The 144,179-nt window shown below is 41.1% G+C and overlaps 3 protein-coding genes and 1 long non-coding RNA gene across 5 annotated transcripts; 2 read left to right on the top strand and 2 right to left on the bottom strand.

The window, feature by feature from the left end:
- Positions 1-53,399: 53,399 nt before the first annotated feature.
- SRP9 (signal recognition particle 9) lies at positions 53,400-58,958 on the top strand. The gene is made up of 3 exons (XM_082480917.1): positions 53,400-53,557; positions 55,739-55,807; positions 57,798-58,958. Exons 1-3 carry the CDS (start codon positions 53,486-53,488, stop codon positions 57,915-57,917), a joined length of 261 nt encoding a protein of 86 aa, XP_082337043.1. The 5' UTR covers positions 53,400-53,485; the 3' UTR covers positions 57,918-58,958.
- A 10,809-nt stretch (positions 58,959-69,767) lies between these two features.
- Positions 69,768-93,021, top strand: EPHX1 (epoxide hydrolase 1). The gene is made up of 9 exons (XM_082481256.1): positions 69,768-69,841; positions 80,391-80,575; positions 82,419-82,599; positions 84,792-85,019; positions 86,060-86,189; positions 86,692-86,906; positions 89,282-89,390; positions 90,376-90,501; positions 91,965-93,021. The coding sequence occupies exons 2-9, from the start codon at positions 80,396-80,398 to the stop codon at positions 92,188-92,190; spliced, it is 1,395 nt and encodes a 464-aa protein (XP_082337382.1). The 5' UTR covers positions 69,768-69,841; positions 80,391-80,395; the 3' UTR covers positions 92,191-93,021.
- On the bottom strand, positions 76,278-101,537 carry LOC309670360. 2 transcript variants are annotated; one of them, XR_014269003.1, is made up of 5 exons: positions 101,265-101,537; positions 86,750-86,900; positions 82,113-82,176; positions 80,367-80,446; positions 76,278-76,455 (listed from the first exon to the last, which is right to left on the bottom strand). It is a non-coding gene; the product is annotated as an uncharacterized lncRNA (long non-coding RNA). The 2 variants fall into 2 exon arrangements; XR_014269004.1 differs by lacking the exon at positions 101,265-101,537 and adding an exon at positions 99,706-99,821.
- Positions 101,538-104,254: 2,717 nt separating this feature from the next.
- On the bottom strand, positions 104,255-134,608 carry TMEM63A (transmembrane protein 63A). The gene is made up of 22 exons (XM_082481255.1): positions 134,411-134,608; positions 132,050-132,129; positions 130,431-130,494; positions 128,982-129,019; positions 127,602-127,744; positions 124,997-125,048; positions 123,723-123,831; positions 123,288-123,358; positions 122,741-122,821; positions 121,995-122,118; positions 121,510-121,643; positions 119,329-119,466; positions 116,740-116,893; positions 115,868-115,974; positions 114,211-114,297; positions 113,535-113,597; positions 112,404-112,566; positions 111,185-111,290; positions 109,077-109,244; positions 105,528-105,643; positions 105,088-105,150; positions 104,255-104,483 (listed from the first exon to the last, which is right to left on the bottom strand). The coding sequence occupies exons 1-22, from the start codon at positions 134,594-134,596 to the stop codon at positions 104,313-104,315; spliced, it is 2,418 nt and encodes an 805-aa protein (XP_082337381.1). The 5' UTR covers positions 134,597-134,608; the 3' UTR covers positions 104,255-104,312.
- Positions 134,609-144,179: the final 9,571 nt, after the last annotated feature.

Genomic DNA, 144,179 nt, shown 5'->3' with positions numbered 1-144,179 from the left:
ACCTTCTCAACGCAATGCCTCAAACATTACCAGGAAATCTCATAGCATTCTCACTCCTTCTGCTTTAGTCTTTTCCCTGCTATACTATTAGTGCTGTAGCAACAGATTGCTCCACGCTGCTTTACACAAAGCGCATGTTTTCAACTGTGTAAGAATTTCCAAGCTTCAACCACAACAGATGATTTTTTTTAATATACTTTGTGTCTGCATTTACTATGGATTTTTCCCCCATGAGAAAACCCTGAATGTCATAGCTACAAGCCTCAGTTTTCAGAAGATTGCAGGTGTTGGGCTTAGACTGAAGAGATTCCATTCCAAGACATATTTTCAGCTAGTGTTCAGAACATTAGACCATGGAGGGATGTCGATCAGATCTGCAGAAGCCCGTGGCCCCAGCAGTTACCTCTCACAGCAGAAGCAAGGTTCTGAACGGGGAAGCAAGCAAGCTGTCAGGTTTATGCAGATCTTATGTTTAACTTGAATCCTAAGAAAAAGAGCAGCACAAACTATTGGTAAAAACGTGCTAATAGATAACAAATACATCTTCAATGTTACTTAACAATTAATAATGTCAAGAAAGTTTAATTTCCTCTAGGTCTTCTGGAGCCCTATGCTAATTACCATAGAGATGTAGCAGATGCTGTAGTATGACTTGGGTTTTGACAGAATTTACAGGGCATTTTCATAGGAGATACAGTAATTTTTGTGTGTAAGGAGAGCAGAAAGCAGTTTTGAAATTCACATTCAGACAGCAGCTATTGCTGCTGTCTGAATGTGAATGCGACACTCAGAAAATATATCCAGCATAGTTTTGTGATGCCTGTGCTGCAACAGAACCACAAAGAGATGGAAAAGTATGCTTGCTATCACCATGGAGGACAGAAGCCCAGAAGAAGATGCAATCAGAAAGAAGGACAGGGTAAGAACTCTGATTAATACCAGCATATTGGAAAAGTGACTGGAGAAAAAAAGTTCAGGTCTACATTTATATATATTCCAGTGAACAGATCAGTACATGACAGACTAGGTGATCAGCCTTGGCTTCCAAATGATGTAGACCAAGAAGAGAGTAACAACTGGCAGGAGGTCTAAAAAACACCCCACAATGAAAGATTAATGAAGTTGGTCATTTTAAACTGGAAAAGACTTAGGAGAAACATAAACCCCCATGTACACCAAAGGTAGTAGCTTCAAGAAGGAGAATACACTCTACTGTCCACAGCTAGTGTGTATGGAAGCCTTAATACACAGAAAGATAGATTTAAATCATGTAGTGAGACAAAAACTCCAAAGATAATTCAGAATGGAAGTTTCCCAATAGAGGCAATACCATCTCAAAGATATGTTTAACTGAGGCGCCCAAACTGCAATCTACAGACCAGAGTCCGCAAGAAAAATCTGTCTGCCCAGACTCGTCCCTGGCATAACTTTTCCCCAGAGCCTCCCCAAGTTATAGCCAGAGAGCACATACAGTTATTTGGAAAACCTTGCTGCTCTGAGGGTACCACAACACCTCCCTCCTTAATAACCAGGCCTGCATCTGCCGTGTAGCCAAAGCACATAAAAGTGAACCATTCCATCATTCATTGTAGAGCAGCTGCATCTCTCAATATCTAAAAGGAGTCACTTAAGTGGACTGTCCCATTATATAAGACAGGCGAACTTTATGTGTCTTTTAGTTGTATGGTAAAGGAGAGATCAACATAGACCAATTCAAAGCATCTTCAGAAAAAGCCACATGATCTAACCCACACAAAACACTAGAACAATGAGCTAAGTGTCAAAGTTCTTCCCAGTCCTATCATAAAAACCGATGGAAAAATACTGATGGATCTTAGTTTGGTTGAGGTTAGCAAGTCTGATTAAGCACAGTATGAGCAGAAAGTACATTCCTGGAGTTATAGTATTCCTCTCTGGTAAGCACACACTGTTGCAACCACAGTTTCAGTCTCCTCACGTGCATGCTCTACCAGCCAGACAAGAACTACCAAGAGTTATCTTGATTTTAGGTTGCACGTGCAGTTAAGAATCTAGCTGTTCAAATCTACACATATTTCAAATATCATGCCCCATTGTGTTCGTCTTATTATTTCCATTTGTAAAGAACCTGAGAAAATACATTGTAGTATGGTTAAATAAATAAACAAGTGTTAAAAAAAAAAAAGTACAACAGTTAAGAACAACTAAAAGTTCTGGTTGCTTATATATGAGAGGAAGGAGCGACTTACAGTTGTAAAACCATTAAAAAGTCTTGGTTATATACTTACTCCTTTCGCCTCTCCCACCTTTTTCCTCTGACTAAGGAAAGACAGACTGAGGAGTAAATGTACAGCTAGTAGATTCACAGAATGGTTTAGGTTGGAAGGGACCTTGAAGATCATCGAGTTCCAACCCCCCTGCCATGGGCAGGGACACCTCCCACTAGACCAGGTTGCCCAAGGCCACGTCCAGCCTGGCCTTGAACACCTCCAGGGATGGGGCCTCAACAACCTCTCTGGGCAACCTGTTCCAGTGCCTTACCACCCTCAAAGTGAAAAATTTCTTCCCAATGTTTAATCTAAACCTGCCCTTTTCCACTGTAAAACCGTTCCCCCTCGTCTTCTTGCTACATGCCCTAGTAAAAAGCCCTTCCCTGTAGGCCCCCTTTAGGTACTGGAAAGCCGCAACAAGATCTCCCCTGAACCTTCTCTTCTCCAGGCTGAACAGCCCCAACTCTTTCAGCCTCTCCTCATAGGGGAGGTGCTCCAGCCCTTGGATCGTCCTCGTGGCTCTCCTCTGGACACGCTCCAGCAGGTCCATGTCCTTCTTATGTTGGGGACTCCAGAGCTGGATGCAGTACTCCAGGTGGGGTCTCACGAGAGTGGAGTAGAGGGGCAGAATCACCTCCTTTGACCTGCTGGCCACACTTCTGATGCAGCCCAGGATAAGGTTGGCCTTCCGGCTGCGATCGCCCATTACTGGCTCATGTTGAGCTTCTCGTCAATCAGCACACCCAGGTCCTTCTCCTCAGGGCTGCTCTCCAGCCATTCCCCGCAGAGCCTGTATTTGTGCTTGGGATTGCCCCAACCCAGATGTAGGACCTTGCACTTGGCCTTGTTGAACCTGAGGTTGGCTTGGGCCCACCTCTCCAGCCTGTCCAGGTCTCTCTGGATGGCATCCCTCCCCTCCAGCATGTCTACCTCGCCAAACAGCTTGGTATCATTGGCAAAATTGCTGCGGGTGTACTCAATCCCACTGTCCATGTCGCCAACAAAGATGTTGAACAGCACAGGTCCCAGTACCGACCCCTGAGGAACGCCACTCAACATGGTCTCCACTTGGGACATTGAGCTGTTGACCACAACTCTTTGAGTGCGACTATCCAGCCAGTTCTTTATCCACTGAGTGGTCCATTCCAAGTGGTTTCTTCATTATTCAATGTCTAGTGATGTTTTTTGCACATTAATCAAATCTTGTTCTGAATAGCAAATTCAGAAGCTATTCGCAGTTGAAGCAGTGTCATAAAATACAGCATCTGAGAGCTTCAAACCTGAACATACTTATTTTTAAGAAATTGGCAAAAGTTAGAAATTAAAGGAGAAACAGATGGGAAGTCCTTTCTGCCACTGGAGAGCCGAAGCACAATAACTGGTGTACCAAGTCTTCTGATGTTGATCATTTAATCCAAGACGATCTAGGGCCCTTTGTCTTCCATGGCCATATAATGTTCTCCGTGCTTTGAAGGATTAAGTTGTACGCTGAATAATTTAATATTTTGACAGATCAGGCCCACAGTCTTAAGTAAGTCAATAAGAAAACAAGTCAGGACATAGCTAATGAACTTCCCTGACAACTCTGAACAACTCAACCAGCACAAAAGGACAGAAACTCTTTGAAAAATAAAAAGCAGTCAGTTCTTGCAGAAAACACTGAGCTAAGACCATGAAATCATCTTCTCTTCCAGCAGTTCCCTACCTCATTCATTAGAGACTTTCCAACCTCTGCAACAGAGAAAGACAAAACCAAAAAAAAGCAGCCTTCAAACCACAATCTAATTCTTTCTGCAAACCAGAATCCAGCCTCTGTTGTAGGAGAGGAAAAATAGCATATAATCGTTCACAAGCTTCCACATCCTTTTTACATAATTGTGCATACAGTGTATGCACACAGGTATTAATTAATGACCGAGAGCTGGCAGGCTAGTGTGACTGAGCACACATACATAAAAAAGGTATTCATTTCTTTTCAACAGCCAAACAGAACTTTGGACTACTTGTATCAAATCTACAAGATTTGCCTCAATTTAATTTCAATTTTGGGGTGGAAGATGATGGATATGAAAAGCTGACTGTTTTGTAATAGCCCTATTTATAGCAGCATAGCACCTGAACTTCCAAAAAAAAAAAAAAAAAAGGCAAAACCAGCAGTACACATACACCGATTACTTTCATTTGCCAACCATTAACATAGAAACGGATTGCTGCTTTACCTGCTGCATCTTTTTGCTTATTTTCAATTGCTACTCCATTATACTATGAAGCACAACAGTACAAACCCCTCAAAGAAAAAAAAATAAAAGTAAGGAAGAAGAGATATTGGAGGGAACAAAAGGCAAAAATATTTTAAACAGTGTTTGTTCCTAGCTGTTAATTTTTGCTTCCCATCATTTGCCTCTCCATCCCAAAGTTGTACTTGGAAAATTTCTGTGGAGATTTTCTTTAGCTCTGGCTGCTGTCAGCAAAATCATAGCTGTTACAAGACCAAGAGGAAAAAGGGCTACATGATATGAGAAATTAAGAGATTACTACCACAACATTACAGTTGGATTTAGGGTCCAATTAGACAAAAGTGGAGGGGTAGTTTAGACACCTGAGCATAAAAATAAATTGATTAATATTTTAAAGTGTTTAACTTTTAAATGCTCTTTGTCTTACAATCAGAGTGGTTTTAGACCATCCATTTTCAACTTTGAGTTCCTTTAAGATTTACCTAGGTAGCCTACCAACACACTACTTATAACTTGCACCTGAAATTTCCCAATTCCCTGTGCGTAGCTAGAACACCTCAATTCTATGTATTAAAATAAGATCATTTCATTAAAGTTACCCATAAAACTGCTAGCTTCACAATTACGTTCTGCCCCCCTCCTTAAGAAGATGTGGCAGTTTTACAAATTTCTACTGTTTCCTGTTCCAAAAGATACCATTAAAACCAGTCATCATAGCACTGAAAGCCACAGGCAGTATTCTTATTCTCGCCGAACAGTTCTGCAACAGAAGCAAAGATTCATCTTCCCCAAACAGAAAGCAAAAAGCCCCAAAGCATCCCCGTCCATGTCTTTAAATCATTTCTCTGTAACAGAGCTCAGGTTTGATCTCACCAAATACAGAATGCCATAAGAATTTTTTTAGGTTGCATCAGGTTCTCTTTGTGTACACAGAGAAATGGTTTTTATTGAGTCTGCTTGGGAACAGGCATGCAAGGCTGGCATTGAGCTCTGAATTAAGCAGCAGACTCAAGAAAGAAAATGGTATCATTAAAGGCTGCTTGCTCCTTTAATGATGCTTTATATATTAGAGAGGCATCCCCTTGGCAAAAGAGCAAGAGAACAGTACTGAAAGATGTTTCAAATCTTTCCTAACTTCATTTTGACTCTTCCTTTTGACTTCTGCTTTCTTGAGAAGCTACACATAAATAAATCTAAAATAACATTTAAAAAACGGCTACTTGCAGATCTGCTTCAGACTGACAATTTAAAGATATGTTAGACAATGGTATATTTCAATTCTGAGAGCAGAAAAAGTGACAGTATTTGACCTGCTAATTTTAGTATCTAACAATTTCAGCTTAGATTTTCTAAGTTGGCTTTCAAAATCCACAAAATTCAGAGAACCGCTTAAAATAAGACAGATTATTATATAGGATAAACATCATAGCACACAAGACAACGCATGCATTTTATTCTTAAATGCACAGTATTAAAAATCTGCAGCTTTCAAGTTTCTGTATTTCAGTCATCTATATGGGATGACAGCCTTTGAAGCAAAGATCAAATTAACATCCTTCTAGCTTTCAAATATTATTTTTGCCTTCTTTTCCACTACTGAAGTCTAACTAGATTATAAATTAATGCCTTACCAGATGTTGTCATTTGTCCATTATCCATTACTTAATTACTGGTTCCAGAGCCATAGAAGGCAATTTTCCCAAACATGCCCTGAACATTTATTCCAGAATCCATCCAGGGCAAATGTAAATACTTTGAATGCTGTGATCGGGTGGTTTTAGCACTGGGGGGTTGGGGAGGTAGGGAGGGGAAGCATCAACATATTCAAATGTCAAAGTTAATTCTAATCATTAAAAATTAACTGGATCTTTTGGTTTAAAGATTCATATTGTGCCATCTGCATTAACTTTCTCTGCAAAGCACTTAAAGGTTTTCAGAATTCATTGTCTAAGATTCTTTCCATACAAGAAATTTCTCCCTCTTGGAAGTCTTAACATGTTGCTTGGCAATACCATCCCACCTCGGGGAAGATAACCACCACCCCTTTTTGTCTGGTCGGAAGCCTGATTGCGTTGCACAGGTGTCCCATCCATCTGAAAACAAAGAAAGGCTCTGCAAGTACGCTGACGTCACCACAGCTACAGCAAGCACCAAAATAGAAACTCAAATATATACTTCACACTATAGTCCTACAGGAAGTCAGAACCATACCCTCCTGTTAAAGTTTAAAATGAACGTGCAGAGATATGTGCCGGGAATACAAATTTAATATATCCTGTACTAAGTGACATTCTGTTTGTTGCATAGCAACAGGAATCTACTGCAGAAAAACAATATGGAACTTTTTTTTTTTTTTATTTGCCAAGCTACAATTAACCCCAGTCTTCCTGAGACACAGAACATCCAGAGCATAAAGACTGCCCTCCTCACCAATCTAACCAAAGATGCTACATCCAATGCTTACTCTGGTTTACAGGAGAATGATTCTGTACATTTAAAAGGTTGCAGGGTATGGTGCTGCTGAGAGAAAATTCATTGCTACAGTGCACATGGCCAGCAACATTTTAATTCTATAGTAATGTCAAAGAAAAAGTTCTTAGATGCATGAAGTTTCCATTCTTAAGTGTGGAAGGCTTTCATCATTTTATACCCGATTTCTGTCACACTATGCAAAAAAAATAAAGCTCTCAAATTCTAGCAGAAAAGCCTATGGCTTTATTTCTAAATAGGTTTGCTTTTTGTTTTGTTTGTGTTGTGTGTGTTTAGGGGGCCAGTTTTGTTTATAAAAAAAATGACCACTAACCCAAACTATTTCAAATTAAAAGATCTGTTATAAATTTTGAAGCTGAACTATGTGTGGACATCTAAACTGTGTTCCTCTTCGCAGGAGAGAAAGTTTTTTTGTAAGACAGTATGAATTGCATAAAATCTGGCCCTCTTTCCCAAAGAACAGGAAAATTATGATCACTGACTGGTTGGGAAATGGATACATCATAAGATACATGAAAATATGCAATGCCAAATTGGGGAGATTGATCTCAGTTTTTTGTTTCTTTGGTTTTCTTTTTAAACACCCTCCCCATTCCCCAACAAGACCACGGTAAGCTCCCTGAAAGTTACAACCAAACATCAAACGACTGGGCTTTGGGGTGAGTTCACTCCCTACACTCATCCCAACTGCAGACACACTTAAAGACAGGGAGCTCAGTTCAATTCAGAAGGAAAAAATGCACGATTTCAAATATACGGATGTTGAATACAGAGACTGCCACTACATAAATCACCAAACCTGAAAGCATTCCTAAGAGTTACACTAACAGCTCAGTTTTCATCCGAACATCACTTACAGAATATGTGCAATTTATTTAGAAGAACAAGTTAAGGAAAAAAGTTATGAAGGCCTTACTACCTAAGGCCTAGACAACGTAAAACATACCATTAATGAACAAGCTTAGAAACACTTCTCAATTCATAACAGCTAAGGCTTTCTCACACCATACAGTCAATTCTCTCCCTCTTCATTCACAACTAGTGAGCCACAGAATGCACCAGATAGAAATCACCTGATCATAGGTGAAGGTTGTGCATCAAATATTGAGAAGCCTGAACAAGTGAACACCTTCGTACACAAGCAGCACACGGAGGCTAACAGTACATATCAAGAACAGTGTTTACTTTTTATCATTGGGGCAGGGAGGAGTGCAAGAGGAGAGGTTGCTTGTTTTCCATCCAGCTGCCCTAAGAAAAGGATACACGTGAACTGAAGGCAAGATATTCAGAGTATTCAGAACTGGCTTAACTGTACACTCTTCTAGCCTGTGATGACTAACTAGGGGCTTCAACAGGGCAAAAATAAAATCCTACTATTAAGTATTATTAAGCATTAGTCATGTCTAAAGATGCAACCCTTGCAATGCAACCCACTTTTATCTGCATCTTACAGGTTTACTATACACAAGTCACACCAGTGACCAAGATCACCCCTCCACAGAAATAACACAGATGGGCTTCTCAAACAAGGCGCTCCAAGCATTTTTTCCAGTGATTCCCAGTAGTCAGATACTTCAAAGGAAAACACACCTTCACACTTTACGTAGGAACAGTAACATTTTGGGAGTATTTTCGGAGTTTTACTTTTTGACATTTTTCTCTGTAATGCAATCTTCACTTCCATTATGCAGACATCATGTTTGCAGAGTAATGCAAAACCAAATAGCAATTTAAACAGTATCCTACAGCCGCTTACCTGTTTTCAAGCACCTAATTCCTTATTCTTTGAAATAAGAATTATACCAAATATTGCTACTAAGTCAGACATCAAAACTATGAGCTACCTATAAAAAAAAATAAAACATGCAACAACATTTACCTGTATCCGTAACATGCCTGCAACCATCCACACAGTAAAAAAATCTCCACATGGTGTCTCCAAAGAATTGAATAACTTTCTCAGGAACTCAGCACTGGAATGTCTGAAAGCTTGCCCATGTCCTGTTCCCCACCACTGCAGCAGTTGATCTAATAAAAGATATTGCCTCTCCTTATAAAACCTTTGTCTTGTTTATATCCTTAGAGCAACACAGTTACAGCAACAGTATTCATAGCCTCCAAGACAACCTTTGTGTTTATCTTACTGCCATCCACTCATGGATTTAGCTGCTGTTGGAAACAGTGGCAATTACAGAAACATAGAACTGTTCTATCAGTGAATAAGAAATGTGCAGCAAATAAAAAATACGCAGGAATACCCACTGGTTTTAAAGTTGCCTTTAGAGTATGCCAAACCAAGAAGTCTGAAATGCATTATTCTTCCAAACTTTATGAAAACACTACTCTTAAAATATTGCCAAAATACAAAATGAAGTCCCTGAACTCAGCAGTCCAGATTTCTTCACCTCACAACTTAGTTGTAAGGTCAGATGTAAAGTTCAGCAGTAATAATTTTGAGAATAATTAATATAATTAATATATGATGCAGTTAACTGAGCTGATCGCTAAACTAAAAGCTACTAGTCTCATCACACAATACTGTGGAAACTATAACAATGGTACTACCACAATCCTTGAGATTACAGCACAAGATCTTTAGGGTACGAAATTTGTTTAATTCACTTCTTTTATGCATCTGATGCTTTGGTCTTCTCCCTCAATCTCACATCAAAATTTTCATCTGAAACCCACTACCACATTTCCACTTAACAGCTAAAAACCCAACAATATCACTGAAATGCTACAAAACCTCATTCTCCGTTGCTCTCCAAAATACGTAATGCTGAAGAAGCAGCTGAAGTACTGGATTCAACTTATGCTTAAGTTTATTAGCAACAACTTACTACTCAAGTGCTCAAGCCATTTATCTGCTCTTCCTTCTACTCTTGATTAGACATGGATACCCTCCTAGCTTTCCAAAATTAACCTATCTCCTCAGCCTTCTCTTGGTCAGAAGAACACTGAACTGGATAGGGCTTTCGTGTCTTCACTCACCCTTCAAACAGCAGACTCTAACCAAGAGAAAAGCAGTGACTAATATATAAAATTACTACTGTCTCCATACACCATTTAAGACTGGATGGTTCATATCTGACTAGTAAGGCAGTTCTGTTTAAAACATGTTTATTTCATATAAATACACACACTGAATGAAAATACAAAGTATCAGCTACTTCCCACACCATCCTCCTGCTCTACTTACACCGAAGAGATTGAACTTAATACATCAGTGTACAAATTAAAATATAATAGTAGCTTCTTGAGTTTTGATTATATTCAGAGATGCCTATCAAAGCAGGAATATTCTGAACTAGAAAAAAGTACCTCTAAACCTAATTAAAAAAAAAAAAAATCAGTATTTTTGCTAGAGTAGTACATAATTACATCCAAACAACGCCTGCTCTTAAATTCAGTTATTAGATTTACACATACAAATGCTGAGCTTCAGCACTGATCATTTTCGTAACAGTGCTGTCATTCACTACTTTGACTTATTATCTCTGCCATAATTAGGTTCATTTGGATTAGATGTAACTGTTTTGTCAGTCTGGCCACACCATCTATTTCAGACAATAGATAACAATGTTTATTCTGAAGTTGTAAAGTCCGTTTAACTTAATCCACAGTAGCCAACTGCAGTTTTCTAAAAATGGGCTTTGTAAATGCATTCCAGAACACAGGACAAGTTTTCTAGTAAAGCTTCACTGTGTTCAATTTTAAGTACAAATCCAACTAGTTTAAAAAAAAATAAATCTGTTCCATTAACTTAGACTGAGTACTTTTATAGAAGAGTCAGCATTGTTTAATGGACTAAGGTTTGCGAAAAGGATCATATGCTTTCCTCAAATATCAACAACAGTTCAACACAGGAGTGGAAATAAAAGATGTATACATCGCTATGCACTGTTTATAAAAGACTCCAAGCTTTTAAAAGAAAGCAAAGAAGGGAAAAGATTTTTATAGAACAGGAAGATATACAGAGAAAACGAGTTTTCAAAACAAGTAGCAGTATATATTGTTCACTGTAATGCATTATTGACATGAACATCTACAGTAGCTAGAAAACCAAAGTTCTTCCTAGCCTAGAGTTGGAAGCTTGGTACCTGAAAAATACTTATATTTAACAAAAGCTACTTCAAGAGCTAGCAATTTTAAGCAGCAACACTACCAGGTTCAAGGCCCAGATTTACTCAGAGCATACGCTTAAGTCAGATTTATAAAGCCAACCAGAAAGCTGAATGGAACCTAAAAATACCAACCACCTCCTTCCACCAATGCCAGTAAAAATACCACTAATACAGCAGTATTGAAAGTTCTGCTGGAAATACATGAACTACAACAGAATCCTAATCATCTTCCCATTTAGTATTTGCATTTTCAATCCCATAGAATAAGAAAAAAAATGCAACTTCAGTGGAAGTCTCCACAAAATATACAATTCTAGCAGATATGATCACATTGAAGACATATACTGATCTATACAACTGAAATACAAAAGCATTTACCAGTAGCCAGATGAGACCACAACAAAACATTCCCTTAACTACGTGCCCTTCAAAGCGTTTCAGTTAAAAAATCTGGTATCGCTGTACAGTAACCTGCAATAAAGTCACAGCAGTTAGTGGCCTAAAAAAAATTTAAGTATTAAACTATATTTTAGGAATTTGCTTTAAAGAGAATGGCACATACATAGAAATTCATTTCCTCTAGAAAGAAAATTAAAATATTTCTCTAGTTGCTATAAAACTGCAACTAAGTCATAATAGAGGCTTTAGCTATACCAGTAATTACTCTTGTTATTTTACTATTCTGCTAAACTCCAAGTTTTAAAACTAGGCGGCTAGTATGCTCAGAATACACAACCACCTCACCTTCTTTATGGAACTCTCAGTAAGTATAGATTATTTCACAACCTGGTTAAGAAATGTGAAAAGAAGTTTCACATTTGTGAAGAATAACAAAAGAATGCAAGAACATTTGAAACAGAACCCTTTCAATCTTGTTTGTGCTGCAAACTAGGAGTTTAGAGTTATTCCTGGCAACACACCAGTCCAGCAAAGTAGCATTTTTGCTACTCTCTGGAGTGCAATCAGTTTCCACTTCTCTGCCCCATACTTCACTGGGGGTCAGCACCTTTCTTTACCATAATTTCAAAAAGAAAAAAGAATCAAACAACAAAAAAAAAAACACGAAAACACCCATAACACCATAGCACTTAGGAGAGAAGCATACCACAAAAACTGAAACAGTTTTTACTATTCTTCCTTTATACAAGCCAGCTTTGCCTGGAGAATTTTCAATATGTGAAACTAAGAGCGGATTTTTGTTTTTTGCTTGAATATTGATCATGTTTTCTTTTAATGAGCTCTGCCTAAAGATTACTCATGGAGAGCAAGAGAATCTTACTTCAACTCCTTGTATTAACTTGTGCATTGATTTCCAAAATGTCATTATTACTAGCAGTTAAACTGAGAATACTAACCCAAAGCAGCTTGACTATTCATTTCACATCACATTGAACAGTCCCGTTTTCTCCACCGGGCTCTCACTAGCATTTGGGCAGTAAATGCACAAAAATGTCACATCACCTCCAAGGAGCAGTTCCATAAGCTGCCCTTAAGTGTCCACAAAACTCATAACATTAGGAGCAGCATACGTGTAACACTGTCAAAAGGTGGTAAACTTGATTTTCACATTTTTTTGAACTTTTTAAACATTAGTCATGAAACAGCTACAGCAAAGGAGGCTTGTAATAAGCCTTAGTGGGGAAGAGGCTTATCAATTATTAGAACAATTAATTTTGAGTATCTGAAATAAAACCCAACATTTTCCTCTAAAACCTGTATTGCACAGAGCATTTTAAAACTAGGCAAAACTACTTCTAACTCTGTTACTTAGACATATGTTTTCATTTCTTACGTTAGAAAATTTGAAAATTAAAATAAGGTAGTGCAGCCATTTCTAAAAGGGAAAAAAATATCCTGTATATTATTGAACAAAAAAAGCTATATACAAACCTCATTCTTTTCCAGATTTGTGACAACACATGGGACGTTAGGGCAGGGGAGGGACAGTAGGGACACACCACCAACTTTTCATCTGGCAGGTTAAAATACTGACAGATACAGAAGTGCCTTTGCTCCCATGTTAATCCCAAGAGAGGTGTGAACAGCCCAAGAACACAAGATAGTTTTATACAGTTCACAAGGACTGTCAAGAAAAGGCAGGAGTGGGGTGAGGGAGCGAGGTCGGCACCACCAAAAATTACTTAAATATATTGAAGCTTTTTAACAAGGCTTGTGTGACTTACATCTCTGCTACAATTACTTTTAGCTACAACTAAAAGTCAAATTTTTTGAATCAAACATAAAAAGCACATATCTTCTGCTTTCTCTCAACACTACAGCACTCCTAAAACCTAAACATGTCTGGATGTTTAGAGAGCTGGCACATGCATTTCTACACTGCTGCGTGGAAGCAGGCACAAACTGTCAAGAGCAATTCTAGATGAAAGGTCAACATAAAAAAGGGGATAATATCCGTTTCACAAAATACATTTGCTCTCTAGTAATGAAAGCAAATGACTCTGCCCAGTGGTTCAATAACCTACTTTTATAGAAGTTGTGCATGACATGCACTGGCATGGTAAAAAGCAGTCCTCATTACAAAGTATTTCCAATCACATGCTTAAGGCAGAGCTGAGATACGTCAGTTAGGGCATAAGTGTGCTAGCAAAGCATCCGCTGAAACAGGTGCGGGAAGAGTAATTCCTCTGCTTTTTATGGAAGCATAGAAAAAAGGCTTTCATGCTATAGTGGTCTGAAGTAGGACGCTAACTAACTTGGTCTTGTTTTCTGACCTCTAGCAACAAACAACATGAAGTCCTGAATCAGAGTCAAGAAAAAACTTGCACATACCCTTCCAGAGAGCATTCCTGAATTATACGCGCTCCCAGACGGTTTCTAATTTTTAGAGGCTGACAACATAATTGCTAAAACGGTCATAAATAGCTTTTTCAAAAAAATTTGTATTCCATTTCCCACACCCTCCATTCACACAGTAATCTTTTAAAGACTTATATTTTTACTATCAAAATAATTCACTAAACTATCCAGAGACCTTCAGGGCAAAACAGTTGTCAGATTCCATACCAGGTGGGCAGAAACAACTCATCCAAAAATTACTTGCAACTGTCACAAATAAAGTGCTAGCTAAAGACTGCACTTTTACCAGACAGATGACTCAGTCCATCTGTTGGTTTACTTAAGAACAAGGAAAGTAACCTGAATTCTTGCATCCACCTGAAAAAAAAACTGCCTACACCACCAATTTTACTCCTGAGATATGAGCAATTTTAGGAACTGTATTGGTTGCAGTTATGCATATCCAGTCTAATTTAACTGCCTGCTTGCACTTCCAACATTTTATCAAATATTCCTCAACTAAATTAAGCTTTCTACTTCAAATATGCTATTTGTGCAAGTATTAAAACTAAAGTAAAGGCACAATTCCAAAGTGTTACCCTACGTATTGATACAATTACTTAATGCCACCATTGAAATTAATAGCTTTGCTACTCTGGTATTTTACTACCTTCAACGACTGTGGTTATTGCAGTAGACTGAACTATACTACCGTCACTAATAATACAATGCTCTTGTATACCCACTTTGCTGGAAACCCTAGGAAACGTGTGTGGGTTCCTTCAAGAATTCCTAGTCCTAATGATGGTACATGCTTTGTTACTTCTGCCGTGGGCTTTCACTCATGTATTAAAGACGTAAAAAAAACAAACCAAAACAAAAAAAAACAACAGCAAGTATGGTATTGGATATCTTAACACAATATTTAAAATATAATGAAGACTTACTAACCCAGGCACAAAATAGACTGACTTTTAAATGATAACATGAATTATATTCTAAAACAACATACTTGAACAGAAAAGCTGCTGAATGTAAATAAGTAGAAATCTTAATATGGAAATACTGGATTTTAAAATCCTAAGAAAAATACTGTTTCTTTCCCAGTTCCTGCAACTTGGGTAATGAAACCAGACTAAGCAGTCTGCTTTCTGACTAGCACACTAATGAAAAACAATTCTTTCCCACACAAAGAAATGGATGTAGTAATCCCAAGAGAAGGCTGTACAGTTTGATTAAAAAAAAGTCAGTATCTTGCTAAGCTCATTTATTTTTATTGGAGGTAGCATACAAAATGAGCTAGATACAAAAAAAAATAAATTTAAGAGAAGTCAGTTAACCTTCACTGTAGAATCCCAACTGTAGCAGTAGAGTTATGTTTATCAGCTTCCATAATACAGCTTGCAACATATGCTTCAATAAAAGTCTGTTCACAAATGTTCTTCTTGTATGAATATGATGGGAAGTTATGCTATTACTAGAACCGGGACACCAAATTGTGCTGTTACCTAGATCCTGACTACCTTTCCCCCCACACACATTCCAGTCGACTAGTAAATGGAAACCTCACTGAATATGCCTATTCCTGGATACTTATTATGAGATAAGTGCACTCAGGAAACTATATTAAGAGCAGTACTTAGTCAGCTAACCACAATACAATAAGAGCAACAGGTGTTCATGGGAATCAACTGTTTACCTAAAGCAGGGCAGAGACACATACACAAGCCCTATTCAAGCTGGCTCCTGAACAAAGTAACTTCATACTTAGGCTAGACCATTTAACTGGGATATTTAATATTCAAAGTTTATCAGCAACCTAAAACTCCTAACAGATGCTACTCAAATAGCATATAATTTTAATTCGAATACAAAACAGACTTCTGCAAGAATTGATTCTTGCGTACCACAGATGTTTGCGTCTTACTGAATTGCTGATTATTTGATAATATAAAGATGCTCTTTACAACAACATTTAGTTTTACTTGACACTAAGGAAAACCAGTTTGCTCTTCAGTAACTGACCAGCTAACCACCCAGACAAGATCTTAACATGAAATCATCAGAATTATTTCAGGCTCGTGATGGCTGAAGAATAGGCTCCTGCACATATATGTGCCAAAGGACAGAACAGAAACCGAGGGCTTGTTGGTTAGTCATTTGTTTTGTTTTGGGTTGTTTGTTTTGGGGTTTGGTTTTGTTTTGGGGTTTTTTTTTGGTGTGGGTTTTTGGTTGGTTTTTTTTGTTTGGTTGGTTGGTTTTTTTTCACAGCCCATCTCAGAACAACTTCTAGTATTTATTTCTTTTTGTATTCTTTGGAGCATCAACTGCACACTTACCTGCAGAACAGCAATAGCAGAACGCAGTTTATGCGTTCCAGGAGACCACCAATATCATGTCAAAAACATGGTTTTAGTGTTAACTGCCTAAGATTTAACACCACCTGCAAACAGAGGAGCTATATATGAAACGCTGGTCACTTGTCCCATCCCCCTTGTCACTCCTCCCCCATCACGATTTGTCTTGACCAGCAAATACACATTAAAAGACGTTGCCCGGACAAAAAGCAGCGTAAAGATATTGTTTAAACATGTTTCAGAAATATACCTTCAATCCTAGTCTAAACAAGTCCAAAGAGAGAGCGTGCAGTGAAAGCTTGCCATTGTACCGGAGTTGGACCAATTAAACAAAACTGAGTCAATTTAATAGTGCCTCTATAGAGAGAAAATACTTCTTTAACCACATCATTTACTTAGCCTGTGTAGTTTAATTGGAACAGTTTGCCTCTTTTTTCAAAAGGCTTGGAACCAAGAGTTCTGAAAGTCAGAGTTCTTTGAAACACCCGATGACCACTCAGTGACCATCCAACTTGCAACTACACTTTGCTCTTACCGGCCTAATACTCTGCACTCACAAGAGCAGGTAGAAAGTTTCAGATCTATAATATATTCATTTGCCTGCATTTACTAACTGCTTCAAGTCAACTGTTCAAACATCTAAATAAGCAACCTAAGGGTAGGTTCAACCTAGACACTTCCCTGTTACACTGGTTAAGAGAAATATTTGTGCTCCCTCCAAGCTGGCAGAAGTCCTAACACACATACAGTTACATCAGCGAAAGAGCAGTCTTGCTGGTATAGCTTACTTCACTCAGCATCACCCGCACAATTAAAAGTAGTTTTTGCCAGTACGAAAACCAAATTTACACGGGGCTTCTCAAAATATTTATGCCAACTTTTGCTAGATTAACAGCACTCATTGTGTTAAAGACTGTCATGATAATAAAAAAAAAAGACCTCTGGATATGAACTGTAAGTTTTTCAAGTTGTAACATTTTATTTGCACAGCATCTGACTTCGACACAAGCAACATGAATAAGTGAAAATAAATTATCACAAGACAAAACAACGCTTAAAATAACATAGGACATAAATACCTACAGTTAACAAAGAAAACTAGAGGGAAATAGAGAACACGATTCTAAACAGAACAGCAGGGAGATTGTTCCCATGCTTCCCGCTGCAATGCTGCCCTTTCCATTCAAGGTGTACACACATGAGGGGGGGAACGTTCAAAACATGTAATTAGAATTTTACTGTAATTTAGAGAGAGTTCTAACGGCTCATCAGTTTTACGCAGCAGAGGAATTCGCTAATTTTCATCATACGAATGTTGCCGAGCTATATTCCGAAGGACCTCAAGACTTACGGTGATCTTTAAGACAAAGAAGGTTCAAATCCAACTGCAACCAGGCAGTATCTGCCGGGGAGGGGGGGGGAGAGTGGAGAGTAACTCGGTTCCCCGGTTGTTTCACTGAGGGACAGGCCTACAGGGAACACAACGTCCCCGAACAGCCACACCAGCGCTCGGGCTACCGAGCCGCATTTCTCACCGGGTCCTGCACCAATCCAGAAAGAAGATTATGGAAACAGAACAGGCACTAAAAAGAGCTGGGAGGGAGGGATGGAGGGAGGGAGGGAAAGGGGGGGGGGGGGGGGGGGGGGGCGAGGCGGACGGGCGGACGGACGGGCCAGGGAGGCAGAAAATCGCCTTCAAATGAATGAGCCGGCGGGGAGCGGGAGTGCCCGGCGGGAAGGCAGGCAGGGCAGGCACCCACCGCCCTCCTCCGCCGGCCCCAGCCGCGTCCACCCCGCTGTTTACATCCGAACACCCCCCCCCACCCCTCCCCCCGAACGCGACACTTCCCCGAGTGTCGCCGAGAGGGGGATCCCCCCCTCCTCTACACCACCACCACCACCACCACCCCCCCCGGACGCCTCTTTATTGATTACACAGGGAAAAGCCCAGCTGCTGCTGCAATGCAACACGCACCAGTTAAGGCGGAGGGGAAGGGGGGGGGGGGGGGATAAAAAAAAAACAAAACCAAACAAAAAAAAAAAAAAAAAAAAAAACAACACCGGGAGAGAAAGAAAGGAGCCGGGCGACCGGGGCTCACGCCGTGCCGCCGCACCGCCGCGGCCAGACCGGAGAAGGCGCCGGAGCGGGGCCGCCGCCGCCGCCCTCCCCCCCCGCCCCGGCCCATTCTCCCCTCAACGTCCCCCCGGCCCGGGCCCCGCTGCCGCCCCCCGAGCGCAACTTCGCCGCCGCGGGGGACGGGGACGGCGGGGCCGCCCCTCCCCCACCCGCCACTAACAATGGGCCCCTCCCCCACCGCGGGGCTCCCCTCAGCCCGGCCCCCCCTCCCCCCCTCCGCCGGCCGAGGGCCCCCCGCCGCCCCCCCGCCATGGCTGCGGACCGTTAGAGGCGGGGGGCAACGGAGCAACCCCCCCCTACCACCACCACCACCCCCGGCCCGCCCGCTCCGGGGCCGACCCCTCACCTCATGGTGCTGCCCGGGGTCGGGGAGCCGCTCCCGCTTGCCGCGCTCGCTTCGCTCTCTTCCCCCGCCCCGCTCCGCTCCTCGCCGTTCCGCAGGGGCCGGCGCGTCAACGGACAGCGAGACCCCCGACCGCCGGCGCCTCCCCGCCCGTCTCCGCCGCTCCCTCCGCCGCCGGGCCGGGCCAGACCACCGCGGGGAGCCGGGGGGTGGGAGGGGACGAGAGAGGTGGGGGAAAGGGGCGGGGAGGAGCGAACCAACGCGCGGGAAGGGCGGGGGGGGGGAAGGGGGAAGCGCGGGGGAGGCCGGAGACACCGGCCGGGCTGAGGGAGCGGCGGGGGGCGCGGCGGCGGCAGCGCCGGGGGGCGGGGGGCGGGGGGGGGGAGGAAGGGGCGGGGGGCGGAGGCCGCGCCCACCGCCGCGCTGCCGCCCGTGCGGGTGAACGGGGCTCGGCGGCCCCGCGCGGGGGCGGGCTGGGGGACGGACGGACCGATCGACCGACCAACCGTCCGTCCGTCCTCAGGTGAGGCGGCAGCTCTCCGGGAGATCCTCCTCAGCCCGTCCACGGTCGTCCGCGGCAGCTCCTTCCCCAGCGGCCCCGGGCCATTGTCTGGCGGAGCCGGGGCAGGGCACGGCGGCGAGACCCCGCTGCCGGGCCGTCTCTCGGGCCGGGGGAAACCGAGCTGGGGCCACCCCCGTGCCGTGACCCGGCGCCCGGCGGGGTTGGCGAGGGCCGGGCCGGGCTGGGCTGCCCGGAGAGCCGCGTCCCGGCCGGCGGAGCATCGGCGCCTCCCGGGGCTCCGGGGGGCTGACCGAGGCCGGTGGCGATCACCTCCGTGAGCGGACTCTTCCCCTTCCTCACCCCGGCCCCTCCGCCCCCCCCCGGCCCCCCCCGCGCGGCGGGGGCTGCCCGTCCCAGTCACCGGCGCTCGGTGTCGCGGTGACACCGGAGCCGGTCCGTGTGGTGGGGAAGCGGGGGCAGAGCCCTGCCAGCCCACCGCCTGAGCTCGGCAGGTAAATCGCCCTGCCTCTGCCAGGCGCTTCCCACCGCCTCTCTGCGCCCTGGGCTGCCTGTGGCCCAAGACACGTTTTCGGGAATACAGGAATGTTATTTCTGTGCTAAATACAGATTTATGGTGTTGCTTTTAGTACTCCCGGCGGATCCAGCACACAGAACGCATAACTTTAACCCCCCAGCTCGTGTTCAGCTCATTTCTGTCGAGCACCGAAAACCCATTCTCTTTTCGTCTGCGTTAACAGAAGTGATGAGCAAGTATCACTGCAATTTCCAATGATGTTAAGGCATCTTAGTGCTTTTGCATCTCTGATTTCATTTTTCCCCAACAAATACCAGCGTTTTCTAGGGTTTAGTTATTAAAAATGTGTTGTACGTGAGAAATAAACGTATACATTTCTTTATAAATTTCTAGACTTTCAGATATAAAAAGGTAAAGAATTTTAGGAAAAAAAAAATCTTCTTTATATATTTCTGATCTAGGTTTCACACATTTAATTTTTCTTACCATGAATCTCAGCTCTTTGAGACTACGCATACAACCTCTTCCTTGTTCAGTATGGTATCTGAGGCAGGGTCATCCTCTGTCAATTAATGCTGTCAGCAACACAGTAAGAGAGGAGCTAGTCAATTAAAGAAATGGTCAATCGTTAGAAAATACTAATTCAAGAAAAAGGCTCTGAAACTGAAGCTAATGAATAACAGTTTAGTAAGAAAATCAACATGTTTTTACTGGCATGGGGATGATGTCAATGAAAATGTTGCAGTAGAGGTGAATCACAAAATCCAGATGAGTAATCAGAAGAAAAGCAGCATTATACTCTTAAAAATTAAGTGGGTACCTTTGACAACAATGTAAACACAGCCTGAAAAAGGGGAGACAATTGAATCTGGTAAATAAATTTACCTTAATTGCTTCCAGCAAATACTGAGGACTCTAATGACTGACAGTGGACCTCAGTTCTTAAGAAATTGTTAATTTTCTAAGATCTGGGCTTCCAGTCACCAGAACATCCTCCAAACAAAAGGTTTGAAAAGAAAGCCATTCTGACAGTGAAAAGTATCTTGAAGGCAGCCAAATATAAATGTGTATCTAACAGATATATCTATGCATCTATACAGATATATCTAAGATACATAGCTAATGGGCTTCAGCAGATACATCAGTAGAAGGAATGGCAGAGACAGTCGGAAGAAAAAGGGGTTTGTTCTAAAATCACAGTTGTTCTATACCAGAAAAAAATCAGGATCATAATGTGACTGTGCTGATACAACTGGTCATATTAGTCAAATCTAAAAGAAGTTTGACTGTGACAGATATATAAAACCAACTGAAAGTATGCCTGGGCTACAAGTCTGCCTGAGAGGTAATGAAAATAGCCAGAAGCTGTTAGTCCCACAAATAACTATTATCATTATTTGTGTTATATTACTTGGTGTTCTTAGCCAAATCAGATATGGTCATAGCTGGATTTCTCAAGACATACTCTGTGGTACAATAGAATCTGTAAAAATGCCAGAAGAATCATTTTGCATGCTGGCATCGCAGATGTCACCAAGTGCAAAGTCATTCTGGACGCCAGCTTAGTCAAAAATCCCATTGAATTAATCTGTAACAAAATACTAAATCGGCAGTAACTCATATTAGCAGTTATATGAGACGGAGGGGAGCCAAAATGATATAGGGCAGAAATCAATTATAAATGTTGAACGCCTTTTTCTTTCCAGGTCAATTTAGCGAGGTTATAGTCAAGAAATTAGTCTAGCAGAAGAATGAGTTAGTGTCATGTACATGTTTATGATACTGAATTATGCATTGAGAAGTCTGTAATCTCTTGTAGTGGGCTCGCATGTTCTCAAGCTGTAATCGTTCCATGTGTCCAAGTCACTTTGTGCGATTCTGCCGTTATCTTTCTCATTGATGGGATCCTCCGCTGCACAACATAGGTGTTAATGCCCTCCGCATCGCCTCCCACCGCTCTCCCTTCTTCTGGCGGTGACAAAAACAACGTGGCACAAAGCCACATTGTAGCTGGTGGTGTCACGCTAATAACCTGAGGCTCCTGACAGCTTACCAAGCAGAGCCATGTAATGGCTCTTCTAATCTGTGTCCAAGGACCATGTTCGCGCCCTCCTTCCTCCAGATCTGAGCAGCTCAGAAGACCCCAAAGCCACTTCACATCCCTCCCTCTAGCATTTTCTGCTGCTCGGCTGGAGCCGAGGACTGTAATTCAGATGTTTCCAAAGGCTAAGCCAGCTCAGGTTGAGCGGTATGAGGTGCCTCCTCTCCAAACAACCCGACTAATGAAGGCTTTTTGAATGCTAGAGAAATGGCTCACCCAGGCATAAACCAGAAGAGAATGTGTTTCTGTTTAGCATCAGCCAGATGCAAGAGGCTTGGCGGGATACTCCTGAGCAAACCCAGCCGAATCTGTCACATCCCATCAACATAGATCACCCTTAATACAGCATCGTGAGGAGGATGCATGACTAATGTTCTGAAGATATTTGGGGAACCCAAAAGCTTCAAAAAGCGGAGTAATCCTTCCTCTCACAGGGAGGTTTTCCCCCATCTTCTCTGAAACAACATCCCGCTTTGCAGACTTTGTTCCTTTGGAAAGTCTGTTTGTATTTAAGAGGAAAAAGTAGCTGAGATCTTCATATGTCTTACTACAGTCAGTGTCCTAGGACAGCAGCACTTATGCAAGATCACTTTGGCCTTCTTTGATGATCTTAAATAGCATAATGCAGGATACACAGTCAGAGAGGTTTCTGGAGTGGGGGGAAGTGGTTTTTTCTGGTGGTTTTGGTTTTTTGAAGGTTATTGTTCTTTTTACTTAATGTGTCTAGAGTTTGGTTTTCTAATACGTAGGAAAAGTTCTTTTATTTAACTTGTTTGGATTATTTTCCATAGAACTAGTATAGAAAGAAAAGGCAATTTACTGTATAATACAAGCGAGAAAATTGCCACGACAAAGCATGAGCTTTCTCTCTGGTGATAGCAAAGGTTGTCCTAAAAATGGTGGACTAAAAGAAAATGGCTCTGACAATATGCTCCTGTTAGCATCTAAGATTATCAAAACAGAAGGGAATTAAGTAATTTAATATCTTATTCTCATCACTGATTATGTTAATCTAATTTATAAATAAATCTTTTGCCCTGGACCAGACACAGAGCTGACACCTGAACCAATTCTGTGAGGTCATGGTTAGCTGAACAAGATGAGGATCCAACTACTATATAGGTAGTTAAAATATACTGGCTAGTATAATTCTTCCTGTCTTCTTCTTTCTTTCCCTCACCCCCAAGTCATTTTCAATTCCAGGTTGCCATGAGTCAGCCGACTGCTGAAGTGTTGCACAGCAGACCATTAAAGGAAATGCTTTCAACCAAAAACTCTTTAGCTTTATTTTATTTATGAAATTATGCAGTATTTCTCAACTGTCTTCTGGGGGAGGGGGAGTAAACGATCTCTAAAATTCTTGAAGAATACTAAAATAAACAACTACTGGCATGACTCAGCAGATAACGACAACAATAGCCAGCAAGGTCTTTTCGTAATGGAATAATATTTTTGTTTTGTTGTAAAAAAGGCAAAACAACATCACCAGAAAAGGAAGCAAATCTTTTGCTGTCAAACACAGTCCTTTGACTCCTGAATGTGAAGCTCGGTCTTCCTACCAGCATACCCTGCTCCTTGTTACACAAGTAAACAGTTCATAGATCTTCCATTAAGCACCTCCAAAGAGGAATGAAAACAACAGCTGAAGCTTTCCAACGTGCATCTTTCCACCAAGGTTCATAATAGCACCCCTCGTACTGTCAAACATCAGCAAGTCTAACCACAGGCCTCTGTAGACGTGGGTCTGGAGTATGGTATATGTCTTTCAGTCTGTTCTCAGTAGACCCAAATATTTAAGTGAAAATTCCTTGAATAAAACGGGATTGTTTTTTCCCCCTAGGTTTATCATGAAAAGAATTTGTATTGTGCTGCAGGCTATTCAGTGAGGGCTGAAGTCTCTTTTTGTGTAGGTACTGTCTATCAAGTGTAAATTGATGCATTGTGTACTAAGTGTAAAAATGCTTTTCTGACACTCAGATAAATTATGATTGTTGTTTTGACCCTTGTCTTTCATTCACCTCCACTCAGTTGCTGACTTTTGTGGTTTCTGAGATGTCATGTTGATTTAGGACCACTGCGATAGACCAACCTCATCTCTTACTTTCCATCTAATTTTATACTCTTATACACTAATGGTCTTATTTGCCACCAGTCTGCATTCTTCTTCTGCGTTACCAATAAAATTTATTCATTATGTTCTTTGGTCTCCCTTGCTAATGTCTTAGAACAAATTGTACTCTGCTGCTTTATCTTATGCTGGAGGAAAGTCCAGGCACAAAGCTGGCCCAGGATTTGGTTAAGATTGTTTTGAGCCATCTTTCCTTACAACTCCAGATGAGTTATGTTTTAAGTTCCTCAACCACAGCCAAGGATTTGGGCCATTATTAATTAGTTATTATTAATAATTGTTAAGTGCCTACAGTGCACTTATAGCATAAAAAGGGGCAGGCTTCTAGCTTAAAAGAGCTATTACTCTAAGGGGATGGCTACATTGCAGTGTCCCGTATCTGAGCCAGCTTTAAAATACTTAGCTCAGTTAGCTGGTATTAGTTATCTGGTACATTCTAGCTGAAATTGTATTGAGCTCTGTGAGCAGCTGCTCATCTTGCTTCTTGGCTCCAACACCAGCAGAGATTTGACTTTACCTGAGCACGTTCACTGCACCATACTCCTTCATTCTGGCCCAGTTTAGGTAGACAGACGCCGAAGGAGGTGATGTCGCCTTTCAGTTGGAAGCCTGTACCAAAATTCACCAATTTAAAGCTACCCTGCACTTCGCAATTTATCTTTAACGGTTAAAAAAAAAACACCAAACCCAAACAATTGCAAAACATGTGGGAAACCCTGGGAATATTCTACTCTGACTCCATTGCAAATGTGTTCTGTCTTTTGACCATCCTTCTCCTTTCTCCTCCCTTCTATTTTAGATGACTGACAACACACTTACTATTGCTGGTTAGTTTCCATTCACTGCAAAGTTGGAATAACTTACAATGAAAGTACTGTCCCAGTTATAGATGAATGACAACACTTTTACTATAGCTGGTTAGTTTCCACTGACTGCAAATTGGAATAACTTGCAGTAAAAATAATGTCCCGATTATAGATGAATGACAACGCTTTTGCTATTGTGAGTGAGCACCTGTGGTCTGCAAAGCTGGAAGTAACTTACAATACAAATATCGTTCCAATAAAGGTAGAAGCTTAGTAAGATGATGATAACCTCTTTAGTCCTTTCCAGCACTGCAGATTTTGCTTTCTGGCAATAGCTATAGCCAACTCCATAATTTGGATTTCAAATTTAGTAAGTGATAAATCATGTATGAGACCCAAAATATACAAAGCAGCAGTTGCAAAAATATTCTTCTTCAGTATTTTAGAAAGAACATCACAAAAATGTTTGCCAAATGAATTAATGGTTCTATAAAAAGACATGTGAAGAAATTAGCTCTTAAGTGATTACAACACTAACACATGCCATTATTATTACTATAACTAGTTAGCAACAATTTCAAAATTAAGATATACTCTGTAAAATCAATGAGAAGGAATTCCTTGCAATTGGCCCTAAGTCATGCTTCTAGGACATGGGATCTGTATCTCAACAATAATCACTCTCTCTGCTGAGTATTTATTCTCCACTTCCTCTGCTAGTTCAGCTCCCATGCTGCACAAATACAACCACATAAACAGTGATGGATTTTCTCCTGCTCCTTCCAGCCTCAGACAGAACAGAACTGTCTCGTACCCTATTTCCTATTTCACAGGTTTTTTTCTAAGCAACTCATACTGATTGTTTGCCCTGACTGGCATGGTGCAATCAGGAATTTAGGTACTATGATCAACTGACTGCTTTCCAAACCTACCACTCATTTAAAAGTACTGCTGGAGACTTTACTTTCAAAAAATAAAGGTTTTCATAGGAATATGGCCTTTTTCGAATGCTTGCGGAATGCTGACGTTTCTAACTGGCTAGTAAGAAAGCATTGCTCTTCTGGAGAATGTAAATAAATAGAGGTAAGAAAAGACCAATAAAGGAACATTCCTCACTAGACTGTTTTCAGAGTTTTGTTTAAAAACCAACCTCATACTATCTGGAATCTTTTCACCGTCAGGAAATTCTTCCTTGTAAAACTTTCTTTGTTTCTCTTAGGCCTACTATGCTTAGATCAATTCTACCTTCACTTTACTTTTGTATTCTGAATAGCTGTAAATTTTATCATGGGCTTCTTCAGACATCAGCTATCCCTAAAACATCAACTGCTCTATGTCACTGCAGAAGATTTTTCAATGTACCCATAGCTCAGTTTCTCAAAAGCCTCCACTGTCATTTTGTGCCTTTGTTCTAAGCTCCCTCCAATGTTTGTAGGCCTGGGCACACAAAACTAATGTCTTTATTCAAGGTGCAGCCAGCTGCTCTTTGCTTCTGAACATGGAAACAGAAATTACATTTCAAAACACTATTTCCACTAGGGTTGTTGTCACTCTAAAAGATCCTGTGGATTTATAATAAAAAACAGGTAACACCAACAGTGTGAAGACAGACTGATTTATAACCCCAAGAGATGCTCAGACAATCATTTTATTTAATTGTCACGACTGGCTGAACATTTCTAACCTTCTAATTGTGAGTAGAGGTTGACTTGTGCAGCGAAATTACTCTTAGAACAATGAACCATTCATTCTGCTGTGACTACACCAGTGGGTGGAGGGGAAGTGCCAGCTTTGTAATGTTTGAAATTATTATTATTAAAACAACTGTACAACTAGGATATTGGCATATCTGCAAAGAAATAAAAAGCCTTCCATCTCTTACCTGTTCATGGTTTAGAACCACCCTAAGCTGGTAGCAGCCATAACCATTAGCATCTGATAGGGTTGGTGTATTCATAAAATCATCAGTAATACGAGCTGATGTGATGATAAGAGAACATGCTCAGACGAAAAATGCTAGAAAGGTGAGAAGCCTATCCCTTTCCACAAGAGGTGGCTGATAGGATGAAAAATGCAGAACTGAATGAGAAGCGGTGCAAGATTTGCAAGCCTGTTCCTAAAACCCAATGGGAAATCCTTGTTTTCTCCTTTGAAGCAATGGCTGAGAACAAGAGCGGGAAAAGAAGTGTTATTTTAGCAGAAAGGTGGGGAGGTTATAATGCTAAAATAATTAAAAAAACCTGTAGGAATTAATCAACATTTTTCCTGAGAAAAGAAGAAAATATGGATATACAAATACAGGGAATGTCTGTTTTTAAAGAAATACCATGTCATCATGTCATACTGTTTCATAGACTGTTGTTATAAGCCTGGTCCTAGAGAAAATGTAATACCAAAGCCAGTCTGCCTTTGTAGAGGTGGGCTTTGCGTTCATCATTTTAATTTCGGTTTTAATACCTAAGAAGGCCAGCTATCTATTCTGAGAAACCTGCTATGCATCACCCTTCCATCTCTGAACTTCATCGTGTAAGCTCGGAAGAAGTTTTAAAAAAGACGCATTACGAGGTTCATTTGACAAAAATCACCATTCACTTCAAGTGCTTTTCTGCAATCTGGAACAGGTGGCGTTTTTGGAGGACAGCTGAAAGGGGAGATGTGCCCCCCATTCCACCAAAGTGCAGGGATTCCTGCTTCATAATGGTCCTTTCGTTTTGACTACGCTTGTGGTAACTTAGCACAGACTGGAAGCTGCTGAAAGCCATGCTTGGGAAGGGAGAGGACCTAGCTAAAACACAGAAGATGAACTAGCCTAAGGGGTCCTAGGAGGATTTTATACATAAATCAGATCATATTAGGTCAAAGCGCAACACTAGAAGTGACGCCTTCGAACCTGAACAAGATGAGACTGAAAGCATTGCTTTGGAATCTTTGCCTGTGACTTGTACGGAGATGTCGGAAAATTCACCCTAGTAAGCAAGTATTATTGGTTGCACTCAGATGTTAACTAAGAAAGAGATGTTCTTGCCTCCACTTACATATGGATCCCTGAGGAAAGCCTGAAGAGGTTGATTTTTTTCAGGAAGATCAGCCTGTTACACGCTGCAGGAAAGTCTCGGACACAGGAGCTCTGCTTGAGCACAGCTCAAAGGATGAACTTGCTCTATAAAGCTTTTTATTTGTAGTGTTTTCGGGTGCATTTTGGAATGGATCTTTTAGCTCATAGAAACAAGCAAATTATCCTCATTATCTCTGCATTACAGTCTCACCCGTGACAACATAATGCTGGTTTATATGCTAGACAAGTATGAGCATGTTGCTTTCTGTGTGAGCCGGACCTTTAGCACATGCAAATCAGATGAGACTCTGACCCTCATAAGCTGTGACCTGACAACGGGGAATTTCCTCTTCCCTTTGGTTTCAAACATAGCAGCTCGTATTTTCATTTACAGGAAGATCTTTTATATCAATTACATCTGAATTTTATGCTATAATTAAGATCCCTTCGCACCAAAAAAGTGGTTTGAAATGCATTAATTAATTCCATTAAATAAGCACACAAGAGACTGTCTTGCAGTTTTTGTTCCTCCTCTAAGAATTTTGTGAAGTTAGCCGCAATTCACAAAATTGCTCCGCTTCATAAGCATTTCTCCCTCAAATTCTCTGACTTTCACCTTTTGCACATCTCACTGGTTTCTGTGAGGGCTCTCAGGTAGCCACAAATGTGTTTCTGTTCCTATATCCTACTCTGTACATTTGCTAAATCCTTTACAACAGGTTTTCCTCAAAAGCTAAGAACTTTCCATAACCTAGTTTTTACCTATCAAGTTCTGCAGACGTACTCTCCTGAGATGCTGACCTCACTTGTTTAATGATTTCTATCCAGCTACTGCATTCTTACAGCAGCTATACGAAGGAGTTCTGACTGACTGTAAGAACCAGGGAAAGGCTTGTCGAAGTGTATTCAAAGGACTTAAATCTACGAGCAGAACATCCACAAGGCAATTAAAGAAAGATTCAACTTAACTGTCCATTATTGCATCTTCGTTGTGTCTTCTCCTGTTACTACGTAAAGAAACTCTTTGTTTAATGTCAAATTTATTATTACAGCTGTGAAATTGGAAAAAAGTTTTAGATGGGTACAGAAACTACAGAGTAATTGCACAGCAATGGTCATTAGTAGGGGAAGACAGAAAGGAATGCTTAGTTGTGAACAGTGGTCTTCCAGAATTCAACGAAACGCCAAGATTTGTGAATATTCACCTCAAAAGACAGAATTTTTGCCACTATTTCACTTTACCATGGCTTTGTCCAAACAGGAGTGTCATGCAGAATTCTGCTTTGCTCGTTTCTGGTGTCTTTAGCACAACGGAAATAAACGATGAAGAATCCCTGTGCTCACCAAAAATACAGCATTTGCAAAGCTGACTGGGAGTCTCTGTACAAGAAAAGAAAAGTGTTAGAAGCTATGAGCACAAGAAATACAAATCATAATCCACGTTCAGAACACGTGGCTAGTAGAGCTCACCAAAAGGTTGGAGGGATAGATCTGCTAATGCTATAGACTGTGTTCTCCCTCTGCACTGCCTGTTAAGCTCTTCTGCGATGGAAGGAAAGATCTTGGCAGCCTTTGGTTTCATGCCTCTCATTACCATGACACTACCATACATTCCCTTCAGCATTGTATACGTCTCCCTTTACCTCTCAGCAGCAGCAACATCAGTTACTCAACAGGAAATATCTCGAAATAAGCCTTTCATTTGAGGAGTCTGCCAAAACGAAAACACTTTTAGAAATAGACAACTGATCTCATAAACAGAAATAAATCTAAAATTAACTGAAACCAAAATCACATGTTTCCCCCCCTACGCCCCCACCCAGGTCTCTGGGTGTTGGGAATCTTAAGCTGTGCTCTCCATTCTGAAACTAAATTAGACTCGCAGCCTGAAAACTAACCTCAGACTCAAACTTTGGTGGAGCGGCTTGAAATGATACGTTCTATACTTAGATATAAATGCACAACTTTAGATTCATCTGTACACATAAGTTGTTCCCTAGAAACAAAGTCTTATGATTTCTGTTCAATTAGATTGTGCAGTTTAATTAATTCTCTAATCTTTCTCTGGAAGCAAATCATCAAATAGAAGAGGCATCTGCACCATTCTAATTGACTTAAATAGAAATAATGAATGCACAACCTTTGGGTTGATTGGACACCTGGATTATTTCTCACTGAGAAAAATAATACATCTATCCACAAGCAAATTTTGGAAAGAGAGACAGTGGTAATTTCATCAACAAAGCATTAGAAAAAAAAGTGGGCAAGAATTACACACGTTTACTAGGTGGAGCCTCTACACTACTTCATCCACTGTTAGGGCTTCATTTTGAAGACTGAAATGAAACAGCAACAGTTTGTTTCTTTCAGAGATTTCTGTAATAGAGGAGAAGGTACAATCCGGTCCGTGTAGAGACATTCTGGGAATCCTTCTGAATAAAATACACCACGAATTGTGCTTGCCACTTTTATTCCTTCTGACTGAAATAATCCCACTGCAATCTATTTTTTTTTTTCTTGAGGGAATAGGTTTACATTTTAGTAAAGGGATAATACTACTATTACACCTAGAAAGCAAGAAGCCTTTCCAAAAAAAGGTACCTTGAACAAATTCTTACAGAATACAGACCATTTACTTTGCAAAATTAATCTCTTGTACTTGGAATTTCATGCCCAAAAATGCAAACCTCATGAATGATTCCCATAAGGATTCATTTAACAGGCTTCATTATGTGGAAAGGGTATAAAGCAACTGAAGACCTAAAATGGCTGCTCGGCATTATGTTGTCCTGTGGCTGCTAGCGTGATTTACAACTATGCATTTTCTGCTCTTGTTTCTTTAGCTTAGTGCTGAATTATAAATGAACGACTGGATCCTGGGGTTCTTCTTCTAGTTTGAAAATAAAATTAACCTGATCGAGGGACAGTTTTCTAACACAGTAAGTCAATGAATTCTTTATAAGGAAATACATTATTTGGAGAAAAGAACCAAACCCCTCTCAGACCTTTCAGGTTTACTCTTAAACGAAGAGTAAAGAAAGCTAGATGCAAAACCAGACCGCACAATTACACGTAAGCTAGCTTGATGCAGTTTGAGTAACTGTGTGGATAAGCAATTCACAACGCTTTGTGTGAACAAATATTTAAACAACTAAAAGGTGACTAGTATGCTTTGGCTTGATTTGAATGCACACGTGCAGTAAATTTGTCTACTGACGTAGGTATTTGACAACACATGGAATACACAAAATCACCTTCAGTCTTCCTTGGCAGTATGGATCTTTCTGTCTGCTTAACAGTTGTGGTCCATATCTGTTACTAAATAATGTATGCAAATGCTGCAATCCCATCCCACAAATGAATCATAAATAATTTCTGAGCTTTTTTTTTTTTAATAGATGACACAAGTCCCTGCCTCAGGGGCTTTCAGTGTAACTCAATAATGGGCTAAACCGATACAAAATAATAAACAACACCAAAAAATAGGGGGGGGGGGGGGGTCTGGCACTGTTCTATACTCAAGGCTTGAGAGAAGACGTTCGTGTGAAGAAAGAGGAGACAGAACTGTGAAGTTCAAAGTCAAGAGGATTTTAACACTAAAATGCCACCTAAGTTTTACTTTCGTACTGCATACAACCCCAAGACCTGCTGGAGGGAGAATCACCTCCGTGTGTGTAGCCAGTCCTTGCTGTATTTCCAGCTCTGTTGTAACCAGACCTCAATTTTTAAAATGAAACAGGTTCATATCTAGGTAGGTCTTACTCATCTAAGAGATGCTCTTGTGCTTTGTGGTTGCAGGTCCCCAGATGGCCGTGCGGATTGCCCCTGTGCCTTTTCAAACACCCCGGCGTGTGGCCGGGCCCGTCTCCATGGGCCAGTCCCAGGGGCTGGGGCAGACCGGGGGAGGCGTCTCTATGGGCCCTTTACGTCCTCTGACCACAACCACCAAGATCGCCCTCGGGCTGTCAACCACGGCCCTGGGGAACAGGAAAGGTTCTTCAGCTCTCTCTTTGTATTATAGGCTTGGATTAGGCTGATTTAGCCTTATTTTTTTGTAAATAAGGCACCGGGATCTGCCAGCAACATTCCTCTCATTTTATCTGATCTCATAAGAATTATTTTTAGTAAGAACTGGTTTGCCCTGAAAGAAAGCTATTCTCTAAAAAAAGCTTTGTACACTTAAGACATATGGGACAGAAGGAAGCCTGCATCTAGCATTACATTTTTTTCCAGTCACCAGAAAAACCCTGAAATTGCCCTTTTTAGCAAACAGAAAAGATAAATGGGTTGGTTCTGAATTGAAAATAATAGATATGCCTTGTGCCATTCTTGACAACCTTTTCTGAAGTCTCATTAGCTCACAGAACATGTGCATAACTCCTACCTCTTTTTATGAGAAAGTCACACAGGTATAATTCCACCAAAATAACAGCTGAATAGATGTAGTAGAATGGGAGCTATTTCTGTCGCTTCTCTCACAAAAATTAATTGAAATAAATACAGCAGCAGCAACATCAGCCAGTCCTCCTTTCTGACAAGCTTACAAGCACTGCAGACATTGCTTAGGGTCATCATGCTCTGTATTTTGGTACACAGACTTAGTGAATGGCATGCATGATATGCTTACTAAGCTACTTTGGATAAACATGGAAAAAATCTAGTGGTGTAGTTGTCACAGACCAGAATGGTTTCATGTGCTATGTGATTTGAAGGGAGATTCCTTTGCTATGTGTCATTTACCTTTTATACATTGCTGTCGCTCGGTATTTCATAACCATTAATTCTTTGGATGCCCGCACTGAGATTGTTATATACATATATGCATAAAAAAATTAGAACTGTGCATTCTTACGTGATGTCACCTTATAGTCCACCAACAGCTTTATTGCTCTTTACCATGTTTGGGAACGAAAGGAAAGGGATGCCAATGACGTACATCTCACGTTAGAACAATCTCTCTTTCACACTTGGAAAACAGAGCTCCTCTCTTTTACATATGTTTTATGTACACACACATAGCCTTGGGACGTCAGGATCCTGAGAAAACAAAAAACTCTCCTATGTTTCATGTGTAAAACAGTGACAGCCGTGATCATGTGCTAAATGATAAATAAGCCAGTGAGGTGAGGTCAGCAAAAACTGTCATGAGTTAATTTTTAACTTCGTTCCTTAAGCCATGATCCTGCAAGTCATAAGGATCTTTGAGTAGGTTGGGCTCTGTCACGCATGAATTAATTGTTGGCATAACTGATAAAACAGCAAACAGCATCCTAGATTGCAAAAGTCTTTGGGAGAAGAACTGCGTGTGTCCGTCCAGTGTGTAGCACAAGAAGACCTCACTGATGGCTGCCTTCCCTGGCACACCTATAATGCACACACTTTGCTTCAGTTGCTGTTAATTCGATAAATCAGTTGACACCGTGGGGAGAGAATGATGATACTTAACGAGCAATGGGAATTCAGGGCAACATGGGATCTGTTCCTCTTTCCCATTCCCCCTGTGGTACTCCGAAACCGCCTCCGATGCCTCTGTGCCTCCATTTCTGCCTGCATGGTGATAATTCCCCCCTCCTAGGAAGACTGAGAGACTGTAAATGTGTTTAAGGTCAGCTGAGGTCTTTGGTTGGAATTTACAAAGTCGATGTGGCTATTTTGTACAGTAGGTTGCGAAATTATGGCTAATGAAGATAAGGCTTCCTGTAGCTGAGGTTTTTACAATCTCCATTTAAGTCACTGTTTTCAGCTACTTACAATATTAGCAAGTACAAACTATGACAGCTGAAAGTTACCATGTTGGGTATCCACCTCACCTGAATACATTTGGATAATTCTAGCCAAAGTAACCCAGGCAAGAGAGAAGGATATCATCTTGCCTTAAAAATGTTCATATCCTCTTTTTTTTATTATTTTTTTTTTCCCCAGAAATCCTAGCCCATCCTTACTCTGAAGGAGGAAAGGATCACAAATGCTGATATCAAGGAGGCACATTTTGCTGTTCATACAACGAGCCTCCCAGTTTGGCCAAACCTCTGAAAATTGCTTTTTACTCATTCAGTCAAGAATGGACAGGCTTGGATTAAACTTGTGTGGTGTGTGGTGTGACAGAGAGCTGGGTGAGAGAGCAGGGGGAGCAGCCCTGTGGCGAGGTACCAGGGGGTACCTGGAGTACCAGGGACTGACCGGTGGAGCTTGGAAGCGGGGGAGCCTAGGACGAGGATTAGGAGAAGGGGCTGCTGGCTGGAACACAGCAATGGTGAGGACTAAAATGTGAAGCTGAAAGGAGACTGAGAAACAGGGGTGGAGACAAGGAGATGTAAGGGTAAGAAGGGGAGAAACTGGGACTGTAGGAAGGAAAAGCTAGAGGGACTAGGAGCTCAACACTTCAAAGTTGTGTTAAAAGCTGACTCTGTTCCTCCCGGAATTTGAAACAGAACCCAGAATTTCTGACTTGCAGTATTTTTCTACTTTTCCTAGTGAGATCCAGGTGAATGCCCTGTTTCCTTGCAGCCCACACAGAGGATGATACACTTCTACATAGTAAGAGTTGTCCGTGGACCTCTGCTCCAATCTGTGGATCTGGAATTCCAGCCCTTCCAGTGAAACAAAGGGGACTAAATGTGGTAATGCGTGAAAGAACATCAACTTTCTTTCCTTAAAAAGCTAAGAAATTATTTTATATTTATATACGTGTGTGGTGTGTGTATAAAAAACAGTTTGAAATGAACTTGGAATGTCAATGCATTCAGAAAATAGGAAATACAAGAATTGACGTTGACCTTGCAACCACTGCTCATCTGCTTTGACGACTTGTATTTTTATACAGTCTTTATTTCTGCCACCTCATGCAGAGGTTCCTCCAAGTCATCTGGTGCACAGGAATTACTTCAGCCTTTTATTATTAGCATTAGTATTTGTATGGCGGTAGTCCCTAAATCGGTGAGTGTTGTATAAGCACAGGAGAAAGCCAGTCTCTTCACAGACAACTTTGCAATCTAAAGAATCTGGACTGTAATTCAATAGCTGGAACTTTTCACTGCAGTGCTCAAATTGAATTCAACCAACCCCCAGCTTATCTGGCTAGTCTTCCTTCTTTTCCTCCTTTTATTTCTTCTTCACTCCTTAGGCTTCTATTTCTTTTTTTGTTTGTTTGTTTGTTTCACATTTTTTCAATAAAAATGAGAGCATTCTGTATTTCTCTGTCCCTGTTTTCCTTTCCACCTCCTCTCTTTTCATGCTTCTTTCCCACAATTAGCTCACTTTTTTCTTTCCTTCTTCATTTTTACTTCCCTATACTGTCACAAAGAATGAAGCGTGATCCTGATCTTGCATTATCTTTGTAATTATTTGAACCCGTATTACGTCTTCAGACCACCTCTATAGTCACAAAAGCTAAAACTTGATTATTTTAAATTTTTTTTTGATAAAAACTTATTCTGGGCAGCCTCCCAACTATGATATCAGTCTTACGACATTTGCCTGAGTTTGCTGACATCCTGAAAGAATGATCTCAGGAGGTGTATTCTCCTGGCCGCGAGGGCCAGCAATGGCACATCACAGACAGTAATGAGCCTGCCCACAGCTGATTATTTTGGGGGTTGGAACGGTGCAAGAGGAGAGAATGAAGCCCCCTGAGAGGCAAGATCTGGAAATGGCTGAAAGAAAGATGTGCGGGGACCGGGACGGGGGGGGAGGGATGACAGATAAGCAGAAGAAAATCAGAGCAGGAACAGGAGGAACTTAAGAGCCCAGAGGCAGAAGCAGCAGTAGCCTAGAGGAGAGATTTTCTTCGTGTGATGGCAAACAGGAAAATAAGTACTGATTAAATTCTCGTTACAACATAATTTTAATCTATGAACAAACCTCCTGGTGATATCAGTATGAGATCCAGTGATAACTGGAGGGGTTATAATGAAACACGATAGCCTGCCTTCTTTTCTTCTCAGCTCTGCTCTATCATCTTCCTTATCCATCCCAATTTCCCCTGCCTAGGCCTGCCCAGCTCCTACAGAAGTTAACAGGAGCTTTGCCATCAACTCCAGGAGGAGCACGGTTGGGCCCCATTGGCGGATTACTGTAAATTGAGGCCAGCCTTGGCCACGTGCTCACGGAAGGGCCGGTTCCATGTCAGGAAGCAGGGGATGTTTCACTGACAGTGTTAATGAACTGCGGAGCAATAAAACTACTGGGTTCCGGCATATTACAGAGCAACATGACAAAAATTGCAGAATCCGCAATATTATCCTACCCGCAGTTTTCCATTGACCCTAATTATAGTTCTGTTGCTAAAGCTATATAATTTGATTTTCGACAGCACACCAAAAAGGCAGGAGCTCAGCAGTTCCCAGATTGCACACAGTTTGCTGGACAAATGTATTTTGCTTGTAGTCGGGGTTAAGGTGAATGATGAATTAAGAAATTAGATGTCTAAACATTGTGTCTCTGGTTGGAATAAAGGATGAGAACTAGTAGCAGTTAGTTAAGGCTGGCATGCCTGTATCTTTGAACTCCAAACGTTTGAAGTTGATGATAGATTTTTACTCTAATGGCCAGTGGGAGATCCAGTGGAGCCCACAGTGTCCTCGCACTTTTATTTCAAGTGTCATTCTCATATCTTCAGAGATAATGAAAGGCCTAAGCACCACTGGCGTGGTGGCACTTGGGGCTCCTGTATATGACAATAAAAGCACAAATCTTTTTCTGCTTATCCCCACAATTCATCCCACTTGACTTATCTTTTGCCATTTTAAAAGCAATTTTATAACTCGGTGTCCACTGGTTGCTCATCTTCTGTCCTTTCTGCTCTGACTGCCCAGTTAGTGGCAAAGCAGCATTAGCTGTCACTAGGACCTGGTCTGACATCAGTGAGCCATTTCACAGAAGATACTAAACAGCATTAGCTGGTAACACGACCAAAACTCATCCAGACTGCACTGCAACTACTGACACACTGCTGAAAGTCTCCATTTCCTACTGCCAAGCCCCCAGCTCATCCAGTGGCTATCGCTGGCTGTTTTTTTCCATTTTAATGAAGGAAATCAGCAGAACACAGACCGTAGCTTGAAAGGCAAGAAAAATATTTGTTAGAAATGGAAGATGCTGAGTTGTAGCTCACCAATAAATTATCATTTCGCTCACCATGCGAGTTCTTGTTTGGACCTTAAGGCATTTTGCCCTTCTCTTATTTCTATAAGTGTGTATTTTTGATTATTTTGCTGTTCAAGTCCCTAGCCTCTCTCTTACCTAATTTGCTGTAGCCACGCTGTTGTCATACGCTGGCGAGCTGACACCTCCCCCAGCACTGACAGATGAGTATCACTGTGGTAGCATCAAGAGCCACCACCCTCAGCTGCCCCTTCCTTCCAATGGAGGTTTCCACCTGATGGCCGAGCGCACAGCAGGAAGCCTGTGCTTCCACCTCCTGGGGGCGGACCAGTGCAAATCCAGTTTAAAATCCAGTTGAAGTGAGTAGACAACCAGGATTTCCATGGAGAAACTGAGGTGGGACATACTCTTTTCTGCCAGTGTTGCTTGGGTGGTGATAACCTCCAGCAAAGCAGCAGGGTGGGAAGCCTGGGGCAGCAACTTCTCTAGCTGCTGCAGCAAAATTCACCCGAGCTCCTCTCTCAACCTGGAGTAACGCCCTTGGTGGGAGTGGGAATTGGGCATCCTCTGACTAAAGTCAAAAGTGGCAAGGGACATGATTTCAGATTGTTACTGATTTTGTTTTGCTTTCAAAGGCAGCATGATTAAAATTTGGATTCTCATTATCTGCCTTTTTTTTTAAAGTAGCAGCGCCTAACTAATTCCCATCAGCGCTTTCCCTAAGATCAGAAGCAAAGCTGCCTCTAAAATAGATTTTTTTCAATTCCAAGCCAGTGATAGAAGAGCAGTGACCAAGATGAATCAGTTCTGTGTTTAATAACAAAATAAACCAAAAAAATACTAACGGAATGCCGAATCCTGCAGGGGGTTGAAAATTGCAGACTGTTGTCTGAGGTTGCACTCTGACCCCAGCTTACATTTGTCTGCTAAAGCACAGTAAGCACACAGGTTATTATAGAAACAAATAAAACACAATTAAACCAATACATTCAGGCAGATAAAACTAATGAAAGGTTTACCACTTCTCAAAAATAATGTGCTCAGTAGAAGAAAATCTCTTGAAGTGTGGTATGTGTTAACATAATGTGTTTCCATGCCTAGATTTTCAAAACTGCAAAATACAGACATTTTTAGGTACGTGTTTCAAATTTAAAATAATCTCTTTGGAAGGAGCAGATGATTTCTTTTTCTGACACACTGAAGGGGAATAATGTTCATTGTTTATGCATTTGCTCAAGCAGTGGAATCTTACATGGCTAAACTTCACTTCGTCAGATGTATATCAGTATAAATTAGCTCAAAACCCATCCCAACATTCATTTTTAGATCACAGTCTTCAGAGGAACTGATTTATCAGGATGCCTAAATCCAGATGCACTACAAATAAGCCAGGAAATACAAATAAGCCTCTTGGCATAAACCAAATGAGCTGGGGGAAAAGGAATGTGAAAAAAGAAAGAGCTAAGGGAAAGTAAGAAAAAACCTGCCAGTGGGAAGAATGCACAGTGTCAAATCCCGGACGCTACCCCACTTGGATTTCCTCATGTTCCACCTTCCCTCAACCCCCTCTTTTTTTTATTTTTCTTTTTTTTTAACATCACTTTCTGGACCATCTTCCCTGCTCTCATCCATCAGCTCTCCGCTTTTTCATTTGCATTCCTTTTTAAACCACTTCTCTTTGACAAACCTTAAAAACCATTTAGAGTGCCTGAATGAGAACAGATCAGAAGCACCAAAAAGCTTTGTGCATGGTCTGATCAATGGTAGCTGCCCAAGCATGCTTTTAGCTCCCAGCAAATACAAAGAAAAACAGAATAGGACCTTAAAATGAAAGGTAGTCAATAGCAGACCCGTTATCATCCTTCTGTTGGGTGTATCGGTTTGCTGATTCTGGAGTTGTGAAGACTTTGTAAAAGAGTATGAGTGAAGGAAAATTGAAATGCTTGTTTGATACCAGTGCTGGCAAGAAACAGTGGCCAAGTGTTAGAATAACTCCCCTTTAAGGAATTTGGCCTTAAAGGTAAAATCCTTCCAGGCTGCGACCAGGTCTCCTTAGCTGGGGGACAGCCCAACAGAGAGAAATCCTTCTTCCTGCACAAGCATTCCTTTAACGGTGGCTAATTAACCTGGTGTTAACGTTAAAGATTTACCATATTTATCAGGTCTGACTCAGTTCTTATTCATCGCTATTTAAGAACACAACAGAGATAACTTGCCTTATTTTCATCCTTGTTCGTGTAGTTTGGCTTGGGTAGAAGGTTAAATGAACTCAGAGAAGTTACTTCTCCTAGATCACGTACAAGATACAGTTTTACCAGGTAGCAGTGGCTGAGTATAAGACAGTCAGTGCCCCATATATTACCAGGATATTCCTCTGTTCTTGATTTTGCTCCTTTTGTTTCCTATCAGACTCCCTAGAGGCCTTAGTTTGTATTCATTCACTCTCTCAAACGTCTTCCCAGATGCTCAAATCCCACTTCTGTTATTGCAGTTTCTTTTAAATTTGTCTGGATCCCTTGTGCAGAGTCAGGACTTTACTGTTCCTTAGCTCAGCATTCTCCTGGCTGGACTCCAGCTCAGGTAATTATATCCAGGGCTCCCTCAAACTTCTCTCCCTAGCTGCAGTTGGAGAAGTTATTCTTCCCTTTCTTTTCCAAACTGCTTTATAACATTGCAGATACTGAGAACTGATGGGCTGTGTATTTCGGAGAGGCTGTGCATTATGCATTAGGGGTGAACCAACACCTTCCGCAGGGCGACTGAAAGTACTGTCACAGCTTCCTTTCTTTTTCATTTCAGTGCTATTTTAAGTGGACAGTTGTCATACAAAGTAGAAGCTGAAGGACAAAAATTTGGTCCCAATTAATCTGTTGTTGCTATCTGAATGTGGAGATTTCTCCCTCTAATTTACTATTCTGAATCTAGCCTAGATTTGTTCAGTAGCTGTTCAGTGGCTTATGTCACTTGAGCCGGTTGTCACAAGATGCTCACAAAAATAGATTTCTCACTTATTGGGAGAAATATCAATACAGAGGCTAAAGAGAGAATGAGCATTGCTAAAGGTAATGCCGCTACATCAACCATGCAGCAAACTGCAAGGCAAAAGCAGTAGAAAACTTCATTTTGTGATGCCCGTGTTCAATCTGCTTGTTAACCAGCAGTTCTCGGATTTTGGTACTTATCCAGTGCTAGGCCAAAGGCAGCTCAGAGTATCCTTTCCAAGAAAAAAAGATTCAAACAGAATCACAAGGAGTCTGAAACATTGAAGAGAGAGAAAAAATATTTTCTTTCTTAACTAAGAAGTATGAACCATAAATTCAGGTAAACTGCAGAAAGAAAAAAAAAATATAGTAAAAACCAAGACAGAGAACAGCAATTAATCTACTTACTAGACGCTGCTCATTTCCTGCGGGCTATGGGCATGAGCACTGGCTGCAAGTACTTACACAAGCTCATCTAACTGCTCATTGCAGTGCAGTTTTTCCAAGACAAAGAAATGGATCTTCAGACTTCAAACAAGTAAATTATAATCAATTCTCACTCCCTCACCTTGGAGGAATTTGAGCTGTTGCTATCAGGTAGCAGAAGTTAGCTGTTCCCTAGTCTGGGCAGAATTGTTGCACTCAGGGAAATCTTGGGAAGAAAAATGGTTCAGGAGAAGTCTATGCTCACAAGAAGTTTAAGAAATGCTTTTCTAATCTAAACTTGAAGGCCTTACTTTCACCACGGGCCGTCTATCAGAGAAGGATTATCAGAGAGCAGCCTTATCTACTTGGCCCTGCTTGGAATGGAGGTTGGACCAAATTACCTCGGGAGGTCCATTCTAGCCTAAATTATTCTATGGTTATTCTCCAGCCTCCGTGATGATAGCCTATATCTGGAAAGAAGGCAGTCGTGCCCGCTCTGTCCCCAGAGGGGAATCCTTAATGCCAGGGAAATTCCTACTAAGGGAAAACAATAAAAGAAACATCTTTCTGATGCAAAAATAATACAGACTATATTAAATATTTTTTGTTATTCCTTTCCCCTCAAATCTTTGGGTTTTAAAAGCTGCCAGGTCCAGATCAGCTTTCATCTTAAAAAAAAAAAAAAATTATACCCAGTTAGGCCATGGTTGAACTTGGATCACTTGCTGAAATAGGTTCTCCAGAGTGGTCACAACCGTCACAGACCTCACCTGATGATGTCCACTTGGCTGAGATGCCTTCTGCGCTTGTCCCAGAAGGGGCTGTGGGGAGCAAAGTGAAGAGAGGGGAAGGGAAGGACCAGGGGTGTGGGGAAGCGTACATCTGGAAGTTTAAGTTAACCTTACACTACTGCAGAGTTAAGTTAGCACAGCCCTCGTGCAGTTTTGATGACAGGACTTGGCTAGTGCAAAACCAGCTGGCACTAGGTTCAGCTTCTTCCCCTTCTGCTAAACAGTCCTTTCATGCAAAAAGAAATTGACCCCACTGTACTCGGTAACATTTTTATCCTCCCTCCCCTGCAGTTCAGTGGTACGTAAGCAGTAATAAATCCGTATTTAAAGTGCTGTTGACTGCTTTAGAACTTCAGCAGTAAAGGAAATAAAGTAAGCACATAAGCATGTAGCCCTTGCACAGTTAAAACATGGCGTCTACTGCTGGGTATAACTAAACGCATGGTTGACTAAGGAACTAAATAAAACTGTAATGCACCGCTGTATGGTTTCTATCACACGGATTTTTTTGTAATCTTTGTAAGTGGAAACCAGGGACGGGTGCACATGTTTGCACAAGACAAATGACAGGAACAAACTTATTTTAGGATTCTTACTGCAATCAAAGCACTGGGGACAAGGAGAGAATCAAAGTATACAAACATTCTTGAGAGTTGGAATTTTTATGAAGAAGAAATGTTCACTCTATCATGATATCCACGTAGAACGGATGGAGTTGGCTTACATTATACCAGCAGAGATGAGTCTGATGCTCAACATGAATGGCTTATAAGAAATATAACTTGTATTATTTCATGCTCATATATTTTCAAAAGGGGTGATATTAGAATGAAGCTTCGTAAACTTCAGCATGTTTCTTTTTTCCGTTTGAAAACTTCGAACCTCAAACAGGTTTTGAGGCCAGCTAGCAGGCAAGTAAAAATTGCTTTATCAGATCCAACTCAGGGCTTTCTTATTAATCATTATGGGTAAAGATGTCTAATGCAAGAATAGCAACAGTCTAAACTTCTACAGTACCCATCACCCAAATATTTCAAGTACTTTACAAATATTACTGGGTGAATTTGCATTGAACAGTGACATGCATCTTATTAAAGAGAAGCAAAGGCACTGCAATTATGGATCAAATTTTTGACAGCATTGCCAGTCTTATCCTCTGCAGGGTCTTTACACATGGGGCAAGCTCACCATGGTATAATCCTTACCTTACTTCAGTCACAAGAGCCTCAAACTGCTCATATACATTTCTGCAAATGCTGTAACAATCTCCTGTTCCCAAAATTCATTAAGACAGCTACTTTTTTTTTTTTTAATTGTTGTCGGAGAAAAAAAGTGAATGCTTGAACTGCTCCTTTGCCAGGAAGTCCTTTTTTGCTGCATGATTGCGAACATTTGTAGATGAGCGAAAATGTTTTCAGTCAAACTTAAAAAAGAATGTGGAAATAACCATTAGCAAGCCAGAGGTGCCTGTGAAGATTATAGAGGATATAGAGAGGGATATTAAGAGAGTGCTGCGATTCAGCTGGGAAAGATCAAAGAGAGCCAGATAACAGCCAGGGGACATCAGAGTACCATGAAAGTTGCTGAGGATGTAGGAAAAGCCTGCGTAGTGCTGTGGGACATAAGGGAAGTTGAATAAGATATGTATGTCAAGAAAAGTACCAGGGTGATAGGGAAAACCAGAGGAGACATCATCATGACAGAGCTGTCTGAGAAAGCCTCACAATGCTCGGAGCTGCAAGCCTCAGGATGACGATGAAAACCAGAGAAGACTGAGAATTGCTGGGGACACAAAAGACAGCTAACACAAGGGAACGTTACTGAATGCAATCGCATCAAGAAGGGCTACAACTGCTGGGTATTGCTGCAAGATTGTTTGAAATAATAAAGTCACACAGAGTGTCCAGATTATGGAGAATAACACATGCTGCTGGAGGTCAGGGACAGATAAAGGTAAATGAAGAAGCAATCAGAACTATGCCAAGGAAAAACATATTATATCACAAAATAGAAAAGAAATTGATCGCTAGAGAGCGTGAGGCAGAATTTGAAAAATGTTTCCAGCAAAAAGCTCCCCAGCCTTAGGAACCCTCTTCGAGCAGCTGCTGAGCCTGAAGAAGGCTATAGCATGTTAGGGAGTGAGAGAGCAATCGTAAGATGCCAGAAACAGTGAAGCAGATTGTGAGTTGAATGACAAATGTGTAAACTGCTGGTTGCTATAAAGGGCCACAGTGTCAGGAAATGTTGGAGCCTGCTGTTCTGCTTCTGGAGGCATCCAGGAAGAATGCAAGTTGAAAGAACACTGCATAGGTTGAACAGTGTCAAGAAACATTGGAGAAGGCCATGAATACCTTTAAGCCTGTTCAGTGGAGGGATCCAGGCGAAGGCAGTGAATTACTGGATTATCTACGCAGCCACATAGAAACCAAGGCAAGGCTGTGATCTCCCAAGGGCCCAAGATACCAGGAAAAAGCTCAAGAAAGAATGCAGATTGCCAGGGGGACTGAAGAATCCTGCATATAAACTAGGGGCAACTGAAAAGCTGTGAGATCTGTCAGGAAGCACAGGGTAAGGTCACAGACTGAAACAACTCAGATGTCTGGTTTCACCATTTGACTAATAGAAGAAGGATGTGACCCAAGATAATCCTGACTGATTCTTTTGGAGTGCAGAAAAGAATCCCTTTCAGTACTGTCTTAAAGGAATGAATGCTTCCTGCCGAACAACCAATGCCATGTATGGAAAATAGCTATCTATCCTATGTCATTGTATGTGTTTAAACTGGGCCTTGGAAACCACATGAGACTAGAAGAAGAAAATAATCTCTTTGGGACAAGGGGAACTTTTTAAGGGCTGAGTTGTGCTTAGCTCTGTGTGCTGGCACAGGGACCCCTTTTGCCCTTCACAGCACAGTTACACAGCAGGTAGGTCTCACCGGTCTCTCATCATGAGTTTATAAAATACTGATAGAGAAAAACAGTATGGAAAATATGTTTTATTCATGCGACATCTATCTCCAGAGCACCAGTCCTAAATAGAGTAACATGGCCAATGTACTTATAATTCACAGTGCCGACTGGCTCTGGAGCGACGCCTTGCTGGAGCTTGGGCAGAGCAAGGACCTCTGCCCATCTGGCAGCCCGGTTTTGCTGAAGAGAGACTTACTCTGTTTGAAACACGCTCCCTGCTGCACGTCTTCCCGGGGGAATGACGATCGGCACCAGCACTTCAGCAGCACATCTCCTCCCTCCCTCTAGCACAGCTCAGCCTCAGGAGAGCCATTCTGCAGCCTGAGTTTGGATGGGAGGGGGAAGGGGAAAGAAGACAAAGAGTTATTTTTCGTAAGATCTGCTGCAGAAGGCAGCAAACAGCAAGGCTTCCAACCTCTTTCCTTTGTTTGCCTTAGGTCTCTCAATTTCTATATCAGGCTCTGGTTCAGCTTCCATTAGCGCTTCCTCATCAACATCGTTAACAATGGTTTCCTCACTGAGGGTATCACTAGGATTATACTTACTGCCAGAATCCTCTGGCACAAAATCACTGTCTGAGTCAGAGCAGAGAAATAATTAACCCTCATGATACTTCTCTGAGGAATGAACGGAATACCTAATAAGATTTATGGGGCATCAAATTGATCCTGCTCCTAAGGAGAAAAGCATCCACACGCTGAAGTTGGCATTGCCACTGAGCAGTGAGGAGGTTCCTGTGTCAACACAGGAGACATCTTCACCTCACCTGTAAGTGGCCTGCATTACCTTAATTGCGTTAGTTACCTTACATGTCTAAACAGCAAACCACTTGTTTACCGCTCTGGCCCTGGATTAGATCATGGTTTCACTACCCAAAAAAACGATCAGTGTCAACTGATTCTCAGCTTCTGTGAAACTGGTCAGGCTGGAGTCAGGCAGGGTAAGGCTATCTTACTTTTAATTACCAGGATCTGATTTGCAAACAGCCTTCAAACACTCCTGATCATATTCTCGATGTACAAGACTAGATTTGTGATTCAACCTACAACTCCAAAAACTGAAACAGAACTGCTGGAAAATGTGCCCCGCATACGGAGAAAAGCGTTGCTCCACCCCACAGAAGAGAAATAACCATCAAGATTTAAACAAATTTACATGTTCTTGCTGGTTTCAACTCTAGAGACAAGTTTTTTTCCTTTCCTCCAAAAAGAAACCAGTCACTTCAGTGGCAGACATTTGCAAGCAAAGCTAATTAACTTTCTAGGTCCAGAAGGATCCTCCCCAAAAGCTGATAATATGTCTCAGTGGGATAGGAGAAGGATAGTACAGTCCTAGCTGGCTGGGAAGGACCTCTGGAGAAGTACATATCATACGGATTTCTGTCTGCAAAAAAAACAGTAGTCTGCTAAGATCTAGAAGCCTCAAAATCCTTTCACTTCTGCTGGGAATTTAGTTCAAAGCAGCTACATGTAAATTTTTCATAGCAAATGCTACGCTGGCAAATCTTTCTCATGATTCTTGTTTTTAAATCAACAAGAGTAAACTATATAGAAGAGGAACTAGCTTTAGGGCAGCCAGATTTACCCTAACTGTTTTAAAATAAAAGTGAAAACAACCCTAAGGAAAAAAAAAAAAGGATCTGAAATATGTATGAGCAAACGCACTGTCCTGCCTCATCTCTTTGTGCTGCATAAGGGGGACACAGATTGGCTGAATCCTTATAAATAGGGATCTGGTACAGACATTCCTCAGAAAACATGCAGCTACCGTTCCCAGTTCCTCTCTGTCCCAGCCAGGAGTGGGAAGGAGGCAGGGAGACATGGAAGGAGGGTCAGCATCAGGCTGGGCATTGCCTGAAGGCTCCTCATCTTTCTCCAGGCTGTAAAACGATGAGAGCGGTGAATATTTCCACCTCCATTCACATCCCTTGCATATGTGTTTCTGGTATCTGTGTGACCTCTAAACTTCTGCCTCATGTGAAAGAAGGGGGAACTTTGTCATTTATTCCTGAATTACCAAGATCAGTTCAACCTTTGACTTACTTCATACGCATAAAAAAAAAAAAAAGAGAGATCAGTAAAAAGTTGCTAATGGAGAGAGAAAACCACCTCAGCAAGAATGCAATTGTTAGGGCACATTTCAAATCTTGTTAGTAGTTATCCCTTCAGCATAAAGTCACAGCCCTGGCATGTAATTTATATAGATATTCTCCCTGCCCCCATTCCTACACACTACCTACATCTCCTTTCATATTTTTAATGTACTCCAACTTACGAAAATGCTAAACTTTCAGATTTGATGTTAAAATTTCTCTGCAGACTCAAGCCAACCAAAGGGCCAGGTAAGTAACTTGCAACATCCGCGACAAGGATCGTAACAGCAGCACCACGGTGGAAGTAAGGAAGCCCTTCCCAGCACAGATCCCAGCTCTTACATTTGAGTTACGTGGGCCCGGGAGCCCGATAACTACACCAGCTCTGTGTCAGACATCTTTTACAGAAAGCTGCCATACTGTAGACATCAAAGGAATGTATGTGATTGCAGTTGCATCAGGAACTGGCAATGCAAATGCCGAGAACCCACTTTGACACTAATTTGACCGTAATTTGAACCTCTACCTGCACCAAGTCTCGTCCAAGGACAAACGCTCAAACAGGAGAGCTTGAGGAGCCTGCAGAGGCTTTAGTCTCCTGTGCCTTCTTGGCAACAGCTGCTCTGCACAAAGTTTTTCTACAGTTGTAACTACGGGAAGGGGTATATGGGAAAACAGCTGCACCGCTGTGGCTTCCCAAGTTCTGCCTGCCAGCTGAGCTGCCCAGCGCCTGTGTGTGTGTGCAGCGTGGGGCAGCGGCTGGCGTCCTCTTCTGCCTACCGCTGAGGGGATGGGAGAAGTTGCTGATTCAGACCCACTCCCCCTGCTCAGCCCGTCCTACTTCTTCTTGTGGAAATTACCACCTCTTCAGATCTGCCTGCAGAGTGGCTCGTGTGGACACCCCCTAACCTACTTTGGTCAACCTGAGCCAGACTTAGCTTAAATGGATTAAGCAGGAGGTTTCTGCTAACCCAGTTTGATTGAAGTGGGTTAAGGGGCACTCACACGAGCATCTCTGCAAGCACTTCATGAGAGGGCATTAATTCCTGGGAAAAGGCCATGACAAGTGGCTGGGACTACCAGCCTCTTTTACTGACACAGCTAAATCAAGAGTCCACTCGAATGAGGCCACACCACTTTAGGGACGGGCATGAATTCACTTTGCAAACAACAAAAGTTACTGTTTCCCACCAGCTGCATGTTGCCGCTCTCACAACAGCACAGGGAGAAGGGGAAGCATGTTACTCCCTCACTTCAGCAAGAAGTTGGCAGGGTTCACCTGCCAGGAAGGTTCAAGCTTCGGTATTGCAGCACACTAGGAACTGCTCATGTCTTCCTTTCCGCAGGCTGAACTGAGAAGGAGGTAATTTCCATCTGATCCGCGCTGAGACATGTAGTTTAGAATTAGAAGTCAACTTAGTTACAAGTACTGAAAGCCCTTTAGCCCCAGATGCAGTTACGCTGCTCCAGAGGACCTGGGAAGGTATCGCTATAAGCATCTAATCTCACTTGCCTGTTCTGGCGGTTTGTACTCTTCGATTACATCAGCCACGGCAGCATGAATAGCACAGGTAAACCAGCCTTAAGTCATACCTATCAAATAAAAAGCTCCTCTATTTAAAGATTAATGTAAGAAATCAATGTGCTTCCAGCGTGTGCCAGCAGATGATCTAACCCCATCTTAAGCATGCTCAGAAACTTCACGTAATGGTGATACAAAATCTATGAGCAGTTAATGCTAAGAGTGTCTGCCTGCTTCCAGAGTGCTTCAAATGCTGGTTCGTGAGCTGGCTACCAGATGTGTTCTTCTTTTGCCCGAAGGCCACCACGAGGACTGCTATTTCGTTCTCAAATCTCAATAGTCAATGTTGTGACAGCACAGAGTCTGCTCTCTAACATATGTCTCTTGCATGACAGCACATTAATTTGAATATGGTATTATGCTGAAGGGACTAAACTGACCACTTAACAGGAAGGGATGCATCTTTCTAGCTATCAAAAGCAAACAGCGTAACAAGAACCCTGTCAGAACAGCACCCAAAAATGAAAGGGCTGTTTCTACTAAGGCCAGGCTGGCAACACGGCCATGTGTAGGGACAGCTCTCTTGCTAGTGTAATAGCTATTGACATGCACATATGTAAACTCCCTAACATACAGTAGGATTAGATTAGACCATATTAAATGACAGTTTGTTTTTTTTTTTTCTAATGGCTGAAGCAAAGTAGGAAACAATGCTGCCTTGGGAAACGTTATGGCTAAAACGTATAGCAAGCGTAGATCACGGTGTGCCCACGGCTGCAGGCTCCCCAGCAGCCCAAATCAGGGACGTGTTTGGAGCATGTTTCCTTTCACAGGAGCAAGGGCACCAGGGAAAAGGAACGAGGACAGTAACAGGCACCCAGATCTCATCCTGACTTGAAGTTGTGACTTGGCTGGGACAGACACCAGGACAGGGCCCTAGAATCCTGCTGTCCACATACAGCCTTAATTGTCATGAACCGTATATTAACAACCAAGTGACACCAATATTTAATTATCCTGTTATGACAGTATGAGTCTGAATCACTTGATAAAATGCTTGTGCACAAAAGAAATAGAAAATTAGCATTGATGTACTAAGTATGTATGGCTCAACCTGGCAAAACCATTAGCCAAGCTGTTTAGAACATAAAACTCATAGAAAGGAGCAGTATGTTTTCTGCTCCTTCATGAGCTGTGCAGTGAAAACCTGTGGCTCGGTTTGGCATGTTATAACCCATCCAGCAGCAGGAACAGCTTCTGACTGCAGACTCAGTTCTCATGGGTACTGAGATTGAGAAGCCAGTGAGATGTCAGAGACCTCAGATCTTACTGTACTCAAGATCTATTTGCATCTCTATGCACATAAATGCCCTTTCAAATAAAAATATAACCCCGTGTGATTGAAGTTTGCATCAGTACAAATCCCAAACTCGTTTAGAACATACACACACAAGAATGGAATGTATCATCACCTTGCCCATGCCTTCTCCTTAACTTTGCTGTGGGCTGGGTTGAAGCTATTTTGAAAGAAGTGACTATATCTCCCTCTTTAAGCATTAAGCATTCCTGGCAGCAATAATTGCCTTGTAACTAACTCCTCATTAGCACTCTTCTAGATCTGTATACTGCACTGACTCTATGTTGCTCCTGGTCCAAGAACAGGATTATCATCTCAGCACCAGTCTGCACTGTTACAGATACAAAAAAAAAAAAATATCCAATGGAATGACTCTGGATTTACAGCAGCATACCTGAGATCAGAGTTTGTCCTATTGTTTCCCATCAAATCCATAATTTAGCGTGATAATGCATAGTGTTCTATACAAAGCTTCTGTTAGCTGGAAAGACCAGCTTGTTTTACCCACCAGTAGTACATCACGGTGACAGATAACTATTTTAATGAATTTGATAATCTTATCTGAAATCCTTATCCAGGAAAAAAATGCATTTGCAAATAAGAATATGGCACCTGCTTTAGATTGAATAAAAGCATTAATGTGACGAACAGGAAACCAAATATCTAACTCTGAGTGATGCTGAGCTGCTGCAACTTCCATGAACTTTGTAGGTGTTGCAAGAAGTCAAGATCTCTGTGGATGATATTTTAAGACATAATGCAAGGTCTTTTTCTACTGTTTTTGTTCAGTTTGTCACTTATGCAAAGGAAGACACTAGATAAAAAACTAAAGAAATTAACATGTGGAATCCAGATGCCTGAACATAACTATACAAAGCAGAACTTGCAGTGGCAATGCATGTAGGAGCTTGATCAAAGAGAGATCATTAATCATGTACATACAGGTTGGATGAGGGGGAAAAGCCTGAGGAAAAACCGCATGAAAAATCTTCATCACACAAGTGCTTACATTATTGCTTCATAGCTTTTTATGGCCTTAAATCCAAGTTAAAAAAGACATTATCTAAGGTGGTCTAGGGGATATAGCAAGGATATACAACGAGAGATTGAGGAAACAGTAAATGAGGTTTTATAGCATTCCAGATTTCACTTACGAGTGATAGAATGGCCGTTAAGACCGCTGGAATGATTTCTTGCATGGAAGAAAGCAAGAACTCAAGAAAAGAAAGCAAGATAAGTATGTATGTTTTAGCAGAATTCTTACCAACTACTAAATTATTATTGGCTGCATACCAAACACTCCACACAGTGATAAACAACTGTTCATTTTATTTCACTAAACAAAAAGCCCATTGAAAGATTTCTACTAATACTGCATTCACTGGAACTCACTTGAAAAATACAGTTTTGGACATACATCAAATACAACTTACAGCTGAGTAACTGCAGCGGTCTAAGTTACTTTTTGAACATGTCAAGAAAATGTTCTGTTCTCCAAGAAGAGGAGAACAACAGAGTGAAGCAGCACGCTAACTATAGGTATCAGACATTCCCCGAGGCTCAGAAATAGCTTCTCTTTTTAATAGCTAAGATTTCAGCAACTGGCCTTGCTTTCCAGGGAGTTGGGGGGGGGGGGGTGGTTTCACATACAGGCCCCCATTTTTGGTGGCAAGCCAGCAAAAACAGTAGGAATTCCCATATCCTGTCTTGCCACCAAAAAAGGTACATTTTCAACAGCTATGTCAGCACAACAGTACGTAAGGCCACACAGTAAACTGGAAAAACAAATGGATCTTGGTTGAAAAAAAGTGTTACTAAAAGCGGTGCTGCTTTTAATCCAAGCATTGGTTTGATCCCCAGCACAGAGTTACAAACAGCTGCAGCAGCACAACTGTGGGGCCATAAGTGGTGGTGGTGGTCGCAGGGAAGATGAAATCCTTAAGATGTGCAGCCAGGAACAGGCTATGCAGAACTGTGTACCAGGCTGTATGTAACTGTCATAGTGACACATTACATTTTCTTCAGAGGTAAGGCAAATTACGAAATCCCTCTCTCTGTTCTTTGCCCTGGCTGCTGCATTTTGCCACCTCCAAAGTTGTGCATGCAATAGAATTTTAGAAGCTGCATCCTAAACTGGATCACAGAAATCATCTGGGTTAAGGAAAAAGAAATACCCAAATGGCTTTGTTTTCTAATCTTGCTCTGTTGCATTAGCTCAACTGCAGAAATTAGGAATGGACTAGTGACGAGCCATTGGCAAGCTCCTAAGACAGCTCTTGTGTCAAATAACACATAAAAGATCTCCAACATTTGAGTCAAAATTAAAATCCTCTGAAAAGCAACCCTACAGTGCTTCTGACTCGACAGCCCAAAATTGGGACTCCTCCTTCAGAAAGAAAATATCGTATCCCACATGAAAACCTGGATCCAAATTTCGTGAGCAATGGTTCTGTGAAATGTTATGTGTGTTACAGGGTTTGTGCTCCCCATACCTTTTATTTTCATGTGTTTACATCCCCTATTGTCTCTGTAAAACACTACCAAAAGCAAACCCTACTCTGCAGTTATAAATGGCTACCTAAAACCTGAGACAGTGGAAAAGCACTCCCTTCAGGTTGGGTTCTGTGTTTGGGATAATTGCTCTGTCAATACATCTATCACCTTTAATCAAAGCTGTTGATTAGCAGCCTCTCTGAAAGACAACTCTTACATTTCTGAAGCTGGGTTCTCAGACACAGCAGCATCTAAACTCTGCGAGTTCTGGAAAGAAAAAAAAAAGCCTTCAGTCTTTCCACTATTCATAGCCTTCACTCATTGGTGCAAAGCCCTTTAACAGAATTGTTTAGACCACTTAACACCCACAAGTTGCAATTTATTAAAGTTTGGCAGTCTAATCACTGCAGACTTTTTCAGAGTTGATCCCCACAGTGACAATTATTTTCTGCTTTACTGACTCAGGGAAATTCATTCTAGTTTTTCTCCCCTTACCTCCCATCCACCCTTTTATTTCTATGCCATGTTTCTTCATTCTCCCTTGCGCCTATTGTGCCTTTTGTGGTCAAAAAAACCTACAGCTAGTATTTCCCCATGTTGCTAGTGGAGACTGGAACAGCCGGCATAATTCGTCCCCTTACAAGCTGATCTGCCCTAAACTTTCCAGTTTATTTGTTTGGTCACAATATTGAGGTTTGCTCAGTTCAGTAAAACGAGCCTCAAGTTGTGAGTCATTATCAGGAGCTTCTGGGTTTTCAGTGCGTACCCAGGAAATAGAGGACTCCCGATTTTTATGCGTTTATTGTAATGGCAGCAGTTACACAAGCCGTGGAACATAGTCAGAGATTAACACCATGGCTGGCTACACTCTTCGTGCAATTAAGGAACAAAAATCACACATCATTAAAGAAAACAGGATTTTAAAATGTAACAGGGGAAACTGGGGATTCTTTTATTCCCGCCACCCCCATTTCTCTTTTGAAATGAATTCTTGTCAGTTTTATGTAAATGCTTCACACACACATACACACATCTATATATATTTGAAAAGCGGGGTTCCCCAAGATCTTTGCAATTCCCTAACTTTGAATCTCTGTCCGACACCAGCAGCGTTACCGCCCAGGCCCAGGCCCAGGCCCAGGCCCAGGCCCAGGCTCAGCACCCTCCGCAGCAGCCCGGAGACACCAGACAGCTGCTCCTCAGAGGCCCATTTTGTTCAACATGGAGCTACCCTCCAGCTGAACAAAGGACCTTGCAGCCTGGGAAAACCTGCACTAGACTCAGCTGTAAAAGCCAGCCGAGCCAACCCCGCATTGCCAGCCTACTCGCCCCGCCTGGGCCCTCCTGGCCTAGGCAACGCCAGCCTCGGCCCCTCGCCCCCACGCTGGCCCACTCGCGCCCCCAATTCCCCCCCCTCCTCCCCGGGCCTCAGACCGGGAGACAGAGGCGGAGACGACCCGCACCTGGCCTGGCGGTGCCCCGCTGCTGCCGCCCCCGCGGAGCGCCCAGCCGCAGGCGGTACCGGCTGCCTGCCACCCTCCGCCGGCGGCGGCGGGGCTCGAACCCGCGACGCCCGGCCGGCGGGCTGCCAGCCCGCGCCGCTGCGATGCGGCGGCGCAACCACCAATGGGAGCCCTCCCCTCCGCTGTGGGCGGGGCGGGGCGGTGCCTGCCGGCATTCCGCCGCGCCTGGCGGTGTCGCTGTGGCAACGGCGTTGCCCGCCCGCCCGCCGCCGGCGGCGGGGCCAGAATCTGTGAGTCACCCTCTTCGCGATTGGGCGACGGTTTCCCGCCGGCCAATGGGAGGTCCCGGCTTGCGGTGACGCGACGCCCGTCTTCGGCGCCATCTTGCCGCCGCCGGCGGGAGTGAAGTACCGTGCCGGCCTCGCCATGCCCCACTACCAGGCCTGGGAGGAGTTCACGCGTGCTGCCGAGAAGCTCTATCTCGCCGACCCCATGAAGGTGGGGGCCGGGCCGAGATGCCTGGCGGGAGGGAGGGAGGAAGGAAGGGACGGACGGGCCGCGGTAGGCCCCGGGGAGGAGCGGCCCGGGGTGAGGCGGTGGGCGCCGGCGGGGGCGGCTTGGTGGCTCCGGCTTTAAAATCCGTTTATTTTATGAGGTTGCAGCCTTTAAGACCGTATCACTTTAACTAGGCTTCCTGAAAAATTAAACGAAAATATTCATTAGGTCTTAAGTTGCGTTGTTGCCTGCTGTGTCACTTCTGACTGGAAGGTGTTAGCTTCCTAACGAGTAACTGCTCTAGGAGTTAACTTTTTAGTATGTGGCTGTGTTTTGTTTCTGGTGACTTTTTAAGGAATAGAGTTCGTGCAAAAATTAAAAACTATTTTTGTCTTCAGAGTCGGCATTGCATTTTAGCTAAAAAGTAGCATAAAAGATAACATAGGACTCGTATGCCTGAGAAAACTTCTGCAAGAAAGGCCTAGTTTTCCTCGCCAAAAATAGAGGACGCAGAGAAACCTTCAGAAGCAGTGTTTTATATTAGTCTTTAATTGGCATGGTTAACCACTTCATATGTAATTGCCATCTATCTATTGATATTAAAATAAATTGTTCTGTTTTACCTTCTTATGCTCTGTAATATCCAATTAAATGATAGAGTTTGAGAGGGATGTCACTGCAGCCTGGAGTTGTTCTTCCCCTTTTCTTAAGGGGCTCACATCTTTTCCCATCTATGGCAATAAATTTTCTGTTTATGAAAGAGTTTATATAGGTCTCAGGGTCATAACATGACTATCCTCCTTTTTTTTTTTGCCATGGAACTAGTCTGAGGAGCTTCTGTATGTAATTGGGCTTGTCAGGAAACTGAAAGAAGAACAAGAATTGTGGGATGTTAAAGGCAATGGGTTTGTTGTTCTTTGTGGGCTGGTGAGTCTGGGCAGTGAGTGGTCTTGCCTTTCACGTGAGCATGGTGTCTGTCGAGTTCGTGCCTTCTGCCTCTGGCAGCCTCTCTTGTGCTTTTGGGCCTCCTGGGTTGAGAGATGTAACGCAGCTGTTGTTGTTTGAAGAGGACAGTTTCTTAAACAAGAAAGATAAACCTGTGGTGAGATCTGTCTCAGAACAGGAATTTCAAAATATGTTTTGTAGTCAAGGAGGTTGTTAACTGTTAGCACCGGTCGCTTTGTACAACAAAGACCTGTTTACAGTGTGAGTTCAGAATGTTCTCAAAGGGACACCTTGCTTTGTTTCTAGTTACTGATGCTGGCTGAGGCTAGAAACAATAGATACAAAGTCTCTGTGGTCAGCTCTGCATTCCGGAGGAAGCATTTAATGCTCAGTCAGTTGCTGAGGATGTTGATTTTTGAGAACTTTGGTGATTTGAAAGTCCAGAAGAACTGTGGACAGGTTAAAACTCAGGGCAGGTGACTACAGTAGTAACTGTTTTAGTGAGAAGGTGAATGCTTGCTTTCAGACTTCAAATTTAGCCTTATTGAGGCTTGAAAGCAATTTAATTTGCAAGATCTCTCTTCAGTCTTCTGATTCTAGTCACTCTAAAAGTGTTATTCTTGTACAGTCTCTTTCCACTTGCAAAACGTCAGGATACTTGAAATCTGTATGCTTCAGTGCAACTATTGAATTAGCTGTAGTGACTGGAAATACAGCTTTTTAAGATAATAGCTTAGGTACTGTAGAATAAAAAGCAGTAATGTTGAGCATACCCCAATCGGTTAATCCCTTTCAAGTCTTCATGTAGAACTTTTGTATTTTTTAAGTGTTTCAAGTCTATAAACACAAGTTTCCATTTATTTTTTTCTCAAGTGTGATGTATGGTGAGCGGGTGTCTTGTATTGACATGACTCTCGTAGTTTATCTTGCCTGTCACCGAGGTCTCTGCAACTGCTGTTGCTGTAGTTATAGTGCGTTTGAAAATGCCCAGTGTTAAGCTTCCTGATGCTATTATGACAGCAGTTTAGTATGTTATACAGGGCAATGTGATGTTTCAACTTCAGAACTGTTGTGGCTGTGGGATTAGTGGCCAGCAGAACTGAGGACCATCACAGAGGTGGTGAAAATGTGAAGCAGTACAGAATTATAATAAAAGGTAGTCTGAATTTGGGCAGATTTGCTTCGGCTGTGTTCTGAGAACTGTTAGTAGATGTTAATTCTTAATGTCTGTCATTTCAGGTGCGGGTTGTTCTCAAATATCGACATTGTGATGGGAACCTCTGTATCAAAGTAACAGACGATGTAGCTGTAAGTACGGAACATGTTGCCTTTTTAGGGTTTATTGTGCCTCCCACAGACTTGCAATTTGCTCTCAGTCAGCTTGCGAGCTCTTAGTCATTGCCTTGAGCATGCCTGACAGTTTCCTAAAAACTTGTTGTGCTCAGCCTTCCCTAGTTGCTGTGTCTGTGACTGACACGTGGTTCAACTCTGCACAGTCCAGGAAAAGTTCTAACACTTCAGTGTTCTTTATGGGTCTCAATGTAATAATTTTAGGATTCTGTGAAAAAAGCACTACAAAATCTTGGATCTTCTCTCAAAAATTTGTCATGGAACGACATCAGTAGCTTCTGATGAAGCATTTCAGGAGCATCTTCAAACAGAGTGGTAACAACTTTCAACCATAGGTTAAGCTCCTTCTTTGTGACTGGAGTAATTATGAGACAGCGCAACAAGATTCCCTTGCGGTTCAGTGATCCCATTTTCTCAAGTACTGTTATGGTGTCAGTTATGCATTCAGTAAAAACTGTGGAACATACAACATTGAATTCTACAGTGTCCTTCCGAAGGTTGCTGTACAAGGAGGCGGAGCAGCTGCGCTTACAGGTTGCCCTTGTTCTAAATAGTCTGGAAGGGTTCTTGGAAGTATGTGAGAGGCAAGGATGTGAGATGGTGGGCAGCAGGTAGAAATGCGTCAGTCATGCATGCTGATGTGCACACCAGCAACAGGTTCTTGGTGCTAGTGATGTTACAGCCAAGTTGTTGTTATTCTGCGGTCCAGAGTAAGCAACAGTAATCTGTCCTTCCTGCTCTTACCTTCAGACTTGGAAAAAATCAGATTTCTTCTTTCCAGGAAAAGTGGTCTAGCATTGGTATTTCCCATACCTGGGAGAGATGCAGAACTCCTGGAATGACGCTTCTTGATAGGATAATAGGGCATAGTGTGGGTGAGATGTTGAGTACCGGGTACTGATAACAGGGAGAAGTGAAGGACAATTAAATTGAAATCTTCCATAGGGGATGGCTGGAGTCCGGTGATTGATGAACTTGGACTGTTTTCAGTTATAGGCCTCCTTACCTGCTTCCAGTCCTGGAAAGCTGTTACACTGATGAGCGAGGCAGGGGGTTGGGTTGGTTTTCTGGTTTTGGGTTTTTTGTAGAGGTGGGAAGGGAAGTTTTCCTTACTGCTGACTCTGTAGAGCTAATACAGCTGAAGGGAAAAATAAACTGTTTTTCTAATGTTTGTCTCTGAATTAAAATAGGAATTTAATGCTGTCAAAAGTTACTGTGTTGACAGCACTGAAGAACAGAGCATTCTGGGATTTTTTTATTGTTAAATCAGCCTGGGCAGTCATACTGGTGCTGTACAGGTGTAAGGAATTGCTTAGTCTGCAAAAACCCAAGCAGTCTTTTTACAATAAATCACTGGTGTATTACTCTCATTCCTTTTGCATTTACAGGCTTGTCACATGAAGGAGTTCCTTTTGATCTTAATCAGATGTTATGTTCCTTATTTAGGACTGTCTTAGAAACAGATTTTGTATGGGAGAAGGGATCCTTTTCAATGGGAAATGCTGAACTGATTTTATGTCACTAGCAGTGTAACATTAAGGATTGTGAAAGGCAAAATAAACTTGCTCTCAGAATATAGAGAATAGGAAAGTAATTTGGGGTTTAAAATCTGCCTCTATTTTTAGACAACACGAACAAAGGTGTCTTTTCAAAGACAGCTTTAAAACCTAAGTTTTAGCACTGTTTTTGAGACAGAAGAAACAATCATGAGCTTTCCCTATTTTGAAAATGGAAGGCTTTCAGAGAAACTTAAATGTAAACACAGATGTGTGTATATTTTAAAACAGGGTAGACCTGTGCTGGTACTGCCTTATGGTAACAACATGCCACAAATTAACTTTTAAGTACTTACCTTGTTTTGTGTGTTCCAAGCACAAATTTGTTGCAACTATAAACAGGATAAAAATGTTTCAAGTGAAAACTGATATTAAGCAAATTTCTTTTACAGTGTTTGCTGTATAGAACAGACCAGGCGCAAGACGTAAAGAAGATCGAGAAATTCCACAGTCAGCTAATGCGACTCATGGTGGCTAAGGAATCCCGCAGTGCTGCCATGGAAACAGACTGAATTGCTGAAAATAACATGAGTGCTCCGGTCATATTTCACTGGAAGAAAATATCTTTTGGATTTGAAAGAATACTGGGACAGGAGATGCTTTTATGTACCGAAGTGGACCGATGACAAGTCTGAAGCATTTTCTGCGCGGCCCCCCTCCCCCCCGACTCTGCTTTAGAAAACTAGGGAAATAAATGCTTTCAATTGAAAGCTTATATTTATTTTTGGGAATCAAACAAGAAACTATTCTTACACATTAGGTATGCTAAGAAGTCAAGTAAATATTTTAAATTTACAGTACTTTAGTCTGAATTTGATGGGCCACTAGCATATTTCTGGAAAGTTACTATAAAACTTCATATAGATTTCATATAAATTTAATGGTGTTCATGCCTTATGCTGGTGTATTCTCACAGTGGGAAGGTTTAATAACCTGACTAGTACTGTAGCATGATGACTGGATGTAATAAATATTTACATAAGTGATATACATCAGTGGGATTTAGAAGAACGGATGTATTCTGAACTGAAATATTTAAATTGCCAATTTGTATTAGCACTGTCACTAGCAAGATTTTAGCTTTTAGTATTGATCTTGGTCATAAGCTGTGCAACACTATCTGTGCTGCAGTTTGTAGAACTGTTATATTGGCTAAATAAACTCTGTATTTTAGAGCTCAAAGTAAAACTTTGCTTGAGTATTGTTAGAGATCAGTGAGAAACTGGGAGTTTCTTTTCTGCTTATGCAAATGCTGTTATTAAAAAATAGCCAGTGGCTTTTTTCAAGTACTTGAACTATTTTATACTAGCAGGGAGGAACCTTTTCCTATCTTTGCTTCAGGCAGAGTTGAAGTGTATCAGCAAGACAAATTCTAGAAGCTGTTGCCTATTATGTTAATAGAAAAAAATGCAACTAAACACTACCCAGATTCCTTATTTTAGCAGCTTGCTAGCTGTGCATTTTCAAATGTTACATGTGGCAGATGGATGTCAGCCAACTGAATAAATGGATGAAAACCAGCTTAATAAATACTTAAATACCACTGTCAAAAATAGACCAGTGCTCCTGTGGCTTAGACTTGTTTCTCATTATTACCTCTGGTAGGGTGATGGAAGCCTTAATTGTCTTTTGCAAAGGCTTTTTGCTTGAAAACCCAGCAGCTGAAATTGATACTTGCTTTGACTAGGTCTTGCATACTTAGAACCAGATGAATATTTTAATGTAATTATGCTATTGGTATAACTAGGCTTTTCCAGGACTAACGTTTTGTGTTAAACCAAGCCACAAAAGTAAAGCAGAGCTATACAAAGACTTGTCTGTAATGGCATTTATGTATAACAAAACAATCTACTTAAATACCCACCTGCTGTCACTTACATAAAAATAATTGAGCTACTGGGAAGCAGTGGAGTTCCCACATTTGCCAAGAGCTCAGAAAAAAAACCAGGCTTGAATATTGCATTAGAGTACCCTTTCAGCTGAACATATAATGTTGCGTATTGTTGGAAAATACTGCCGTGCTAAATTCCCAGTGGCTATTCAAATTCTAGTCTACAGGAGTGACTGGTACACATGTGACATTTTTCTTTTTGCATTGCCTTTTGAAATACAAATAAATCCAGAGAGAAGGCTAAACTTTGTTCATAGTTAAACTTTAATAAGGTACTGTAATGCTTAAAATTTTTCTTGTTGCTCCAAATCATTATCTTAATAGTTGCAGTACAGTATATAATTAGTTAAACCATCTCTGTCTGCAACACTGTTCTGCAGTATGAGTGGTTGCTACACAAAGTCATACAAGCAAAGATTTAAGCTGTTAAATTGGCAGGTGAAAAGGCTGCATCTATTTTAGTGTAATTTTTGGACATCTCGTGTTGGTTTGGCATGTAGATGTCTTCTGTGAGCTGAGGTACAGAAAGGCTTGAGTGGCATGAAGAATAAAAGGAGAGAGAGAAGACTGTAGACAGACTTGGTGTACCAAGTGGCTGAAAGGCTTAAGCTATATACTTGAGCAGGTTTTAGAGGGGGGCAGCTATAGCACTATATATGAGAGTAGCAGTTGTCAAGCAAAAGAGACAGAGAAATGGATTTCTAGTTTTCTAACATCAGGAATTACTACTGTAAAGCCATAAGGAAATATTAACTCTACTTTTGTAAGAGTATGTGGTGTTAAGGTTATTGTCCACATACTCGCAGAAAAACTAGGGTGGGTCTGTGCAGTCATAATGCACAAGAATACTGATAAAGCTACTGCTTTAAAAATTAAAAAAAAAAAAAAAAGCTTTTCGAAACTTCTTTAGAAAAAGACAGGTGCTTCTTGACTTTGTCATTTTCAGCAATTTCAATGCTGTGTTCATAGGGTGGTAGAAAAGCTGTGAACTCAAAGCTCTGCGTTTTTGCGCTAATACTCTTGTTGAGAGCGTGCGTGTGTGTGTGTATGTACACTGATCACTTCCCGAATAAACTTTCAGTGAGTCAGTCCATCATATTGCCAGCTACTTGAATGTGTCCACTGGTATGCAATGAAAAAATCAAGCTTAACGTGTCTGCTGCACCAAAGGGGTGATTGAGAAGCACTGAATTTGGCAGCCCAGCATGTCAGCAAATGCTTCTGGTCATCAGTTTGTGCCAATTACAGGCTGCAGACAGGCAGTGCAGGAGCAGATAGGCAACCTGTGCAGTTACAGATGGGTAGCCACCTTTGCAGAAGTGGAATGATTATGAAAAAAAAAAAAAGTTTTCCCTCGCTATAGCAAATTTTGTTGCTGCGTGTTACTTGTCTTCAGGAATTGGTCTGTTTTGTGAGAATGGTTTAATAAAGAATATGGGTCTCGTTGATGGACAAAGAAATCGGGTAAGTTTATCCACGGAATTTATTCTGGTTTTCTGGTGTTGTCACTTCCTGGATTCTCTTGATTTCAGTTCTTCCTGTGTGCACAACACTTAAGCTGACTTTGTCTGAGCTCTCTCTTATGTGTGACTCCATTGCTTCTGTTTTCCTTCAAGGGTTTTAACCTTGAGCTTCTCTATATGTAGTCCGTTCTGTAAGTGTATTCTGGATTATAAGAAGATCATTAAATTATAAGTGAGAATTTCGGTCACGGGTCGTCTTAGTTTTGGAGATCCTTATGAAAGAGGCCTTTGTTTCCACTCAAGTCCTGACCTAACACTTTTAAGAGTGACAGATTTATTCTGGAAAATGGGATGCTTTGGTGCCTGAGTCTGTCAAAATGGGAAAAGGAACTGAAGCCAAGCAGGTGCTTTTAAAAATGTTTTAACTTGTTGAAATAATTATATTTCATCTCAGTAAGTTCCTTCCTGTTGCATAAAAGTGGGTAATACTCAACATTTTGGTGTAATAAACGTGAAGAAACTGTGGTTTCTGCCAGATGCGATCAGTAAGACTTAGATGACCGCTTATTAGCATAGGTTGGTCTTAAAGGATTATGTCATCTGGAAGGTGTGTTAACCCTCTTGCCATAAGCAGAACAAATCCTCTGGCTTCATTCATCTTAAGTAAGGGTGGTAACACGCTGTTGTCCCCCAGTGCACCTGTGCTTTTTTTCACTTCTGCTCCTGGCTTAGAGGAAGATAAAATTCTAACTTAGAAATGATACTGTAGCCACATTTTAAATTAAGTTTGAGATCTAAAGTGGAAAAATGAATATATAGCAAATAGGTGGGGTTTTTTTTCTGCGTAGCTTATTCTTATCTAGACTGCAGATTCTGCACAAGTCCAATTTCCTTTGAGAGTGTGAGCATTAGTGGGTGACTTTAGGGAGTAGCTGAAAACTGTTATCCATTGTACAATGTGCTCTGCTGAGGTAAACTAAATCTAATTGACTGAAACAAAGCTGTTTTGCTCAAGCGTATCAAAGGAGTCTTCTTGTGAAGATCCTTTAAGAAAGGTATCTGCTAACTTTTGTGGTTGGTTTGGGTTTTTTTTTTGTTTTGTTTTTTTTTTTAAAGAAACTAGTCTATGAAGAACTATATCTAGTTTTTGCTAAAGTTAATAGTGATTTGCTTTTCAAGACACGGGTGTTTACTCTGAAAAGCTGATACCACTTTAAAGGTAGATGCTGCGTGACTCAAGATAACAGGACTGTTTTTATATAAAGATTTTATCTTTTACAAATGCTTTGAGAGTTCAAGGACTGGTCTTTAAATACAGGCAAGAGTTGAATTGTCTTTGTTGCTGGGAATGACATAGAAACACGCCTTTCATCTCTTATTGCTTTTACAATACATAGACTGATGTCCAGATAAACCTCCCCACCTTTACGCTGGAGTGAATTGCCACATTTTAATTACTATACACTGAAGGCAGGTGTGGGCTTTTTAGTCTGTAGAAATGTTGGGTTTTGAGATGAGAATGATGCCACAGAATTTTAGAAGCAGATTAGTTACTCAGCAGAATACAAAGCATGGTAGTTTGCTGACCCCTGCTTATTACGCAAGTGTGTGTTGGTCCTCTAACTGTTATAACAGACTAAATGCTCTCAGGAGAATGTGGGCTTAAACTGGACCATGTAGAACTGAAGTCTGTGGGAGCTAAGCCAATAAAAACACGGTCGCAGTGTGACAGCAGAGTTAACCGCCCTCATGCGAGTACAGGCCCTATTGTTGAACGTAGTCTTTGTTTCTGGTGAAGATAGGTGTTTTGCTTATTTTCTTATACTGGGAACATATATCTATAACTAACTTGGGCACAGAGTCCTGTAATGGGAACGCAATTCCTTTCTGCCATTCTGAAAACATGTTAAGTCATGAGTGACTGTGGTAGGTTGACCCTGGCTGGATGCCAGGTGTCCACCAAAGCCCCTCTATCACTCCCCTCCTCAGCTGGACAGGGGAGAGAAAATACAACGAAGGGCTTATGGGTCAAGATAAGGACAGGGAGACATCATTCACCAATTACCAGCACGGGCAAACCAGACTTGACTTGGGGAAAATTAATTTATGAGAAGTTAATGAGAAAATAAAACCAAATTCTAAGCCACCTCCCCCTCCTTCTTCACTGACTTTGGTGTCTGCAGAGTTGTTGCTCTCACATATTCTCCAGCTGCAATTGCGCAGGTTTTTTTCCTTCTTAACTATGTTCTCACATCAGCACTACCATTGTCGCCGATGGGCTTGGCCGTCACCCCCGGCCAGCTTGGAGCTGGCTGGTATTGGCCCTATTGGACATAAGGGAAGCTTCTAGCAGCATCTCACAGAAGGCACCCCTGTGGCCCCCTGCTACCAAAACTTTGCCACACAAACCCGAAACCCTGTGTGCTCTTACTTGAAAACGCCCAGTCTTCTAGCAAGAACCAGTGTGCTCAACCCATTAGTGCTCCCCATACAGACGGTTCCTATGTGTTGTGAATGTTGGTATTATACTACTAACGGCATAGTGTGTCTCTTAAACTGCAACATTGGTATTTATGGAGGTGTGTTCTATTTAAATCAAGACCAGCTCTGAGGATATTTTGCTCTGGTTTTGTAGCAAGTTTTGATTTTGTGCTCGCATTCTTCTGTCCCCTTTTTTGTGGCGATTCTTAGTCATTTTGTTAGAACTTAAAACATCAGTCATACAGAGAGGTCCGGGGGAGATTGTTTTTTTTATTTCCTTTGAACTTGTGTTTGCGTGTTGGGTTCATTTTTTGTCTAGAAGTGGTATCTGGTCATAAAAGGACTAATCTACATTGTTTGCCTTCTACTGAGCAGAATCTTCCTGACTATAGGGATGTGTTTACAGCAGGATTTCAAAGACTGGGTTCTTGGAGAGGGGGACGACTGTTCTGGACACCTACTGAATGACTTTGCTGGCTGGCATTGAGCAAACGAGAATTTGCTGCTCTCATTGGCTAGCAAAAATATGTATTTTAACCGGATTGCTCATGCATGTAAATACAGCCATCTGTAATACAGTTCTGCTATCATTATATGGTGAAAAGATGAAAGGCTTGCCGCAGGGCACTGACAAATGAGCTCTGGCAAACCCTCTGTGTGGCTTAAAGATGTTACCTCCCAAAGGATTCTGCTCCTTTAAGGAGTTGGCGGGCAGGAGGACGAACTAATGCCTCGGACGTGTCCCTGGGAAAGTCAATGTCTTACTTTAAATTGCCATAAAATATACCTTTTGAATTTGGGGGCAGGAGGGAAACTGACCTTCTCAGCGAGTGACTGATGGTTGAGGGGGGGTTATTTAATTTATTTTTTTTTTTTAAACACACTTGTGGCAGTGCTAGGCTATGGCTGAGGGCAGTAAGCAAAGAAATAAACAAGATTCACCAGGGATTGGTTGTTTGTGGCCAGAGGCAAACCTTCTCTGTGTTGGTCACACAGCAGACCCACATAACATGTGACTATATTTAAACATGCAAATAACCAACCATGTTTTTAACAGAGCAAACAGCTGCTTTGCAAATAGCTTCTTAACCACTGCAGCAATATTCCCTGTTGATTGTGTAATAAATGTGCAAAGGCTGGGATTCCACACCAGCCTCGGTCAGCGTAACAGCTGGCTGCTCCTCCGGGTTGCCTCTGTTACACCGATTCTAGTGTGCCTCAGAGCCTCGGCCAGACCATCTCGATTTACCAGGGCATCAGAAAACTCCTTAATGTTCTGGAGAACTGCCGGTTTGGTGTTCTGCCTGGTTAGTGTGCTGAGGCAGCTTCAAAAAAGGTCAAATGAGCGCTACAGGGGGTGAAATGGAGGGGTTGAGAGCTCTCGGGAGGGGTGAGGAGAACAATGGGAGCGGAAGAGGCAGCAGTTAGGTTGGCTCAGGCTGCCACAGAACCACGGCTTCGATAACTTGCACCTTGTAATTTCCCTGACTTGCTTGTAAAAACCTCCTGTCTGTCCCATTAAATGCTCTGTAATGTACATGCCATACAATGTTTACTTAAAAACTAGCTATGTCTGAATTTGTTTCTGTACCTCTCTAGTTCATACGGGTGGTACAGAAAGCATGGAGCCAAAGATGGTAGATGAGATTCTCCCTAAAGGCCCCTACCACATTGGTAGCCTCTCAAATGGAGTAACCAGAACTGAACACACGATACAAGGTGAAGATTATATCATGCATTTATAAAACTGTATTGTAATTCTTAACATTCTTAAAGCGCAGATGTTGGGATGGGGATTTAAGAAGGAATCAGCGTGTTGAAAGGCATATGTGACTGCAGCAGTAGCAGTTCAGTGTGCAGTAGCTCCAAACCAATAAATTCTTCAGGTGCGTCCAGAACACATCCAGGTGGCCAACCTTTGAAACACAAATACTGAAACACCTACTGGATGTGATTTCACTGGTGGTGAGAATGGAGTATTTTGGTTTCATGATATGAGTTTTCCTTCCTTGTTCTTTTGACTTCTGTATTCACGGAATCACGGAGTTTCAGAGTTGGAAGGGACCTCTAGAGATCATCTAGTCCAACTCCCCTGCCAAAGCAGGATTGCCCAGAGTACATTACTCAGGACTGCATCCAGGCGGGTCTTGAAAATCTCCAGAGAAGGGGACTCCACAACCTCCCTGGGCAGCCTGTGCCAGTGCTCTGTCACCCTCACCGCAAAGAAGTGTTTCCGTGTATTTGAACGGAACTTCCTGTGTTCTAACTTGTGCCTGTTGCCCCTCGTCCTGTCACTTGGAACCATTGAAAAGAGCCTGGCTCCATCCTCCTTCAACCCACCCTTTAGATACTTGTATGCCATAATAAGGTCTCCCCTCAGCCTTCTCTTCTCCAGGCTAAAGAGTCCCAGCTCTCTCAGCCTTTCCTCATAAGGGAGGTGCTCCAATCCCTTAATCATCTTAGTTGCCCTTCGCTGGACTTGCTCCAGCAGTTCCCTGTCCCTCTTGAACTGGGGAGCCCAAAACTGGACACAGTATTCCAGTTGTGGCCTCACCAGGACAGAGCAGAGGGGGAGAATGACCTCCTTCAACCTACTGGCCACACTCTTCCCTATGCAGCCCAGGATTCCATTGGCCTTTTTGGCAACAAGGGCACATTGCTGGGCCACGGATAATTTGCTGTCTACTAGGACCCCCAGATCCTTCTCCTCAGAGCTACTTCCCAGCAGGTCCTCCCCTAACCTATACTGGTGCTTTGCATTCTTCCTCCCCAGGTGCAGGACCTTGCACTTGGTTTTGTTGAACCTCGTTAGGTTCTTCTCTGCCCAGCTCTCCAGCCTGTCCAGGTCACGCTGGATGGCAGCACGGCCCTCTGGGGTGTCAGCCACCCCACCCAGTTTGGTATCATCAGCGAACTTGCTGAGGATACACTCTGTCCCCTCATCCAGGTCATTAATGAATATATTGAACAAAATTGGACCAAGTATTGACCCCTGGGGGACCCCACTGGTTACAGGCCTCCAAAAACTTCCTTTTTTTCTTTATGAAACTTCCTTTTTTTCTGACTCTTCATTCCTTTCTTCTTTTCCATTTGTTTTAAACTTATTCTTTCTCTTTAGATCTTTAAGATGTGTTCCTCTTATTTTCCTCTATATAGTTGATCATGGTGACTTTTTGGTTGACTTGGGGGAGGAGGATTGTTATACATTTGCATCTTTACTTTCTTCTACTTGTGGGTGTTAATAGAAGATTTCGTTCTCAAATCTGAGCTTTGGTAGAGGGAGATTCTATATTGTCACACTTGCAAAAAGTACTTGTGTAGGTGTCACAGAAGCACCAATAATAAACTGCATGACCAACTTCTTTATCCAATAATAGGATAAGAAAATATTTTTTCTCAATATCAAAAAAAGCATGTAGTCTTTAGCAAATGAGAAGATCCCTTGGCTCAGACTCTGTGTTGGAGTATCTACTTAGATTGTAGCAATTCATTTACTTTCCCTGTACTGCAAATCGCATACTACTTGACGTTATTTTATCTGGCTGATGATTGACTACCAGTCTACAGCTTGTAATGATGAGTTATCAGCAATTCTCCATAATAGTTTGTCATCAGTATCTGTCTTTTTAAAAATCATTCCTTATATTGTAAGATGAAAACTGTTCTCCAACCACATCTGTTGTTCTCAGTTTCTCTGTGCTTATAGGATTCTCTGTCAGAACTCAGAGAACGTCAGAACTCTCTGCAGTTCCCCTCACACCAGTAGTCCCGTAAGTTTATATCATGGCCATCTCTTCCCCTTGATTTCTGTTTGCTGTAACAAACTCCAGCTGTTTAAAGGTGGATATAATGCTGTGTAATGTTCCTCTACCTCAGCTCAAGAGTCTAAAGCAAAAATAACTTTAAGGAATGCAGGACCACGGAGTTGCTCATGTTTTCCATTTCTCTTATTCATAAAATTTCTCAAGTTGGAATGGACCCATAAGGACCATCAAGTCCAACTCCCTGTTCCTCGCAGCACTACCTAAAGCTAACCCATATGACTAAGAGCGTCATCCAGATGCTCCTTGAACTCTAACAGGCTTGCTGCCATGACCACTTCCCTGGGGAGCCTGTTCCAGTGACCGAGCACCCTCTCAGTGAAGAACCCTTTTCCTAATGTCCAATCCGAACTTCCCCTGATGCAGCTTAGTCCATTTCCTCATGTCCTATCACTGGTCACCAGAGAGGGGATCAGCACCTCCCCCCTGCTGCCCCCCGTGAGTAAGTTGTGGACTGCCATGGAGTCACCGCTCAGCCTTCCTTTCTCCAAGCTGAACAAGCCAAGTCACCTCAGCCACTCTTCACATGTCTTGCCCTCAAGACCTTTTAGCATCTTGGTCGCCCTCTTCTCGACACACTCTCATAGTTTGATGTCCTTCAGTACTCGAGGTGGGGCCGCACCAGTGCAGTGTAGAGTGGGACAATCGCGTCCCACCACCAGCTAGCGAGGCTGTGCTTGATGCACCCCAGGACACGGTTGGCTCCTTTAGGTTTAGTGGTATTTGCATCTCTGTGTTTTCCTTTGATAGGCTATGGGAGTTGTACAATTTTCACAATAAACAGCGGAAACAGTTCCAGTTAGGAGGAATGCATGTGAAGAACTAAACCTGATGTAATCTTTCTCTGTTCTCTGTGTGTTTGGGGTAACTACTTTGCTCATTGCTGTTTAGTACTGCTACGGCTGTAGGGCCTAGGAGTCCCGCTCATGAACAAGAAGCATTGTATGCCTAGTACTGTTAAAAGCACAAAGAAAAACTCATTTTTAATGAATTGGCAATTTAAGAGGGTTAACACCCACAGGAAGACATCTATGCAAGAGTGTTATCTCCACAGGAGGAACTTTGAACTACCCCGTCTGCTTCATGAAAGAAGGAACTGGAAGGCACTAAGGAGGTGACAGGGTGCCTTCAGGGGTGCCTGAAGACACCTTTTTTAAGAACATGGGACAGCCTGGATAAAGTGTGAAACTACTTCTTTAACAACTTATAAAGGCTGGACTTACTGGCTAACTAGAGACTGGAGCTGGCATTTTTATAACAAATAGGGGGTAGAAGAAATGTAATTTTTCATTAACTAAAATAGCTACCATATAGACACTATATTTGACTGTAATACAGTGTTATGACAGTGAGACATAATACAGTTGCATTTTTATCTATCATCCTATAAAAGTTAAGTTTTTACTACAAAATTCAACACAGTCTTATTTGTATGTTTGTGAAATGTCTGTAGTCCTACTGAAGAAAGATGGGTTGTTACTAATGCTCTTGGTGTCTCAGGAAAAGTAGTATGGAGCTGTTGGTGAAGATAGATGCCTCAAGAAGGGGCAGAACTCTCACCGGACATGTTTGCTGTGGATGAAGAAAAGGACAAAAAAAGACAAGCCTTACAGAACAGTTTAGGCACCTGCTGCTTTAAAACAGATTACTTTTTTAATTGAACTGCTATTGGTGCTCATAGCAAAAGAGCAGAACTGCACAAAATGCTCTTTGGGCAAAGGACTGCCTGAACAGCCTGGGATGATTGGGTAGGAGAGGTTGAAAGATTTGAATTGGTATCTGTGATCACAAGTCTGTTAAGACTTCTCTTCAACAATCAAAACAAGAGAATTGGGGTGGCATGGAGGTAACAAAAAAAGTAATATTGGAATCTGGTAGCGGAGTGAGAAATGAAAACTGAGATTGAATGGAAAAACCTCCAAGAGCCAATAAAGAATTTACGTTACTTGTTATATTCTTACTGATGGGATTAGTTGTTACAGTGTGACCTCCTGAGGCTTTGATCTCCTGACCAAGTTTGAAAGAGAGGCACTGGAGAGTGCAGGTTCAGGGACAAAGCACCCCTGGCACACCCATTCTCCGTGTGTTCCTTGTGTTGGGCACCCAGTCGTGCTGTGCAGGGCAGCAGCTGGGGAGGTGGAGCAGGACGAATGCGTTTCTCTTAAAATCAGCCCTACTACAGTGCAGCAAGTGCTGGTGATGTTGACTGAGAAGGCAATTAGGAAGCTCACGCGCGGTGCCACGTTAGTCAGTCGCTGCCTGCCTGTGTCCTATTTCACAAGAGCGAATTAGTGTTTGCTGGGCTGAAGCCCGTAGCGCTCGGTGACCCGCTTTGCTCCCCACTGCCCTGGTTTTGGTCGGTGCTGAACAGTGGTGTGCCAAAGCGCTGTGGCCAGGGACCCGCCGGCTCTGCCGTGGCCCGGGGGGCAGTGGGTGTAACGCCTCTAGTCTGGGGACGGCGTCAAGGGGGTAACTGCGGCTGGGCTTGCTCCCCGCCCCCGCATGCGAACTACATCTCCCAGTGGTCTGTGAGCCGCGCCGAGCCGCGCCGAGCCGCGCCGAGCCGCGCCGAGCCGAGCCCAGCCGAGCCGAGCCGAGCCGAGCCGAGCCGGGCTCCGCTCGCTGGTAACTGCCGGGCGGGGGCGGGAGACGAGATCCGTAACAGCTCCTCCCTCTCATCACTGCTCGAGTTGTGCTTTACTGCAGCGGAGCGCCCTGAGCCTAGCAGTGCTCGATCACCGCCTCACCTTTCTGGAGAGATAATCCCCTTTCTCCGGCAGGTAAGCGCCCAGTCTCATGCTAAAGCATCCACACGTTGAACACCGAGAGAGGAAAGGCGGACTCTTTACAGAGGGGTTCTGTGCCTGCGTGCCTTAAATACCGTTGCTTTACAGTGCTTGTGCCCCTCTGCCAGGATAAAGACACTATTAACAATGGGTATGATTACACTCTGAATAATAGCAGTGGGCACGGATGGGGATTTGGGGGTTGATTTCAGGCACTGGAAGGCCCTGGTCAGCTTTTCCGGGGGGAGAGTAGAGGTGCAGTTCCCCGACAGCTCACTTGAGCCAGGGTTGTTGTCCACCCTCTGGTTCCTGATAAGCCAGCCTTACTGCTGACAATGCTTATGGAAACAGCAATTTTATTTAGCGTTCGGTTAGGAATCTGGCCAGGTTTCCCAGTTTAGTTACAGTGCCTTTAACTATTGGCATATAGGTGGTTTAGTCTGGTTTGTGTTTCTTCGTTTTTCTCTCATCTCTAAATGGGGATGTGAAATTGAACTCTTTCTGGTTTTTGTTTGTTTTTTATTTAATGGGTCATTTGCCAAACCTGAAAGTTGTTGCAATGAGTACCATATACATAGTTCCCTTTGCTGAACAAGCATTTTAGGGATGAGAGAAAAACCTTTTAAGTTTAATAATGGTATTTTGTTGCATAACTGAGCAATCTGCAAAGACTAAGTAAATGACGCACTTGGTCCCCAAGTTTGGCTCAGTTTGTCAGATTTCAGTTGCGATTTTGACTTTGTCGCCCTGCAGTTAAAACAGGCCCTAATCAAGTATGCTGCTTAATTTTCCAAGTCAATTGAAGTAGTCTCTCTTATTTTCTTATTACCTAAAATAAGAAAACTTGCCTAGTTATTGTAGGTGAACCTGGGAGATGGGATCAGTCTTAGAAGCCACTGCCTGAAATCTACTTCTACAGCCACAAATGGGGGGGTTAATGTTTTGATTGGCACTGTTCTTTTGAGATGCCAATGCATCTCCTCTGAAACGGATATTACTGCTCTCTGAAGTAAGCTAAAACTGAGACCCGAGTGCACAAATTGCTAATGCTTACTGAAAATCGATGGGAGATAGGCACCAAAAGCAATTAGGCAGCTTTGAAAATCAATCCACAGTTGAAGTTGTCCAAGGACAAGGATTAGATCTTTGTCAGAGCTGAAGTCTTGTGGGGAGGGTCCTGGCACAGTGTCAAGTTCGTGACTCTTTGTTTTACATCTTTTCCAGTCTGAATTCTTATATAAAACTTGTGTGTGATTTGCACAAACTCTGTTTGTTACTTTTTCTGAATTCTGTTATTTTTTTCATAGGGGAAATCATGATGTTGAAGTAAACAATTCCAAATAGAGCACAGTTGGTAATAACCAGTGCAGCCTGAATCCACACGCAATTTGTCTGTATGAATTGCCCAAAGTAGGTTTTGGATTATTAGGTGTTTCAAAAGGCTGTTTTTTCACCCCATCTTGATCTATTGTACTTCTTGTACTTGGTCATTCCATAGGGAAATACCATGTTTTCAGCCTGTTTGTTTATCTAGGGTTTCAGCAAAGCTTTCAGATATACCTAGTATTTTTAGACATAGAACTGCAATATTTTAATATGGTAAACACTGTGAAACAAGTTCAGGCTTCTCAGTAGAATATACATGGCCAATTTGTTTGAAGTAATTACAGCAGGTAAGTAGAAAGGTTTGGGGTAATAATTCCTGAATGGTAATAGTCCCAGAAGTTCTTGTTTCTTCAGTAATAGTTTGTCAAGTAATTTGTCAGTGGAGAAGTAGCAAAGCAGGGATGGGGGTGGTAGGTGAAGTGTAGCTTATAGCTCTAGGCAAAATGAAAGGATTATTTTACATATTCCTATGCACATTTCTTGTATTATAGTTGGAGTATTCAAATTTTGTGGCCAGACAAGCAGAGGTAAAGCCTTAGTTTTGTGGTAGAGTGTGCACTGCTTTGTTGAGCCTGCAAGAGTATTTTCTTCATGCAATGCACAATCCCAGAACCAGGGCAGTCTTCTTTAACGTGCAAGTTCCAAATGTGGCAAATAGATCTCTAATTATTGTGTAGGTCCCTAAAGAAAAGTCACTTGGAAAGCAGAGCGTCTTGCTTCTCTCTGAAGAGCTTTGGTCTGCTTGTAATTAATGCTGAAATACTTTTTTCCCTTCTGAATACTACTATTGAAAAACTTCTTCCTCTGAACACATTATTTTTAATTTAAAGCATCTCTGTATGTGCAAATAGGTGTTTACGTAATTAGTAAAGCACAAAAATCTACTTCTAAAATGAAATGGCATTTGCTTTAATATCTTGGTCATGCTAGACGTAGCAGGATGGCTAACACCAACTTGAATATATCCTGGATTTTATGGGTTGGTTTGGTTTTGTTGTTGTTTTGGTTTTGGTTTGGGTTTGTTTTTTTTTTTTTAAGTGGCATTATCAGCTTTTACATATATTCAAGCATATTGTTATTGATTAAATGCTTTCTGATTGGCAGGGCTGGGAATATTTTTGTGGGAATCATGGTAGCCATGCTTTCTTAGTCGCTTTTTTCAATAGCGTATGATGCCAACTTCTATTGCATTTGCCAGAATGATGAAATGATCACAGATCATGTTTGTGGAGGGATCCTACTGGGGTAAAGAACAGGAGCTGTTCTCCAGGTTTCTTCTCTGAAAACTGAGCTGTTCTCCAACATTCCTCCACTTTGTTTTTTTGAAACATCTCTGTTGGAGGTGATTAAGTGTAATCCACAAGAAAAATAAAGGCTCAGCAAACTTTTTTTTTGTTGTTCTTTCTCTACCATAAGCAATTCTTCTCTTATTTCTTGCACCCAGCAGTAGGAGTTTTTTATTATTTTCTTTTGAGCTCTGCAATGAAGACACATAACTATTGCTCCTTCCATTTGTTCTGTATGTCCTGGCTGCCCACCACATCTGTACTGTGGGTATGCTTTGCTGTCTAATGGAAGGTGAATCTTTCTCTCAGGTTAAATAGCCACGTGTTATGAATCAAAAATAAAGGACCTAGTTCTCTTGGCTGCTTCATCGTGAGACTTAATTGTTCTAATCTGGTGGTTACAGGTAGTGCACTTTTCTAGATGAAGCCCTTAAATCCAAAGAGAACTTAAATATTTAGTTGTTATTAAGAGAAAGATGAAGTAGCAAGAATTGTTCTTGTTACATGTTTACTCTGGCACATCCTTTTGGTGTTGCAGTTATTTGACAGAAAATGATGACTACCATCTGTTCCCCTCCTCTCTCATCATTCAAAGTTCCTTTTCTCTTTGAGAATGAAGTCTTCATAGAGAGATAACAAGTTTCTATCTCTTCCTGTTTCCATAGTCACAATTTAAAAAAATTTTTTTTTTTCCTTTTACACTCTCATACATGTTTTCATTCATTATGCCCTTACTACTTTGGAGTCATGATCCTAATATAAATTTACAGAGTGCACCTCATCTTGCTGTCTTGGCGATTGCCAGGAATTTTCTCTTGCAGTCTTTATGTTCATCATTTCCATTTCTACACCTTCTTCTAATGTAAAGATTGTCATATCCTTTGGTCTTACATAGTTTGGAGTGTAAGACTTCAAACTGTTTGCACTTTTCCCCTCTAAGGTTGTCAATTCTGCATGTGTTAATAATTAAAGGTTTTAGCAAGACAGTTTTCTAACAGTGCTAATACAAAAAGCTTGTAAAGCTGCAACTAAAACAAGATCTTTCTCTCTCTGATTCCATGGAAGAATCTTAAGAGAATTGGACTAATGGAAAATCCCACAGTAGACAGAAAGACACAGGCTGTGCTGTATCACCAAGCAGTATGGGATAAATCTGAGTCTTATCTAGAGATCAGACCAGGCAAAACGTTGACAATAATACCACCGAAGGGGAGGAAAGCAACCTTTTACTCTTTAGTACTGGTGGATTTGGTGAAGCTAAAAATAGAGCCTAAATTTCCCTTAAGGTGTAAGGAGCAATTACCTCAATCTCATTTCCTTATCTGTAATATCTAACTCTTTTGGTTCATCTGCACTTTTTTCCACCCCTTCGTAAAATGCAGCTGCTGGCACAGGATGAGGAGATTAACCTCATTATTGCTAGAAACTCTGGTGGAAGGCAAACCAGAACAATGTGCTATTCATAATTTCTTTTCAGACATTAGACATTAAATGTTGAAGAAAAGCTTGCGATGATGTTTGGAGTCTGTTTTATCGGACTGTATCATTTAGTTGGCTGGACAGTGGCTAAGAACTGTTTTAAAAACTTTTTACTGGCACAATATGCTTCCCTTTTTTAATTGTAACGTGATTTGAGAGCGCTCTGTGTAGGAGACCCAGCTTTCAGCTGTGTTCACCCCCAAGTTGTATGCCAGGCTTCTGCCACTTCCTCGCATGCATGCAAAAATCTGTTGTTTGAATTTAAGGGTCATTAAATAGGTTAAAGGCTGGATAGGATAAACAGGATAAAATCTTTACATGACCTAACCTTAATGTTTTAGCTATCAAATGCATTATTATGGAAGTTTAAGCAGTTCTTTCACCCTTAATTACCAAGACTGAACAGTGCTGATTTAAGAATCCTTTAGCAGCTTTTCTGTCTGTAGAGTCCTAAACAGAAACTACTGCAGATGTGGAGTAGACCTCCTTTTCCCTGACTCGTGCACATAGTCATTGGGTCACAATACCGGGCATCACACAGATCCTAGGTGGGATTCTGCCAGGTTCTGTTTATGTAGCCCACAGGCTTTTTTTAGACTCTTTGAAGGAAGTGGGTTTGTTCAAGAATAATAGAAGCAAAACAAGGAAAATTGAGATAAACAAGACATGTTTTTAAGCAGCACAGAAGAATGTGTTGGGCATGGAATTGAAAAAACAAGTAATGTTGCTTAACTATGTGTTCTTGTAAATTGAGTTATCTTCCGCTTAAAAATGTGGCATGCAGTGCTTTAAATTATGATTGTGATAATGAGCTTTGACCAGCCAGTGTTTGCATAAATATGCTGCTTCTGGGTGAGGCAGTAGGTAACAGTGAACTTAGTCCCATGCTACTTTTCTTTTATTATGAGCTAGGCTTGGGTCTCAGCGCCTGTTGGATTTCAATGTAGTACTGAAGAGATGACAACACTTGACTGTCATAGTATTGTAGGAAAAATTAGGTGTGAATATGTTGTATAAGGTGCTCGGCTACTCCCGTGGAATGGAATGAAGGACTAACTGCTGTAAGTACAAGTTCTCGGTGATGCATATGAGCCTTACAGTGGCTCTCTGTTGTTACTGTTGTCCAAGGGGCAAAGCAGATGTACAGCTGCAAGGGAGCAGTGCCTCACTGCCACAGGCGTGGGGTGTTCCTCAGCAGTAATGGAGGTGTACCCCCAACCCTGTCCTGGGAGAGGCCTAGCTGTCCCCCGGGAGAGAGTGTGGTTTCTCCTCCTTCTTTGGGGAGGTGACCCCTTTCCTTGGTTGTACACTTCTAATTAGGTTCCTGCTGTACTGGCTAATTTCTGATTGCAAACAGTCTAGAAAAAGATTGTGCAACAGAATGATATCATCTCTTCCTGCTGTTTTGGAGATAGCATTGTGTGCCACCTCCCTGTGGCAATAAAAAATGTAAATGCCAAATTTCTTATCGAGACAAGCCAGAAACTCTGGATTTGTATTTCCTGTCTTTGATTTGCTTCCCTGTGTAGGATGCTTTATTCCATCCAATGCCTACCTCCCCTACGTTCCTACAATGTTAACGTATCATTTTTTGCTCACCTGGAAGATGTTATCAGTTGTATGCAAAGCAATTCCTGTGTTGCTACACTATTTTCAAGCTTGTCATAATGCTCCATAAACTACATAAAGAGGAAGCTTTTCTTATACAAATGTCTTCACTTCATGGTTTTCTTCTGTTTCCAGTGTTATTACACAATGACAAAAATGTGATGCCTAGAGATGGTAGGGTGTAGACTGAGGTTGAAGCTTCTGGGACCGTGCCACGTCTTGGTCCCTTTTAGGCTGTCAGTGCCAGGGCACCCTGTTACAGGTACCGTGAGGTTTTTTTAAGTCCTTCAGTGGGTTGTTTTTCCTTCAGATCTGTTGGGAAGAGTAACCTGCAATTGCTGTTCTTCAGGCAAACCGATCTGTAAACAAAGATGCTGCAGCAGAGGGGTGCCTTTTCAGTAAAACCTAATAGGGGAGTTTATGTAACAGAACAAAAATAAACAGAAACATCACTTCTAAATTGAGCTGTTATTTCTCCTGCAGAGTAATTATCAATCAATAAACCTTGTATCTGACAGCATCAGAGTGTGCTAAGTGCGGTGAGCTACCTTGCAGTCTGATAGTAAACCAGCCTTGGAGAGAAAATGTTATTAACTCGAAACCACGATCACCTCTGGTATGTGCCTGAAAGCAGCATGGTCTTTTAGAACTTTTGCTTCGCCCATGCATTAGCTGTTTTGCACTGATAAGGTTTAATAGCACCACTTGGAGTTGTAGGTATTGTGCATCATTCAAGCCATAGTAGCTGGGTTGTGTAGCGTTTGGGCTAAAATGGGTTTTCAGATGCTAGGTTGAAAGTCTTTCCAGTTGCTTATTTCTCTGATGACATGTTTCAGATGGATTCTAATGCTGCAAGGCAAAGGTGAATGATTACTAGTAGAACAAGATGGGGATTTTACCATTAAGCTATTTCACAGATGACCTCTCTAAAAAATAAAGAGCATTGTTCTCCGGGGCATCTGTTACTGGATACTGATGAAGACAGGGCATGAGACAGGACATAGCTTTCATGCTATAACATAATTGTTCTCTTCTTGTGGAGCTATTAGCTCTGCTGTTAATGCACGAACAGAGGACAGTGCAAATCAAAATGCAAACAATGCTGAAAAACAAGTGTTTTCAACAAGGAGCAGTAAGATACTGTAAGAAAGTTTTGGGGGTTTTCTTGCAAACAACATATTTCTTGAGATGTACTTGGCCTTCTTCAAGAGGAGCAAGTTTTGGGGCTATTTACTGGATCAGTTGTACTTCAAAATTTTTCTTTCAAAACATGTTTTTAAAGTAGCAAAACAAAAACATTCTTCCTTGGACTCTTTAGGATAAAAGTACTGTCTAAGGTATTTAAGTGCTGCCTACAAACAATATCCACCCCAGAGTACAGCAAAGTCTTGGAGCCTTAGTACTTGACAGTGGAATAAATGGAAATATTTCCTTCTAAGGGTCTTGCCTTTGGTTGCATAAAAAGAGGAAAAAGCCAAACCAAAACATGAACTCCTTTGAAGTAGTAATTTTTTAAAGGCAACATGCCAGCATCGTTTTATCAAGAGACTCAGAGAATAAAACCACCAGCACTTTGTTGTTTACATCTCTGAAAACTGCAAATATAGAAAAGTTTTATTGTACGTGTTCTCCTTCCACATTCATGGTGCTATATTGTTGCATTATGAAAGAATTGTAAGGAGCTAATAACTTCATGACAGCTCAGCAGTGATTAGAGGAGGAAATTCTGGTGCAGATGCGTCACAACTGAGGCTGCTTTATGCCTTTCAAATAACACACAGGAGTTTTGGAGAACTAACTTGAATAGCAAACTTGGGAAATCATTGAGTACATTTGCTCTAAGTGGTCTCCTCTCGGCGCAGGCCGGCGGGGTTAGTAGGAGCATGCTGCGTTCCAGTAACTCATCACTAGCAAAACAATCCCTTTGAGTGTGCTATGAACTGGTGCAAGTTAAAATACTGCTGACGCGCTTTGCCCTTTCTCTTCCACCTGTGCGCTCCGAAAAAAAACGTAGCATAGTTGGAGCCCCAGTGTTCATTGTAATTAGGAATTTTGTAAGCACTTTAAAGGGAACTGAGAGTGATTGCATGTAGAGAGCAACTTGGGATCTCCCTCTGCTAGCAAAAAATAATCCAGCCAGTGTCACAGTCAGCTTCTTCCAAATCAAAATGACATCATGTCATGCAAATCAGTTTGTCACTGGCCCCAATTCTCTGCAATAGAAGACAACTTTTGTGAAACCTGAAATTGATTTTTGGCGCATATTGCGGGATTGTAAACAAGCTCATCCTAAAGTCTGTTTGAAATTAATTGCAAAAATGGGTATCTTGAAGTGCCTTCCAGCCAAAATCATTCCATGATTCTATGATCTTTTCACATAGTGAGTTCTTTGTACACACACTCCAGGGCAAATACAAAATTCATGTTTGTGCACAATCCCTCCCATGTCTTCTGCTGCAAAAAATCTGATTTCTCAAGTCCCTCTGAGAGCAGATGGGGGAAGCAGAAATATTTTTGAAGCCCTGGGTACTCTAGTGACTTAGGACATAGAAGTTTCTTGCTAGAGTATGGGCTGGGATTCTGTTCCTGGGTAATGAAGTTCTGTGTTAGGTGGTGTGCCTCTGTCACCATGTTGCTGATACAGCATAAGCCAGGAGAAAGAGTCCTGTTTTTCTAGGTACCCCAGCCATCCTGCCTGAACAACAGGGCTGGCACTAACAGCAGCTCTCTTTTCTTCTTGGCGTGGCTGTTTGTTGTGGGGCTTTGTAAACATACTGAAGCTGGCCAAGAGTTTGAATTTTTCGTATGTGGTGTTTACATAATTATGCTGGTGAACCTTTGTAGTCTAGACATGGCCTGAGTTGTGCTGCGATTTCAGGGAAGTTGCTGTTCTCTGTGAAGACTTAGTAATAGAAATGCTGTTAAGTACTGTGGTAGGTATTATTTCTATGTAAAGTGCTTTGAGGTTTCTAAAAGCCCCTCCAGTGCTGCTCTGCAGTAAAATTTCATTGTGCTCTGGAGGCTCCTAGATTGCATTGGTTTATGTGTTGAGGCAAGCTGAAATTGGACAAACTTTAATTTTGGGGTAAGTTACGGTGTGAGTATGCTGGAGGTGGGAAAAGATTGTTGTCTAGTGCTCCAGAGAACATGGTAAAGAAAAGCTATCGTGTCCTCAAACAACAGAAATTATGGAAGGACAAGTGAAACAAATAAACAGATCAAGTTCTTTCAGTGCCTATCATTTCCATTTCTCCAGCCTCTGAGGATTAAGGAATTTCAGGTCACTTTTCAAGGCTGTAGCACTTGCGTATGTAAGCAATATATTTTTGGAGCTTGCTGCCGTATCTGCATAGTGCCTGACTTCTCTACAAATGTTTCATAGAATCGTCTAGGTTGGAAGGGGCCTTTAAGATCATGGGCTCGGACCATCAACCTAACACTGCCAAAACCACCACTGAACCATGTCCCCTAAATGTTTCAGTGGGTGTTTCTTTTGACAGTCTTATTTATTTATTTATTGTCAGCCATTAGAAAATTAAATGCAAGAGGGTGACTAAAACGTGTCCTGTCACATAAAGGTACTTAAAGAAAGGTCAATTTTACTTCTGTTATAGTCATGTGAACTCCCATTAACTTGTGTTACAATTCCTGTTTTGATCCAGGAATAAATTCGGTCCATTCTGTTGACTCTGAGCAATTTCAGAGCATCATATTACTCTGCAGCAGCAAAACCAACAAAACATTCCAGCTCTGGAGAGAATGAGGACTGTTCTGTGTGATTAAACCATGCTTGCTCTACAGAAGTTTAGAAAGACTTCATGATCTATCAATTCCCCAGCAAATGAGTGTTTGAAACACTACGTTCTTCAAAATTATGCATTAAAATGATGACAGTACTGTTCCCCAAACCACATGACAAATATTTCTCATACTTAAAGTGATGCTTGAAAATATTAATTATTAGAGTCTGAGTAACTATTTTTTCTACCTGCAGCATGAAACAGTTCAAATATATTCAAAATGGATTTTTGTTAAGGTGTTCTGTTTGACTAAAGCACAACAGCCCGGCAGTCAGGTTGTTCTTAGCTTTGATAGAATTTTATCATTTGGGGAAGGGTGGTTTAGAGCCAGGAGGGCATGCCTGTGGTCTTTTGTTTTCTCTTTAAAACAGTTCAGAGGGAGAAAGGGAAGGTCCTTCTACCCCTTTGCACTGCTGTTCAAGGGTTATGTAAATATATCCCTGCTGCACTCCCCTAGGCTGACTGGGAGGCACAAGGTGGCCGCCCTCATGCTCTTCGCTTTTTATACTCTGTATGTGTCTTGTATAGTAAACCTTACTGAAGAGATGCTCTGCTTTCGAATTTGTGGGAAATCTAGAGCTTCAGAGGAAGAGAAAGCATTAAACTTGAATTATATCTACAGTCACCTCCTTTACTGATGAAGTTTAGCAGCAATCAGCACCACTGAAGAAGCCAACAGGTTGTGTCTAATCAGAGGACTATTTAATTACCAAGCCGTGTGATCTCTTGACTTGCTTTGAGTTCTGCTTTTACTAAATGCTTTTATGTAAAACACTTAATTCCCCCCTATTTGAGTTGCGTAGGTTAAAACATCCAATTTCTGAAACTTTACAGAAGTGTTGATGTCCTGTGAGTGACAGAACATCACGTAGATCAAATCCTGTCTTAAGAAGCGAGTAAACCTCTATTTTCTTTATAAAGTAAAAGTCGTATGTGTCTGAATTATCTTATTGGGCTTACCAGAGTTCTGTTCTTCTCTTGCAGGCATTATGCTGCTCGAAGTATTCCTGCTTCTGGGGGCGGTCATCATCTACTTCTTGCTTTCCAAGAAGAAAGAAGAGATATTACCCTTCAAAGAGGGATGGTGGGGCAAGGGCCAAAAGCCTGACACTGAAGAAGATACAACTATTTGGCCGTTTAAGGTGGAAACTACAGAAGAAGAGCTGAGTGTAAGCAAATCTCTGTCCTGGGGAGAGAGAAGTACAAAATGGCCAAATAAATGCAGAACTTGTTTGGAAGTAATTTTTAAATTGAACCCATAGTTACATTAATAAGAATGAGCAATGATGTCCAGGACTCGGGGGAAGGGATTTTTTAGTACTTCAGAAAATAGGTATGGATAGGCAGATTTCACATCCTGCTATACAATTTTGTTCTCAGCTGGCTGTTGCAAGATTGCTAGTAAATAAACCTACTCTGTAAAGCCTAATAAAGATAAAAATCATATTACAGATTACTCAACTCTGTATTCCTGTTTGTGCACCTTCCTCAGTTTGATTGTGTAGGCCAGAATAAGAACAATGTCTTTTTTTCCTTCTTTCAAAAGCAATTATGAATATCTCATTTTCTCGACTGCTTTATATTTGCAGCTGTGTTGGATGCTGATTCTTCTGTAATTAATGATCTACTTTGCTCAACACTAATACCACAGTGGTAACTACAGTAAACACATACGTTGCAGGATTTGTTAGACAGCGAGATTTTGATTGTGTATGTTTTAAGTCAGGGATTGCACAGTTTCATAGATCTGTGTGGAGTAGCGGTTCAAACAGTGTTCATGGGATTGCTCATATTATTCATTTACAATGGATTCCTATTTTCTCGGTCAAGCCTGTTTTTTTTAACACTTTGTTTGCCCTCCTTACTGATATCAATGGACATTGACGTCCAATATGTTTTCCCTTTACACTGCAGACACAAAGCTAGATAACTTCTAAGTTACAGATGTTTTTGAAATGCACAATTCTGTATTATGACAGCTATTGCAACATAATCCATCAGTAGAAAACTCTGTTTCTAAATAAATGTTTATATCCACTAGGAGTTAAAGTTACGCTAGCATACATTACTAAGGTATTTTTTAAAAGGTGTTGAGCATAGACAGAGAGCACGTATGTAAAGCTGCATTAAAAACTTCATTTAAAAATCCATGCTTTCTGTACACATTAAATGCCAAAACTAGTGAGCTTACATACTAACATCTTGCCTAGACTGCCTGTTCAGTGTGAGGTGTGAGCAAGTGTGTACACCTAACTCATCTTAGAGCTACCTCTATCACTGTATTAGAAAATGCTGTTCAGGTTTAAACCCCACAGAGGTTTGAGCAGGATTAGATTTCCAGACCTGCCTTCCACCCTCAATTATTCTGTGGTTCTGTTCACAGCAGGAAGAGGCTCTTGGCTGTCATTCCCTGCTGAGTGATTTTTGGACTGATTTTGCAGTATTGTCAGCATCCCCTGTAACCTTGAAGTGCAGTAGGAAGGTCACTTCAGTAGTTATTCTAGATTGGGAAACTTCCACTCCAGTCTAGTTTCACCAATTTTGTGGCCATGTGAAGTCCCTCAGAGTGTTTCCCAGTGAAAACACCCAGACCCTTGGTTTGGGAAGGAGAGCAAAAGGTTCAGGCCAGATCCATGCACTGATTGTGAGGTTGGGCTCACAGGTAACCTGGGGAGCAGAGTACTGTGGAAAGGCAACAAGACTTACGCTGTGAAGCCACCGTGGTGTCAGAAGACTATTGTCATCAGCCTGGCAAACAGGTTAGCCAGCCCTGCAAAACAAAGAAAGCGAGAAAGACTGTTAAGAACAGCTGTAAATGGAAGAGGAAGGAGGCCACCTGGAGGAGAAAAGAATTGGAACAGCTGATGGAGCATCAGCAAAATGCACAGGTGTCATTAGAGATGTTATTTTCATTGTTCTCATTTCACTTGAGAGTAACTAGAAACCATGCACAGTAGAGCCAAGATGGCAACACAAATGCTTATAACATCTCTTCTTTCTTTTTCCCTGTAGGACTTATTTAGAAGACTTGACCAGGCTCGATTCACTGAGCCACTGGAGAACAGTTGCTTCCATTATGGGACTAACTCGGTGTATCTCAGGAAGGTTGTCTCCTACTGGAAAAACCAGTTCAATTGGAAGAAACAAGTTGAAGTCCTCAACAAGTACCCACAATTCAAAACGAAGATTCAAGGTGTGTGGCTTTTTCCCTTAAAAAAAATAACAAACAGTAATACATAATGTTGTCTACAAGGGATCTTGGTGGTAAGAATGCTACAGTTATGTCGCATGGGCCATCCCTCCCTGGCTGCCATGGTGTGGATCACTGGCTGTGCTGATGAAGCAGCGAGAAACTCCTTCATCGTAACCGAAGCCTTTAGGACAAGCGATGACAAATGGAATTCCCTTGTGCATGGATGGGTTGTCAGCTGGTGTTAACAGGAGCCAAGCACGGGCATTTGGAAACAGAACTGGATCTTAAGATGTACACATGTTCTCTGACTTGCGTGCAATCACGCAGAAATACCCACAGATGCCTCCTCTTGCTCCGCGTAGTTCCCCAGCTGCTGCTGTCACGGTGATGCCGTCAGTCTGGCAGCCCTCCTCAGCTGGGTGTGCTGGCTGCTCAGGTTGTCCCTGCTTGGCATGGCAGATGTGCTCTGCTGCACCATTTCAAGCATTCATAGGTTTTGTAAACGCAGAACACCTTTCCCTTGGGGCTGATCTGCTGCCAGGTGTGAGTCTTTTCATACAAAGCACAGACACCTTTTGAAAGAGGCCATTCAGCTAAGGTCTGCTGGTGCTTTTTAATTGCTTGAATTAGGTTCTGCTTGGGTCATTTGAGGGTACAGTTGTAGATTTAGAGCACAGCAGTCAATTGTCTCACATGATGGCAGAATTCAAGCTTGAGATTATGCTATTACATTTTTACTTGCACCCTTAACTGTACGTTATTTCAAATGGGGCAGTTCACCATAATATTTTAAATGGATTTGGGGCAAAAAATGGCTGTTACACAGTGGTTAGAACAAAAAGATTTATTGAAGTGTATAAAACATGGTTAGTGCTAAAAAAAGATAAAAGCAAAAAGTCGTACCTTAAAAAAAAAAAAAAAGTACGATCTGAGATAAGAAAGGGAAAAGAAGCTAAGGACAATGCACTACGTATAGCACTAGGAAGAGAAATTGCAACATTAGGGACGATTACGGAGATGAGCCATGAAAAGACGAGATCACACATGCCATATATCAGGTTCCAAGTTTCTGTCATCACTTGAAAGGTTTTCAGAGAATACAGAAATCCACAAAATTGTCAAGGATGGGGGAATCTCAGTCAGTGAAACGGGTGGGACTGCTGGTGAGCTGGAGTTTATGTGAGCAAAATGTGCTTAAATACAAGTGAGAAGTGAGGCATTTAGGCTCTAGTAAGAGCAAATTGTTGTTTCCTGGAAATCAAAGCCCTGAATGGGTTTGAAGAAAAGCAGTTCAAGTTCAACTAGTGCAACGCTGTGTGAAGCCTACTGCTTAGGTATTGTAAGAATGACAAAGGAAACAGGACTGCAATTTTTACCTTTTTACTTAACAGTGAGGAGACTGGTACAAGAACATAGTTTCCTGTTTTGGTTCACTCACTGATACTGAAAGATATTGAAAGCTTTGGACAAAAGGTAGAAAGGAACTACAAAATTGAACACTAACTCTCTTTTAGCAAGGCATGTTTTCAAGTCTTTGATTCAGCATGATTGGTTTATCAGCAGTTGAGATGTGTGATGATTACAGGAGGCCTCCGCAGACAAGAGTATACTTACTGAAGGCTTTTTAAATTCCTTCTGCTGTAACATTAGGATCAACGGCTGGAGACAGAAGCTAGACGTGTTCAAATGGAAAGTAAGGCATGCACAAAATATGGAAAGTGATTAACGCCCCCAAACAAACAGCTGCTAGTTATGATGATTTCCCTATCTCTTGATGCCTTCAAGTTGCAATTGTATGCCTTTCAGGAAGAAACATCTGTGGTTGGTTGAAGCCTATCTAGTGCCATATAGGGACATTTGGGGAAAATTTAAGGGCACTTGGACTAAATGATGTAATTGTCTCTTCTGCCTTTAAGCTGTGTGAGTCACTGTGTTACCGTTAGCAGATTGCTTCGCTTCTATGTCTTAATTTGCCAATTTATTTTAAAACAGAAATATGATGACCTCATTTAGCTGCTGTGCTGCTTAATTGCCTATTATAGGGTCCTTGGATAAATGGATCCAGAGAAGTACAGTGTGTTTGCATGCTCACCAAAAAAGGACTTCAGAAAAGACTTATTCATAATCTGTTGTGATTAGTTTCAGTTTCATGGTAAATTTGGGCATGTTAATTAATTATTTTATTTTTACAGGCATTGATATCCATTTTGTTCACGTAAAGCCTCCTCGTTTGCCTGAAGGCCAGTCCGCAAAGCCATTATTAATGGTTCATGGTTGGCCTGGCTCGTTTTATGAGTTTTACAAAATCATCCCTCTCCTGACGGATCCTGCAAGCCACGGCCTCAGTGATGAACATGTTTTTGAAGTCATTTGCCCATCTATCCCTGGTTATGGTTTCTCAGAAGCACCCCACAAAAAAGGTATGATGTATGAGAAGAAAGTGAACTAACACAAGCCTAGTCTTACAGTGAGATAGCCCCTATTAGCAAAACAGTAACTTCTGGCTCTTCTTGTTTTCCCAGTGTAGAAATAAAGATCCTGTGTGTCATGTGGGACGAGGGAGTTAACAGTGTGACTTCAGGTGACACCATTGATGAGTTTCAGGAGCAACGTATATATCATTTACAAAGGACTATAAAAAGTTATGAAGTAACAACTCATGAATTGTAATTGAGTTAATGAATTGTGTGTGGGTGAGCAGGAAGGGTAAAGTTAATTTGTTACTGTTCCTTTTGGATGTTTTGAATCCATATTCAACAGCACATACAGGCAGGTGGGAAGCAACAGTTGAAACAAATCAATTCATGTATCTACATGGTAGATTGCAGCCAAATATCTGCTTGTCCAGCTTGTGCTCTGAATTGTACAAACACAAGCTGCAACAAATTGGACTGATGTAGTATTTAAAGTGATACTGAATTTAGTATTTAATTATCTGTGCAGGTGAATGATGTGGGGAAGGTTGATTTTGCTTTTCTCTACTTCCCTGGTTATGATTTATGCGGTCAGCATTCAGTGAGTTGGAGAAGTGCATTACTAGTGGAAACTTAAAGTTTCCAACTATCATCGAGATCAGACTCTGCTCACAGTAGACAAAATGGAATCACTGCCTGTGCAATGCTCAGTGCCTCTGATAGGGCTCAGCTGGAGTATGACTACAGTTTAAAGGGAGTCTGGCAACCCCTCAGTCGGGCAAGCGTGTGGGCAACTGGTGGGGTTAGGAGAATACTAGTCTGCAAGGAAGGCTGCATTTTCTCCTCATGGTTTCTGCTTGCTCTCTAGACTTTCCCTGGATGATGTGACAATGGTTTCCAAATAGGCTGTCAGACAGGCACGGAAAAATGGACTTGTAGCTTTTTAGGAAACTGAACATTGCCTTTATGGGGAGAATAAATGCTGCAGAGTCAGAAGTGTAGCTGGAATTAATGCAACTGTATTCTTTTTTTTTTTTTTAATGCAGACTTTAATTCTGTAAGTGCCGCTTCTATTTTTTATGAATTGATGCTCAGACTGGGATTCGATGAATTCTATGCACAAGGCGGTGACTGGGGCTGGCTCATCTGCACCAATCTGGCCCAGATGGCTCCCAAGTGAGTACCCATTTGGTACCGTGCTGCATGGTTGGCATGCAAAGCTGTTTTATTCTTTGAATAGTTATTTCTTGTACACTTCAGAGTTCCTGTCCAAGTCCTAATATGAGCACTGTGTAGTGTCTGTCTACAGTGTTCAGTGTTAAGCAGTGATCCAGAATTACATACCTTAGTTTATACACTGTATACCTGTTCTTTCAAACAGTTGTGCAGTAGTTTTGTAATGGTGCCACTGGGGTCTGGAGTGGGATAAGTACTTGTAACACAAGGAGGATTTGTGGCTTAGTGTCCAGGAGTGTGTGCTGATTACTGACAGTTGCCCCTTTGACTTGTCGTTTTTGTGTGAAAAGTCACACCACAAAGTACAGCTAAGGTCACGATGTAATTAGCAGGTCAGAATTTAAGTATGTCCATTTTTGTTAATAACATTTTAAATATAACAACTTTGAATCACATTTTATTTTTATTAATTTGTAGGGGCTTCTTCTGTTTTTATTTTTAGCCATATGAAAGGTCTCCATTTAAATCTAGCCTCAGTTACAAACATGGGATTCACTCACCTGCTCTCCATTCTGCTGGGCTGCTATCTTCCCGGGCTATTCGGTTTCCAGGATGAAGATGTCAGGCGGATGTTTCCCTTCTTGAAAAAAGTGCTCTACAGGACCTTGTTGGAGTCTGGCTATGCTCACATACAGGCTACAAAACCTGATACTGTTGGTAAAACAAACAAACAAAAAAACCTTTTGAGCTCAGAAAACTTAGTCTGTTCATTTTAGTTATACTTTCATAGAAATGAAACATACTGCTTAAAATATGCAGAAAAATCAGGTTTTTTTCAGCAAAGTTGAAGTAGGAAGGTTAGAGGTTTTAAAAGGTGGGCTCCTTTTCTGTATCCAAGTCAGAAAAAGTTACATATGGGTATGTAGTATTATACTCACTTTTGTGTGCAGAAGCGGTCAATCTGCACATCAAAATTGAGCATGCTCCATGTGCCACTGACCTCATTTTCAGTTTTCATAAATAAAATAGTTTATTTAATATGTTTCCACTTCTGCTACCACTGGGGACTGTAATTCTACTTCAAATGCAGCTATGTTGAGAGCAACACCGAGAATGGATCACGTTCAAATGATGTAAACTACAAGAAGCTTTTAGCTGTCTCAGCACGCAATGTAGCTTATTTATAGGGATAAGTAATACCTGAAAAGTAAAATCAAATTTAGTTCTCACTCATTGTTCTGAATCCCTTTCAGACTTTCAAGGAAAAAAGAAAAGCTGAATGTTCTTTCTCGATGAGCTAGTCGCTCAGATTGCTTAACTACTTTAAGTATCTGAGTATTAAGTGTTTCTATTTTAAAAACATCTTTTGCAACTGAATTGGACAACGGAGTCAAGAATACTGAATGTAGTTTAGTGCAATTCACTTGTGGATTTTATTTAAAAAAATAGCTAAGGAAACTATTTCTTAATGGTTTTCTATAAGTTTACCTACAGGAGCATGTATATTCTTAAAATAAGTAGGCAAAATTGTAATTTTATGGATTTTAAATCATTTTGCTTCCTTTGAGTTTTTGTTTCTAAAAATTACTAGTCTGTAATTCCTTTTGTGCTTTAAGAAAAGATGGGGAAGCTGGCAGCTGAAAGATGCCTAGTCATGCTCCTTCTGCTGTGGTTTCCTGGCTGATTCTTGTGCCTGCCAGTAGTGCGTGGTCTGTCAGAGTGGACTGTGCAGACTGGGAACCAGCAGCCAGTTTGTGTTTTGGGAGCTGGAGCATTACTGCAATCTTGAGGACAAAGAAGAGATGAGCATGGCAGGTGGCAGTTTCCCACAGGGAGGGAGACACTCTGAAGAAGGGAGCACAAGGTAGCTGGAAGAAGCACAGCCATGGAGGCTATCACAGTCTTCCCAAGACTTTTGGTGGTACTTCCTTGCAAGCTGTCCTATGCAAGGAAGTTGTCTCTGGCTCTTGATATGTGCTGTGCTTGCTAATGCTACACTCTGGATTGATTCAGAGCTGGCTTTTGATCAAAGTGGCTTGCATGGATTTGATTTTATGTTTATTCTTTGGGAAGCCTGCATGGAGTGGGGGTTCGCTTTCAACTGACTGAAATAGGCAGCGCCTGTATTAAAGTACTGTTAGGATCAATGTCAATTTTTCCTACATGTAAACCAACGTACTCTTTGTTCACAGTACGTATATAAGAACAGGCTATTGCTTGTCTAGTTCTGCAGATCTGGAAACCATGCTCGCTATAACTTTTTCAAACACTTGGTATTTCAGTTGTCAATGTTACTTGTTTGGTAACTGAAACTCAACTATCATGTTTAAATAGCAATTACTGATGAAATTGTGCCAGCTGTAGTGTTAGGCATCTTTCAGGAAGGTTGGTTGCATGGGTGGAACTTCAAACATATTGCTGCTCCACAGGAAAAGCTTTTTCTAAGGTTTTTCTGAGCAGCTGGGGCAGTTCATGGTCCCTGTATTTCACAGCACTAGGATGTATTAGTGAAGTTCTAGGTGCAGGTATGGTTTTTCTGTCCAAGAAAAACAAACTATAAAAAGTATATTCAGCCTTGTTCTACATGAAGGCAGTTGGCTATTGCTAATTCAGAAGCCTTGCTCTTCTTTAATGACTTTCTAACAATCCTTAAAATGTTTTTGTTGTTAGATAATGGTGCAAATTCTCCTGGTCATGTGTAGGCATGTGGGTTTGGTCCTGTAATGCTGTTTAATACATGACAACTTCCAGATTCATGGAAGCAAACCTTCCTTGGCATATAGAACTTAATCTTATTAGCTTACAAGAAAAAAGAAACAGCCAGCAGCAATCCAATACTGTTACATCAGTTCAAAAAACATACAGTGTGAGCTAATGCAGAGCCTGTTGGTTTGCAGATACTATCAGTTAATGATTCCACAATAAATGGCTCCAACTTGTTCTAGTATTTTACTTACTTATTTAAGAACACAGCTACTGGAATAGCTTTGTAAAGTTACCAACTACCCTGTATTATAATGGGCTGCTTCTATAACAGTCTGTGGTCAGTAGTCATATCACAATTTTGGTTAAAATTTCCTTCTCCTTTGCAGGCTGTGGTTTGAATGACTCTCCTGTAGGACTGGCCGCATACATCTTGGAGAAGTTTTCGACATGGACTGATCTGGAATTCCATAATTTAGAGGATGGAGGAGTAGAGAGGTAAGCATTACCTCTTATGCCATTTTGGATGAGATGACTAAGCCCAGAGCTAAAGAAGTTTGTCTGAATTGATCGCCTCGCATCTTGTAGGAATCCTGTAGTGACCACAAATGGTGCAGTGCTGTACTACAGCATGCAAAGAAGCAAATAGGCAATGAAGGCTGATGTATTCCCTTCCGACTTTGATCTCCTATAAAAGACATACACCCTGCAACTTCTGGGGATTAAAAACTGACTTAGGTGGAAGAATGTCAGTAGGACAGAAACAAAAGTTTAACCTACATTAAGATGCTGGAAAACAGAACTCATAATTCATTTTAATACTAATACTTAACTCTCTATGAATTAGCTTTAAATTGATCAGTATTGGTTCATCTACCTACTGTTTGCTAATAAAGGATCATTCTTAGTGTGCAGCAGAAATCTGAGATGCAGTCCGCTTTGAAAATTGCTGAGCTACCAGGCAGGAGTGGAGGGAAGGAGCATGTTATGAAAAGGTTCAGGGACAATAGATCTGAATAGAATGTTTGCACTGCATACAGCTAATAATTTGATATGAAACATGCACTGTTTACAGCAACACATGTTGGTGTGATGGCTCTCTTGAAGGCTCATGGTAGCATTTCAAATTATGAATAATAAGTGGCACAAGCTGTTCCATGTGCTCTTCTGCTCCTACCCTCCCATCTATGGACAGCATAGACAGCTACGCTGGGGCATAAGGTGCTTGCTGAAGTCTGCCTTCTGTGTAGGAGTTAAAATGTCACTTCCCAGTTTGTGTCTGAAAGCCTTTAACATATTTATTTGGCTACTGACAGACAGAAGGGGAGTAACGCACTTCACCTCTCAACTCTTTTCTTAACCAAGTTAACTATTTTTTCCTTGTAACTTTTTTCTTACAACCAAACCAAAGTCAAGTCCCTGCTAAAGTAATGCAAAATGGTACTCAGTTCTAACTAAGCAATCTCTGGACTTACCTATTCAGGAAGTTTAACCTGGATGATCTGCTCACCAATATCATGATCTACTGGGTGTCAGGCTGTATAGTCTCCTCAATGCGTTTTTACAAAGAAAATTTGCAGAAGGGGATAGGCACACAGAAACACGAAAGGTAAGTGCAGTTTTTCTTTAAATGTTTTGGCCTGAACTTAATTTTATGGTTGCAGACAGGTTGCTTGTGTCTTATAGCTGCTGCAAGTTTCTGAATGCTGAGGAAAAGCAATGCTGTATCACACTGTTCCTCTGCAGGACAGGTCTGTTAGTTGATGTACTGTGTTGTGCCTGGAAAACACAGTAATTGGGTAAGAATCCTGAACCATCAGTAAGAAGAATCTGACTGGAGGTACTGCTTGAAGACCTCCCATTCATGGTGTATTCAACTAGGATATGTGCAAGGACTTCCAGATTTTACTTCAGTTACTAAATTAGCCTGCGACTGAGTCATGCAGTCAGTTTTGTTTATAGTTTATTTGGTTTGTAGTTCTAGTACTTTTCTGGACACAGTTTGCCTATTTCTGCAAAAGATTTAAGTCCTACCTTTGGAAGCAACTTCAGTATACTGACAAACTGAATAATTTGAAAGTCATTAAGACTGATGTTCCTGCTGTGCAGACACTTAAGACAGCAGGTTGGTTGCATATACTTGTCAGCTTGAGTATTACTGAAGGCTTAAACCTGCCCTGAGGTATTCGCAACCACAGCTTGGTGCTATGGTATTTATTTAGCTGTGCAATGATGCTCCCAGGAAGCTGACTCTGTTCTTGAAGCTGTTGTGGCTACAATGTGGGCAGCATCCTGCTCCAGTTCTGCCTACATGAGATGAGCTATATGAGCTTCTATGTGCCTAGAGGAAAGAATCTTAAAGTCCTATGTAAAATTAGGCACCCTGTTTTCAGGCTTCCAGTGGTGATGTGCCCAATAACTTTTGTATCTAAATTTTAAAGTCTGTCACTTCTGACAATAAAGCCTATGTGTATGGGATATTTAAATCTAGAAAATATTGCTCTGTTTATAAGTGTGGACTGTTCCACTTTCTAAGGTACTTTTCCCCTCAAATCCACTTGCTTCCCTACACTTACTAATGTGCAAAACGTTCTGTACATTTGTTCCACTTAAAAGCAAGAGCAACTTTACAGGGTAGTCTCACGGTCAGAAATGTTTCCTCTGAACTAGTCCAAATTTACTCTCTTATTATTCCTCCCCTCTCCTCCCCCTTCGCAGTAGTTCAAGATACTTCTTCCCTTGCCTACCCTCCAGTTGTCCTGACAGGCTCAACATGTTCTAGTTGTAATCTTCACTGTAAATCTCTCTCCAGCCCTTGTCAGATCGTGTGCTTTCCTCTCAATACATGACTCTTGTGCCCTGAATGCAGCATGAGGAAACTTGATGCAAAAATTAGAATTTCCCCCCCTCCCCCATGAGTGGGAGCGTTGTCAAGTGTTCAAATTAAGGATAAGAAAGTAAAGTTTTAATTGCCTAATAGTGTGCCCAATTGTTTAAGAACAAAATTTCCACAGGACTTCCCATTTCTTGCCGAGTTAAGTGAAAGATTAAAATTATTCTCTCTCTTCTCAGGCTCACAGTACAAGTGCCCACTGGCATTGCCTCCTTCCCGAATGAAGTCATACACACACCCCAGGCCTGGGCCCAGAAGAAATACACCAACATAGTTTCCTTCCATTTCATGCCTCGAGGTGGCCACTTCGCAGCTTTGGAGGAACCTGAACTTCTTGCTAAAGACATTCTGCAATTTGTTGGGAAAGTCGAGAAAGAGCAACTTTGGAGAAAGAAAGGAGAATAACTCCCCTAACAAACAGCAGGGTAATTGCTTATAGCTTAGCACAGGTGCAGGCCTTACTAAGTCTACTGTAATCCATATAATTAGATCTTTTTCTCGACCAGATGTGAGAGAGGACAGCAAGGAAGATGCAGTATATCTCAACAAGATACTGCCATGCATACCTACTGATTTTGGAGTGGTTTGTTTTGTTCATCTAGGTTAAGAAGGTAGCATGAAGATTATTGTATTATCTTCTCACCCAAGCACAGGCTTCTAAAATCTGTTCTGTTGTATTCCTGACTCTTGCTTTGAAATTGAAAAATAGACCCTACCACTAGTAACATAACTAATAACAGTTTAATTGTTATGAAAGGCTTTTCTTTTCATGGCAGCAGTAAAACTCGAGTTAGTATAAGTGGGAGGTTCGTCACGTAAAGAACGGGGAACAGCCTAGCAAGACCTAACTTGCATGAATGCATCGGTTAATTAGCATCAATGATCTACAGTACCTTTAAACTAGCCAGCTGGTTACTGCTGGCTGCCTTCCTCTTTGAGCCTGGGCTGTTAAGCAGCTTCCTGGCTGTGAGGAAGCTCAGCTCCCCTGCGCCAGGCTCCTGGGATAGCAAAATGTGAGGAGCAGCTGAAACACACAGGTGCCTGTAGCTCAGACCAGAAGGAAGGTGGGAGTAATTATAGCCCAAGCTACTCTTAACTAAAAATCATAGCCCTGGATCAGCACAAAACACTGGCTTTGCACTGCTTCTGCAGGGTATTGTGAATACTTCTTATTAAAGAATAAAATTTTTATTAATTCAAAAGTCAAAGAAACTTGCATTAAAACTTTGAATAATACTCATATGTTTCTTTTAAATTTTTTATAACTGAGATTTTGCTTGGTGACAGCAAAGAGAAGCATCAATTCAGAACCTGTCAATTCTGTACTGGATCTGTTACAAAGGTCAGATCAAAGACAAACTGCTTAAAGAAAATTGAATTTGAAGGGCTGTGTGTTTTTGCCAGCAACAGTCCCTAGTGTGTGCAGTTGAGCTTCAAACACTCTTAAACTGTATCCACATGACTGATTTCAGTATGGTTTTGTTCTCCAGTCACTTGTGATGTACTTCCTTACCCCTGGAAGCAGAGAGAAATATAATCCACCAATAACACTTGCGTGGATTAGTATTATTTCACAGTATTAACTGAAACCGAGGCTGTTAAATAACAGTCACTCCAGCAGAGCCTGGCTCCTTCCTACAGGGCTTTAGACTCAAGAATACCGGCTAGTTTGTTTCACAGAAGGAAAGTCAACACTCCTGCTGGGCACATCTGAATCTTGGTGCTCAAAGCCACCTGATATGCCGTGACAGAAAATCATTAGGGCAGATGGGTTGTGGAACAGCTTGGATCAGTTTTCTGAGCACAGATAAGACCTCTTGCTACCCTTCCTCTGCCTTCTGTGCTTCTGCACCTACCTCTCCCAGTAGAGGAAGGCACAGCAGCTCTCAGGTCTCCCTACAAGATTTGACAGCAGTGCTGCCTTAAACCTTCAAGCTGTACTTGAATTCTTTAAGACAGCTGACTGCTTGCAGACTTGTAATGAGTACTTGTAAATGCTTTCATTAGTCAAAATTTATGTTCTCATTTGCAAAATAATGTGGTTCAGGCCTGTTTTGACTAGACAGGAGGAAAATACAGAATCATTCGCTTTGTCTAAACTAGATTATTCTCAGAGAAGACCATCCCCAAACTTGTTTCAGGTTCAGCATATTTAAAAAGGATTGCTTATTCAGGAGGAATCAGCTCAGCTCTAATAACGACAGCTGTTTACGTGAACCACTGTGCTCCCTCTTGCACAAGTCTTGATCTCTGGCCATTTGTTTTTGCCTTACTTCTGTCCCCTGGGTGGCCTTATATTTCAGAGCTGGAGATCATCCTCTCTCATCTTTAATGCACATGCAGACATCTGCTGTGGTGCTAGGGAGTGCTGCCATACACTGATATAACCGAATACTTCCCCAGGGACTGCTCAGTCACAGTGCAGATAAAGTAAGTGGGAAGGAAGTTTGCTATATGATACCTGCCAAACCGATTTTCAGATGTGAGTAGAAAGCTCGAAGCATTTTCTCTCTCCCTTCTGGAGCAGATCTGCTTGAAGGGGCCCAGCCTCAGTGGAAGGAGGCACATCAGGACTCTGTTTTGTGATCTTGTTACAGCAGCTCATCCAGGCTCAGTCGCCAGCGAGAGCTGGACAAAAAACAACCTCTTGTAGAACCTTTCTATTTTTAAATGCGCCTCACAGTGCTCAGCAATATCCAAGACGATGATAACGCACAGAGACAGTAAGCAAGCATGTCCTTGCCCCGCTTTGCAGGCCAGGGAAATGCACATCAGCCTATTATAAACATGAGCTGTCCACATTGTCAGTTTTACTTAGTATAGAAGATAGACACCAAGACACTAAATCCAGCACAAAAATGGGTTTGATTAGCTACTGTCTGAAAGAGGAAAAAAATCTGGATGTAAGAGGTGTGGTAGACTGTAGAAGCTTAAAAATTGTAATTAAACACCTGTTACATAGCAGAGGTTGTTCTGAACTCTAATGTCAACCTTCTCAAACCTTAAGCCTGCAGCTATCAGCAGCTGTTGTTCATCACCTGCTTATCTACACAGAGATACAAAGATTCAGTGCAATACTATGACAATGTGAAAGTATAAAATTCAGCTATGTGCCAGCTGTAAAGCCTGCCATCAATTCCCCTCCCCTTTTCCAAAATAATAATCTGTTTTTAGAAAAACATAGCTAATCCCACTGCCTGTAGTGCAAGGTTTAATGCTAATGAAGTGTTTGTGGGCTAGTGATAGCATCTGCATCTCTTCCTGCAGGGAGCAACTCTCCCACGAGCCTGAGCTTTGGATTTGAAAACCACCTTGAGCGAATCCAGACTCATTTCTGATACATTCTGGTACAGCAGTCAGTAGTGCAAAAGTCAGATAATCAGAAATAGTCGTAACATTTCTGTTAGCAAATAACTGCATATCAGACTATTGCAATAGTAATAAGCAGTAAGAAATTACTCCCTGCTCTGTTATACTTGTTCTTATTTAAGTGAGCCAGCCAATTACCTGCTGCTCAGACAGCGAGTTTCCTCTAACAAGGCCAAACATGCTGCTGTTGGGCTGGCTGAGCTGTTTCCTGGGAATACAGCTCTTTGAAATAGTAGCTATGGCCTTCAGGAGAACCCAGAATCAAATGACATTTTGATGCTCAAAACATTTTGTTTTGCTCCAGAGCTATTTCTTGGTGAAGCTTGTGTTTCTGGACCAAAGTTGCCCAAAGTCTCTGCTCAAAGAAACTGTGGTCCTAAAAGCCATTCTTCCTTAAGTTGCTCCATAACATGCATTTATCCCACACTGATACCAGAAGTAGCTGACCTCAACCCTGCTTTTTAATTAGCCAGCTGCAGCCCACAAAGAGTCTGGATAGACGTTCAGAACCATGGAGATGCCACTGAAAATAAATAGAACTTACACTCTGCCCCTCCAGCTGAAGTGCTTTGGAAACTATCTGCTTCTGGTATGGAAAAACACTAGTAAGGTCATCATCTTCTCATACAGCTAAACCAACTCCCACAACAACCAAATTTGACTTCTGGCTTTTAAACTACAAACCATAAAGTCCTGAAAAATCCAAGCCACTATATGCAGCCTTTGGACATCTTACATAATTAAACAAGACAAGACTTCATGTACATTAAACAAAAAAGTCAGGCATTACTCAGATTATGAATGAAAAAAAAATATGAATAGAAATCACACTTTCATGTGAAAAAGGAAGTTAAACCATCATTTAGCAAAAAATAGAACCTGTTAAGTCTAGCGTCACAGTTAGATCTAGATCCGTAAGGGGCACTATTCATCACCACTGAGTCAGCTGAAATTGCTCGGGGGCAGGGATTGATCGGTTCAAGACAGTCAATCAAATTGTACATTCTGTTTTACAGCAGGTGCAATGCATAATATACATTAAATGAAGATACATTTTTGTCTGAAAGAGGAATGGAAAGATCCTTCTGGATACTGTGGGAAGAGACAAGGAATAAATCCATATTGATTTCAGGGTAGCTTATTTTAAAACACTGAGAAATGAAGCCACTTGTTTTACTTGCAGTAATAGCACTTTAAGGAACATAACTCACACTAAAACCATTTTGCTTAGGATTAGTTTTCTTTCACGGAAGAAGTATCCTGTGCAGTGCCAGACAGCCCTGATGGTGTTATGCCAATGCTGCTAGAAGAATTAGCCCCATTACAATTGTCAGTTGTCTTCTGGAAAGCAGTATTTATAAACAGATCTGTGCTGAGTGACAGCTCTTTCCCCTTGCTAGATGTAGTCCAAACTTCAGTCTCCAAAACACCTTCCTGATTGGATTTTAAGATCTTAAGAAGGACGCTCATGCTCTCCCTGTGTTTAATAACAGAATGTCTGCAGTTTTGATGATGGGATGAACGATAAATGAGGTTTAAGTGATGAGGTTCCGTCATCTTAAATGAAAGATAATCCCCCTTTGCAGCAATGGTTCAAACTGCTGCAGATGCTCAGCGCAGAGGGAGTACAGTACAGTGCAGAGAAAAGGTGAACAGAAACATGAGAACACAAAACTACACTCAGCCGCGCAGCTATGGAGCCAAAGGTACCTACGTGACAAACTCAACTATATGTGAAGACCGACTCATGACTGTTTCAACAGCACAAAAGAGGTGCCAGGAGGGAAACCGAATGCTCCACCTTGCCTATGCTGCCTGTCCCAGCAGCTGCCTGGGCCCAGCATCCCGCTCGCAAAGCCCCCTGTCCCCAGGGCTGAGCGAGGGGCTCTGGCTGTGTCTACAGCCCAGCTGTCTGCCCCTCGCAGCAGCTGCAGCCTGCTTTGGGCCCAGGGAGGCAGGTGAAATGGGAAACTGCACCCTCAGCTCTGAAATTCCTCCCAGTCCCCGACTTGCCTCCCCACTGGTATCCACTCTGCATCCAACACAAAACCAACTTTTGCCTGTCCTGCTGGCTCCCTGGTAAATACCCATCCTTCCTTCTTAACACATCCACCTACTGTTGCTTCAATTCCTAGTTGTCCCTTGCACAAGAGTATGTGGATATGTCCCACCCCGAGGTATTCGGATAAGTGATGTCCACCTCTTCCTCTGCAGCAGGGAAATGCCTAGCCCAGCGAACGTTTTTCCCACTGTCTGTGAGGCATCCCTCACTCAGTGCAACTTCTTGAGCTTGGGTCACAGCTCTGCTCCAGCTGAGCCCAAGTACTCCCACTCACGTTTGGACTATGGCCATCGCTGCCTTGTAGGGTCTCATCTCTGCTCAGAGCACGCCTACTAACCTTTCAACTTCCCCAAATGTAAGAAGTCCAAGAGCAGCTTTATTTTCCAGCAGTTCGTAAGCTCTTTTGCAACCCAGCCTCCATTGTTGGGGTGAGTTTCTATGTAAATACATTTGTATCTCTTGAGTTCTAGGAACTCTTATACAGTCTCAAGGGAACGAAGGTCCACCCCTGCATTTTTGTCTCAATGGAATTTTATTTTTGCATCACTTCAAGTCTTTTGTGGCTGATAAAGCTTCTTGCAGTGCTCAGAAGGCATTCTTAATCTTTCAGAGACACCAGAGACAGAGAGGGATTAAGTAATATCTCACACAGTCTGAACAACACAACGCATTGCAGAACAAAGATTTAATTAATTCTCCTAACTTCACTACTATACCACTGTGTCTTTTCCCTTTTGAAGCTAAATAACAGCAATAATTGCTTAAGTGATTCCTCTCAAAAGGTGCGCAACCAGTTTCAATTTTTGCCCTTTTCTTCCCAGCAGATTCTCATTTCTGGTCTTAGAAGGGAATGAATTATTCCTATTTGAGGAACAATTTTGAAGTTACAGATGTCAAATATAAAAAGAATAAGAAAAGTCTACACCATTCCTAAAGCTAGAACCCTGTCATAAAAAAAAATTTGCCTGCATCCAAATTACGGTACTTAGCAAATTCTTTAAATCACTTCCTTTTCCATTTTCCTTTGCAGACATAGCTGCTGGTTTTATTTCTCTACGTCTATAGATGGAGGGGAAAAAATACTCATAATTTACTATGGGGAAAAAACCACATTAGAATAAGTTTTGACGTGGAAGATCTTCACTTGAAAGAAGCAACTTGGTGCTTTACGTTTCAGGAGAGCAGGCTGTAATAAAGCTAATAATCTGAAAAGCCAAGTATAAACCACCACTAAATGCATGAAGGAAGGTGAACCGTGTACAAAAATACAAAAATATCTGATATTCCCTCTGCTCTCAGTCTTCCTCCTGTACTGCAACTTTTCTTTTTTTAATCAACATCTGAGAAGCACAACAGAGAGACACCTTTCAAAAATAGTCACTAACTTCCATCACAAAATTTCATCTTTTTGCATCACTACATAAAAACTGGAGGTTCACATCACACAGCAGTAACAATATGAGACAGCAACAAATTCCAGCTCCTATGTTATTTAGGAGTACCTTATGACATACCATACATTAGATTTCTAGAACTCTATTTTAAACATCACTTTTGAGAATAGTGTCTTCATTAACTATGAACCAGCACTTAATTAACCACTGAGTCTAGAAACAGATGTGAAAATTTCCCTCTCTTCCTTTTGGCTATTTACAGTCCCACCCATTCCCACTTGAATATCGTGCACAGATCTAGTGCAGAGTGTTCAAAGATATCAGATCTTGCAACCACTGTCCTTTGACTTCTCAGAAAAAGCTATTTTACTTCAAGATCTAAATATAAACACCAGTTGAGGGTCTGGAAGATAAAAGTGTTTTAAAGCCCTAAAATGATACTATCATATCTTTGTTACATCATATGTATCACAGATCTTTCACATCGTAGGGAAATTAAAAGATGGGATCAAGCTCCGGACTGCTGAAGACCACAAAAACTTTGTATCATTAGATGTTGCCAACACCATTTTAGAGATGACAACTAAGAATCGGAGTATTTGGGTTATTTTAGACACTTCTACAAAACAAACACAATGTACTGAACCTTCTGAACATCTATCCAGCAGCAGGTAAATCCAAGTCTGAGGAGGGTTACAGCAGAATGAATATAATTTCTCCCTGACAGCCAATACCAACTCCACCTACTCATTGAGGGGGGAACCCCCAATGAAACAAACAAAGAGAAGCTGTTGTGCAGGAAGTCAAATACAGTAGTAAGAAGTAGTCTTTTTAAGACACACAAACTCTTAATCTAACCAGACTTAAGGAAATCTAATCATGGCCGTTATGGACATTTCCAAACTACAACTTCAGTGGAAAGAGAACTCCATCGAGAATTGAAGTTGGAAATATATTTAGCTCGTTAAGTTAGTGAAATCTTTACTCAACACCACAGAGCATTACTTTCCACTAGCCATAAAAGTTGGTCTTGAGGTGGGACTTTCAATCCATTCAAAGGTGATAAGACCAGACACTTGTTACAGCAGCACTTACCTAGGAAGGCAGGAAATACGCTGCTACAAAAGGGAACAAATCCTCCTCCAGGAAAGCAGTAACGTTTGCTTTCAACCAGGAATCCAGAGTCAGGCTTTACTGGAGACTCCAGGCTCCTAGTTAGAAGAGATTAGTAATGGAGGCACACTGAGTAAGAAGAAGCAGCTCCATACACTATACCAGTTGGAGTATAGTGTATACATACACTATACCATGGGGCCACATTTATTGTTTCATCAAAATAATTAAAAACTAATTACGGTATAGGCAATAGAAAGACAGCTGATCACGATACACATTCTCTTCAAACAACAAACACTTACAGACTCTGCTGACAGTGAACAAGTGAAGATAACCCAGGAGCTCTGTGTTTGACCACAAAAAAATTGGGAAGTTGCACTTGCTGCATCTGAGATGCTACGGCATAACCAAGAGGATGTCAGATGAGCCAGGAGTCAACCCAAGAACCAAAAAATTAGATGGAAGAATGTTCCATTATAACGACTCAATTTTCAGTGACTCTGCTTTTGGTAATTTTCTTTCTGTTTTGATCTGTTAGACAGCTGTCCTCAAAATAAAGAACAACTTTTGTACCTCTGAAATATCTGAAACGGGCACTTGCAGCTGTTAGAGACAGGTGACAAGCAGAATCATTCAAGAAGTCTTTAGATTAGACAGAGAAGGAATTTGCAAGGCCAGTTTAAGATGATAAGACACACAGCCTCTTTGAAAGTTACGACCCTGGCCATCATTTGGAATTAAAAGTGTGTATTTCCTTGTATTGTTGAAGTTTAGAGAGATTAAAGCATGTCTTTTCTTTGTACTCAATGGACTTGGGTCTGTATTAGTGACAGAAAAGGACCCCTCCTCTCCAAATCTTCCTGTGCCTCTCACCTCACTTTTGCTAAGAGCCAGGAGAACAACTCTGTGGTCTGCTGCTCCTAGGACAACCCCACCTTCTTGAAACGCATAAAAGGCTTCCAAATGCTAATAAATGAACTGTCCGTAGATAATACATGAGAAAGCTTTCAGTTGTGCTGCTAGCATCTGTGGGTAAACCGAGATGGGAACTGGATTTTTGTAAAGGGAGAAAGAACACGGTCTAGTGCTACACTGAAGCATGTAAAAACTTGGCCAGCACACAGATCTCCTTTTGGCTCGGGACATGGGAAAAGCCCAAAGGAAAACAAGGCCTGAGTGCATGCACCTAATGAAAATGAGAAATTGCAATCTTCACTTGGGTGTTGATGTGTTGTAGTAGGGCAGAAGGTGAACCAGACTGGGCATATATGTAGAATAAGGCCTACCTGGCACAGAGCTAGGTGCATCTACAGTAGCCAAGTTTTTTTTTTTTTTTTGGTTTGGGTTTTTTTGAGTCTCAGCACACCATATAGCATTTTCTTCACTATAGAAGAAAATCATCTATAGCAATGTCTTTGCAGAAGTGCACTAGATCGTACAAATATCAAACAGGCTCTGTTCTTCAACTTTTCTTTCAGAGGTTGTCCCCTCAGTTGCATCACAGAGAATCCAATCACAGACAACACTGTAGGGCTTACTCGTGTTTGAATGTCAGACTTGTCCAGGATTCACATTCCACAGGAGCGCTGTTGGTGGTGGCTGCTAGAACCCAAGTGAGGACTTCGCAAGGAGCAAAGTGGTGGGGAGTTGTTTCAACTGAGCAATGCAAGGCGAGCAGCAGGCACTGGATCTCAGCGAGTATGGCTTCTGGGAGCTACAATCAGCAACTCCAGCTGGGCCACTTGCTTAGGCTTCCTGCCAAAAGATTTATAAAAAGAACAGTAAAGAATGTGCAATGGCTTTAAATATGAATTTCAAATACAGTGGAGCCAATATCCACATTTGTTGAGGCTTCCATCCCTCAGATTTTCTCTGAGGCTCAGCAAGGAATGCAAGGAGTTTCTGCTGCTGATCTAATTTTATCCTCTCAGAGATATCCATCAGCATGAAGGAATGAATTAGAGCCAGTGCAGTTTCCTAATTACTTCCAGCTCTCAGAAAGAGACCCAAAAGATACTGGGAAGCAAGCACAACATAGCAAAGCTGATAAACCAGCCTTTAATGCGTGTGTTGCTATACACGGTCTTGTGATAATTTACTAATAGGTGATCCCAGCCTTAACTCAAACTAGCACCTGGGCTAATATCATAGACATTTCTAGGAGTTTAACTGCACAGAGTACACTGGCAAACAAGAATGGCTGCTACACGATAACTGAAATATGCAGGTGATTTCCCCATCAGACACATGAACTGGTTCCTCAAATGCCAGCAGTGACTACTTAGCAAGATACAACTTTTCATTACTGAATAGGTTTTCCATATTCTGTATCTGAAGCTCTTTAGCATGACTGGAGGTGGGCTTATTCAAAATCACACGAGAGCTGGCCCTGTCTGTACTGAACCTGTGCCAGCCACAAGGAGCTTCGTTACCAAAGTTCAGCAGCCTTCCAAGCACAAAAAGGAAATCCAATCACCGAAAGAGTTTGTGTCCTTGATATGACACATAGAACCTGACAGTGAATATCAAGTCACTCGTTCAAAAAAGTAAGTTATACCACAGAGCATAAAAATCCCGCAGTGGCAGCACTGTGAACAGATTGAGTATGGTAGCTGAATCATTTCTTTGATTCCTCGATTAGTATACACATACGCGTCCACTCCTTCTGCAGACACGTGTATGAGATGGGGTACTGTAGCTAGGAATGAGTTAGAACAATCACAGACTTCTGATCTAATGAATACAACAGGCTATGTCTCCTCCTTCTGTCCTCACATCCGTATGAGAGAAACAAAAGACAAATAAAAAATGTGGAGTCTGTTGGGTTTATTTTTTCTTGGTTTCAATACCAATCTTAAATGGCAGTTCGTATCCAGAGTTTGTATTACCTCTAGAAATGCCACAATCGCTAAAAAAACCCCACAATAATCAGTGTACATTCCACCTCTAGTAATAACACAATTGATAAAATCAAAACATCCCCTCCCCCCCACCACACACAAGCCTAAACTGCACACACAGACTAAACTGCAACACTGAAGTGACAGTATAAAGAGGCCTGGCACAAATCTATGCCCCCCACAAGACAAGGCTCCCCACTTGCCTTTTAAGAACCAGGAGTTACATGTACCTTCAACTAAGAGGATGGGCAGGTCATCAGGGTTATCAGAGCTCTGCAGAGTCCTTCTTGCAGCAGGGCAGGTCTCCTGCTCAGCATTCGTCCAGAGCACTGGTCTGGGGAAGCTGGAGCCAGTCCTGTAAGACACTGAACATCTGCACACACTTATTTATGGCACAAATTCTACTCCAATCTCAAGATGTTGCTGCTTCACAGACATGCTAGAAAAAGGTCAAGTTCAGGAACTAACAGTTTAACGATGAGCAGGCAAATAGACGGCTTGGGAGGGCCAAAACCTTCTCCCACCCAAAGGCCACCAAGATTCACCCCCTAGAGAAATTTAAAAGTATTCAAGGCTCTCATGGGACATGAGCCTCCTGACAGTGCTCTTATGAACAGTTCGTGACACTGATCATGCTGCAAAGCAGCTAGCAAAAGAACTGTTTCAATACGCAAAGAAAAAACCAAATAAATCAAGTCAGCCTTAAATTTCTCTGAACTCGGTGTTTTATTGCTTGGTGATTATTAGTTACACTTTGACACAATGTACTTCAGAATAAATTGGCACCTACTACATAATTTAAAAACTTAGTATCTTACAGCTCACATAATTGGCACTATAGAGAAAACCCAGAGATCCATCATTTTGACCCAAGATTAAAAGAAAGATAAAATGTTTACATCTGTTATTGTTGGCAGGTGAACTTTCATTGTGGAAGGCCCTTAAAAAAGTGAACAGAGACTAACAACCTACACGCCCTCCAAAAATATCTAAAAACAGTATCAGATCAATCACTCCCTTCTTTACACCCATATTTTTGTTTTGGTACTTTTAGTACCCAAGTGCACAGTAACTCCCTCATCTCTTTTAAGGAAAAAAGTAACATGGTCAAATCTATACTGAGTACTTTGGGTGACAAGAGGAGAGACTCCCACACACCATCCTCAGCACCCACACAAACAGCATTTTCATCAAAAGTGACATTGCCTCAGGATTTAACACATCCCAAGAGATTTATAAATACTAAAGGGTTTTTCATTATTATTATTATTTGTTTTAAAAAAAGCAAGAATTATTTTGAATAAATAAATGACAGCTGTAATAGCTGCATTTACTTTGGTGACCAGGTATCAAAATGCAGCATAAGTTAAATTCAAAAGGCAAGTGATGAGACAGCATAAGCGAAGTCCCTGAGGATCAGCATCTCTGTGTTCAACATGTTTGTCTCACAATGTGTGTAGACAGCCTGGAAAACAATCAGTCCCAAAGCATCTGCTTTTTAATCTCTGAGCACAGCTGCAGACCACACAATGAATTATTTCTGTATCTCTTCTGTAGTCAGGAATACAGGAATATGTAAATAGAATACTTAGGTGGTGTGTCGGGGGGGGGGGGGGGGGGGGGGAGAAGGGGTTTAGTTCTCCTAAACCTGGACCAAGTGCTCCACCTTGTGTTAGTTCTTGGCATTCAAAGCGAACCTTTTGATGCCCACTCAATAATTGCGGGTTCAGCAGAATAGTTTATGATTTCTTCTGCCTGTGAACTAGTGTTGTCCATGGTGCCATATGATTGCTGCTCCTTATGGGCAAGCATCGTCCTTTCTGTAGAATAAGGATGCAAAACTCGGGGCACGTACATCTGAAATCACAAGCGTTAAGGATTTTACTAGTCTCTCAAAGTATAACGTTGGGATAATTCACCCAGGATAATTTTTCCCCTCGCCACTCTTCTTTTCATCCGTTTCCCATTCTTCACCTTAACACCTAAGGCCTCTTGCACCCTAATGGAGGCTTCCCGGTGTAACACTCCCCTGCACTTGTAGGCTGTGGCACAAAGACCTCTATTTCTACCTCAGTCCTACATCCTGTTTAGTGACATGGCAGGTAAGACCTGCTACGCACGTCACAACTTTCAAAGTCCCAAAGAAGTGGCACCTGACTGCATTTGGCAGCTGTCCAGATGTGAGGATCTGTCTGGTGTAAGGCCCAGAACACAACGTACAGAGCTGCTGGAAGTAGCATGTCTCAACTACTCCTACAACGTCAGCCGAAGGTACTTCTGGAACACCACCTGGGAACAGTCAAGGAGCCCAGCTGCAGAACTCTCTGGTCCCACATGCGTATAGGAAGTCCCACAGTCCATTCAGACTAATATGTCCTACACAAGCTCTTTGGTAAGCAGGGTGTGAAATTAAGTTTTTCTAGGAAATGTAAGAGAATATTAGTAACTCTTAACTTCTTACAGAAGATGTTGGGATGGTTGGTACATCTGTGTCACTTCCTCTTTCACCTTGCGTGTCTTCTATCTGTAACCAGTAACATGTGGGGAAAGGAAGAGAGACAATATCAAACTGGTAAGTCAAAACAATATACAGAGATTGTAAGTGCCCAAAAATCTGCACAGAGAGATCTCCGTGCAGTGCTGGTACTCCCTCCTCCAATCCTCTTGCATACTTATTCCACACTACTCTTTCCTCTCAAATTCAGTTCCTGCTAACACTGACAGACTTTCCACTGCGCCAAGCAGCCGACCTCTCCCATCAGCCCTCTTTAGCCATCTTACCAGAATGAACCTTTGCGGACAGACATTGCTAGCAAGAAGGCACAAACGACCCAGCAGGAATAGCTGGTGCTACCTCAAGCACATAGGTAGGTGCTGAAGGGTGTAAGGTATCCATCTTACCTTATAATTCAGTGGGCTCAGGTACTTGAAACAGCCAAAACAAGTATAAGCCAAACAAATAACAATCGTGATGTTGACAACTAGGAAGGTAAACATGGTTGTAGGTGCTTTAAAGCCTAGAAAAATATCCAGAGAATACAATATAAAAATACATAGCAGTAAAAACAAACAAAACTTTATCTTCCCCATTTTCAGAAGCCTCTTGGTTGGTTTTTGGTTTTTGTTTTTTTTTTTTTTTTTTCCTCCTTAGAGGACTGGGCACGACACTTCCAGCCACAAACAGGAGAACCTCATTATGCACGAAGCTTGTTGACTGGTAAAACTGCTGAGAGCGCTGTTTCCCTAGCTTCCTTAAAGGCCAAGAAAGGAGGCTGCAATACTTGATTGATAAACACAACTCAGAGCAATTCTTCTCCTCTTCCCTCAGTCATCTATTCTGGACCCACTTCTAAAATACTTTCATTAATGATCTGTGAAATGTAATAGATAGAGTCCATTTATTAAATACGAGGATGGCACCAAACTAGATGGCTTGCAAACAACCCAAAGGAAAAGAAAATAAGAGAAAAAAAAACGTTGATAGATTAGATGACCCCACCCTCTTTCAGAAAAAAAAAAAACCAACAACAATGAAAAATAAAGAGTAAGATGAAATTGTATGTAGAAAACTGTAAATAACTACAATTTGGAAGGAAAAATGAAATGTAGGTATGAGGGAGAACAAGCCTGTAGCACTTCAGAATACAACTGATGATTACAAACTGGAAAGTAGTCAAAAGTGTGATGCTATCACAAAACATGGGAAGGAAAAAAAAAAAAAAGCAAGTCTCTCGAACCTATACAAAATTATTTGACTCTACTGAACCTTCAGCTTGAGTAGCCTTGTCTATGTAGGACACCCCGATAAAATATGGACAGAACTGGGAGGAATCCAAGGAAAAGGAACACGAGAAGAAACTGAGTAAACATGAACTAAGCTGAATGGTAAGTTTTTCTTCAGAGACAGAAAGAGAGAGAAAGATAAAACTATAGGAAAGGACATGGTAGCAGCCTCTAGTATAGAAAAAGTTATAATGATTACAGTGACTTATTATTCTTCAGGTCCACTGGGGAAATATTCTGAAGAAATTAATCTCATTTTGCAGCAAAGGAGACTTGAATAGATATTAGGAAAAACAACAAAAAACCCAAACCAAAAACCAGCTGTTTCCAAGCTTCTTTAGTCAAAAGAGGCAACACCAACCTCAAATATTTGCATGGCAACCCTAGCATATGCAGTGGCAAAGAACAGACAAGTTTTACTTTTTAAGCAGTTTATGTAAGCCCTGCACAGATCTGTTGGGGGGGGGGGGGGGGGAGGAACACCACACCCACACCCTCACCCCCACAAAAACAACCAAAAAATCTCCCCGCAAACACATCACTGGTTCAAAACAAAAAGGGAAGTGAAAAAACCTCCCTATGGGTATTCTGGAATGTCCTTTAGAAGAGGTTATTTTTATAAGCGTAGGTTACGTCAGTATTTACCAGCTGGCGAGGCATGTCTATACCAAAGCCAACGTATAGTGTGAACCACAAGTCAAACAGCAGAGACCAGGGAAGAAGAAATCTCCAAAGATCAGTTTTCCCTGCCCTGTGTCCTCAGCAGTCCTCCCTGCCAACAGCTCTAGAGAACACAGGATTTAAGTGACTATCCCAGGAGACAGGGATTGAACTGCAGATAGAACTATCGCCTCCTCTATTGTGAGAGGCCTGGGGGTGCGTTTGGTGTATGATGGGCAGATGACATGAGAGAAAGAAAACAGCGACTGAGAATGAAATAGATGACACGAGTACAGCCTATCACCTTCTGTATGCAGTCAAGCAATACTTGATCCTGACTGAGAACTGAGATAGAAGTCCTTCCAGCCTTACATTAATATAATGAGTGAGAAAACAGTATTACCACTGAATCTGCAACCAGACTGAAATATCTACACCAGGCAAGCTATACAAATCAATGACTAAGCAATCAAGCTTTACACACCATAAATTGATTTATTTTGCAGATAAGGAAGCAGAACACTCTTCCCTCTCCTCCCTTCTCTTTTGCGTGAGAAGCAGCAATGAAATCAATGGCAATGAAATCGAAATCTCAAGTTCCTACCTCTCAGACTCATACCACTTGGCTAGACTGCCCTGCGCCCTGACAAATCACTGAAAACATCTTGTAAACAGGATCCTCTATACTGACTGAGCCAAACATGGTAACCTAGTCTGTGTTTCCCATTACTAAGCTCCATGACAAATGATGGTTTTACCACAGATGCAGAACCAGAAAACATTATTATAAAGATTTAATTTTTACTACACCAGGATTTCCTTCATAACAATTAAAGAGGCACATCAACTGCTGCATGTTTGGAGTTGATTCTTCTAAAGCATGGTCTAGAAATTCTGCTGTAATTTTGGACGATGGATTTGTTGGTCTTCCTGGTTGGAAAGACAGCTCTCAAAACAGGGGAAAAAACAAGCTCTCAAACATACAGGTAATGTAGGGACATCTGCTCAAATCCAAGGACAGCCTGAAGCAATAGTTCCCAGTGCCTATTACAACCACAGGGAGCTATAGCTAAAGTTAGATGACAGCCTGCCAACAATATATTTTTTACTACTGGTATGCTAGAAAAATACAATGCAATCATGGTCATTTGTTATCAGCACTGTGAAAGCGGAGAAGAGGGCAAAATACAGATAGATGCCAAGGGCCTACTTCCCAAGAAGGAAAGCTCTACTCCTTCCAGCATCATCCCTGTTCCATGCCAAATGCTTCCTCCTGTATCACAGATAGAAAACCATAAGCTATCGCCTACCTGTTCTCATGTCAAAGCTGTTAGTACACCCCAGCCAATACCATCAATGCCAACTATTTGCAAAACACAGAACATCCCTATTTTTAAAATACACACAAAACATGAGGTTTTAAATTACAACACGGGGAAGAGAGTCACCGTCTCACTGCTGTTTTCCGTGTAAAGTTTGACGGATGATGTAGAACACAGGCCTTAGTAGCATTAGCCAACATTTTAGCAGCTTTTTCTAAATGACAGCTGTACAACAGAGGAAATAGCCAATTCACGCAGGCACAATTAACTCATGCACAGACTACACAAATGCAGGTAGTGAAGCCAGAGACCATCTTATTAGAAAGAGCTTATTCTGAATAGATTTTTGTTTTATTTAATGTTTTTTACTGTCACTTCACAGCCCAACTGGCCGATTCAATCTCTACAGATTGAGGAACACATGATCTCCTGTAAAATGAAGAAATATGAAGCTCCATGCTAACAGTTTTAAGTTAACATATCAGCCATCTCCATCAGATCATTTTATGCAAATTTCTGTAAGCCGCAAATGTTGCGTAATTCAGTGCCACAGGTAACCACAATGACTTCCCATTTACGGAAGCAAAAAGAAAAGCCCACAAAGCCTATGAAACTTCACACGTAATTTAGGTAACCTGGCAAGAGAGGTAGAAGCAGTTTCTAGGTGGAAAAAGGTAATACACACCTAGCCGCAAAAATGAGAAAAAATAGAGCCAGAAAAGGCAGAGAATTGGAGCTGCAAGGGCCTGATTCACAGCCGCAAAGTGCATCTTCTTCTCCAGCTTGGCAGGCAGATATGCATAGTAAAGGTTATAACGGTCAACCATGTGCTTCAGGAGTATGTATATTAAACCTGGAAGGCAAAAAAGAAGAGGTTGGTGAAGAATTGATAAAAAGCAGTAATTCTGTGAGCAGATCTACAGCAATCGAACAACTGAAAATCTAGATACCAATGGTGGATACAGCCCAAACATGGATGAGGTACAGCTGCATGACAGCAGCCTGCTCCTATGGTTGCTGCACCCCCAGCCCAAGACTGCGGGGTCTCCCCATCCCCCCCCCCTCCACACGCTTCTCTGTGGCACCACTCGCACTCCCAGAGAGAACCCAGAGATCCTTCCTAGCGCTGGCACATGAGGCCAAGCCAGTAGGGAAGATGTGGTAACTCCTCCACCACTGTACTGTTAAAGAAGAAAGGTCTAACAGCGGCTTTACATCTCCCTCTCGGCCTTCAACAGATTCATGACTGAATTTCAAGTCATCTATTTCTTATCCCCCAAAAAAAGCCAGTTACTGTTGTGACAGCTTTGAATTGCAACAGCTCTGGTATGCAGTAGCACATTCAGATATTTACAAATGCACACAAAACAAAATGTAAATAAATATCAAGTACATTATTATTGGGAAAATATGGCCAATTTTTTTGTAACAAAGTTGTTGATTAACGCCACTTACAAACAATATTTAATTTAGCTAATTATGTTGTATCTAGCTCTAAAATTTTGCATTAGAAGAGGAAAATGCCAACTACGTAAAATGGTTTAGCTCTACTTAGGCCTGATAAACAGGTTTCCAGAGTGGAAATATCTGTAGCTGCTGAAATGATTCTTTATACATAATTCTTATGACAGTCCAGAATCTCTGTGAACAAAAGATGCAATAAAATAAGACACAGATCATGTCACAGTCACTAAAGATGGACAACTGTCCATGAGTTCTAGGCAGATTGTTAATTTCTTGCATACCCCATACAAAATGTAATGGCTGGTACAAGACGAAGAAAAGAAGTCAAAGCTAGATATATAGGCAACTTAATGCAGAAATGTTAAGTTTTGATTATGGGACAGAGATAAACCAACCAAACAGGAGAAACATTCTAGAAAAAGGAGGTCTGTAACTCAGAGATCTTGAGACCTTCTCAGGGTCCTGTAGGACTACAGCTCCATCTACACCACAGGACAGCTGTGCTCCACCCACATGCTCTGAACTCCTCAACTGGTTTTCTAAGCCAGCAAATCTACCCGAGAATACAGCATTTCCTTTTCTGGTCAAAGGGCAGCTACGGTGTTCACCAAGACCATGTCCCAGCAAAGCAGCCAGTACATTGTAAGGTCACATCCTTGGGGTCAGGACCATGCAGCATAAAGCTGTCCATGGCACAGTGATGACCACAACCCCTTCCCTCATTCTCATTCAGGATGTGGAATTTTAGATAAATGGTTTGAGATGCAGAAGAGATGTAGTAGTGAAAACACAGGTAGTTTTCGAGTCTCTTGCTACTGGATCAAGCCACTTATATTTGTACTTCTTTTTATATGCCTCAGTCAAACATTAGAACAAAAGTTATTTCAAATGTCCCTAAAGGATTTAGGGATCACAATGTCGCAAGTCAAGTTTGGCTGCTTAAGGTGGACCTCCAGGCTGGGTACCCTCTGCAGCTTGCTTCTGCCAGACCTCAAGAACACAGAGATAAAAAACAATCCCCTCATCCCCAAACCCACCCTAAACTCCTATGCTTAACTATAAAAACCATCACCAGAGCTAATACACTCAAACTTGAGAAATAAAATAAGAGTCTAATAGACACTAAATATAATTTCAACTTCTAGAGGCAGTAAAAGACCATCACCATCTTCTGCCCTGTTTTTCCACAAGAAGGGAAGGAAACTTGAATCCAAGTCCTAAGGCTTATCAGCATTTGAACTGGAATAAGAATGCAGAACTGGGCGTTCTGAACCGCCCGCATGACCCTGTCTCGCTCACACCGTGCCCACACCTCATTGGGAAACTTACCAAATGGGACAATGATGGGACATGTAATGCTATAGGCCATGATGACAGTGAACACACACAACATCCAGGCGTACATTGCTCCAAATTCATATTCAAATGCTTGTTGCTAGGAACAAAAACAAAACACCCAAAACTATCAATGTGTCAGAGTTATTAGATTCACTAAAGCAACAATTCACCTTCTCTCATTCTCTCCCTATGAGAGATCAGTTATTTCCCTAAGAGGCATAAATGATGTAATTAGGCAGATGTAGTAGTATGCATTTTAAGCATCTGTACTTACAGAAAACATGCTGCGTCTTTCACGGCCTTGAATTAATTCCTCACAGAATCTGTTTTCATCTACAAGAAGCAACTACTTAAAACCACATGGCAGAAAAGAATTGTGTCAAACTCAGAACCTTCATCTCACTGCAGATTCCATTGAATCTGTACTGTTCCTTGTGTTGGCTTTTCTAGTCGGGAAAGCTCAAGATAACAAAGCTTTGGTGTGGTCAGTATTCCCACTTCTTCCTCTCGGGATAAGGAAATCAATACAAATCATTTCAACCAGAGCAAGGGGTAATACGCAACAGTTAACAGAAGCAAATGTTTAAAAGAATCTTAAAAATGGAACTCATCCACCCACAGAAAAAGAAAAAAAAGAAAAAAAAGAAGAAAGAAGAAAGAGAAGAACAGGGGCAGCTGTATACAGGCTTAAGTTCCCATTGTAACACCTGGAATTTCAAGCTGCAACATGACACATCATCTGGAAGTGAAAGTCCACCACTTAAAATGGAATATAGGCTGTAAGTATATATTTTGCTAGGTGTATATTCAGATCAAAGTAAGCTGTACACACCTGCAGGCTGACAGAAGAAACTAATTGTAGACAGATTTAAATTAAAAAAAAAAAAAACCCTGAAGTTTAAACTTTAAGATAAAATCAGAGTTATCCTGTAAAATCCAAATCATCACACTCTTGACTTGGAGCTATGAAAAGAATACCTGAAATTCAGAGCTTGGGTTTTGATTTTTGACCATCTCTGACTTGAATAAGTACCTCCCCATTATCTGTGCTGCAAATGAAGGGAATACGAACCTATCATGGATAAGTGAAACAAAGGCCAAAAGAAAATTACAGGAGATGCTAGTTAATGGTATGAAGGAGGGGAGCTCCCACTGTTTCTGATAAGGATCAGTTATTTAATTGCTTCTTGCTAAGGAAAGGCTCTAATACCTGTTTAATATTTTTCCTTTCTGCTGTGGACTTGGCCATTATCATGCGTATGGTGTAAAGGATGAGGCCAGGGAGGCGCAGCAGCTCCATCCCATTGCCAATGAAAGCAGAGGCAATCACGTAGTTGACAAAGAAGGCTCCCTGGTCAGGCAAAAAGACACATCTGCAAGGAAAGACATCAGACACTGACCGGAAAGCAGACAAGAAATATAGCATATATACAATGGATCCCTATCATCTCTGGAAATCTCTTACCATAAGGATAAACACTGGACACCATAAGAAGTGGCTAGAGGGCTTCCGATAACCTTGTTGAAAAAGAGTACTACATAGCTGTAAACGCAATAAGTGTAGTATACTGTAAGAGCTTGGCTGATTTGCTGTTTAGATGAGGAATAAACTGTTCACAAAAAGATACAGCAGTCTGATGGGTGGCTGATAGCAGACAAGAGCATCATTTCATGTCTGCAACAGCAATCCGAGACAGGATGAGCTAAGACTGCAACAGAATAATTGTTTCTCCTAGCTTAGTAACTCCTAATTGTCTTGTTACTGATTTTTAAACAGCATTTAGAAACCTAACTATGTCCTAATAATTGCATTCTATTCTTTCCCTCCAGCCACAGTCACAAAAGCTTGTAATAACCAACATCTGTAACGCTGGTGTAAAAATGTTCATGTTTCTTAAAAATCAAGAGTCAATGGACTTCAGAAAGAAGACCTGCTGCAGCCATTTGGTCTCACTATAATCCTTGGCAAGATCCCCTGTCCATGATACGCAACAATCCTCAGTACATTTTCTGGTCCCCTCTCACCTGGCATCATATCATCCTGTCCTTTCTTGTCTTCTCCAAAATTTGCAAGGTTTTGGGAAAATAACAACTGTCTCTCTATTGAATGTTTGCATACATGAGCTAGCAGGAAAAAAGTATGGATTTCTTCACAGCAAAATCACTTGCTTTCTCCTCCCCTTATTCAGAAGCTCAGCATCATCCCACAGGATACCAATCCCCAAGTAAATTTTAATAAACACTAACCAAGTATAGTGAACATAAAAAAAAAAAAAAAGAAAAAAAAAAAAGAAAAAAAGAGTCCTAAGTATTCCTTTAGCCAAGAGTTGCTAATACTTACTCCAGCCTAACTGCAGAATCGGATGATTCTCTGTCAAACAGCCAACGGAAAAAAAAATCAAGGCTGCAAGAAAGAGAGTTAATGTAATTCAGTCTCCAACAGCTTAGTACTGTGCAAAATTGCTTCTCTTTTAAAGTGGCTCAGATCAGGATCATGGATAGAGAGGATTTAACCACATAATCTGAACACTAGTGTAGCTTTATCACAGTTACTGATAGTCGGAAATAAGAAAAAAGACACAGAATCAAACAAAACAAAACCATCTACTTCATACTAAAGCTTTAATGATTCATTTTTAGAAGTTATTATATAGATAGAACAAATACATGTCACCTGGTTAGCCAGGGAAACAGTAAAATACTGTAAACATGGGAAGAAAACGACAACTATAACTGAAGTATAACACATAGTCAGGGTTCTGAGCTATGATGGTGAGTATGGGCACCTCTCAATTAGCCATTGATCTTACAAGGTCTTAAATTTCTTTGCCAAAAGTCAGCCTTTGGAAGCTTTATGGGCTATGAGTCCTCAGATGAAAATGAACATTGAAAACTAATGCATAACAAAAACATAATCACACACACTGCAGGGAGTGGGGGTACTTCAACTAGCAACTAGAGAACAGAAGTTGTCTCACATGATAAAAACATTACTCCGATAAACTACAATTCTTTACCTGGTCAGACCAAGGGAGGGCAGAATCAGTACCATGAAGATCAAAAATATGTAGACTTTATGCATCATTATTCTGTTCTCTGCAGATCTACCAACATAAAAAGTCACTGAGTAAGAAACTCATACGAAAGACTTCCACACACAAAGGATCTTGCCCAGAGAATATCAGCACCCATCAGACTTCCAGCTTCCCCAACCATATCACATTGCTACAAGATACTCACAAAACAAACATCATTGAGATATTCACTAATTTGGACCAAGCAGCCTCTCAACATCTTCTTGGGCACAGACAACATTTCTGAACACTAATCCAGACTCTGGATTAGCATCACTACAGGTCTGCACCACAAGCAAGGGGACGTGTGACAATCACACCTGGTCTCTCATCCGATGATACTCACATCTGGCAACAGCTTGTAAACAAACAGCTCTTCAAGTGTTATGCCAAGAGGGATTAGGCAGTTCATAAGAGAGCACCACTGCCAAGAAACCAGATACTTAGACAAGCTACTTGACTGTCCCTGCCAAGTGTCAAGTCTTTGGGAACAACATGACACCACTAATGCTATACTGCTACTACAGTAGCAGTAACACACTGTTGCCAGAAAAGTGCAGTTGCTATAAACAATTCAGACTGTTAAAGGCGGTATCTGATAGGGTATTAAAATCACAGAGTTTTTATTATAGGATCATGTAGCCCTTGGGCATTGTGGGACGTATCAGTATAACTATACCGAGGCTTGAAGTCAGATCCGTGATCACTAGTGATTTTAGAAAGCTATTTCAACTGATTTAAAAGGGCTCAAAGTTCATGTGCCTAGTGCAACTAGCAAAAAAAAAAAATAGTAATGGTACAAAAAAATTTTAATATAAAAACAAACGAAAAACGGCTGCAGGCATTATGGAAAAAGATTAAGTGAAGTTGAGTGTACAGTATCATGCTTTTATCTGACTGTACGTAAACTGGGGATGAAATCTGATACGCCAAACCAAGCTGTGATGAGTTCTCCAAGTTAGCAGCATGTCACTGTGCTTGACGTCTCTGGAGTGCACCAGCCATATCTGAAAAATCTTGCATCAACGCATCTGCTGAGCCTTGGTCCCATAGGTCTTCTCAGATCACCACTAACAATATCCAACAGCAACTGAGTTGTGCACCAAGAGTTACACCCAGACAATTTTTTCCACCCAAAACAACTATAAGATGGATGCCCTTTTTAAGTAGCACGCCAGCAGCTGGAGCGCTTTCCGTTGAAGTAGGATTCTGGGGTTCTGTGATGTTCTCAGCCTAGAGGGGATCCAAACCCACACCTCCTATCTTCCCAGAGAGCAATCTAGTTACAGGATCAGGGCACTTCCCATACTCCTGTTGAAGCTACACCCCTTGAGCCTGCTTATACATTTTTTTCTGATTAAACACAAAGAGGCAGGGGGGGAGGCATAAGCAAATCACATGATCAGATTACACTTTCTGTGTTGATTACAAATTACTTAAACTCCAAAGAGTCGGTTATAACATTAGAAAGAGACAAGAACATGACATTCCCTGCTATAAGAGGCCTGTGGATTTTAGAGCTACATGAAAGATAAGCGCTTTCTCCATTTATTTTAGTAATTCAGCAGATAAGATCAAAGCAGAGGAAATTCTTCCTTACTTTGTCCAGTGGGACTCCAGCAAAGTTGAGTAATAGACAATTGTTGGTAGTAAAGCTGAGAAGGACCAGAGCAAGAGCGTTGGGAAAAACTGACTGACGATGGGATTCTAGTAGAGGAAAAAAAAGTAAGAATAAGTATTAAAAACATTTTAATGCAGCTGTGATAGAACAGAGGTTGCAATATTTTATTTTCTGTAAATTATAGTAGGTTGGACTGGAAATTATATTCAGACACAGTCTTAAAATGAGTAAGTGCTCAGCATTGGCGTGCAAGACAAAAAACAAGGAATAGGATTGGGAATTAAACTGCATGAAAGTGAAGTCTCACAAGTAGGTTTTATATATTTTACACTAGCTTGGGGATGTATTTAACATGAACAGTGTGCAAGAAACCTTAGCTGCAGTCAAACTAGGACCCAATAGATATGCCATCCTGTTTTGAATCCAATAAGCAAAATAAAATCATGACATTTTACTTCAGAGTTTAAAAGCTGAATTCCCCCCTTCTCATCATAAAAAAATCAAAATACAAGTTGGACTTGAAATTCTATTTTTGGCAAACATTTTTTATTACAAAGCTTAGAATTATGTAAATTTGGAATGCAATTTTTTACTACAAACAAGTAAGACACAAATTTATAATAATATAAAGTTTCAGATGAAATTACTTCAGCCTACTACAAGGGCACAAAAGGGAACTATAGACCTGATTCAGGATATAGGTTTTTTCATCAGCAGTTAGCAAAACAATCCTGAGAATTTCAACTGAATTTAGCTTACAGACATTATTTCATTGCCTTATTATACACCTATCAGTTTATAGACATTTTGGTCTGATACACAGCCATATCCAAACATATGGTGATACTCACGTTAAGGTAGTGAATAGGTTTAGTGACATTGAACTTGTCCATGGTTGTGATGATTATGGAAGGAGTAGTAAGAAAAAACAACACAATAAAAAGAAGCAAGTTTATGCAAGCCCATCTAAACCACCATTTCAGTCCACGCACTGAAAGATTTTTCCTGGAAAAAAAGGAGATAAAAACAAGCAGTAAGCATTTGCTGTTAAAAAAATTATATACTATCTGTCAAGTAACAGGTGGCACTGCTTTTTCTAAATTGAGCTTCCATAGTCTCAAACTTATATAGCAACTGGAACTTGTGTAGTGCTTTGTTATTGGAAATAAAGAAAACTGCGCAACCTTTCTTGAATGATAACATAAATTGCACTTGCAGCAGAATATATTGAGTCTTTCATAACGCAAACACAATGTCTAATGCAGTTAAGGTTTAGGGATGAAACGTTTCCATTGTTTAATTATACAGAAGTACTAAAGTGAGAACATGAAGAACCAGAGAAGAAGATACAGGGAATTTCTGCAAGGAGAATAGCTATCAGAGGCAGAATCAATGTATCAAAAAACTGTGATTTGAAAAAAAATAATTAAAAAACCCTGCATCCCTTCCTGCCATATTAATACAGCAGCCACAGGTCTTAAACAGGTAAAGTTCTTCCATGTTATCTGAAAAGGTTCCAAAAAGAACTGGAATGATTTGAACCCCAGCCAAAGCCAAATATTTAGAACAGACAAAACAAGGATACAGAGGCTCAGTAACATCCCCAGCTATGACAACTCTTTTTATGAGCCTAGGTAAGTAACTTGGCAAATCCCTGTGCCTCCTCTTCTTCAAGGGGAGAAAATAAAAAGCACAGGGGAAAAAACTCAAACAATAAAATCCCACTACCTTCCCCTCTCAGAGATGTTTAGAAAAGCTTTGTAAGTGCTTCAACCCACTGAGTCTCAAGGATCATTTCCTGTGTCCATAAGACAGTGTTTGAAGAAAGGAAGAGGAAATGAAGCACATATGCATGCGAGAAGCCTTTCATGAAAAAGGCAGATTAAACTGACCCTACTTGGAAATCAGCTTGCAAGAGATTTTTAATTCATATCTCAAAAGACACAGCTAAGATTCATGGTTGTTTGCTTTATGGTTAAAGACTCTGTACTTTATTCCCAACTGCAAAACTGTAGTTCTAGAGAAATTATCATCTCAATTATTAGAATTAGATGGCATAGTCACCTTAAAAGTAATTTTCTATTAAAATCATTAGGAAAAACGTGTACTTTTTTTTTAAAAAAAAGTTTCATACATGTGAAATACAGTAACTTGTGCATAGAATCATCTAGGTTGGAAGGGACCTTTAAGATCATCTAGTCCAACCATCAGTGTAATACTACCAACACCACTATTAAACCACGTCCCTAAGCAACACAACTACCTGTCTTTTAAATACCTCCAGAGATGGTGATTCCACCTCTTCCCTGGGCAGCCTGTTCCAATGCTTGACAACCCTTTCTGTGAAGAAATTTTTCCTAATATCACATCTAAACCTACCGTGGCATAACATGAGGCCATTTGATGCATGTTTGTGTCTCACCTGTAGTTTTGGTTTGGGCAATGGAAATGTCACAACAAATTTACTGTTATATGAACAGAGGATTACATTGACCCAACCCTAAATTATTTGCAAATCCAAAGCAACTGGAAAATGTTTAGTCCTTTTTAGCCTGTAAGCATGACAGAAGGCAGCACAGGAACAATTTAATTCAAAAAGCATTTATCTATTTTGGGGCTGGGGAAGGACTTTTTACAAGGGCACGTAGCAATAGGATGAGGGGGAATGGCTTCAAACTGGAAGATTTAGATTAGATATTAGGAAGAAATTTTTCACTTTCAGAGCGGTGAGGCACTGGAACAGGTTGCCTAGAGAAGTTGTGGAAGCTCCATCGCTGGAGGTGTTCAAGGCCAGGCTGGATGGGACTTTGAGCAACCTGGTCTAGTGGAATGTGTCCCTGCCCATGGCTGGGGGGTTGGAACTAGATGATCTTCAAGGTCCCTTCCAACCTAAACCATTTTATGATTCTATGCCTTTCCGACACTTTCCTGTAAGCAGTGGGTAAAGTCTGGGAAATTTATTGGGTTAATAAAAAGATGTTAGAAGACAGACTATTGTTTACAGAGTTGATCAAGTTCTACTTGTCATATGGCAACTCAGAAAAAAAATATACATACTTGGAGAATACCCAACACTAACACCAAGCTGCTTTCCTCAGATCTCAACAGTAGATATGCACTAACCTCAAAAAAATGGAAACATTGAGGTACAGACATTAATAAGTTGGGGGGGAGGGGAGGCGTTTGGGTTTTTGTTTTAGTTAACAGAAACTGCAGGTACCAAAACTCTGAGGTGGGAAAACTCTTGTCAGCCTCTGAGAGGCCTCCCCAAGGTCAATGAAGAACACCAGTAACGGAAATACAGATGTAGATCAGCCACATCCAAACACCACATGAAGTTTAGGGTTAAAGAAAAACACACTCAGCCCCTTCTGTCCCCATTCTAAACCATATCATAAACCTTACATCACAAATAAGTGGATGTAAGACAGGAATCTTACCAACAAATATTCTCAGGATAAGGAGCATATGTAACCTCCCAGTTTGACACGCACAGCTCCCTGCTGTAGGACGATGGCTGGGGTTCTCCTTTACACTTAATACTCTGACATTTGCAGGCATTGAAGTCCTTAAGTATACTGTAAGGAAGAAAAAGAAGAGGAGGATTTTTCCAAATTTTTACACCTGAAAGTGCTGCATATGTAATGAGAAAGACTGGGAATAGTGATAAAGGTTTTTTTTCATTTGTTTTTAATAACCAGAGATCAAGATAGTTCTTAGACAACAATGTAACATTATATTATGCATGTAATGACTATCCTATAAACAGTTACTACCACAGGTCTTTGAGATGTGACAAACTTGGAAACAAAAAACAGTCTTAGTTTGAACTGTTCAGTACTTCTACCAGCACAAATAAGCACAGTGACTTGTATTAAAAAAAATAAATCAAAGCCCAACATCATTGGAAAAAAATAAAAATAAGGAAAAATAAAGACAGCTAGTTCCCCAAGCATTTCTTTATGTAACTACAGCTGTTTTCAAATCAAAGCAGACTAAAGGTTTAGTCTGCACACTCATTTCATTACACTGGTATCAAAACTAGCCAATTTTGCCTTGAGTACCAATTCTCAAAACATTTTTTTTATCATGTTGGTATTCTGACAATTCAAAATATTACCCTCTTTCACCCACTCCTAAAATAATCAAAATACTTAATTTTGTCTTCTAATATTATGAGTTGATTGACAGTCAATGTATTTAAACAAACTCTAAACATGCCTAAAATAAATGCTTTCAAAGATTTCTCAAAACACATATGCAAGGCATATATTCAGAGACAGTACAACTGCGTGTGTGTTATTGTGTAAAAGAGGTTCCACTCCAGACAAGCTCTATTACACTAGCATGGAAACAGTATGTATTATATTTAAATGGGCAGACTCTCCAATTCCTGAACATGCTTGTTTCTCAGTTGTGCTCTTAACATAAAGAAAACAGACAACCATACACACAACACCAAACGAACAAAAATAACCCCCAAACCCCAAATCTTTACCTTACTAGAATTCAAGTAGTGATGTTGAATTGCCAGCATCTTGCAGCAGCAAGTATTTAAGAAAGTTAATTATAATTTGACAGTTTATTTTTAAAAATACATACAGAGCAAGCTTTAGCACTACCAGCTATACTACCAAGCACCATCACTAACCAAGGTTCTACAACCACTTGACTCCTTGAACCTCAGTCCTGGCTTCCTGCTTCTCCCATCCTATTTCAGGGCTCTGTGGAGCAGAGCCTACTAAGGGCACCAAATAAGTTTCTAATTTGATGGTAGCCTCAGCTCCGCAGGTAATCTAATCTAATCCAATTTTCCAAAGAGAGCCCACTGCATCAATTCCAAGCTAAACAAACTAAAATATTTTCAGTTCTTGATAATTCAACTCAGAGATACCCGCAGTGCAACTCAGAAGGTCAAAAGAATGCAGACAATTTAAATCAGAGAGGCTATGAAGAATAAAAAAAAAAAAAAAACATGATGTGTTATTTTTGTAATACAAATATTCTGCTTTCCTTTACCCGCTTTGTGTTAGTAAAAGATGCTCACAAAGTGCCAACAGAAAACGAGAAGCTACATGCATTTTCTCTAATGACTACGTAAAAATTGCTGAACAACTGATATTACGCCTAAACATATATCTGCAATTACAGGTAAGAGAGATACATAATGTACATCTATCACCTATGGCCAGGTCAGTCACTGACTCTACTTTGCTGAGATGACTAACTGGCAGTGTAATTTGCACCCACTGTGATAGTTTGGTAATTGGACCATCTGCACAGTAGAAAATGGAGAAATCAGTAATTCTTCTTCAAGAGCCAATTAGTCTGGCCTACTAGTAGCCTACACTGATGGACTGGATCCACACAGAAGACAAAGGATCCTTATCCCAATAAATGTCCAGAGCCATCTCATCCCTCAGATATTTTCTTCACTCAAAACATAGAGGCTAAATGCACACTTATAGGAAAACTTACCAGAAAGCAAAGCAGACCATATCCACAGGACGGTGAAGAAGAAAGGAAGAAGAACCAACATAAGCAAACAAACAACACAAACAGGATATCAGTTGTACTATTACAGTTAAAAGAGAACAAACAAGACAGCAGACAAAACTTACTAGGTTGCCATGGATTTCTCTTGAAATGTTACAAAAGCCATTCCCAGTGGGTTATTATGAACAACTTGTTCCTCTTTTGAATATTCTTCTATCAGTTCATTTCTAACTTTGGTATAATAATCTACAGCATCCTCCTGTCGGGAAATTGATAACAGTTATATCCAAGTACCAGATGGCTAATATCTTCATTAAAATACAGCTTACACAAACCATAGTCTCTCTTCCTCACGGTACTTCCACAAATTACAAATAAGGTCACAATGCAAAGACAAACAAACAGGAAGTTTTTCAATTCTCACACTAAGATAACATTTCAAAAGTTTTGGGGAATTCCTTTTCTGTAGACTGCAAGAACACGAAGGATGAGTTATCTGCAATAAATGAATAAGAACTTTCTGAAGCTCAACAAGATGTCCCAGAAAAACTGCTCTCTACTCTTCTAACAATCTATCTAGCCATAACTGAAAATGAACACAATTTCTTACCCTTTCACATCCTCTCATTTCACAACAGCAGAATTGACCACACGGCTTAGGGTTGATTTGAACCCGCTTGCCATACTTCTGATGCAGGTGTTCATAGTAAGTCAGGCTTTTTTCTGCCTGTTTTCTGGACAGAAAAATACATCCATCACATTTTGCAAGAAAACAGTATCAACATCAAGCTTAAGAAGAGTATAACCCCCAAGAGAAAAAGTTATGTCTAGGACTGATAACAAATTAATCAGCCAAAGATATTCATATACCTTATTTTGGCTACTTGACATAATTTATTTTCAATTCTGTAATAGCATTAAACAGCCTACACTTGTAGTGTAGTGAGGTTCCAGGGAAAAAAAACAGCAATGTACAGCCCAGATGATAACACTTTTTTCTCCTGTGACCAGCACCTCCAGCCAAAGAAGAAGGATCAAGAGTCATTAATTCAATAGTTCGGTTTTCCACTTTGCACTGCCTGATAATAATTAAATACATACATATATAAATAAATAATCAGCAACTCAAAGCTTATCTTACGCAACACACAACATATCTCACCTACAAGAAACAGGCTGAACCCTGCACCTCACCTTAAAACACAGCTGAATCTAACTGAAGTCCAGACTAGTACTTTAAGAATAGAATTAATTTCTAGTATGTGCAAGGTTAGTACTACTGGTATATGTTGATTAAGAACTGGCAAAGTATACATACAATTATGCTAAACTTGGGTAGATTACAAAACCCAGTACCTTTTTTTGAAAAGATGAATAAGCTTGGCTACATCATAACACAGCTGGACCTCCAGCACAGTGCAGGTTGGGTAGGCAGCACTGGAAAGGAAGCAGCACATGATAACAGTAAGAACAGAAACTACAGTGAAGAAACTGTTTCAAAGAGCATCGCCAATGTCTAACTGACATCTCAATTACTCATTTCATTTCTGAATCAGGTATCATAGAGTAGAGACTTCCAGACAGACAGTTAATGAAAGTTACTTTAATATGACATGTGCAGCATTATTCCCAAGTAAAGGCCACTTGGGAACATGAATGGAAAGCGTGGATACACAGCCACTTTCTTAGATTCTAATTTTAATATCAGCTAACCAACTTTATTGAAATATAGTCTTTCCTCAATTCTGTCTAAGGAAGAAGATATGCTTTTAGAAGACGGATACTATAATATGAATTTTAAAAAGTGCAAAAGTCAAATAACATTTCTGCTTAGGCAGGTAAAATTATTAGGACAATTTTAAATCTCCTGTTCCTAATAATACTACTTGAGCACGGAACTTACGTGAAATGGCCTTGTATCGTCTCTTCTTTTGCATTTTTTGGAAGACCAGTTATAAACAACGTGCACTTAACCTGCAAGAGAAAATGCAATTAGAGCAAAGAAGAATAAAGGAAGGCAGTGACACAGCAGAAGTAGCTGTGTTGTAGAGGGGAAAAAAATGTAGGAGATTTTGATCGGAGCTGCATCTATTCGAGATAGCGCCACGCTCACATTCTACGTTGGTAATAGTTTACACCAACATTTCACAAATCCCTCCCCAACCCCCTTCTCTCCATCCATTTTCACAATTCACTCAGTGGATCTTTGCTTTCAGTGAATTCCTTCACACTTACATCACATTCTAGCAAGCAGGAGGCATCTTAGCAATTTGCTTTTTTAGCATTACCCACTTGCAAACATGCTGTACTTTTTTTTCACCCCAACACAGAAACTTACTATGTTTTCTTCTTTATATGTGACATACTTCATGTGATGTCTCATGAAGACAACTGTCAGAATCAGGTAAATAACAGCAAAAACCGTGTGCAGCCAAAGAAGATTATTGCTGTCGGACAAGATGTAATGAATATGAGCAACAGGAAGAACTAATTGTCAGCCTGATACAAGTAGCCATCAAAACGCTAAGCAGATCAGAAACTCTCATTGAACACAAAACAAGAAAAAAGGTAGTTACTGGTAGTCAGTCACGCCTACGCAGATGCTTTGGACAGACATTAGGGTTACTTGCTTGTCATAAAATTCTATGGGTAACAGTCCTACGAAGAAAACAAATATTCTACGACACAGACATTTCTAGGCAGCATTTGGCTTGTGCCTTCTCATTTGGATGACCAAGAGCAAACACCGTGCTACTTGCCAAAATGTTTTTTATTGGCCTTAATAGCTCCTGTGCTGAATGCGTAATTGAACTCTCCCTGAACACAATCCTTACTCAATTGAAAACGGGGAGTTTTCCCTGAACACAGGGAGTAAGTCCTGCTTTCTCTGATAGCTCCTTTCTCAAAGCTTACAGAAGTTCTGTTCTGTGAACTGTTCTTCAGTTTTGCAAAGAGCATTAATAATTACAATTAACCTAAAATACAGGAACCTATTTTACAGAGAAAAAGCCCAACCAAACAAAAAGTCTCCACTAGTTAATAAGTGGTTAAAAAAACCCACAAAGTGCACTGGCAGAAACTCTGTGGGATATAGTAGCATGGATAGATGCGGATTGATCAAATAATAAAAAAAAGAAGAACTGTACGGCTTTGGATCTCAACTATTTTACAGACTTTTTAAAACACATAGAAGTAATTTTAGTTGTGATCTCCGATGGGAGAGATATGCACACACATAAATCTGATGTAAGAGAATTTAAATCATCCGAGTTACACATTCTAGTAAAGCTGTCAGGTTTATTTTCCTTCTGAAGTATCGTTTCTTTTAATGTGGAAATGTCTGAAAATAATATCACTAGATGTGTAGTCATTAGCCAAGAGAAACATGTGGTGTAAGAAGTAAAAGCTGAGAGAGTAGAAGCCAAGTCTCCAGATTTCTTATCAGCTCTGTAATTTCATAGCCTGAAGCAGAACGTATCCCAGTTTCAGTTGATGAAGCGTGAATAAGTAATTCCTACCCCATGAGCCATGCTGCAAGTATCAATTCATGTGTTTAGAGACTATGGCAGGAAGCAGACATAAGCATAAAAGTACTCTGCAAGATTTACTCACCCAGTTTGTAAGTTTACTATAGTTGTTCTTCCAAAACTGTAAGGATCTTTATCTAAGAACAAAAACAAGTAGCATAATTAACTGATGCAACATTCACATGCAAACTATCAGAAAGTCAGCTTTATTTTTTAAAAAAAAAAAAAAGGTACTTCTTTTTAATGCTGAGCATGTTTGTTGTTAAAAAGATTTAGAATCATAATCAATGATTTGGTTTGGCTGATTTACATTCTATTGCATTTTAAAGTTGGAAAACAAAAATCCCAGGATTATACAACATTCATCAAGAGAAATAACAGATTATTTTAAAAATCTGAATACTGATCTTTGCAGCAGTTCCCTTTCTCCCTCCAATCTCCCTTCACATCCATTAAGAACATTGTTTACGGATTCAAACATATTTCATTCGCATTTTTATTCCATCTTCACTGATTTCTTATCTCAGTTTTTTGAAACTGCATTAATTCAGTGTTGACAAAACAATACTGATAACCTACTAAGGTCAAAAATGAGAAAGTTTATATGACATTGTTTCTCTAGACAAGTATTTAAAAAAAGTGATAATGCAAATGAGTGAAAATTGAGTACAGGTTCACAAAGGAAAAAGAGCTAAGTGTATCAGGAAAGCTAAACAATCTCCTAGCATAGACTGTTAAACCACATTGCAAGTTGAATCATCACAACAGAAAGAACTGCAAATGCACAAAATTAACATATGGTGCAAGGGGAGGAAGAAGGGGAGAGACACTAAAACTTCATATTTGTTTTTCAGCTGTATTTCCTAGCATTGCAAAAATTAATGCAAGATAACAGAAGCTGTATTCTTCTGCTTTAGAAGGCCAGCCATACTCTGCCATACGAATTAACAGAGAGCATCTATTGGTATCCAAGATACTACAGCTTTTATCAAAATGTAGTTACAGAAGGACAGTGCACACAAATGGATGCATATTACAAAAATCTGTTTTGGTATAAACATACAGGCAGTAACTAGACCAGAAGGGGGAACTATGTTCTGTAAGTTCTTTGAAGGCATCGGGATCTCTCTCTTTACTTTACGAAGGAGGTGAAGACAGCAACTAGGGCACCAGTTATGTTGAATTTGATTCTGTAAAACTAGGGATGCTGGCTGAGAACACAGGGATGGAAAGCAAGGAAGGAGAAGTGATTGTGAAGTGATAAAGGGTCCTTTGAAAGAACAAAAAAAGAGAAAAGAAATGCAAAGAAGAAAAAAAGAACAAGAACAGTCTTTAAGAAAGGAGATATTAATATAAATAGGTAACTGCTAAGAAAGACCTCATAAAAGGGAAGTCAGAGGTGGCAGTTCCACACAGAAACAATGCTAAAGGCACAGGTACAATGTACCCCATTACAGTCCAGGGCTAAGTCACAAGGCTCTTTAAAACACAGGTAGGAGTACACTGAAAACAAAAAACTAGGCCACATTATTAAAGACAATAGAAGAGAATAAATTATAGGGACAAAGATCAGCAAGGTCAGTACACAAAATAAGATGCAGTAGTTGTGGTATAAGAACAAACAAAACAAAACACAAGCAAGTACTCCACTTGAGAGCTCCTAGGAAAACCAAGTGAATTATTGCTTTTTTTTTTTTTTTTTGCGGCACTATTCACCAAGATGATCAACAGTGAACAACTCTGTAAACATGATCTTGATAAGACTGATACAAAGCCAGGTATAAAATAGTCTTAAGGGCTCATTATCAAAAATCAAAGAGTGTTTAAACAGGATCTAACAGAGTTCAGTCCACCAGTATTCTCATCAGCAACCTGAATGGCAGACTAAAGCACACTTATTGTATTTGTTGAGTATGAGTTAATAATGGAAAGAAATAGGTGTCACACTGGCAGACATAATAAGGTCTAGACTGCACAAAACATGAAACAATTCTTTGTCTAGTCAGCACTGACAAAATCTCAGCGAGAAGTTTTGTCCAGTTTTGAGCTGCAAACCAAGACAGAAGGGAACAATGAGAGACAGTCTAGCTAGATAGGAAAAAAGTTCAGAGGATGCCTGATGATTTTATGATCAGTCAAATGAAAAAAATTTCTCATTAACGACCGAATTAACTGGTCTGGTTTATCAAAAAGAGGAAAAGCACAGATGAATTGATAATCCTCAAGCAGCTAAAAGGATATTGCAAAGAGTAAAAGAATAATCTGCTCTCCCCAGTGATCCTGAGTTGCAGCAAAAGATATTCAGACTGGACACTAGAAAGAGATTTCTCAACTGCAAAGACAGTTTCCATTGGCAATCACCACCAATAAAAATCATAAAGACCGCCTAGACAAACACCAGTTAAGAGGGCATAGGTCAAGTTAATCCTGCCTCGGGCCTTCTAGGTCTAGCTGTCTATGTCTGCGTGTGGTCTGCCATCTTGTTTCTGACAACAGCTTTTGCCAGACATTTAAAGAACCCTCTACTCTCATATAAGTTTCACACAAAATGATACATGCATCAGACTGGGGGAGGAACAAAAAAAATAAAGCTTACAAAGTTTACCAAAATAAAAAAAAATTCTAAAAGCTTTTGCAATTCTATAAGACACAACATTCTTCCCAGAATACAAAAAAAATAAAAATCTTACCAAGTAGATCACCTGATAGGTTGACAGGCAATATGACACACACAGACAAAATGCTGACAGCAATCAACAAACAGATGATGTGACGCTGGAAGGCAAGGTAATGTATGGCATCTTCACCACACCTCTCATGAATCTCATCATCACTGCATCATAGACAGAAAAGCACATGGTCAGTCTACTTAATATCCTTGAGGTTTTTGGGGGTTGTTTTTGAGCTTACTTACACTGATTTCACAGCCTACCCAGTGACATCTCCATCAATCCCTATCCATTTTCAACATGGTTGTGTCCTTTCATGGACAAATTTAAGTTCCAAAAGTGTCTTTTTCTTGTGCAGTATCAACATACAAAAATTAACATGAGGGAATTTAAGATGGAAACAAGTAATCTGAAAAGCAAATATAATTCCAAGTTCTTTTTTATCAGCCTAAAAGAGGACAAAGTCATTTGCTGTGACCTCCTGCTTTATGACAGTCACCAGGTGTTCAGCCTAGCTCTCAAACTTTAAGATCACACTGTGACAGTGTTCACTCATCTCCATAAAGGCTCCCCATGAGGAAAACGACAACAGAATCACCTTACTCTTACGACATCCAATTAACAGAAGATATTAATAGGCTTTGGAATGAACTCTATTCATCTATCCATTGTCAGCAGGACAGATCATTAAAATAGGAGTTCTTGGAAAAGGAAGGAATTGAACTAGCAAAAATGGAGAAAGACAGACTCAATCCCCACCCCTTTTTTTGTTTCAATGTACCCAAGTTAGAAATTAAGTAAAACTATTTTTAAATTTTTTAAATAATTTTTTAAAATCATGATTTACTAAGCCCCAAGAGATACAAAGAATGAACATCACACATCTAATGCTCAGTTTCTGGGAATGGGCTTTTCCTAGTTAGCCAATTCCAGCCCCAACTAAACCACCAGTTCTCCACAGAAACCCCTGCAGGAAAATCCTCTTTCCTGCCTGGGGCCTGACTGGCTTCAAACAGGGAAACACCCACACAGTACTCTTTGAAGGGTAAAAGCCTAGAGCCTAGTTATTAGCTCAGAATCCATATAAATGCCATAGATTCACTTAGGTTCACACACTGGCCCAAGATCAGGAAGTCCCTGGGCTGCTAGCAGAAGGATGACTGTATCCTGAAGAAGTATTCCCATAAGCTGACCTTGTTTTCATATTCTTTTTGCACCCCACCAGAGGCACCTGTTTGTATTAAATTCTATCTACTGAAGAAAAAAAAAAAAAAAAAAAACCAAAAACACCAAAAACACACACCAAAAAACACACCCACATTTTATTGAATGCAACCCTCTCTTTTATTAAAAAATAGAGCAAGCAAACCACAGTTCACTATTTCTGTTTCATATACTTACTGCATCCGAAAAGCAGCTGTCATCCAAGAACAAAACCCCTATAAATAAAGAAGGAAGTTTTTAGGAGCTAACATACAAAAAATAGTCTCTAATCTGTACAATTAAGAGAAGTGTTTCTATTAAGACAACCTCTTAGTTAAAGAGCTGGCGTTTTGTTGCTCTGAAATCATCATTTAGAAACATATAGAAAAATACCTCATTCTGCACACTTTTTACAAGGTAATTCATATCTCTGTCTTCAGAGAGTATTTAAGGGTGGGGTTTTTTGTTACTTGCATGTTTATTGCTTGGGCTTCTTAAATTTATACAAGCGTGCCCAAAATACCATCTCCAATGAGCAGAAGTTAAGATTGAGTCTTTTAAGGATTTTTTTTTAAAGGATTGTTTTAGAGCAGAAAAGGTGATTATTTTTTCCCAAAATAATTTCCAGAGACTCTCCAATTTCAGAGACAAGTTCCACGAATAGAATAATATAATAGAAGAAAAATAATAGAAGTTAATCACTTAAACAGTAGTTAGAAACAACGCTGTGATTACGTCAACGGAAAGGCTTCTTGCACAGTTTTACAAATCCTTCTATAAAACCGTACGGCAGCGATCACATCTCACTGAATATTCCACTATGGTTCAAAAAAATCTTGCCTCTCGAAAGGCCTCTTCTTTCAAGCGAATAGTATCTAGCTAAAGAGACACATTTTTATTCAACAGTTTAAATGATAAAGTTGCTTTAGGGTTTTTAAAAAGATGAAGAAAACTACACAAACAGCAGAGCAATCCTGATCAAACACCAGTAGGCTTTTGATGCTCTCACAATTATTTAGTTGCAAGGCTAGATATTAAGTTAATACATATATAAAATGTTAAAATGTAGGCTGCCACCTTTGGACAGCTCTTGCATGGTTTGTTCCAAAGCTGTAACACCAAATAATAGAGATGTGTGAATTCAATGAGAGACCATGGATGGAACCAATTAAAGGTTTGGAGCGGAAGAAAATTTTTTGGCCAAACCAGTTTTAATATTAAGAGCACATGACATTATTACTAGCCTCACACTTGCATCCAGTTTTCTCATCTTCGTGAGGAAGACAATGTACTATAAAGACCAATTGGGTATTTTTTGCAATGTGAACATAACGTAACTTTTTGAACTGTTATTTAAGCACAAATTATTTAGTAGTCTTTTTTCTTCCCTGCCTCCCCTTTGAAATAACATATAGTCCCCATCCTAATTTAAAAAAAAAAAAAAGTCATTTAAAAACAATGACACAAGATACTGGTTTGTGATACGGCCATAGTTTGTCAGGAATTAGATTACTAATTTTTGCACATAGATGGTCTTCCAGTTTAATGACTGGTTCATTTGGCTAGGTAGAATGGCAAATTATAACAGATTCCATTAAATGGTTTACATTTAAAAAAAAAAAAATACCAAAACTCTAGAATACTTACCCTATCATATTCAAGATCTTCAGGTACTGATGAAGATGTTGACAGTCGGTTGTATCGTGATTCACTAAAATACATTAAATGACATTTTTAAGCTTCTCTTATAATAGATGACAGAATTCCACAAAATTTTTAAAACTTAAACAATTCTGAAGTAACTAAGGGAAGTATTACAAAAAAACCCCAACTTTTTGACTTATGAAAGTTGTGGTTTTAATCTTATATCTTATGCTTAATTATAGAAACTTTTTCTGTGTCTCATGTTGAAAAGGGAGGACGTGAGCTCCTGACACGAGACCATTTAACTGAACTAGAAAGAAAACTACATGTTATTGGGATATTAAACCACAGTAACATAAGAGAATGCAACATGGGTTTTGGAAGCCTGGGGAGGATCAGATTTGCAAGGTAGCTTCCTGTTCAGATATTCCTCGTTACAAGATACCACCTCTTTTCCCTCCACCTCTCTTCCTTCATCTTACAGCCACTACTCAGAACTTTTCTGCACAATTAAATCCCTTACCTGCAAGGCTACCTCCTCACACAAATTCAGTCCTGCAGCAAGGCTAGAAATGTTTAGAGACTCTGTAGCCCTCAAATATGGAAAAGTACTTGTTTTCAGTTTGTTGTTAAAAATAAATGTTGCAATGGTGATGAGCCCATAATTACAAGACAATACATGCTAAAATGGAGTGCATTCATAGGCGTATCTATGATAATTTTGACCTAGCTGGCTCAGGTCACAGTCCCAACAGGGACAATAACATAGACTCCCAGGCATCTGCTCAAGGGCCCATTTGTCCCATGCAGGTCTCTACAGCCCATATGATTGCCTATACCACAGCATCTTCATTCTTGCTGCCTCAATTATTGCCCATCTTTTTTTTTTTTTCTTCACCATCTACTTTTCACAATTGTACATGGATTATACCTAACACCACATTTTGAATCCTTTTCTGTGGCTTAATTGTGAATTTACCATCACGTGGTTACACCACCAACACCAGGAAGAGGCTCGCTGTTAAAGTTTACCCACTTCATAAATAGACAGCTATCTTTTAAACATCCCAAGACATCATCCTGTAGAAGTTATATTTAAGAAAAAAAAAAAAAATCAAAAGCTCATTTGCAGTATTACTAAAAATTAGTGAAGAATTTCAGAAACCTGCAACAATAATTTCTTTTTTATTTTTAAACCCTTCAGAAATATGGCATGGGCTACACAGGGAGCTCTGGGAAGACACTGGGCTAGAGCCAAGATAAACAAAATAGTTAATATCTTTCTATCACAGAAACACACTGTAAACATCAACCTGTAGTTATGTGACACTTGAGCAGACAAGCAGCCCATTTCCTTACCTCCACTTCCTTAACCCACAAGTGTAGAATGAAATTCGTGACAGTGCTAAACACACAAATTTATTACTGAAACCACAAAGAGTAACTCTGTGAGTGGTATGTATTTCACACAAAGCAGCATGAGGCCAGTTTTAACAAATATGTGCATGTGATTACAAACATATCTAATTGATACAAATGTACTTAATTTAAGCCCTATTTGGTGTACCTACTTCCATAGTCCCCAAATGGTTTCAACAAATCAGTCTGCATATATTTTTTACCTTTGAGCTTCTGACACCAGAGCAACACGACCGTAGTCCCAGAATCTCTTTCTTATGATGGAAAACAGTAATATTAAAATCTAGAAAATAAAACCAAAGATCTTTGAATATTTATTTTTCCATTTTTTTCCCCCAAATTATTCTTAGGTGTATAAGAACTGTCAAAAAAACGCTGTCCTAGCTCCTAAGTCAACTGTCATATGTTAACCAATCCAATGGTGGCCATGCCACAAACCAACCTGTTTGGGACCCAAGGATCAGAACACCTGCCTTCCTGCTCTAATTCATAAAGGAGGAGAACTGCATGAAAAAATAGTTCTGAACTGCAAGTATATGAAGGTTTTTGACAGGAAAAGTAGCAAGCAGTACTTCAGAGGAAGTCAAAACCTTCATAAATACACCTTTACTACTATGCATTACTTAATGACCAGAGCTATGATGGAAGACTGGCAATTTTATTTTAAAAAAGTAAGGTAAACAGGCTGCAGGGGGCTCAACTCTTTTCTCAAGTATGAGAATTATTTTTAACCTCAGTAAAAGTAATATATTATTATAACTCATAAAACCCGCAAACTTATATTTGATCCCTGCAATGTATTTTTTACCTCCCCCCTGTATTTTCACTTTTTAAAAGAGGCTAAGAGAACAAGAAACCCTAATGACTATGTATTTTATAGATGCATTTCTTTTTTCTTTTTTTCTTTTAAAGAAACGAGTTGCTCTGTATGAAGCAATAAAGCAGAAGTAACAAGGCCTGTTTTCTATGCATATGTAACATACGCCCTCACCTTCTAGCCCCTCCTACACCCCATACCTGTTTGGCTAGAAAGTGGTGCTAGTGATGTAACTTATTTGGATCTGTGCAAATACCGACTGGCCAGCCAGGATACATGTCAAGATTATCCGTGCGTCAAGATTACACAGCTAATTTCCGTATTTCACAATGAATATAACCTTCTTACAAGAGCCTTCCTCCCAACAAGGAATATTAATTCAGATCTTCCTCCTTCATCTGCCCATTAAACTCCATGCAAGCAGGAAAGTTCTCTAGATTCTGACAACTTTGGTTGAAATTGGCTAATGTATTCTATGGTTGCTAGGAGGAACTGCCAGACAAAAATAGGATGACAATGCAATATATAAACCTCACTTCCTTAGCAAACCAGCCTAGAAACAATATTCATAAACCCATCAACTGTCAGTTACTAAAGGGATCTGCAATAAACTTGTCATGAAAATAGGAATACAGGAGCTGCTAAATAAATCGCAGTACTTGGTACTTGAAGAAGAGAGGAGCCTGCTACGCTGCGGCTAACTCTCTACCTAATGCTGTTTGAGAGGAGAGTTCAATAGCAAGAAACTCAAAAGCAGAGACTCAGTATCTTAAAATTCAATCACAGCTTTAAAAAAAAAAAAAAAAAAAAAAAAAAAAAAAAAGAGTTCCCCCAAACATTCCAACTAAATCTTATTAAATGCTGTGCCATCAGTTGCACAGAGCAGTAAACACTGTACATCCTCAGAAAATGGATTTATGATAGCATGCTGCATACAACAAATCAATAGCAAAGAATGCCCCTACATAACTTTTAGGAATGTCCTGTACATTCCTACAGAACTACCAGCTCAGACCATACACAGGTAGTTTTAAGTTTCTCCACAGTAGCTTTCTCCAACTCAAGAACTATGTTATCCCTTTAGTCTCATTTTACTACCAGAAACCTCACTTATCAAGCCAATTTGGAGGTCTACAGCTCTTCTTCTGGTGGCTTAAGACCACCTAGACCAAACTCACAGAAATAACTGTAAGTTTTATTGAAGTTTCAAGCCTGCCCCTGAGCCTCCAGGCCACAAAGTAATCCTATTCCTTCTTTTGTCAGGACTAAGCTGATCAGTATGCTACTTCCTCGACAGCTTCCGGAAATCTAATTTTAAAAAAGTTTTTGAAATTCCAGGTTTTCCATATTGTATATCCTTTTGAAAAAACAGCCAAGTTAGTAACGGTGTTCTCTTCCTGAAAGTGTACCCAGAGTAAGGAATAAATGTTCTTGTAGTTAAGACAAAACATAGAAATTTGAGCTACCGCTACAAAGCTCACCATGACCCCACATACAGACCCTATGATACTGCACTCTCTCTACATCTACACATCCAACATACAGTGACACTGTCATCCCACGTGTATGTCAGCCTTTATCAGCACTTGAAAAGTGCTTTGATGTTCTCAGGATGACCTTAGCACATTTCTTATTCTGAAGATTCTCGGAAACAAATCTCTACCTGATAAATAAGAGAATTCTGAACAATCTAACTTTTGAGAATGCCAGAATTATTTTCAATACAAGAAATAGAAACTGGGCTTACAAAAAAGAAGGTTACATCAAGCAGCAGGACAGTTGGGATTCCACCAAAAGTTACTCCTTGGAGCACGGTGCTGCCCCGGGCAGTGCTGTAGCAGTATGTCTCATTTGTTGAGTTGAAAGGTACACTTCTATTCCAGAAGTAGACTAGATGAGAATGTCCAAAACCCAGAAAAAAGAAAGGGTTCATTTTGGTTTTCCCTTAAAAGAAAAAAGGAAGAAATGAAAAAGTGAAACAACCATGTGAAAAGCTTGCCTGGTATTTGTAAGATGTACTAATATTACAAGCTTAAAAACCAGAGGAAGATTCAAACAGGAAGAGGAGTTGTATTTGACAATCTTTCCTCTTCTCCTGTAAAATATTTCGCAATAACTGACAGGCTCAGTTACTAGTAGTGCCCAAGCCAGAGTTCCAGACATCTAACCAACCACATCCTCTACAGACATCTGAGGAAGACTACAGAAGACCCACACAAAACAAACTGCTCTATCTTCTAATCTATAACATCAAACTAGTTATTCCAGCCTGGATCCTGATTCTAAGAGTAACACGGGGCATTAGATATTCCAGCAGTAGCAGTTTAAAGATTTTGCTCCTAGTTGATGGGCATGTGTGAACGTAGTGGCTTGTGAGCTTTGTATTCAAATGTCAAGGCCTTGAGATTATTACCAAATTTGCCACTAATTCCACAGAAAAGAACTACTACACAAATACACGTTCCTCTCTGTTCTTGGAATATTGCGAGGTTTTCCTTTTTTAATAGGAGAATTCAACTGAAGGAACAGCACAGTAATTACAGTATATCATGAACAAGAAAGAACAAAGAGTATTTCTAATTTTCTAAAAGAACAGGCACCTACCTCATTTTAGTCAACTGACCTGCTCAGATAATGTAGTAACATACAAGAATGCACAAGATTTGGCTATTGATACAAAGGCCTTTTTATCAGTGCAGGCAATTTCTCACTTATTTTGGGGCTTTCCACTTCAAACATTTCTTGGATCTTATTAACTTGATGGCTTCCACATACTTGGGACAAAAGCACATCTCATGCAGAACACTCTCCTGACTGATAAATTAATAAAGAAAGCATACCCCAAAAAACTCTATCCTTCGAAAGTAAGTATTGTAGGTTCTCATCACAGGTCCAGGGACACTACTTTTCTGATATCATGCCTCTGTAAGAGGAATGCACGTGCCTCTGATGACAGTGTTATTCTGGATGCTGAAAGCAAAACAAAATCAGAACAAGGTTACGAATAACTACAAGTTCTCCCTTTAAACAGCAGGAAAACAACATGGAGAATACTCCTCTCAAAAGAGCATTTAACTAAATATTGGGACCGTGTGACACAGCTGGGAAGAAATTTTGCCCAAAATGGTATGTTTCATCGCAGAAAAAAAAAAAAAAAAAAAAGAAAGAAAAAGACCCAAGAACAACTACAACAACAACAACAAAAAAACAACACATAAAATTTTGTGCCACCCAACCTATCCTTGCTTTCTAAGGACTGAAATTTTGTGCCGACAGAAGTATTTTTGAATAAAGTATTCTGGAAACCTTCGCCACAACAACTGCAGAGGCGGCACACTGGATCTTATCAGCCACGGCTTCCCACTCTCGAAAGCTATCGTTTTTCAACAAGGCGGCTGCCGGGAGGATACCGAGCACGGCGAGACCTCCCCCGGGAGGGGTTTCGCTGCTCCCACCCAAGCAGCACGCCACCACCGGCACTTCGCCGCCCGTACAGGGAAGGCGAGCACCGGTGCGGGCTCCAGTAGCCAGAAACCCGCTCTGGGGAGGAGGCCCCCAGGAGACGGCCCTTTCCTCAGGAGGGCCGAGCGGCGGCGAGCGGGGGGCGGCGGGCCCCGGCCCCCACCGGCAGCACAGTGGGGTTGAACACAGAACCCCCTCAGGGTTTACCTCGCCCTCCCCTCTCCCCTGTCCCCTCCCCGCGGCCGGACCTGCCCCGAGACCGCCTCACGCAGCCCCGTCCCGTCCCGTCCCGTCCCGTCCCCACACGGCGCCGCCGGCCACGGCTGCCCCCGGGGCCGCGCCGCTCCCGCCCTCCATTACCTGCACCGGGTCGGCCGCGGCCTCCGCCTCCCGCTCCTCTCTCGCCCGGTCACCACACGGGGCGGGCCCACCCTCCCGCTCTCGGAGTTACGAGCCCCAGCAACAAGTCCCGGGAGCCGCGCATGCGTGGACGGGACGGGACGGGGCCGAGGCCGGCGGTTGGCGACCGGGGCGGCGGTCACGGGTCCCCCGCCTCCTTCCCTCCCTCACGGGGCAGCGCAGCCCCGAAGGCGGCTTGGGGAGATCGCCGCCCTTCGCCTCTCCCGCCTTCCTTTCCCAGACCCTGAAGTGCCGCTTCCCTCAGGGAGGGGAACCCGTAGTAAAACAACGCGGGGCGGGGGGGTAAGCCGCTGTCATTTTCCTTGCCCTGCTGCCCCGTGTCACCTGCCGCCCGCCTGACATGGCGGTCGAGGAGACGAGGTGCCCCCACCTCATCCAGAGGGGTTCTGTCCTGGCGGAGGAGAGGCTGGGAGCTGTGTTGGGAGCTGTGCCGTGTATTCCCAGCTGCCACAGGCCTTCAGAGTCGGAGGCCTGTGTCTGCCTTCACAGCGCCTTGAGCCAGGCTTTGCCTTCATCCAGTACTGCCGAAATTACACTTGTAGGGGTTTACAGCAGTTATTTTAGTTCGTAGCGAATCTATGAAAATTTTGCACTGGACCCTTAAAGAAAAATGCTCTGGTGAAGGATGAAGGATTTCCTCAATACTTGGTGATTTCTCAACGTTAATGTTAGCGTGGACCACAGTGCTCGGGTTTGGAGGAAACCCTTTTGTGCCTCTATGACTCACATTAGCCATTAACATTAAAAAAAAAAAAATAATCTATAGATCCAAACAGAGCTTTTTATAGCAAAAAAAAAGGAGGAAGATATGTGAGATTTCAGGAGAGATTTCACAATTCCCAACCTGGTAAAGTGGGCAGGTGTGCAGGTACAAGTGGAGCCGGCCATACACTAAGATAGGTAACTCTGAAATAAACTAAGTAAAAGCAGTGATATGAACATTCCACGAAATGTGGAAAGCCCCTTGTCTCCACACACACCTATAAAGAGAGAAATAGCATTCATATGTTGTAAATTAGAAAAAATATGAGACCTAGGGAGTTGCACTTAATGTGTCTTATGACCGGGCTGGGATGAGACTGGTTCCCAGCCACCCACAAGGATGTCCTGTGCTTTACAGGAGTTAATTGCTTTCAGCCAACAAGCCAGAAACACGGTATGGCAATGCCCCACCACCCATGTCTTTGCCATCCTTTATTTTAGTGTTCCCTCAACAGCCATTTGATACCCAGCATTGCCAACCATCATCATCCTCCTGTGTCTTCATCCTTGGCCCCTGATTGGCATGATGGACCTCAATGAGTAGCAGGTATCTGAGGAAGAGGAAGATTATGATAATGATGAAAATGTAACTGTTCGGGGGGGAGGCAGGGAGACTGCTTGCCTTCAGAGATTTGCAGCCTACCTCCAGTTTTGTGGATGAAGCAGCAGTGATGTTTCAGAACAGTGATCCGCTCTAAAAACAACCAAAATTATCAGGGTGTTTGCAAGATTCATTTTGATGTTACACTGATCAAAATCCTAGGCCAGTACTCAGTTATCTGTTGGCTTTTATGTTCAAAAGAAATAAGCACCCTAGCTGCCAAGAAGCCAGCATCTCCTCTAGTTGACAGTCCTGTTCCTGCCTCTCCATCTTCAACTCTGTACATCCCCATGTGTTCAAACTGTGTGTATTACTTAGGGCCCTGCATCCACACCTGCTATCCTGCTCCCTGCAATTTTATTAATCCACAATTGTTTTGCTGTCAAATCCTTGCTTCGCTTTTCAGGGATGCCTGCACAGTGGAGAACAGCGTTTGGCTGTACATGTGCTGTGTGCCTTCCCCCACTCCATCCTGCAAGAAGCAAGAAAGTCCCAGTTATCTGCAGTAACCGGGAGACATCTCAGGATACGATTTTGTATTTTACCTAGCAGCTACTTTGTAGATAATCTGGGACTTTAAATTGGCTGTAAACATTTGTGTTAGTTAGAAAATGGCATAGAAGTCCTCCGCTCAAAGCAGAGAGGTTCAGATTCACTGCTGGAATAAAGAAATTCCACTATTGTTGAATGATGTTAATGATTTTAGCTTTAAAACGCGCTCTATTCTACTTAGGGCTATGTTGGTGGGAAAGTTGTTTGGCATGAGTATAGTAGAGTAATTATTCAATCCTGACTTTTCTGGAATAACGCTTCCTGTGGCCAGTTTATTTCAAAACAGGAATCCGAAGTGAAATAGTTACAACCACTTTCTTTTAGATTCAATTTTACTGATGTAGCTGCAGCGGAGTAGACCTGCCATGTAGGTGAAGCCTCAGTGTATGCTTGCGGCTCTTATACTTCTAGGACCAAAATCTGTTTGGTTGATTTTCTCACTTATTTCCTAGGCTGTTTGTACTTTTGATTCTTGTGTTATTTTTCAGAATTAAGACGGCCTTGCTCTGGCTATCTTATTCTGTAGTGTAAAATAGGTGATGTTCAGTGATCTTGACATTGTCGTTTTGACATTCTTCGTTTTGAAGAATTTTGCCCAGCCACAAAATAATTTTTCCCTCTCTTTCTCACAAAAAATAACATCAAGCTTTTGTCTTTTTTTTTTTTTTTTTTTTTTTTTCCTCTGTCTAGACAGGCTCTTTAGCTAAGTGGTGTGATTTTGTTTATCTCTAATTTCAACAGTAGAGTCACATTTCCCTCCTCCCTACCTCTTGTAAATAGGGTTTTGTTTACCACTGTCTGTTCTTTTGGTGACAAAAGCCACATACTGTCATTAGTTAGCAAACGTTTAATTATGTTGCTAGAGCAGATGGAAATCCAGCCTCAGGACTTAGGGAGCAGGTCAACTGAATTTTAAGTTCTTCCATCTTTCTCGTATTTTGCATGTTCCATATACACTTCAACAGCTCTTTAGCACCAAGTTGAACAAGTGTGCGAGGTATTTACACTTATGTGTGTGACTCTTCCCTTACTTTATTAAATGACCTTATGGCTGAAGAACTGCGCTGTCACTTTAGTTTGATTTATCACAGCAGGACTTCCCTTGATGGGTGAACTCCCACCAGGACATCAATAGTCTCTGGATGTGAGTAGCAGGTGGCCTGATGCTTTACCATGCGTGGCAGCTCTCGCCGTGGTTTCTTCTCTCTGAAGAAACTCATCAGGCCAGCTTGCTGTTCCTCACTTATCTGCCTATTCAAATATATCTTAATGGTTTTAATTCGGGCTTCTAGCCTGGCAGCCCTTTGCTGTCTTTTAATCTTTGCCTTCATCTAGCAATCTGTTTACAAGCCTCAGTATACCAACAGACTTAGTGTGGGCATCATGGAGCCTTCCTTCGAAAGGCCTGAGCATTAATATGTTTTTAATAAAAACAAACAAATAGAAAAACCTAGACAGATAGACAGACTTAAATGAACTCTAATTATAATACAAATAAGCAAGCAGCAAGTTTTGACTTAGATTAACAATTTACACTTGGCTTCTCTCTATACTTATTATTTTTGTAGTGCTCCTTCTCATTCATAGATAATATGTTGATTTTCAAGGTAGAAATAGCCTTGTATTAAAGTTGGCATGTATTTCTATTGATCAAGACAATTAACTATTATCAAAAATATTTAACCGAATATATCTAGCAATGTATGATAGAAATTTGCCTTGCTTTTCTTTTACATTTTGTGTCAGACAGGAAATGGTGAATGGGGCATTGGTATTGATACTGGAGCATGACTAATTTTTCTCATGATCTTCGTCAAGTTATTTTCAGATGAAAACTGGAATTTTATTAAAATGCACAATCTAAAATAGCAATACTGAAAAATACAGCAGAAATGTACAGGAGAAAAAAGTAAGCTTATTACAACATATTTTGGATTTAAATTTGGTTTATGAAATGGTAAAGCATCGTCCCTACTTTGTGCACTGAGCTCATTGTTTTTGATCGTCCTGGTTATGCCTAAAGAGGTGTCCCTGTGAGTGCTCCTAGGCTTCTGTACCCATACCCCAGCTACAAACACTGCCAAACCCAGCCGCGATGACTGCCGAACCTTGCCGTAGGCTAAGACAGGCCTTACCAGGGGGCAATGTGTCGACTTCCTCATCACTGACCTATACATAGCGTGAGGCTTTAAACCTCTGTTTTGCAGATAGTTGCAGCTGTGGAGAGTCTTCTGATGATATATAGGATTTTTAGATTTATTGTTAGCTTGTCGAAATGCAGCCGCTGTTGATGGGATGCACTTTGGCACAAAACTAGGACAAGGTGACCTGAAACATGGATGACTTCATTGTTTTCTGAATATACATATTATCTTAATGTCTATCCATGCGTTAACCCTGTGTGTACAGAAGCTGAAGGGAGTTAATGCATAGGTGGCATAGCACTAGCTATAATTAAGGCAGCTCCCTGAGAGAGAGGGAGATGGAGAAACCATCTGTCACAATCTGCTCTCTCCCCCTGAAGAGGACAGCACCTGGCCACGTGAACCATTGGATTTAGGTGAATCAGGGCGCAGGTGTATTTGTCACCAGCATAAAATTTCAAACCACTTACAGCTGGTAATGTTTTGTTATTCTTGGGTATAATATACATTAGTTTTAGCAAAGAACTCTCGTGTCCTCAAGATCCTCTGTGCGCCATAGCTGTCCTGACCGTATGTAGTAACTCTTGCTGCAACAGGACTGGGGTGAGACCTGGACAGACATCACATCCTTGCCTTAGATGCTGCTTTCTCTGGAGCAGAAAGCTGGGTGATTGTTTGTGCAGGAGCCACAAAACGCTCCAGGAGATCTTGCAGTCTAAACCATAGGAGGGTCAAGTCAGGAGGGTTTGCTGGAGCCTAGTAAATTTTTGTTAACCAACCTCCCAAATCCGGTTTTTGATCAGAATATATCAGAAAGGGAAAACTAGTTTTTCCTTTTTTTTTTTTTTTTTCCAAAATTCTACTCAATTTGACAACATTGAGCAAACTAGTCATTAAACTGGTTGGTCTGCTTTATCCACTCTCTATCTGCAAAGAGACCGGTGAGATCCCCAGTTTTAGACTTAAGAACTGGGTTCCAAGGCCTTGGTGATGACCTTTCCTGGTTCACTGGTTTGACTTCCCTTAAAATGTCAGCATCAAACACACTGCTTGAACATTTATAAATGTAATTTACAATATTTTTAATGTGTCAAAACCTTAAGGCTTAATATAGGTGGTTATAATTTAAATAAGTATATTTAAAAAAATAAGAATATATTTGAATAGAAATCTGGATTAAATAATTTTTAAAGGACTTTTAAAATGAGTAATCTTTTATTTTCCCTTGGGCAAGAATTCCCCCTTCCCGCTCCTGGGTTTACAGATGAAAAAAATTCAGAGTACAGACTGTGAGGATTTCAAAGAGCTTTGATTTTATTTTAATCTCAGGTTAACTCAAAGCAAACTAGAAGCAGCAGAATTAAGAGTTACGCTCTGTTAGCATCTGTGCTCTGCCTAGGAGCTTGCAGCAATAATTATCTCTGTAGGTTTGTGTGTCTCAGCCTTTAGAAGCGGGCCTGATGTGTTAAATTCAGATTTCAGCTTTGCAAAGAGCCAAGAAGGTCCCTGTTAGGTGTTCCGCTGCAGCAGCACCTCGGCTCCTTTGCAGATACACGCCGCAGCGGGCGAGCACGGGGGGGGCCACTAACGACAGCAAGATGATGCTGGTGAGCCTAAGCAGGGGGTCAGGTGCTGGCTGTGCCAGGCACAAGTGTCCGGGGCAGATTTGTGACAGGATGCAAAGTGGCTTAAGCAGGAAGCCGTGAAGAGCTGTGGCAACGGCAAACGGCCATGACCAAGGGCAGCCTGGCTTTTTTTTCCAGCCAGGAAGATCCTGCATCCGAGGCCTGGCTTTATTGCAGCATGACTGGAATGGTGGGGTGCAGCAGCACCCAACCAGTTCCAAGCGCACGGCTGCAGCTCGAGGCACACTGCAGGCATCTGGGTCCACACTGGCAATTTCTGGCACCTCTGCTTTCGGGAAGCAGAATAAATACTGCCTAAATACTTGCCTAAATACTGGCCGTTCCTTAACATGCGGTCACCTGTTGGACATATTATCACCATACCTTCTGACTTTCCCATTCTCACCCCTCCCTATCCACTTTCATTCCTCTTTCTGTAGTAGTTTATTTTCTCTTCCCATTCATCCTTTCTCGTATTTCCTTCTTTGTGATGATTTTATTTTCTCTGGAACAATTTCTTTTCTCTCTGTTCCATCTTTCTCCTTTCAAATGTGTGCAAAAGGGTATAAAGGTATTCCCTTGCATCTCTTCCAGCTGTACACAGCATGTTTGACATTGCCTTAGGGGTAAGAGTGTGGCCAGATCTGTGTAAAAAGGGAAAGTAATGTAGTCACTGCAAGCTGAGCTTAAACACATGGGTGATCTGTGGACCAATGGAGAACTTTCTTCCCTGTAAGTAAGCAGTAACAGATGGCAAGAGGGATATCTCTTGTTTTACTAAGATACTTTATGTACAGTAATTGTTACAGTCAATTGGTGATTAGGGTTTTGTTGATAGAAGCTGTGGTTGGCTGGTGCCTTTGAGAATCAGGTTATTTATTTTGGTGCCTAAATACGGACTTGAAAATTTTGGTCAAGGCAATTTGCTCAAGGTCATTACCCGGACTCAGGGACAGGACTGGGAAGAGAGCCCAAATCTTTTCAGCACTCCCTTCCTATTGATATTCTGTACAGTTTCAGTAAAGCAGATGTTTATATATTCGCCTTATGTGCCAGATTATAATGAAGTGAGTGATCAGAATTAATTTGGGAGGAGTTAAAAGGAGGTCCTGTGAAGTGGCACAACCACTTTTGTGGGCGTTTCTGGAGTGAGACAAACCCAGGGCAGAAGAAAGAGTCCATGTTGCATGGGAGCACCTAGGCAAACTATTCCTGCCTTCACAGCATGGTGCACCTTTTCTTTTACACCCTGTCTGGATCGGTTCCTGGGACTGTCTGGGCAGAACTGAGAGAGTAGGTGTGAGCTGACATTGCTGCACGTGGAGCCATGACATGAGCAGACCCAAGGTTTAAGGCCACAAATTGCCAAGTGCTCTGGGGAATGGTGAGCCAGGTTGGTCATAGTTCGTTTGCACCGTAGTTCCTGTGAAGATTAGAAAGGTTTCATATGTCAATATAAGACCTTGAAATTATTATTCAAATTATCACAGTGAAAGCATTTCTCTGAGGACATGAAATGATTTTAAGAAACCGGTTCCCATTCACTTTCCTTAGGAAACAAGACAAGTGTGTTCTGTAATTGCTGCAGTTTCTGGATCAGTTTCAAGGCGAGGCCAGGCAATAGTATATTTTCATGTTCCATTATGAATCTGAGCTTTTTTTTTTATTTAGAACAGCATATGTTTAAGAGTTTACCAGCCTGGGAACATAGTGAAGTCCAGAGGTAAGCTTTCCTACCACAAGGGACTGAGAACAAATCAAGCAGTGCAGCCTCCAAAGAGTTTTGAGAGCCAGTCTTGCAAGTCTGCTGCACACTGTGATTTTCAAATCCCTTCCATTGGATTTGCAAAATCCGAACTTCATTGAAAGCACCGTTTTCCTGTACTCTGCCTTTCAGCTGTTCTAACAGATCTGGTCAAACTGAGTAAGTATCCTAAACTAATTCCTGGG

This window comes from Vanellus vanellus (genome assembly GCF_965231255.1).
Source record: "Vanellus vanellus genome assembly, chromosome: 3".
Lineage (NCBI taxonomy): Eukaryota > Metazoa > Chordata > Aves > Charadriiformes > Charadriidae > Vanellus > Vanellus vanellus.
This window is presented reverse-complemented; position numbering and strand designations above follow the sequence as displayed.

Bases quoted from the DNA above. Each gene is read 5' to 3' on its own strand.
- SRP9 (XM_082480917.1), top strand. From the start codon at position 53,486: ATGCCCCACTACCAGGCCTGGGAGGAGTTCACGCGTGCTGCCGAGAAG. The intron at 53,558-55,738 runs GTGGGGGCCGGG...CTGTCATTTCAG, and splicing joins ATCTCGCCGACCCCATGAAG to GTGCGGGTTGTTCTCAAATA. The intron at 55,808-57,797 runs GTAAGTACGGAA...TTTCTTTTACAG, and splicing joins AAGTAACAGACGATGTAGCT to TGTTTGCTGTATAGAACAGA.
- EPHX1 (XM_082481256.1), top strand. From the start codon at position 80,396: ATGCTGCTCGAAGTATTCCTGCTTCTGGGGGCGGTCATCATCTACTTC. The intron at 85,020-86,059 runs GTATGATGTATG...TTTTTAATGCAG, and splicing joins AGAAGCACCCCACAAAAAAG to ACTTTAATTCTGTAAGTGCC. The intron at 86,907-89,281 runs GTAAAACAAACA...TCTCCTTTGCAG, and splicing joins TACAAAACCTGATACTGTTG to GCTGTGGTTTGAATGACTCT.
- TMEM63A (XM_082481255.1), bottom strand. From the start codon at position 134,596: ATGAACCCTTTCTTTTTTCTGGGTTTTGGACATTCTCATCTAGTCTAC. The intron at 127,745-128,981 runs GTAAGTATATGA...TCTATGATGCAG, and splicing joins ACAGCTGCTTTTCGGATGCA to TGATGATGAGATTCATGAGA. The intron at 109,245-111,184 runs GTAAGTTTCCCA...TTTGCCTTCCAG, and splicing joins TCCCATCATTGTCCCATTTG to GTTTAATATACATACTCCTG.